The sequence below is a fragment of the Rosa chinensis genome, chromosome 2 (genome assembly GCF_002994745.2).
Source record: "Rosa chinensis cultivar Old Blush chromosome 2, RchiOBHm-V2, whole genome shotgun sequence".
NCBI classification, from domain to species: Eukaryota; Viridiplantae; Streptophyta; class Magnoliopsida; order Rosales; family Rosaceae; genus Rosa; species Rosa chinensis.
This window is the reverse complement of record NC_037089.1, coordinates 4,290,146-4,431,130: the sequence shown is the minus strand read 5'-3', so window position 1 is coordinate 4,431,130 and position 140,985 is coordinate 4,290,146. Positions and strand designations below refer to the sequence as shown.

The window sequence follows — 140,985 nt, the reverse complement described above, 5'->3', positions numbered from 1 at the left end:
GCTTTCATTTGGGTTTGCAGAAGGGCTACTAGATTGGGTCAACCTACATCCAAAGTAGGCTAAACTCTCTCTCTTTCTCTCTCATGAAACAAGTTTACCCTTTTGCTGAAATTTGTAACATGTTGCATTCATTGATTTTCTTTGCTTAAGCATATTACTTGGGAGTTGGGACTATGTTATGGTGGGCATGACCCCATGAGTTCTTAGATTTTGAAGGAACTGAAAATGAGTTAAATGATGACTTTGAAGTGAATTGAACATCCTTTATATGCAATTTAGATCAAACAAGATTTGGGAAACAAGCTGTTTAAGAGGTTGTATGAGATGCATGTATGAGGTGTTAAAATTGGCGAACTCAGTTTGAATATTAGAGGTTACCCTTATTGAAGGTTGTTCTTTTCCTTTGAATTCACTTTGGTTTTGTCCTGCAGGCAACAGATGGTAGTCAAACCACCAAAAGTAGCATAGTCTGTGGTGATTGTGAAGGAAATGGTAAGCAATCAACTTGTCAAATCTATGTTATGCTGAATATGGGCCTGATGCTTTGGAATCAAATCGCTGAATTCATGGGCTACTAGATTAGAGAGATCCATTGTCTTTCTTCTTCTGTTTAGAGCTTGTTTCTGATTATATGCTGCATTGCTGCTTCTCTTGCAGGGGTAAAAGGGAGATTCTGTGTGGAAATTGCAATGGTGCTGGGCTCATTAGAGGATTCGTGAGCACACGGGGTTCCTATAAAGAACAGTAACCCATATCAGAATAGCCGGAAAAAATGTTGTTCAATGTATATTCCTATAATGAATTTTGTACTCTCATTTGGGTTGCTGCTTGTGGTTCCTTTACTTTTGATTGCTTGAATTTTGAAATTGTTTTTTTTTTTTTTTAAATTTCCTTTTAGTTTCTTTTATCTATGTGGCAGTGCCAACTCAGCAGCTAACTGCCACCTTACCAACTGACAGTTTTTTAAACGAAATTTTTAACCGCCGGTACGAAAATGTTTAACAGATGTAAGTTGTTCGGTACTAAAACAAAAAAATTTCATACCTAGGCATATAAATGAAAATGACTTATAATTCGGAGGGTCAAATATAATTAATCCTTGGTGAAAGTTGACCTAAAGTGCCCCCACCATTTTGTTCTTGCTTTTGGCTGCCTAAATGTCACATTTCAACAAAAAGAAATGATGGTTTGAGTTCAGTATTTGATCATATTGTTTCAAGGAAGAGGCATTTTGCAATCACTTTTCGTGATCGAGACAACCATCTTTGAAAGGGGCATTTTACAAAAATTTAAGAGGAAACATTACGACTATGAATCTCCATAGGCCCAACGAAACAATTGAGCTCATACTGAAATAACTTCCTCGATCAATCTGCAAATTTGAATAAAATGGCAAAACTTAAAAGCACAGGCACCAACCTCCTTGAGGGACAATAATTCCACATGTTTAGGAGTGCCGAGTACAGAGACTGCCAAAAGTCCTGATAAGATATTACTTAGCTGACTATCCTCAGTCTCAAACTTCGATTATAAGCAGGCACAAAATCAGAAAATTTAATGTTGCCAGTAAACTTTAGAAAGGAAATGAGCTGATTACAAACTTGGGAGAGTTAAACAAGAAACTAATATGAAAATTGAAGGATCCAAACAATCCTAGAGACGATTGTGAGCATCAGAAATCAAAGATGAACCTATATACCCCTTTGACATCAGTATAGGACACAAAAAGACTCCACCAAAACATCAAAATCTCAGAAAGCACGAGGAGATATCAGTCTCATCCGAAAGTGTGTACAGCGTCCCAAACTAAATTGTCACGAGCCACCAAAGTTGCAGAAACTGGTTGACAGTCAAGATGATAGTATCAGAAAACCTTGTGCACACTTGGGAAATTGCCGAATTCATTACCATTTATAAAACCAAGAAAGGACCCAATAAAAGAACAAAAAAATGGAAACCTTGCACATAATTCCAGTAAAAAGCTCACTAGCACAGCATAAGGAGGCTCTGCATCCCACATGGTAACAACAGCCCCTACATTCAAGCAATTCCTTGGCCAGATTTTAAACAAATGCTTTTCAAGTAAAAACAAACCCAACAGCTGACTGTAAGATACTAAGAACGTTCTTATACTGATTAAGTTACATAAATACTTAAATTGGGTAAGCCACAACCATGTGCCATTAGGAGCAAAGATTGATGAACATATAACACTCTTCTTCCTATTCTCCAAGGTCCGGTCTTTTTCTCAGACTATTGGTACCTAGAGTTTTGGCAGAACCTCTTTTACGTCATTCACTGGCTTTTCTATGAGAAGAAATTACCTTGCATGCAAGCTTGACTCCCAACAAGATTGGGTCCAAATAGAATACCTTAGCGCCTTACCTAGTTAACTGCAACCATACTGGTCATAGCCAGCATCATACACATCCTACAACGTTACAGGGCCACACAAACTTCTCACACAAGACTAAGAACTACACCGGAGAAGTAGAAATAGACATCACTGGTCCTCTAGATCTAAAACCCCTGGAACTCAAATCCAATTACAGCTTCAAGTCCTGAACCCTAGGAATACTCATATCACCTCCTTCTACCAGTAAATGGGGCAAAAGAAAACTCTAAGTGGCACAGAAATCAAACACTGATGAAAATAACTATTGGTTAGATGGTCTTAGCAGCACATATAAATATTAGTGTATGCCAGTTTTGTTTCTTCTATAAAAGGAAATTGCTTTGCCTGCAAGCTTGAGACCAAACAAAATTACCTTCCCTGCACCACTTCTCAGAATAGCAAGTGTCATACACATCCCATGATGTAACAAGTCACTCTGCGCTGCAGGCCAGAAGGAATCAGGAAACCTGGGCAGCCGCACTGTTGACTGCTTCTGCTAGTCTTTCTTCTATAAGTCAATCTACTCCAGTCAGTTGATCAGGAATATCAATACGACCAACAATCCATAAAGCCTTCAGACTTCCCATCCACCACATGAGCAGTTCAACTGTTATACATGTAAACGTAATCTTGTAAACTGGAGGATTCTCCTGCTCATCTCCAATTCCTTTGTAACCCGCTTTAAGCTAGCATTTTGTCCTTCCTATCTATACTATCACAAATTCCAACTCCCAAGTCATCAGCACAAAAGAATGCTGATCACCTTTTCATCAAAGCTTAAGCAATCCCGATACGTGAACATCTTTGGTTGCACAAGTTGAAGCCTTTTGAATCTTGGATATGCAAATGACTGCTCATAGCTAGAGTCTGAATTCAGCTTCTATCTTGCAAGAATACATACATAATTGTACATATAACATACTGCCTTTACAGTTGAATGATTAATCATATATTTCCACAAAATTAGGAACAAGGATAATTGTACTTCATTAAGGCAGGGATAGTGAGGATTTGTGCCTTTAGACAAGCATATTGTGCACTTAGAAGACAAAAATTTGAGATGGAAGGACCAGTACAGAAACAATGCAGATTAGAATTCTTCTTGATCTTGTAAAATCATACAAATAAATCAGGACAAGGAAAATGATATTATCAATGATTGAAACAAATTCTAACCAGGAAGCATACATAATATAGAATACAGACCACAACTAATTCTTGTTTGCCCAAATAAAGAAAGAAAGAAAGAAAAGATCTCTTCCCCTTCCTCAATTGATATATAATTTATTGATAATATCTTAAGCATTGTAATAATTTTATTACAACAGAAAGCAACCAACCGTTTCAGGTTCAGGAAGAGTGGGTGGGTTGGTATGGTATTCGAAGCTGCGAAGAGGCATGAATTGGAGTGCTAAACAATTTTTCTTGTCCTTGTCCACCTTGGTGATATCAACTTCAAATTGAAATGGAATGACTGCACCGTGTCTCTTATGAGTACCGAGCTCATTATAAGCAGGAGCGTCTTCAGCACGGACGCCAATTTCGGTGACAACAAGGCACGCTTTCTGACCTCCAATGTGCAAAAATTCACAGCGTTGTGGCAAACCAAATTCATCAGGCAAGAGTGGCATCCTCAGATCACCGATTTTTGTGATAATTTCTTGGTTTTCAGACAATGACATAAGATATACCCATAGACGCCAAGGCTCATGACTGTAGGCAAACATTATTTTCTTGTCATCGTCCCCCTGCAGGTCCAGGACTAATGCAACTTTGTTATCAAAGGGGAAAGGGCCACCCCGGCACATAGTAGAGACCAGTCTCCAATCTCTGTCTGGATGGGCGACGTCAAAGCAGAACACAGGACATTCTTCATGGGAGGCAAAGATCTTGGTGCCGGCGATTGCGTAAGAGAAGCTGGCATGTTCATAATATGGAGAGCCAACTTGGAAAAATGGAGGCTGGGGCAAACCTTCCCACTTGCCTATTTTAGGGTCAAATACCTCAAATGAGGGAGGATGGCCGACCAGCCTATAGGAAAGAGCGTACAGTTTGCCGCCCAGCTCCACCGTCAGAGGGTACAATTTCCCTCCTTGTAAATTGGCATCAAGCTTTCTTATCTCATTTGTGTGTGTTTCAAAGGCATAAACATTTGTATGCCAAACTGAGTCGGGACCTATATTCCTGAAGCCGTGAGGGGAGCTGGGTGTCACGCCGCCGGTGAAAACAATTTGGGATCCCCAAACACCGCAACCCACAGATCCGGGGAGATGCGAACCGGCCTCATAAGCCACTTGCCGCAATGGCAATGGATCGTCCCCCACCGCCGAAGATGATAACAAATCCGACAGTTTGATGGTGCGGACAACATAAGCAGCCCAGTTCGTCCCGTGCTCTAGAATACACATGTAGAGTGACTTATTAGCCTCCTCCACCTCCAACTTCAACTTGGGCTTGGTTGTCTCTTTGGTCTTCTTCTTCTTCTTCTTCCCATCACGCGTATGCTTATGAGCCTTATGCCGATGTTCACTGCAGTGCCGGGTGGTTACGTCAAGCGGTTTTTTGGAGGACGTAGACATGTTTCTTTGCTTTTGCTGCTGGTTTCTCAGAGTTTCCTATGGGTTTGGGATCGAGATATGAAATGAAATGGGAACATTAAATACACACTCGAACCCTCAACTCCTTCTTTTACAAGCGGATTGAACTGATCCGACTGCGGCTCGGAATGGGATTCATCATTGGACTTTTGTTTGCTACGGGCCTACTTTAAGAAAAGAAAACATAAGCCGGGCCAATTTAGACCATTCTTTTGTAAACATAGACTTTACCTTGTACACCCGTCCAAAACCATCCTTTCCGGCCCAATTTAGTATAATTTTTGTACTTAAAACCGTGTTACGGTTTTACCCTATGTAGCGCACATAACCACACATCTTGGCCGTGTAATGTGTTTTTATTGTTTTTTTCAAAGGTCACATATCAATTTTCCGGATATATCTACTTTATTAAACAAATTGTGGTCTTGTTCTATAGGTGATTACGCATGTTAAGCATCTGGAAATAACATACTAATGGCTGTCCCAAATTCTAGATCAAAGACCAAAGCTTTTAGGTTCCTAATTGTCTTTAATTACGGAGTTCTAGGACCATCTAATAATTCTCCCAAAATCATCAAGAGGAATCTGAATTTCTTAGAAAAGCATTCTGACTTGCACACTAGCTAGCTAGCTTGTCAAACCTGGAATTTTAAGGCTTTATGCCACAAAGGATGAGATGCTATATCTCTATCGATCTGTTAGTTGCTGAAGCTATTGCTGTTAAGTTTCTAATTTCTTGGCAGACGAATAATTGAGTGAAATGTCAACTATAATATGAATCAGAACAGCTTTCTTTGTCGGTCGAATAGTCAACTAATTGTCGATTCATCGAGCTCAGTTGAATGTGTATTGTACATAGTACAGGAGGATTCATGCACAATGCTAGAGCTGACAAACTGCCAATTAAGCCTCTCAAACTTGATCCTGCAATTTTTGCACGAGTCCTTGTGTTGGGAGTATGGCGCACACTAGTTAACGGTAAGGGTTTTCTACGCATCAGAATCCTCGACTGCTATGCAGTCCTCGAGAGTTATGTAGATGATTACAACACCCATCTTCTTGTTCAACCATAACCCTTTAAGCTTATAAGAACAGATCGAAATAACAAGGCTCTGATCGATAAGTTTATTTGGCTTTTGAGGGAAAAATGATCCTGTCATTCTGTTTCTCTTGTTCTGGCGTTGGAAACTAACCCCTGTCCCATATGAAAAGAAAAGCAACTTGGAGAACAATTGACTACAAATCGCGACAGATAACTAGATTGAGAAAGCAAAAATTAATATCATAAGACAGAGAATGATATGTAACAAATATCTACACTTTGATTCATAGCTCTGAACTAGACTAATACAAGTTCACTCCTCCCAGGCAAGCAAATCTTCCTTTCAAAAGTTGTTGGACGGAACTGCAAAACGCATGGAGAACGAGCGCGAACAAAGGTCATCTTCATCAGGTTGGTCCCAAGAACATCCTTGATCAAAATTCTGAGAGTAAGAGAGAGGATCATATTGGAGCTTCGCAGAGCGAGAGCTCGCTGGAGGATCAAAAATCCTCTTCTTATCTTTCTTCAACTTCATCCACAATGTGCTTCACCGTGACTTGTTTGATCTAGCTGAATGCGAGCTCACATGAGGGTCAGAGTCATGGTAGTGCCGCCCCAACCGAATAGTTCTGCTGCTGCTTGTGCATGCTACACTAGTGTTTTCTATCCACTGCAGCACAACCCCTATTTGCAAGTTACAGCTGAGCTTCAGTCGAATAGATTTAGCACGAAGTAGGTTCCTAATGTCTAATTTGAGTAGCTAATAGCCCACAATTTTCAGTTGAGTAAGCTCGATTATTCTCCAACTGGCTAAAAAGTGCTACACTACACTGCTTCCAGAAACTAGCTATGTAATACACGTGTCTATAGGATTTTTTTTTCCGGATTATATGGATCTTCCACACAAAGAGAGCAAAACCTTTCAGGCCGTTAAGTTCCAGGTTAAAGAAAATCAACGTGGACCAAGCTATACCATTTCATAAGGCATCTTTCATTAGCTGAACTATGGTTGGTTCAATCACCTTTTCATCACCTTTAATCGTAGAATATTACAATAAACAATGGTACAATCCGTTTAAATTACACAGAACACATCAATTTGGGTACACACTCTTTTGTACCCAAACACTGTTGAAAATGTGAACTCTCTCCAAGACGTTATGTTTTTCTTCAATTGGAGAATGCATCCCTCTAAAACCAATATAAGATAGGAAGAGGGCAAACTTCTCCGTTTTTGAACAACATCTATTATCAGCACGAATACTGGTACATTATAGCTCCTCTGTTTATATGTTCTTACAGAAAGCACCTATACACGAAAGCAACTGCCTTCTCTCGACATGGTACAGACTTTGCTGTATCGTCCAAAAGGCCGGAAAAAGGGTGCAGTCAGCAATCCACCACCTGAGTTAGGATTTTGTCGCACAACAAGACATATTATCCCCCTGCATTTAACATCACTCTGCAGTTTTTCAACAGTTTGCTGATCCTCATGATACTGTTCTCCCATAGCAGATGGATGCAATATATAGATTCTTCAACCATTTTTCCTGCCAAGGCCAAATAATAAAAATTTATATTTACTTATTCCTTCGCCAAATAATAAAAATTTATCTTATTCCTTCACCAAGACTTCTACAAATATTATTGATTTTACCAACGTAATATCTGTGCATATGACCAATATTTTAATTTTATTGATTGGAAAATGATTCCTACAAATATTTTCCAATGGAATATGTAATTATTTCACCAAAATAATTTCAAAGTCTAATCTGCTTTAATATATAATTATATATGTTCCTCTCCTAGTCTCCTCTAATATCCAATTAACTCAGTTCCTCTGGAGATGAGTAATTTCATAAAGGATTGGAGCACCCAGAAGTGCCTAGTCATCCTACAATAGTGACTAAATTCCAGGTTGCTAGAATTCATAGTGACAGTACAGTCAACATTTTTCAAATATAACTAAGTCTGCCAGAAGATCTTTTAAATGAAAATAACAGCCTACAATAAGATTTGAACATTTCACTTCTCAAGTAAAATCACTCCCATTTCCAAAACTCAAAAGAGATTAAAGCAGAGATGACACTCCAAAATTAAATTAACTAAATGTACCTTGACATGCGTAGTTGGAAAAACAGATGTCCGTAGAGTTTCCTGAGCCACATCTTGTGATTTCTTCTTGGGTGAACTAAGTATGAATGCAGCTTGATCCTCTGTCGCAGCAGTTGAGGTAATACGATATCCATTCTCCCATCTTCTATGGATGCCTTCGCTCGGATATAGGAAATCAATCTCAACAACCTACCAATAAAGCACATGAAACAATTATTTTCTGCAGTGTTCAAATATAACAGAACGTAAGAACGGGGGGTAGAGACTGGTATACCTGATTAGAATAACCTGCATTTCTGGACATGACAATGCCCCATCTGCTACCTGCAGTAGTCATGGAGGTAACAGAGAAACCTTCTTTCCATTTCTTATTAATCCATTTGAAAGGGAATACGTCACTGACTTTGTACGACTGCTGAGTATAAGGTACGCCTTCAATGGGTGAAAAATAGAAGATTAGCAATAAAAAAGAGTAGCTCAAACAAGAAAAAAGAAAAAAACGTACTACACAGACAGATCCCTATTAAGGAAAAAAAAAAAGTCACTATCATCAAGGACAACCAGATTCCTATAGCCAAACTGCCATTAACAAAAGGAAGCTCTGTTAATTAGTTTGACATACCTTGGGACATTACCACCAGGGCACTGCCGTTGCCTGCGCCAGCAAGTGAAGTGATATAGTAGTTCTTGTCCCACTGTTCCATTATCCACTCCTGGAAAATAATCAGAAACCGTTAACTTGCTGGAACAATGACTAATTAAATGTCAAAGTGGAAGTTTATGGGCGCGTATTTTCAAGAATAGCTACCTTGTGCAAGAAAACAGGAGATAATTCATAAACTTGGGATGTGAAACCTGTCCCTGCATCCATGACTATAGCCCACATATTCGCAGATGAAGCGACACAGCTAATATACAAACCATCTTCCTTTCCTTTGTCAATGTGCTGGTCCACTCTCACGTCCATAACATTGTAATGATACCTGCACAAAATTCTTCTTGTAACTTCTTAATACAGTACAAGAATGTATAACCAACAATCCAGTGAAAATAGAAACGATATAAACTCAGCTAGATCAGATTCAGCCTCCATTTAAGAGTAAATTAACGTCTCCTGATAAGGTAATACAAGACATTTAGGACTCAAAATTTGAGCTATAGGCTAAATAGGACTACTGTCCTACTGCAAAAGAAGAAAAACAAGGGTCACATTCAGTTCCAACTTAGGGTAAATGAGTCTGCCCAAAACTATAGGTGGTGAACTACTTCCTACCACTAATTTTCAGAACAGTAATCACATAAGTTTGTACCAACAAGTACTACATAATCATGAAACTTCCTTATTACAGCTTGACAAAAAAAGAAAATGGCTGGGCTATGCTTTAAAACCATAACTGTAAATCCTGCGACTCTAAAGCTACTCCTATACATCATATCAGAAAATAAAGTAGCTAAGAAAACCAGAAAATTGGATAGAATGACTGATTGGTGAGATATCCTTGGGCTTTTCTATCTCAGACGTCTAAATAGAGAAATATATAACCTTAAAAGGGGATTATGCCACCTGGTATTACATCACCTACCTTTGCTTCATCGACGGTCTGGTATTATAGACTGAGATCCACTGATTGGCTGGGCAACCTAGTCTAACTTTTTTCCTGGGTTGCTCACTATCTTCTGATTCAAGAAACAACCTTCCCCTTTTTTGGCCCACCTACATTGCAAAAGCATTCAATAAACAATTGCAGCAACCACAAACTTAAGAGAAAATAATATCGAAAATAAAATCAAAAAATTTGAATGCAAGTAAATCACCTTTGCAGCTCCATCAGTTCTTATAGGTCGAAGAGCAGCATTCACATTAATGTTGTTATCAAACAGAGAAATTAGTTTTAAGTAATTTGGTTCTTCATCGAATTTCATATTGGTCACCAACTCAAGAAACTGTTGAAAAGGAGGAGGACATGAGCCACATAGCATCTCAGGAGAAGTTGCCATCTTCTTCTTGCAAACAAGAAATCCTTTGTTTTCCCCCTACAGCCCAAGATTCATGTCAAGTATTTATAAAATAAGGGGAAAAAATAGAACTGCCTAAATGAAATAGGAATGCAGTGGAACACCCAAATGAACTTACATTGTAACCTTGCCAGGGAAGTTTGCCTCTAAGGAGAAATATAAGGGTATAAGCTAATGACTCAAGGTCATCCCTTCGGCTCCCTGTCCTGCCTAAATGAGCATGTACACTTGCATAACGAACAGTTCCCCTATCAAAAAGATCAAATACATCAGGATACTTCAACCATGAGTACAATATTGGGTCTAAAGATCGTATTATAAATGTCCTCATATAGAACTACTTATTAGTACAAGAATGATATGCACACTGGATTTACTTTGTGAGATAATTTGTTAGAATGCATATCATTTGTTTCTCACAATACTTATAAGACCATAGAAACTTTTCTCTCCCCCTCCCCCCTCTAACGATCTTGATCAACCAATGTATACATTATAGTGAAGGTTGTACATACCTGAAAACATCAGGTTTTTGATCATAATCGACATGACGTCCGGATGTTTCCTTCCATCTTGAAGCTGACAGAAAGCATAATAAACCAGTCACATGTCTGTCCAACATTTGTATGGAATGAAATACGGAAGCACAATCAGCTGTGGTTTGATTTTTTTTCCTTGTTCCTAAATTATTAAACAAAGAACTCATACCCAAACCAAGGTCAACAAGATATAACTTCTTATCATTGGCTGTCCCAGGTTGACCAAGCAAAAAGTTTTCTGGCTTAACGTCTCCATGCACAAAACTGCAATGCAAATTACTTATCATGAGCCACAATAATGTAGAACAAGAAGATTTAAAAAGATAAATTAAAATTAAAATTAATAACCAAATCAGAAAAGAATTAGTTGAAAATACCCTTTGATATGAAGCTGCTCTAGAATTGAGATTGCCTCCACCGCTATACAAGCAACCATCTCTTCAGACAGCCTTAGTACCGAAAAACACAAGAGGAGATAACAACGAAATGATTAATGCATAAACTTAGAATGTGAATTATTTTAAGAAGTATCAATTTGAAACTCAGAACATAGAAAGAACACAAGTTACTTACAACTGATTGCGATTCCAAACATCCCATAAACTGGGGCCTAGCATATCCATGACCTGTTGCAACATTGAAGAGTTATTGTTCATCAACAGAAATATATGACATTATTTTCAACATGTGAAAGACATGCCTCAGAAAGTAAGTACCGATAGCAAAGTAACTCACCAGGATATAGTATTCTCCTTGTTGACCTTTGTAATGAACGTGGGGAACTCCGTAACATCCATTAAGGGAGCTTCATGATCATGAAAGACTGGTTAGGAAACAAAGATTAGAGGGTTTTACCAAATAAAAGGATGAAATAATTCTTACCTGTATACTTGCCACTCATAAGGAGGGCCATGACTGCACCCTTTACTGTTTCGACCTTCAAGCTTTAAAGCAACCTACAATCGAATACAGAAAATACCATTAGTTCCACAATCAACTTTAGCTGAGATTTTAGAGAGATAAATGAGATGCAGTATAAAGATGAGACCTCAAAGGCCTCAGGCCCAGAGCACCCATATCCTCCTGTCACCCTTCTCCCTACATAAACTTGTCCAAAGCCCCCTTTCCCCAGCTTTCTATCCAACTTGTACATGGGGGAGTTTCCAATCTGTACCTGGAGATGAATAATATGGAATCATATTTAGTAACCAGTTCTGGTTATAAAACTAGATAGAGCCAAGCAGAGAGGTGACAAAAATTACTCTTTCGGGAAGTGGACTACTGCTCCCTTCATCCTCAATAGCAGTCAATTTTTGTGCACCTTTCTGATCTACCAATTCATCGTGAACCGCCACCAAATCTCTTTTTGGTAAATCCAAACCTGCATTCCCTTGGCCACCAACTCCAGCACCAAACAGCTTGGAATTCTTACCTTGATTCATGGCTCTAGACCCTCTACCCCTACCTCTACCAGTCAACCCTGCATTGGGACACAGAATCAATGAGTTAACTGCAATATTCAGAGGTCATTATCAAAATAGAATGTTGGAGCTATTACCTTTTCCTGCACCAGTCCGTGCAGCTGGAACTAAAACAGCAGGATTTTCCTGGACATTGTTGATCCTCTTTGATCGCCGAACTCCACTTCTTAAATCTGGCATTCTAGGTTCATGCAAATAATCCTTATCTTCCTTCTCCAATCCCAAAGAATGTTGAGAAATTATAGTCTATAACTCCAACCTGAGAAGTTGACAAAAATAAAAAAGTTATCTTCTGTTAACTATTTCAGTTTGTTCTTAACTTCAGATGCTCAGCCCAAAAAAATTTACTTGAGCATCCATATGTAAGAGATAATGTCCTCACTGGAACAAAAAGTCTTGTCATCTGCAGTGTGTAAACAGAGATGATTGCAGATTTCCAAGGGAAAAAAACATAGACAGACAAAAGTAACAACCCATTTCTAACTTATAAACTAAAACCTTTAGCATACTCATATATTATCATTATCAATGCTTGACACTTCCATGGCAGCATTATGATACAGACGACATATTTCAATTGATTCAGGAGTGCTGCATTGCAACTTGATTTCCACAGACACACAATATACATTCAAAACTTAACTCAATCCAACTGTAGCTACCCTAGCATCCATGAACCAATCCCCTTAATTTTCAAAAGCTGCAACATTATGATTATCAGTTCAAGCAAAACCCCGATTACCCACAAGTTCAAAGTTAAATCAAACACTCTCAAATAAATTCCAAACATCCATCCAAACAAAACAAGATAAACCTACATCACACAACAAACTAAAACTCAACACTGAATACCAACCCATAAGCATCAGGCCAAAGAACATATTTTGAAACCGAAAATCACCTTGAACACAAACATTAAGCTCAAACAATCAAACCCATCATTCAGATGATCCAAAAAACCATGCAAACCCAACAACTCCAGCGAAAAAAAACAATACCCACAAACAGATTCACACAACCCGATTGAGCAGCAACAATCGCAGACCCAAAAAAGCACACAGGAAACAATTTGATGGGTAATGGTTTGCAGATGATAACACAAACAAAAGTGACGAACTTTACATCAAAAACATACCCGATGATGAAAAAGCTCATGAATTTGAGAACCCAAATGGATGAAAAATCAAAGAAAGAATGGATTAAAGTGAATGGGAGGCTATCAAAGAATTTGACGGTGGGTGACTTAGGTGGGTCTGAATGTGTTTGTAAGAAGAGAAGAGAGAGAGGAGGAGAGGTGTGTGTATCATCTCGGCATGGAAAGACGGTGTGAGCGAACCTAGTGCGTACGATAACGTGAAGGCTGACGTGGAGCTAAGCCATTGGCGAGGTAGTGGCCTTATGGTGCGGATATAGTATGGGATCTTTGGCTATTGAGTTTGGCCCATTTGTTTCAGGTGCCAACGACCAAGGTCAAGTCAGACAGCAAACTGAAATTTATGTATGCGTTTTTCTTTCCTAGTAGTGATACTTCGAACCACCAAAAGTATAGGCCCCAACTCTGACCTAAAAAAGAAAATTTTAAGCCCAAACAAGAAAGCCCGCACATCAACCCACCCATGTGTAATGAAACTTCATTTTTCTTTTTATAATATAATTCTCGGGTGTTTTCAGCCTCCCGGTTTAACTAGGGTCTAAATCTCATTGTCATGAAAGCTTTACTCCATGACAAAAGAGTCTTATTTGTTCTTACTTTTCACTTGTTTTAGTTCATATTTATTATATTTGGATCGTGTGACAAATTTACATTGTGTGGGGATGAGTGAATGTCAATATGATTCGTATTTAAGTAGGAAATTCCAATCGCATGGAAATTGTATGCTTGTAATAATTTTGTGACTTTTTGATATATTGTCAATTACTAAAGAGGTCTTGGGGAGTACATGAGTGAATGCCAGTATGATTAATATATTTAAGTAGGAATCATAATAAGTAATTTCCAATCGCATGGAAATTATATGCTTGTAACAATTTTGTGACTTTTTGATATATTGTCCATTACTAAAGAGGTCCGGTGGAAAATGTACTTTATAGCATTTCAATTACAACTAGGTTTTGCTTTGCTCCCAAAATGTGTGTGGTAGTGATTTCCGTAAGATATTCGAGGAAACTAACTTTTGTAGTACAAATGGATTCATGGGTTTGATGGATAGGGTGTTATATCGCTGGGATCATGACCTAATGGGTTATTAGATCTCAGCAATGTCATGCATCATAAACAACATGTCTATGTTGCCCAAAGAAGGGTCTGGTCTTGAAGACAGAGATTATCATATACATAACAAAACAATTTGTAATAGGTGTCTTCATGTTAACTGGATAGTTGAAGGACGATCAATTTTTATCCAAATTGAGCAACAAAGGACTAACCAAATAAGTAGCACAGAAGAAAGACTTTGGTATTAATCATATATCAATATGGTTTTAAAAGTTCTGTTTTTTTTTTACAGTACAGATAATTATGTATCTATAAATAATCCTTGTCGTCTTTGTAAAAAATTTAACTTCAAATATTTGTAATGATATGAAATGTACAAATCTCATGACATACAAAATCATAATGAAATTTTTAAGCCCAAAAAAGCAAGCCCGCACGTCAACCCATATGTGTAATGAAACTTCATTTTTCTTTTTATAATATAATTCTCAGGATCTCGACTCTATGAATCTCTTGGTGTTTTCAACCTCCCAGTTTAACTAGAGTCTAAATCTCATTGTCATGAAAGCTTTACTCCATGACAATAGAGTCTTATTTGTTCTTATTTTTCACTTGTTTTGGTTCATATTTATTTTATTGGGATCGTGTGACAAATTTACATTGTGTGGGGATGAGTGAATGCCAATATGATTCATATTTAAGTAGGAATCGCAATAAGTGATTTCCAATCGCATGGAAATTGTATGCTTGTAACAATTTTGTGACTTTTTGATGTATTGTCAATTACTAGAGAGGTCTTGGGGAGTACATGAGTGAATGTCAGTATGATTCATATATAAGTAGGAATCACAATAAGCAATTTTCAATCACATGAAAATTGTATGCTTGTAACAATTTTGTGAATTTTTGATATATTGTCCATTACTAAAGTGGTCTGGTGGATAATGTACTTTATATCATTTCAATTTCAACTAGGTTTTGTTTTGCTTCCAGAATGTGTGTGGTAGTGATGTCCATAAGAAATTTGAGGAAACTAACTTTTGTAGTACAAATGTATTCAAGAGTTTGATGGATAGAGTGTTGTATCACTGGAGTTCTGACCTAGTGGATTATTAGATCTCTGCAATGTCATGGGTCACAAACAACTATCTATATTGCCCAAAGAAGGGTCTGGTCAAGAAGACAGAGACTATCGTTACATAACAAAACAAGTTGTGATAGGTGTGTTCAGAGTAACTGGATATTGAAAGGACCGATCAATTTTTATCCCGGTTAAATATCATAGGCCTAACCAAATAAGTAGCACAGAAGAAAGACTTTGGTATTAATCATAAATCAATATTGAATAGGGTTTTAAATTTTTTATTTTTTTAGAATAATTTTATATTTGTAAATAATCCTTACCGTCTTTGTAAAAAATTTAACCTCAACTATATGTAACTATATGAAATATTGAAATCTCATCACATACAAATCTTAATGAAAATTTAGTCCTACAGTTACAATTTGCTTCTTTCTTCTCCTTCTTGTGGCTACGATATTTTAGATGACTTCCATCAATAATTAGTGCGATATTTTCGAAAATATGCGATATATCCAAAATTTTAGGGAATATTCGCGAATATTCCTCAAACAAAATATAAGGAAAACTTGACAGAGACGGGATTCGAACCTGTCTCCTTCAGTATGAAGTTAAAAAGCACCCTAGCCAACTCGATTGGGGTTCAATTTAGTACTTCTATGCTTTTGTTTTTTATTAATAGTCGTTTTAATAGAATAAATTACTAATTTCTTTAGACAATTAATTTAAACCTCTAACTTCTAAGATATAGTTTTAGGCCTTCAGCAATTATAGATTTTTATTTTTTTTACTCTAACATTCCTAAATACTTTTGCCATGTTGTAGAAATATTAATTCATTTGTATTTATTGATTGAATAGCTTTACAACTTTATAAAATTTCTAATTAGAATTATATATTTTAAAAGTACCAATTATTATACGGGCAACTTCAAACATTTATTCTAAATTACTATAATTCACTATGAAATGTAGGGCTGCACACGGATTGGGTTGGTTCGGTTTTGACTCTAAACCGTCTCTATACTAAAGTGAGCGGTTTAAGCATTTTGGACAACAGATCATTAAAAAAAAAAACTTAACCCGATCCAATCCAATCCAATTAAAGATGGTTTGGTTCGGTCGGTTAGGCGATTTTAACCTATATTATATTAACATACTATTTATGAAAAAAAAAATGTCTAGTTAAATTCAACCTAGATAATAAAAATTATATTAAATAAGCATAATCTAAATTTAAAATACAATAATGAAATCCAAAAATAATATTCAAAAACCAAAATCTATAATAGATTCAGAGTGATTGAATTATTTGATGGCTTAGCTATAAATACTAGTTTAATATGGTAGTATTAACGGTTAGAGAATGAGAGATTGAGATATGTGATATGAGAGGATCAAATTAATCGTAGCGATTATATATTAGATTTCTAGGCCTTTGGGCATTGGATTCGATACGGTAGTATATCATTTGAGAATAAAGTTATAATTGGATATTTAGAACTTACTTACAACGACTAGACAAATGAATATATATATATATATATATATATATATATATATTTAACACTTTTTCTTATTATATTTCAAACATATCGGTCGGTTCGGGTTCCGCGGTTTAAGCAAAAGAGAAACCAAACCAACCCAATTCATAAATGGTTTGGTTCGGTATTGAACCGGCTTTCAATTTTTTAAGTTAAAAAACCTTAACCAAACCATATTTACCGGTCGGTTTTGACCGGTTTGGCCGGTTTGTACCTTGTTTTGCACACCCCTAATGAAATGAAGCTTGGTCACCGTTTGTTTTTTTTTCTTTCTTCCCAATATAATAGATAATTGATCAAATAAGTAGTTCACAAAGTTTCACTTAAACTTTCAATGATATTCTCCCAATTTCCATCATTTTTTTTTAAAAATTTATCTATATCGAAACTTTCTCGATATTTCCATCGAAATTTCCATTTTCCGAACCATCGATATTTCCTCGATACTCGATATTTTAGTCATTGATTTAAGTACATGTATGATCTACGCCTTTTGGGACCATGTAGACTTCATGTATTGGAACATTCCAATACTTCCTTGAAAACCTAAGCCTTGATGTGCTAATGGTGCGATGAAGCAGTCAGGTGCGATCAAACTTGACTACTTAGAGCAACATGAAGGCCAGGGGACATCAATTTTGTGGAGATACCTTAAGAACACCATGTTTTGACGAGACAAATGGATGATGTTTCTTTTCAGTAGAAACCCAACTCAAATTTTGTTAGATAGTAGCCAAAATCATCATAAGACTCGAACTGTAATGAAGATGTCAAAGTCTCAAGTCTACGGTCATCAGCAGCCCCTAAATTATTTATCATCTTCACATTAACCCCATGAATTCGAAATCCATAACATGATTAAAGAAGAAGCATCCCCTCATAGATATACCAAATATTGACGGATAAACCAACTTCTATAATTTCTCCAATTGAGTTTGGGCCATTTGTTGCAGGTGCCAAGGACCAAGGTCAAGTCAGACAGCAAAGTGGAATTTATGTATGTGTTTTTTCTTCGGGAGTAATTCACACTCCCTAATTTGTGATTCACAATATTTTCCTTCTTTGGTCAAAACTCTCATAAAAAGACGAAATTAAAGTTACCAAAATAAGAAACATAGAGTGTGGATTAAACTAGGCATTTTAACCCGAAAGCCCGGCCCAACCTATCTAAGACCGGCCCGTACGGTCCGACCTCGGGTTGAGATATATGAAAAACAGTTTGGGCCCGGGCCTTAAGAAGTAAAAAAAAAAAAAAAAAACCGAACATGCCCGTTTCTTTGACCACGATATAATTGGCTTGAAAATAATTCTACATACTCTCGACTTCACTCGATCCAGCAGAATACTTCAGCTTCGACATCTCTCGATCTCTCTGTCTCAGTTCAAAATCAGCTTCATCTCTCATACTCTCATGCTTCAAATTTCAGTTTCTCTGGCTCTCTCAATCCTCAATTGAGTTGGTTTTGAGAACCCAAAAAATGTAACAAGGTTCTGACTCGACTTCAATTTCCAAATTTCCTAACTTGATTAAAGTCTCTGATGGCAACTGATGGTCGGATGAAAACTCAGTAGATCGGTGAGGTGCAAATCTAGTGGAGGCTAGATGCTTAGACCAACGGCTATAAGAGTTAGAGATGATATGCACTTTCGTCTTGTTTCATGTTGTTAGATGGATTATGTGAGTATCAATCATGATGTGCAGCAAATGCGTACTCCATTTTGGCCCAGTTCAGAAACCATGGCTGTCTCTGTTGCTTACTCACTGTACTAATATGTGATTGTAACCCATGAAAAGTTTGCTAAAGCTGTGTGTGATGTCAGGGATATGGGATTTGATATGGAAAACTCAATATCCTTGTGGGCAATACTTGCATTGTGTAGAGAGATTGAAGAATCATTGTTACCAAGCCAAGTTCTGCATAGAGAAGACTCAGAAGAGGTTTTAAGAGTTTCGGCCCGAAAGCCCGGATTTTGGGCCCAAATGTGTTAGAGCTGGTCCTTGTCCAGTCCTTGTTGGGATTGAGACTTATTTTGAGCCTAGACCGAAAAAAAGGGCTGGTCCAGGAAAATTCTTGCAGGGCCGGACTTGTGCCTAGCCTTAAACTGTGGATTGTAAAATGAATAATGTAGATTTCAATTCCCTTTTTCTTTCCTAATAGTGATACTTAAAACCAAAAAAATAAGCCCCAACTCTAACCCAAAAAAGAAAATTTTAAGCCTAAACAAGCAAGCCCGGACATCAACCCATATTTGTAATGAAACTTTATTTTTATTTTTATAATATAATTCTCGGGGTCTCGGCTCTATGAACCTCCTGATGCTTTTAGCCTCCCGGTTTAACTAGGGGTCCAAATTTCTCTGTCAAGAAAACTTTATTGCATGATAATAGTCTTATTTTTATTTTTCACTTGTTTTTATTCATATTTATTTTATTAGGATCATATAACAGATTTACAAATGGGGAAAGTGCATGAGTGAATGTCAATATGATTCACATTTTAAGTAGAAATCACAATAAGTAATTTCAAAGCATGTGTAAATTGTATGCTTGCAACAATTTTGTGACTTTTTAATATATTATCCATTACTAAAGAGGAATGGTAGAAAATGTACTTGGTATCATTTCAATTTCAACTAAGTTTTGCTCCTATAATGTATGTGGTAGTGATGCCTGAAGATATTCGAGGAAACTAAGTTTTTACCATACTTAAAATGAGAAAATGCATGATCTCCGGAGAAGATAAATCTTCATCCTGTCACCCAAATCAAGTTAGCAATAAACCTACTGAGGCACATTAATGATTACCCGATGCGGGACCTTTTAAACATATACACACCATCATTGGAGCCATCACTGATCACATCTTCCCTAACGGACTTCAAGAAGTCCATGAACTATTTTAAATAAAACTTTAAAAGATGACTGTCATTTTATTGTTACTTACTTGATTACTTTTGATGAATAAATGGATGGCGTTTCTTTTCAATAAAAAGTTAAAAACCCATTCCAAATTTTGTTAAGACATTGCCAATTCATCTCAACACTCCAACTGTAATGAAAATGTCAACATCTCAAGTCTATGGTCATCAGCAGCCCCTAAATTATTCATCCTTTTCACACTAACCTATCAATTCTAAATCGACACATTATTCATCATTTTCACACTAACCTATCAATTCTAAATCGACACCATGATCAAAGAAAGGAGCACACCCTCATAGACATACCAATATTGACATATAAACCGGCCACTGCAATTTCTCCAATTGAATATAAGTAGAAAAATTACATAAAGAATTAGGAATTAAATCATATGCTATACAGTATACAACAAGAACAAGCTCAATCAAGTCGTGCTGCTACTGCCTAAGCCTAACAATCCGAGATCAGATCAATGCAATAGATATGTCATCGCCAAAGCCAGCACCAAAAGGATGTAAGCAATTCCTTGATCTATAGCCGCACCTGAACAAAAACAAATCAAAACCCATGTTAGCAAATCCCCAATACTACAAAATCCATAACAAAACCACAGAAACTGGATCTGAACAAGAACTCACCATCGCTGGTCGGAGAAGGAGCTGGGGCGGCTTCTTGACCATAGCTGAGGCTCAACAGGGCCATGAACATGAACCCAATAATTGGGAGAGCGCAGCAAGGTCTGAAGGAGTTCATCCTCGAGAAATGAATACGAGTTAAGAAGAACAGATGGAGGAGAAACGAGGGAGTTGAAGAAGTCGATGGAGGGTTTGAGAATTTGGGTTGGAGGGTTGGGAAGGTTGGTTGGTGTTTATATATTGGGTCGGGGCACGTGAGAGTGGGGTTTGGGGAACGTGGGGGGCATCAAGGGGCATGTGCAGGTTCTAGGAAAGTGGGTGAGAGTGTGTGAGAGAGAGAATCAGAGAATAGTTTTGGTTTGGTTTCGGTTTCGGTTTCTTCTAAACAAAGTACGCGGTCTTGACGCGAGCTTTTTTGACTCGGATCGGCGGCTTATTGACTCGGATTCGGGCTCGGAAGGCCCTAGAGGGTGGAGGCTCAATGAGGAAGCAACAGTGGCCATGGTTCGGTAGCCCGCCATAGAAGGCTCAATGGAAGGATGTAGACATTGGACCCATTTGTTGGAATAAATTATTAGAGTGGCTCAATCATTCTCGTTGGATTTTCGTGAAATACAACAATTTGATAATTGAATATCTGAGGGGATTTGTATTTATCATTTATATTATAATATGATATTGTCTTGTGATTCATTTGAATATTTATTTTTTGTTATCTTTTTAGGGCAATTTTAGTAACACTTACTATCTATTTTCTTAATAAATCGATTATAGAATCTGTTCATTAAACATGTCATTTTAATTTTCTTAATAATATATATGATATCTGAAGTATGGTGCATTATCAATGATTGTAAATCATATTTGACATTTTTACACTGTATTCAAATTAAGCATGTCTTTCAAGAAGTTGATTGTAGCAGATAGCTTAGCTCACCTAACTAGTTTTAATTACTTTAATGATGTTTGATTAGATAAGTCTCTTGTGATTATACAAGATGTACTCTATAAGAATATTTATAATGATGTTATAGGTCAAGGCTCTACATCATCTTCTATGCATGCTTTATTTTCTAATAAAATAAGTCGGCGTGGGGATGAATTTTATAACTTGGTTGCATTCCGAACCCCTTAAAAAAATTAAAAATTGAGGACAGACAATCACTCGTTCTTAATACTACTATTCTTCGATAAAGATATAACTCATTATTAACATGGATCATTGACACCATATATTTGATACCGGTTCTTCTAGATATTGAAGTGTCTTGTTGTTTTAAGTATCTGGTTTCTACTCAAAGTTTGAGGACTCTTCATTTATCCTAATCAAGATCCCTACGCTTGATAATCGAGTGGGACACGAGGGCTTCCTTGGTTCCATACAACAAAGGCGACAGAGGAAGGAGGAGGAATAAGAAGTCTCTGCTATTAAGAAAGCGCAGGTGTGCAAATGTAGCAACCTGTGACAGCAAGCAGAATCCCATGAGTTAGTCAAATTAGAAGGTCAAATAGAAATTTGGTTTGTATTAGAATAGTCTTAATTAACAGATGGGAGCCATTAATAGGATGAGGGCTGAGCTATAAAGCCTATAATTCAAGTCCAAATGTCACTATTTCATACTAATGGAAAAGTCGGTAATGGTCGACCTTGACCAGTTGACCGTTACAGTTGGCCAGCTTTATATAACGTTGAACGGCACATTCCTCTCCATCTGTAGCCTGTTGTGCCAAATGGAAGCATATCACCTGGGCCTCTTATGCCAGATTGCCAGGACTATCAAGAACAAACAATATATACTAATTGAACAGTGTCAAGCCCCACCCGATTATATATGGACCGACTCAGTTTGTAAACATTCTGCTAGGTCGATTATTTTGTATGGAAATTATTCTATGCACCGACGGTATAAGTGACCCAACCCTTATAAAATAATCTCAACCCTTGATATTTATTATCAACTTGATTTTTAATAAACAAAAAGTGTATTTAATGCAATCTAACCATTCATTTATGTTGGTGCAAGTGCGCGGCGGTGCTCTGAATAATCTCTCTATTTTGTAACCCCTACTCAATTGTTCCGTGTGGTTACTGTATCAAGCGAATCACGCCCGCAAGTTAATCAGTGTAAATTCGTATTACGATACACTATAAGTGTTATCCACTAGTCCACTACGAATTATAAAATGATAGATCATATTAGTGTAATGTATTAAAAGAATGCTAAAGAAAACAAAAGCCTAGATGCGAAATTTTCAATAGACCGTTATACTTTTTTATTCTTCTTCTTTATCGGAATAAAAAAAATCATAAAAAAGAAATTATATACAATAGCACACAGAAAATATTGCATGCAAATGAACCTAAGTCGCTCACCATGTGAAAATAGTGAAGATTACTTTTCCACGTACCTTTTGTTCTACATCGCTATCTTTGAAACTTCTCTCTTGAAGTTATGAACATTATGTTCATATGCCACACTTCCCTTTCTCTTCCTTTGCCGAACTATAAAAATCCCAAAGTATTAAGATAACTTTGTATTTCCTTTTACAATACAAACCCTTTTATTTCTAATTTTTGTAAGAAAGAAGGACGACTACTTACTGCATGCCATGCATGGCTGGCCATCTTCTTGTCTGTCACCATTTGTGGCTTCAATTCGGTCCAGAAATGACAGAATCTCGTATGAAAAACGTGGCACCACAGTGCCACACAAGCTGTTTGCCATAATATATCCAACACAAAGTCACAAAGCAATCAAAAGCTGCATGCTGCTTGTTCTTTGGTCCATATATAATCCGACTATTCTCCAAGTCTGCGGTCCTTTTCTCAAGACTATTGGTACCTGGAACTCAAATCCAATCACAGCTTCAACTCCTGAACCCTAGGATTACTCATATCACCTCCTTATAAACAGTAAATTATGGGGTCAAAGGAAACTCAAGTAGCATATAAATCAAACACTAATCGATGAAAATAATATCTTCTTCGAGTCCCTCTTCTATAAGCCAGTCTAGTACTCCAGTCAGTTGATCAGGACTATCATTAACGACCAACAATCATTTTAAAGCCTTCAGATCGACTTCCCATCAACCTGGAGCAGTTCAACTGTTATACATTGTTGGTGCCAATTTCGGCATCAACGAGTCAACGGAAGTTCCGTTGAAATCCAAGTGTAAAGTGGTGGGGTTGTTTTCTTCAAGTGGGCCTATCTTTTCCTTCGATTAGTTTGACTACGTGAGTAGCCCTGGTCGTGCACTTGTGACTGAAGGTATGGCCTCGGGCTTCCTTCACCTGATGTTGGGTCTCCAAGCTACCTTGTTTGGTGAAACTGGTAGTCTCGTCTTGGACTTCTTTCACCTGATGTTGGGCTTCCAAGCTCCTTTCTTGGGTGGAACTGATGGCCTCACGTCGGGCTTCCTCCACCTGATGTTGGGCTCCCAAGCTCCTTGTTGGGTGAAACTGATAGTCTCGTCTCGGACTTCCTTCACCTGATGTTGGGCTTCTTCCACCTGATGTTGGGCTCCCAAGCTCCTTGTTGGGTGAAACTGATGGTCTCGTCTCGGACTTCCTTCACCTGATGTTGGGCTTCCTCCACCTGATGTTGGGCTTCCAAGCTCCTTTCTTAGGTGGAACTGATGGCCTCACGTTGGGCTTCCTCCGCCTGATGTTGGGCTCCCAAGCTCCTTGTTGGGTGAAACTGATGGTCTCGTCTCAGACTTCCTTCACTTGATGTTGGGCTTCCACCACCTCGAGTTGGCGGAGCTCTATGGAAAGGACTATGCATTTTGGCATAGCTTTCGGAGAGAAGAGAAAGTTGAAGTCCTAGGTGGGGTAGTAGGGTAAGATCTTGGATGTGGGGTTTATCTTCTCTCCATAGGGTTGACTGGTCGATTCAACATGGTGCTGGCCCGTCAGGCTCCGATGATCAAATCAGAAAGTGAGAAGGAGGAGAAGTTTTGTTGGTATTTTTGGAAAGTGATTCCGAGACCCCGAATGAAGGAAGAGTCCTTCTTTTTATAGGGCTTGGAGGTGGTTGAGGTACATTTATGGAGTATGGGCTTGGCCCCGAAAATAAGGGTGTCAGCTCTTTTTCTGACATGCCATCAGCATGGGTTTGGTCGAGTGGGTGACAGATGTCACCATTTTATGGTCTCTTCTAATCACATCATCTTCAACCCACGTTCGTGGCCATGCTGGTCATGGGATTGTGACACTTGTCCAATTAGGTAAGATTTGCTTCTTGATTGGTGCTCCATGTCTTATCATGACGATTACATGTGCGTGAGCTTGGAGGTCGAGGCTTTAGCCTTGGAGCTCGTGGTCATGATCCTTAGAGGTCGAGGCTTCTAAGCTTGGGGGTCGAACTCTTGGTCTTGGGGGTTGAGACTCTTGGTTCCTTTGGACTGTGCTATTCTAGTAGTGAGGTCGTGATATGCTTTTGCTTTGCCATCCAAGATGGTGAGTCAATCACATGGTGACCGTCCAAGACTTAAGAGGTAGAGATCCAAGGTTGAAGACTTGGAGTACCAAAGTGAGGCATCTCACTAGTCATGATTATTTCCATCTTAGGGTTATCTTTTCTTTCTCAATGAAAGGTTTAAGTGCGTTGAAAGGTCAGAGTCCTACGTGGACTCTTTGACATTTCAACGCGTACCGCGTGGAATGGGTTGAAAAGTCAAAAGTATTTGTCGAACCAAATTATGACATCAACATACATCTCTATAGGAAGATTTTCCTGCTTGTCCTGCTCGTCTCCAATTCCTTTATAACGCACCAGCTTTAAGCTAGCATTTTGTCCTATTCCTTGCTAAACCATCACAAATTCCAGCTCCCAAGTGATCATTTGCATAAAAGGATGTTGATCACCTTGTTTCATCAAAGCTTAAACGACAATGCCTATAACTGAACATCTTTGGTTGCACAATAGTTGAAGTCTTTTGAATCTTGGATGTGCAAATGACCAGACTATATTCATAGAGTCTGAATTCAGCTTCCATCTTGCAAGAATACATATATACTTATACAATAACATACTGCCTTTATAGTTGAATAGTTAATCATATATTTTCACAAAATTAGGAGCAAGGATAATCGTATTTCGTTATGGCAGGGATAGTGAATATTTGTGCCTTTAGACAACCATATTGTGCACTCAGCCCGGAACTACCAGTACAGAAAAACAATGTAGATTACAATTCTTCTTGACATCAATTCTTCTTGGACTTGTAAAGTCATACAAATAAATCAGGAGAAGCAGGAAAATGATATTATCAATGATTGAAACAAATTCTAACAAGGAAGCATACTTAATATATAGAATACAGACCACAACTAATTCTTGTTTACCCAAAAAGAGAAAGGAAAAAAAAAAGATCTCTTTCCCTTCCTTAATTGATATATAATTTATTGATAATATCTTAAGCAGTACTGTAATAATTTTATTACAACAGAAAGCAACCAACCGTTTCAGGTTCAGGAAGAGTGGATGGGTTGGTATGGTATTCGAAGCTGCGAAGAGGCATGAATTGGAGTGCTAAACAATTTTTCTTGTCCTTGTCCACCTTGGTGATATCAACTTCAAATTGAAATGGAATGACTGCACCGTGTCTCTTATGAGTACCGAGCTCATTATAAGCAGGAGCGTCTTCATCACGGACCCCAATTTCGGTGACAACAAGGCACGCCCTCTGACCTCCAATGTGCAAAAATTCACAGCGTTGTGGCAAACCCAATTCATCAGGCAAGACTGGCATCCTCAGATCACCGATTTTTGTGATAATTTCTTGGTTTTCAGACAATGACATAAGATATACCCATAGACGCCAAGGCTCATGACTGTAGGCAAACATTATTTTCTTGTCATCGTCCCCTGCAGGTCCAGGACTAATGCAACTTTGTTATCAAAGGGGAAAGGGCCACCCCGGCACATAGTAGAGACCAGTCTCCAATCTTTGTCTGGATGGGCGACGTCAAAGCAGAACACAGGACATTCTTCATGGGAGGCAAAGATCTAGGTGCCGGCGATTGCGTAAGAGAAGTTGCCATGTTCATAATATGGAGAGCCAACTTGGAAAAATGGAGGCTGGGGCAAACCTTCCCACTTGCCTATTTTAGGGTCAAATACCTCAAATGAGGGAGGATGGCCGACCAGCCTATAGGAAAGAGCGTACAGTTTGCAGCCCAGCTCCACCGTCAGAGGGTACAATTTCCCTGCTTGTAAATTGGCATCGAGCTTTCTTATCTCATTTGTGTGAGTTTCAAAGGCATAAACATTTGTACGCCAAACTGAGTCGGGACCTATATTCCTGAAGCCGTGAGGGGAACTGGGTGTCACGCCGCCGGTGAAAACAATTTGGGATCCCCAAACACCGCAACACACAGATCCGGGGAGATGCGAACCGGCCTCATAAGCCACTTGCCGCAATGGCAATGGATCGTCCCCCACCGCCGAAGATGATAACAAATCCGACAGTTTGATGGTGCGGACAACATAAGCCGCCCAATCCGTCTCGTGCTCTAGAATACACATGTAGAGTGACTTATTAGCCTCCTCCAACTCCAACTCCTACTTCAACTTCAACTTCAACTTCAACTTCAACTTGGGCTTGGTTGTCTCTTTGGTCTTCTTCTTCTTCTTCTTCCCGTCGCTGTTGGCTAGGTTAAGCCATTTTTTGGAGGACATAGACATGATATTTTGCTTTTGCTGCTTTCTCAGCGTTTCCTTTGGGTTTTGGGAGATGGAGATATGAAATGGGAACTAGTTCGGCCTTTATATACACACAAGAAGCCTTAACTCCTCACTACGAGGGGATTGGACTAATCCGACTCTTGTTCGGAATAGGATTCATAATTGGGCCGGGTTTAGTTCTGTTTGGTACACGCCTAGAATTAGAAACGAAACATGAGCATTTTTGTTTTCGTTATCCTCCATCACCGCTTAATCAAATAATTGTGATTCTTAAATGAAGAGATGTGTCCTAATCTGTTCCCGCATTTGAGGTTTTTGTTTGTCGACGGACACTTGGACCTTATTCAACATGCTAATGGTCAGTTGCTTCTTCTTTTGTTATCGGTCACATACGGATAGTCTATATTAGTGTAAGGAGAATGTAATCCACACTGCTTAGTCCCTAATTTATAATTCACACTCTCTCTTTCAATTTTTTTTGGTCACATATTCACAAAACAACAAAGTTTAAGTTAATACAAACAAAATTTAAGTTACCGAAAAGAAAATATTAAGTGTAGATTGTAAAATTAGGAGTGTGGATTTCACTCCCTTTACTATCATGTGTTATAAGAAAGCAAAGGTCTAGAAGCATAATGGTCTACCTTATTACAACTGGTTGTATATAACGTTGAACGATGCTTTCACTCTAGCTGTGTTAACCGGTGCTGCCCCTAAGTAAATTGTATTATATTTGATTGTGCCTTATCAACGTCCAATAAATTGTCGGACGAAAATTATTCTATAACCATTCCTCATTTACTTTTTCCTTCAACTAATGGCCACGTCATCAACACCCTCATTGTGGATAATAGGCTTCGATCGTTGGATCTCTTTCGACTTGATGTTGGGTCGATTCTTTTGCAGCACGTAAACTCAATTACCGTAACACTTGCAGGGTATCAACTACGAGTTGCAAAGGGATAGATCATACTAGTGTAATGTGCCTATTAGAAGCAAAAAACTTCAAAAGACCACTACAATTTTTATTCTTCTTTGTTACTGGAATGAGAGAGAGCAAAGAAAAAAAATATAATCATAATTTTAGATATCAAGGACTATAAAATAAGTAGAAAAAGGAATCTAATTTATCACCAAGAAAAATAGAGTGAAGTTATCACCGAAAAAAGCTTCTTTTTTTTTTTTTTTTTTTTCTGCTTTACGCTCTCTCTGAAACTTATGCTTGAAGTTATGAACATTATGTTCACATTTTATATAGGTTGGGACATTTTGCCACCGCATCCTTCTTATTCCTTTGTTGAACTATAAGATAATTTTGTATTTCCATTTTTTTGTTTTCTGATTTTTGTAATAAGAAAAATAGGGCGACCACTTATTGCATGCCATGCAAGTCTGTCACTACTTGTGGAGTTGTGGCTTTTGGCCCAGCAATGACTGTGAACGTCGTATGAAAACGAGGCACCACACAAGATGTTTGCTATAATATATCCAATGTAGAGTAATTAAAAGTAGCTGCTTAATAAAGTCGATAATCCGACTAGGAAGTAGGAACAACATTAAACGCTCAGCACATTATTAAAGGTCCCACATCGCTCATAACTTCAAGAATGACATTGTAGGCTTCTTTTTCACTTTACGCTATCCGTCGCTATTTATGCTTGAATTTTGCTCACTACATTACATTATTAAAGGTGGTGATACCAGCGCTCTAGAAACGCTCACCACGTGTCCAATTAGCCTAATTATGGTTAAGTCTTTAAGATTTAATATTATATTAATAATTAATGAAGAAAGAGAAATAAAAGAACAAAACTCTTTCTTCCTCCCCCATCAAACCCAGCAAACCGAGCAACAAACATAGCAAACTAAGTTTTGAAATATGATTTCCCTTATGATTTACCTTATCCGAAAGTTTTAATAGAATAAAGATATCACCACATCACTAAATGTAATGAGTAAATTTAAATCCAAAGCTTAAGCCTAACTTGGTCCCTACAATGTCATTTTTTTTTGGGTTCCTACATTTCGCTGAAGCTAATTGGTTAGGTCTTTCTTTCCTAGCAAATGCTACATCTCCAATCATACATATACACATGAATGATGGATGGATCCCCCCTTGTCTTACACACACCCATATGATGAGTCGACCTATGACTAGTGACATGCATATGGACTTCCAATTCTAGCATACAAAATTTTCTCGGACAAGAATCGAGATATAAAACGTGCTACATGCCCTACATCAAACCGAGCAGTAACCTATGTCCGGTATGACCTTATTTGGTTTGTAGAATTGAGGACTTAGGAAAAAAAAGTCATTATTTTCCTTTGTTTGGTAACCATAAACTCTAAAAATACTTTCCTGACAGAGAGGAAAGTAAGGGGGAAAATAATTCCACTCAGACCTCATGGGATTGATCTTCTCTTCTCATTTCCCAGCATTTATTACAAAAGTTTTGGACAACAATACCCTCTCTTGTATAAAAAATTGGTGTACTTTTGAATTTTTATGATGTTGTTTTTATTTTAAAATGCATGGGTATTATTGAAACATTGATATATTTTTACTTTCCTTTAGAAATCAAATGATATTTCATGAATATTTTCCCTGCTTTACCAAATAGAAGAAATGAAACATGACAAGAACTTCAATTTATTTTCCCAATGAGAAAAATAAGGGAATTAATTTTACTTGCGTGAATCAAACGAGGCCTAAGTCATCAAATTGCTCGGCACATCTATAATCGATGCGATTATATATTTATTGATACTTCGAAGCATGACTGTGAGGGATTTTCAAAATTTCGAAAAGATAATTTGTGAACTAGCGGTGAGGGTGAGAGATGAAGATTATTCCCAATAGTGTCGTTACCAGTTAGGATTGGACAAGTGAGCACTCTTGTGAGTCAGAATCGTTTCCAACTGGCAGAACCAAAGGCAGGTGGCAAAACACAAGTAGCATCTATCCGTCTAATCCTCATAGGGAATGGTTGGTGGGGTCGAAATTCCCAATTCCCAAAGAAAAATGTGACTATGAACAGCGTCGGTACTCTTGCGAGGCTACGTACATTTGCAGCTTGGTATGTGGAGTTATGGACAAGTGTAGCTCAAGATACAGACTAGTTTCATCAGCCTGACAAATTACATATATAAGATAAGCACATTCCTTGTATTGTATAGTAACAAAAGCATCTTTTACACTCGGGCTAAAAGCAAGGGAAACCTTTTTCTTGAGGAATCAATCTTAACCCCAAAGACCTCTTTATATATGCCAATTCCATAGCTAGCTTTACTTGCCGACCTCTCCTATTCCTCTTCTCTCTCTTATATATATATAATGCTGTAGCCTGCAGATTCTTTTCTTTTGAGGCCGTTCCTTATACCTGAGATTAACGTTAACAGAGATTGAAGAAGATCATTGTTATGTGTCACCCGGCGGGTGTGTCTTCGGTTGGCCATAGAGACTTGGCGGTGCAAAATCGCCGGTGGCTGCTTCTTCTTCTGCAGGCGCGGGTAGATGGTGCAAGGAACTTGCAGGAACCTGCAGCTAGAGGAGTTAGAGAGGCTGCTGCTTCCGGTGGAGGTGGCAGCGGTGGTGGCGGAGCAAGGCGGTGTGTCTGCTCGCCGACCAGGCATCCGGGGTCGTTCCGGTGCAGGCAACACCATGCTGATCAGTATGTCTGGGGTGGTCGAACTGTGACAAGAAACAGGTCCAGTACTAATTAATAAGCTAGCTTTACTTTTATACAGGTGAGCAAATGTACAGGATAATGAAGGAGAAAGATGTAAAATATGATAATGTGTGTCTAGCTTATGGATGAATTAGCTCAACTGCTCGAGTTTAATTGGCTGGACGCCTGGACTATTTGATGTTTCAAGTTGCTCTCATCATAATTGGCGCATTTCTTAAGAGGGTTTTAGGAAACAATAAGATTTTCATAACCAAATCAAGAAAGGTAACTAGTGTTGTGAAGTTCTGTCTGTTAATCCTAACAAGTGGAATATTCATCAGGTTTTGCTATACTTGTGGGTTTGCTATAAAGATCAAGTTAAGAACCCAAATCAGCAATCACTAAATTACTGCTTGTGGGTTTCAATAAGAAAAACCTCTTTTGGGTTGCAAAAGAAAAGAAAATGACGCTTAGATTAATGATAGTGAAACTCTGAAAGAAAGCCAACAGCTTAGTGTGAAATGGGGAAGTGGGTTTTGGTTTAGGAGTTTGTTTCAGAATTAGGAGTCAATTTTCCAGTATTTTGCTGGAGTTTTTCTGCTATCAGTTATATTCATTTTTGATCAACCAAGAAGAACTGTTTAAGTCTGGTACCAATTTGTCATTTGACCATTAACCATCTACAATTTGTCATTTGACCATTACCCATGTACAACGCATTTTTTTTTTTTTGACTTTGTCAAGGGCAACCTAAAGGCTTCCTAGGTCCAAGATAAACCTCTTCAGTGCATGTGAAATGCTCTAACTGTGCATTGCAGCACAGTGCCTGACCACTTTGACAGCTTCGGGATTCGAACCTAGGTTGGGGAGCACACCCAACTAGACAAGAACCATTAGGCCACTTGCAGTAGTTACCCATGTACAACACATAATAAAACTCCAATTTAATATTTTGTTGCTGTTGTCAAATACCGAAATTTGTTGTAAATATTGTTATCTATGTGGATGTCCATGTAAATCCTTATTAGTTATGTACTTTAATGTAAACTCTACCTTTATATAAAGGAGGCTAATGAGATTGAATGATATACTTCTACTTCTTCCTAACTATTCTGTCTTCATCTTCTCTTCTACTTTATAACACGTTATCAGCACGCTTGCTCTTATTCATTTTTTTTAAAACTCTATGATGATCTACGAGTTTTATGGTGCAACATTATTGCTATTAACTATAATTCATGATCTATGAGTTTATTTAGAATCTATGTCAATTATGTATATAAAGGTTTATGAAGATATACGGCATATATATATGATATATCTAGCCGATGTCTGTTAATTGTTCAATGGCATAGACACTGTTCCTTATTTATATATGCTATGCGTTTGCTTTCACTAGATTCCATTATGAGATATAGGAATCGCAGCCCACTGTGCTCTTAATCAAATCTTAAAATCATGATTTTGTATGCCGTTTTGTTGCATTACACTACCATATAGGATTAATTCCAATTGCCCAGACATTTAATCATCAATTTTGATATCATTGTTTCAAATTGGTTATTGGTGTTTGGCTCCAAAACCAGTATAGGTGCAAACTGTCTCTTTTGAGCGTGTTCGCAGGCGTGCCAGCACCTTGGGGTGCAGTCGTCGGAGAATCCCTTGACTTGACTTTTTGATCAAACGATGTGGACGAGGAGAACACCAACCTCGTCACAAGGTTCTTTTCTCTGCCTTCCGGAAAATGACTTCTTGCTTTACGGGTAAGAGATTTGGTTGTGATCTCTTCGCGTCACCGAATCAATACTCAACGTTGTAGGTTGAGCAAAGCAATCACTGGGAAGCTTGGAGAAAGCACGGGTTTGCTAAAGCGTATCTTTAGCTTCGCTGGGTTGCAGGTAGGTTTGCTCCGGAGAGGCTTTGATAATCTGTATGATTAGTTGATTGAAGAGTTGTCTCTAATTCGTCCTTGAAACCTAGTATTTATACCTAGGGTTTCGACTGTTCCTTGCCACAGAAGGATTATTGATTGAAGTTTCCTATTCGATCACCGCTACTTGACTCTAACAAGGACTCGTCTTCCTTATGGATCACGGAATGGGTGAAGCTGTAACCCAAACCCAAGTAGGCTTATTTTTGGGCCGCAGGTATCAGCCCGCTGTGCTAAATCCCCTAAGGGATCTTGCCAAAAATACTTTTGGGCTCAAACAATTGGGGTTTTTCTTCGTTTTTTTTATTTCAACTTCGTCTGCCATGTGTATGTGCTTCTGCAATCCATGGCTTCTTCTCCCTACTGGGTCTCTATTGGATATTGAGTTTTATTGAATAATCATGATTTTTTTTTAATTTCCTATATATCTAAAAAATTGGCAGTGACCATAATTGCAGTTTACATTTATTGATTAATATTGTTTCCTGCAGAGAAGATTTAGCATTTATTGGTTCAGGCAAGGCTGAAGAAAGAGGGAGTTTGGTGATTTTGTGTATCCCAATTCCAAACCAATATACACATATACATGATCAGTGCATATTTCAGCCTTTTGATTGAAAGAATTTTAGATCGAGACCTGAAGTCTCTTGATTCAATTACAGAGGGCCTGAAGTTCCTCGAGTTACATAATCAAAATTGCTACATGAAGTTTCTCAGTGCTTATACAATTAACAAGGAAAAGAAGTTCCTCAGAGTTATATAATGATTGAAACTGCATGTTGTGATCCCTGATCATAAGAGGGCCTGAAGTTCCTCACCTTATTTTGGTATTATGTTCGTGTGCAATTAGAGGAGAGAAACAAGATTATCATATTCGTGAAGCTAACCAGACCAGAAGTTCTGTGTATTTTCTTCATTTATGGAACCAGGAGTTTCCACTGTAAAAATTACTCCATAATTTATTTTTTTTCTTCTCTGTGATTTTCCTATTTTGTTATGTACTTTCTTTACAGTACTTATCTTTTAACTTTTTTGTTATTCATATGGGCCAGTAGCCCTATATCTCGAACATATGAATTTCGAATGTAATATTTTTGAACCAGAAGTTCAAAATTTCATAGTAGAACATGAAGTTCTAACAATAAAACTCAAACCCGAAGCTTTGAGTATAAAAGTGAACTTGAAGCTTCACTTTAGTCACCTCGAGCCTGAAGTTTCGAAGACCAAATTTATTTGAACCCGAAGTTCAAATTACGAAATCTTAGAACTTGCAGTTCGTAGAAAAAAAATTCGAACCTGAAGATTCGATTACACATATGATTCATTCATAGTTTATTTGACTTTATATCAACTCGAACTGGAAGTTGAATTTTTGTATATTGATTGATACATTTTTTTTTTATGCTTACTTAAAGCATTCTTATTGTTTTCTTACATTAATTACTATACCATAAGTTCACTTCACCTTAAAACCTGAAGTTCTAATTGTGCAGACTCGAGCCTTAAGTTTTGAGCATATGGACAACTTATCGAACAGCTTTAATTTGGGTCAACCTCAAACTTGAAGCTTTGAGGGGATTATTTTGACACAAATTTAAAAGTAAGCAGATATTTAACCGTTGGTTTATGACAAACGAGTATGAGTATACCCCAAATTTGTTATCGTGGATTTTGTAATTAAAAGAGATCAGAACCTATAGTTCCTTGATCCTTAATTACATGTGGACCTGAAGTTCCTCAATGATCATACTAACTAGATGACCATCTAAAGTCCTTCACTCATTATGGTCATGAAATTTAAACTCGACATTTCGAGTATATTATTTTGGCCAGAAGTTCAAAATGCATTTGATGTTAATCTACATCAAACAACAATACAATAATTGAACGTCATGTTTTAACTGTATAACACGGACCAGAAGCTTCGTGTATATCCTATGGATCCACTGTTCTTGTTTCTTTTATAGAAGCAGGGTACCTTATATCTGTTGCCATTTGGATTATAATAAATCCACATATTCTTTCTCAGTAGTTGTTCTCATTTCTTTTAAGGGTACCTTGTAAATTCAAAGAAAGGGGTACCTTTTATCTTCTTCTGAAATTTTTCATACCGACTGTTGTCATCTGCCTTCTTATAAATCTGCAAATTTTTTCCCTTTAAAAAAAAAACAAAAAAAAGGCAGATTTTTCCCAGTGGTTGTGTCTCGTTTGCTTTGAATCTATCTTTCATAACAACCTTTGATTCCAGGATGAGTATTCGGAAGTTCATAAACATTGTTCATAAATACGAGATGTCGTTTGGTTGACCTCAAAAAATGCTTCCTCGTTCTAAATGGGTGTATGGGTATTGAGCTCCCTCAGAACTAGAGCTGCTACTTCGAAGGTAAACTTCCTCTACCCAGCAGCTTATAGCGTCTGCTGCTTTAAAGTACAAACCCAATAGTAGACTGTAAAGCCTTCTGATACTCAGAAACATAAGCTTCTTCGAGTCTTCAAGTAGGCAGTGTTCCTATTATGTTACTTAAAATGGGGTAAACCAAAACCAAGTACCACAACAATAAAAAAGAGTTAAAAAACTGATACACATGACAGTTATTCCTCTTCTCCATCTCTCTAGTCCTTGCTCAGACCATTTCTACCTATAGTTTTGGCCAAACCACCAATTTCAGTTTGGCAGTACCTATAGTTTTGGCCGAACCACTAACCAGCTGTCGTTACTGGCTTTTGCCACAAGATTACTCGCAAGCTTGGGTTTAAACAGGACATCTTACCTAGTTAATTGCACCCATACTCAGAATAGACAGCGAGATACAGATCCTATAACGTTACAGGGCCACACAAAACTTTGGACGACACTGGAAAGAGACATCATTGTTTCTCTAGATTTAGAAGCCCTGGAACTCGAATCTAATTATAGCTTCAACCCTTGAACCCTAGGATTACTCATATCACCTCCTTTATAATAGAAAACGGGGTAAAAGAAACTCAAGAAGCACAACAATCAAACACTAATAGAAACATAATCTTCTTCGAGTCCGCATTATTTTCCTCCAACAATTACACTAGAACTTGGGTGTAAGCCACCTGCTTGTTTTTTCTACGAAAAGAAATCACTTAACCAGCAAGCCAAACAAAATTAAAGTGCCATACACATTGCTGATGTAAGAAGGGCACCTGCTCTGCACACCAGATGGCATCAGGAAACCTGGTGAACCTCTCTATGGACTGCTTCTGCTAGTCCCTCTTCTTTAAATCAGTCTGCTCCAGTTAGTTGACCAGGAATATGAATACAACCAACAGTGAATACGAAAGCCTTCAGACTTCCGATCCACCTCAAACAGGTCCACTGTTATATATCTGTAAGCAGTAATCACTGCTGTTGTAAATAGGGGATTCTCCCGCTTGTATCCGATTCCTTTCGTACTGCAAAATATACTCCTAGAATTAAAACCACTACCCTGTCCTTCACAATATTAATAGGCATTCCATCTCCCAAGCCATATGCATAAAAAATACCTTCCTCACTTCAGTTCTTAGATAAACATGGAGATCACAGCTTTTGTAACAAAAAGTTCCAAATGTTTCATCAAAACTTAAACAATGCCTGCAACTGACAAACTCTTTGCCTGTAACTGAATTATTCTGCTGGCACAGATTGAAGCCTCTTGAATCTTGGACATGCAAATGGCTGCTTATAACACATAGCAGTATTAATCAAGCACCTTTATAGTTGAATAATCATTATTTCCACAAAATCACTACACAACACGGATTATTAAGAATTAGACAACCATATTGTGCACCAGATATAGAAACTACCAGTACAGAAAATTATTCTTCTTGACAGCGCATAGGATACTTGTAAAATAATACAAAACAATCAGGAGAGGAAAATAATGTTATCATTGACTGAAACAGATATCTGTTTAAGGAGCATATATAATACAAATACAGAACATGAAATACTGAAAAGAAAATAAATAAAAAAGATTCAAAGATGCTGAAAGGTCCTCCTCCTAAGCAATCAATATATTACGAAAACTATCATCAGCAATGCAACAAACTAACTAATTATAGCACAAAGCAACCTTCCGCTTCAGGATCAGGAAAAGTGGACGGGTTGGTATAGAATTCGAAGATACGAGTAGGCATGAATTGGAGGGTCAAACAATTCTTCTCATCCTTGTCGACCTTGGTGATATCAACTTCAAATTGAAATGGTATGGCAACACCCTGTGTCCTATGAGTCCCAGCCTCGTTAATATCAGGTCCTTGTTTATATGGCCTAACCAATTCGGGGGCAACAATGCAGGCTTTCTGACCTCCTATATGGACAAAATAACATCTTTGTGCAAATTCATATTCCTGAGGCAACCTTGGCAGCTGAAAATCACCAATTCGGGTGATCGATTCTTGATTTTCTTCCAAGGACATAAGATAAACTCCTAGATACCAACGACCAAAACTATAGGCAAACATTATCTTCTTCTTGTCATCAGCACCCGCCGGCAGGTCCAGGACCAAAGCTTTGTTTACAAAAGGAAAAGGGCCGCGTTGGCACATAGAAGAGACTAATCTCCATTCTCTGTCTGGGTGAGCTACATCGAAACAGAACACAGGACATCTCGCCTGAGACACAAACATCTTGGTGCCAGTAACTGCATAAGAGAGGAAGCCACCACGGTTATACTGACCAAGATGTTTGAAGAATGGAGGCTGGGGCAGGGGTGCCCAAGTCCCCACTTTCGGGTCAAATACCTCAAATGAGGGAGGATCAGCCACCAGCCTATATGAAAGTGCATACAGTTTGCCCCCCACCTCCTCCATCCGAGGAAGATACTTGGCTTCAACTAATGTGCCACCCATCTTGGTAATTCTACTATTATCACGAGGCTGCTTGTTGGGGTCAGTTTCAAAGGCGTAAACATCTCTATGCCAAACTATGTCGGGACGATCAAATGAAGGCATACGGCCGCAGGGTTTCATGCCGGCGGCGAAAACAATCCGGGAGCCCCACACACCGCAACCCACAGACCCCGGGAGTTCATCCCCGGCCTTATAACCCACTTGCCGTAATTGCAAACCATCATCGTCTTCTGATGACAACAACAAATCGGACAAGTTGATGGCGCGGACAACATAAGCGACCCACCTTCCAGGGTGGTGCTCAATGTGACATATGTACAGAGACTTGTTAGCCTCCTCCTCGTTCAACTTCAGCTTCTCACTTCTCTTCTTCTTAGACTTCCTGTGCTTATCAGCCTTATGATGCGGTGGTTCACGGCAGCGTCGAAGCCGATGACGCCGTTCGTCTTCCCGATCGCTGGATCTGTTGGCTAGGTTGAGCCACTTTTTGGGGGACATTGGAAATGTTTGGTTTTTCTCAGTTTGCTTTGGGTTCCTCGGCCCGCCCCTTGTTTGTGTATTTATACATGAAAGCCTTAACTCCTGATCTCAGAGGGAAGTGGACTCTACTCCTTCTGTAGTTCGAAATAGGATTCATGTTTGGGCTTAGATATGGTAGGCCTAAGCTTACGATGAGCGGGCCCAATTTTCGAGTTTGCGGTCAGTACACCCTAGTTCTTCTTCGTTTCACAAATTAATATTATGGACAAAAAATGGGAAATCATTATTTTAGAGAGGATTGATAAGTGAATAATTTACTAATTTAGAAAGAGTTTTATGTTTTTCCTAATCGAATTACATAACTCGGTCCAATTTGGTTATGTATTCTATTCTCAGTTGGATTTTATTCCTAATCCTAGTTGAATGACATATACAAATTCGGATGAGCTCAAACTAGTTACCGTTGTTAAATTCCTTCTTGTACTCCGAACAAGTGGGTTTTCCAAATCAGAAATCATTGACTACCTGTTTTGGTTGGTCACTCGGTCATGATAGTTCCTAACAAAAGAAAGCAAACAGCATATTGTGGAGGTGGCTCAGGGACCATGACTCTTTGAAATGGATTCTTTGTCCTAGTGTTTACATCAAACTGACATACAAGTTTTGCATCCAATCCCTCATTTCGGTAACCAATAAGAAGTAAAACAATCTCAACCATAGGAAATGAAGTTTGATTTATATAATGAAGTTTGACATGCAATTTAATGTTGAATACATAATGAATTTGTTTCAATGATCTTTTTGCAGTATTTAAGCTGTAGATCGCACAACCATTATAGTTACTAATAATAATTACTCCTTTAAATACTTAAAAATCTTTAGGCCTCGTTTGAGTTGCGGATTTAAGAATTTGGGAAAGAGAATGTATTCATTTCCTATATTTGGTGTGCATAAGGAAATAAACAACTTTCCTTTGAGAAGGGAAAATATGGGGGAAAGTGAATCCTCCAAATGATTCATTTTCCTTTATACTTTCCCAGCATTAATTACATATTATAAATTCATTTCTATCATTGTTGAAAATTATGATTGACAATTTTATTCAAAAAGTTTATGGAAACACACATATTTTCTCGTCGCTTTCCCAATGTTTCCAAACAGTGGAAAGGAGAACAAACTTTCCACTAGCTTTCATTTCCGATAGGAAATACAAAGCAATTGATTTCCTTTATGCGAACCAAACGAGGCCTTATAGTTAAACCATTATAGAGCCTTGTTCATCATTTTAATTTGACAACCTAACGAGTGCCAATTAATTATCCATGTCGATCACCTCTCAACAATGATTAATACTCAAATTCCTTATCAACAATTCCTTTAAAGAGTTTACCTTTGTAATACGACACTCCAATTTCGATAACAAAATATCACGTTAATTACCCGAAGTCAAATGTCTCTTTTATTTTTTTGGAAGGGAAGTCAAATGTCACTTTACATTAAGCCAAATCACACTTATTCCTTGCCATTACCAAAATCTTATGGACTTGGCCGATTTACACTTTCTTTGTCAACGACAAACATGCTTTCTTACAATTATAATATTTGGAACGATAATTTGAGTGACGATAACGAAATCTAAATCCTTGAACAACTACTCTCATTCACCATTTGACAACGTTAACCTCTTTCAATAAAGTCCACTAAAGGCAGTTTCTTATCATATTCATTCTATTCAACAACAAACCATAATCACAACAACTCAATATTTCGATCATCGAACCCATGCCCTTACCATTCTTCAATATTCATCATACTGAACCCAACGACATCTCATTCTCCAAGACTCCATAACGTACGTTGAATCCCACAAACCTCACACAATTTAGGACAACCTATTAAGTTAGGGTTAGGGTTCTGTATCCAAATCAAACCAGAGGTTTCAAGTATGAAGAGAGGTGACGAATTCTGACTTACTAGCCAGTGGCGCTCACAGTGGCTCTTGGTGGCTCATGCGCCAACGGCGGCTAGTGCCACGGCATCTGCTGAAATTGCTTGCACCAGTGAGCAATGAGATTTCATGATGTTGGTGACCGGTTTGCTATGAGGTTATTGCTGGCAGCGATGGGTTGAAATGATGGCTGGAATGTGATAAAGGTGGAGGAGCAGTGATGCTTAGCTCTGGTGGTCGCACTAGAGCTCTGCTACTCACAACCATACTCATCTAATACAGAACCAACTTCCACACTCTATACCCACCAGCTACCCCGTAGTCCAACCAGCCACATCTGCACTACCAAATACTCTACCATTCCCCTCAAGCCAACCACATAACCACCCTCAAATACCACCACCATTCCGCCACTTTCAATCCTTGAACAGCGAGAGAGGCGTGCCAAAGGTCTCTACTTTAACTGTGATGAAAAGTACCATGAGTACCATATCTGCAAAACCCTTCTTAGCCATCCTTGATTATTTCCAGAAAATTGAAGAGCAACTTGAAGAGTTTCCCTCCTCTCTGGAATTAGAGGAACTCCCAGATGAACACCCTACTCTCTATCCGCTGCACAAGATCACTAACACCTCGCTCAGTGAAATGATGAAATTGCGAGGCACCATTCTAGACATCACAATCGACATCTTCATCAATTGCGGTTCGACAATGAACTTTCTTAGCCCAACTGTTGTGGAAAAACTGGGCATCCAAATTACAGCTCCTTCAGCTCTTAAGTTCACCACCTCATCCGCCCATACCCTTACACCTTCAGGCCAAGCCCACGGCATCACTGTGTGTGTGCCAGACTACCCTTTCACAGACTCATTCCTCCTCCTTTCCGTCGCCGGATGTGACCTGGTTCTCGGTGCACAGTGGTTGAATACCATGGGTTTCATAGGCTAGCATTTTCTAGACAAAATCATGATCTTTGTGGTAGATGGTCGCCGCCATGTCTTGAGAGGCATCACGAGCAAGACCGTCAAAGACTATGAGATTTTAGATCTTATCCCTTCAGATCACCTTGATCCCTCAACCCAGCTTCACTCCATCATATCTGACCCATCCATACCGGCCCATTCACCAGAAATAGCCCCACTTTTGCACAATTTTGGCTGCTCTTTGACCACACCCCCCCCCCCCCCCCCCCCCCCAGGCCTACCCATTACAGCTATTGACCACAAGATACCTTTACTTCCCAATTCCGGCCCAGTTAATGTCCAGCCCTATAGATATGCACATTCTCAGAAAACAGAATTAGAGGCCTAAGTAAAGGGCATGTTGCACCAAGGATTAATCCGGCCTACCTCTAATGCACCATCCACTTTTCAAGCCTTAATGAATCATATTTTTTGTGATGTACTTTGAAAACATGTGCTTGTTTTTTTTTTTTTTTAATGACATTCTAGTGTATTCTAGTGTATAGCAAAGACTTGGAAACTCATCTGTTGCATTTGGAAGAGGTGTTGCGCATGCTATATGATCACCAATTACATGTCAAGTTGTCTAAGTGTACATGGGCCCAAACAAGTGTTCAATATTTGGGTCACACCATCTCGGCCCAAGGGGTCTCCATGGATCCTCACAAGGTTCAGTGCCTCGTTGATTGGCCCAAGCCCATGACCACCGGGGTTTCCTCGGCCTAAATCGCTACTATACCGTTAGAAAGGTTCTATTCAAATCCTCCCCAAAATCACAAAGCCTACGCAAAACCCTAAAACCCAGACAATCGAATTCTTTTCAAACCTGGAAAAATATTCCCCAATTGACATTTATTTGCTAAACCCTAATCCGCAAATTCACCAATCTCTTGCTAAACCTAAATCCCTACCCAGATTCACAATCTGCTAAACCCTAATTCCCCACCCAAAATCAAAGCCCCGTGGCCGAGAGACGTTCTGAGCGAAGGCGTGCCAGAGGCCAATGTATCCAGGATACGATCGATGGCTTGGGATGGATATTCTATGAGGTTGTCAACTGGAAGAATGAATTGCTATGGTATCAATCGGCGCCTATCCTTCAAAAGTTGAATAGGTGAGAGTAAAAAAGATTGTTTCTTTTTTGATTTCTCATAAGCAAGAATGAATTTCTGTCCATACTTGTCTCTAATCTCTGTCTAATACTTGTTTCTAATGTCTGTGTCATTTTCTACAGGGATGTCTTAGATGAAGTAGCATTTAGATGGGCTAACAGTATGGCTGTACCTCCCTTGGATACATACACTGTCAAAGTCAGGGATAACAAAGCCTATATTCCGAGGGAAGGCTCTCGAAACGATTCTTGGAACTACGCAATTCGGTATCGGGATTTCATTCTTTCTGTTTATGGCCCTGCGGCAGATAATAGGCTTCTTGAGGACTTTTGTAGAAAGCTGAGTGACCCAACCCTCACACTGTAAGGTTTTTTTGTTCCCTTTCCTATTGTGTACCACAAAAACACACACACCCCATTTAAGACCCTCTCCTTTTTCTATCTATTTTTGAGTCTTTTATTGAAATTGGGTCTAAGTTCATGTATTAATCATTTGATTCTCTGCTGCAAAAGTGGAAGCATGACATTTTGATTAGTGCAAGGTCTTATCAAACATGTAGTAACTCACTAGAAAAATGGGGAATTTGGCGAGGATTGGCAGTGGTTTTTGTATAATTGATCCTATAAGAGTGTTTGATCAGAATAATAAGTTGAGTTTGAGCTTTCTGTTCCCAATTACTGAAAGCTCTATATCATACACATAAGTAGGCCAACTACCCCATAACTCCTTCCCATTTTTACCTTTCACCAATCTTGTTTCTTCCTGTTCGCTTTCTCTGTAATAATAATTTCTTTTTGTGATCGAGTCTGCCATGGCAGCACCATCAAACTCTGCAGATTAAACATTTTTCAATCTGAGCACCACACGGGAAAGCAATTGCAATCCCTCTTTCATATCCCATATTTTTCTATGATTATCCTTATTTATACTATTTTGACTCTTTTATTTTGACACAGGCTCAGATTTCAGAATTTGTATTTCCATAAACTTTTACAAAGCCGGGAGGAAATCAATGACTTCCCAGTAGTGGCGGTTGAAAACCTCCGGCTTAGGAAGTTTGATTACAATCGGAGAGAGTGCAATTGGGATGTAGCTTATCGATTTTGGGCAGAGGAGAAATACCACAGGGAGATTAATCTTTTTGAAACTTGCATAGAAAACATTTATGTGTGGAGAGCCTACAATTACAGAATTTACGGTGATAATCCCACAGATGAAGCCGAGCTAGTGCGTAATCTCATCATCCACTTCAACCAGTGCAGGATGAAGGATGTTCCCCCACCTGCAGATTTCTTTGATAAAAATCAAATTGGAGAAGTGGTATTTGACCTCTTTCCTAATATTGGTTCCAGCCTCTTTGATTTCATGTACGAACGTGGAGTTTATATGGACTTCACAGCACTTCGTACATTTTACAGGTGCCAATTTGCGTTTTTGATTAGTTTCCTTGAGGCAATATTTCATGATCTTGTTGCTTAGGCTTGCTGACATATTTTTTTATTTTCTTGCAGAGAATAAGCCTGCATTGTTGTACCATTGTTGAGTAATAGTTGCTATTAATTTGTTCCCCACTGCTGAGGATACAATATCCTAGCTTGGAATCAGAAAAATAAATACAATTTTGGCGTTTTGACTCCTGAGCATTTGTTGTTTTTATTTAAAACAGCTGTTTGGTCGTCGGCATTAGTATGAAATATGATCCATTTTTGTGTCAAAATGTCTATGCTATAGCAACTATTTTCAAGTAAGCTTACACTTTCAATTTCATTTGACATTTTCCGTTTGTGTGTTGAATGGAAGTCTAAACTCCTGACAACTAATTTCATGATACCCTGAAAATATATAACAATAATAGATCACATACTAATCTTTGAAGTTTAGAGCATCTTCTAATAATGTGCAACTTGAAATGGAAAAAGAATTTCTTGACAATCGATTAGAATTTGACTGTCCTAATACATTATTCAAACGTTCAGTCTTGGAGAACAGGGATTGGTTCAAAGATACATAGATCTTCAGCGGTTTGAGCATCCAAATATCTTAGTTTTATTGATAAAAAAAAAATAAAAAAATCTTAGTTTTCCTCGTGGATTGGAACTTCAACCTTGCTAGCTCATGCAAGCCACTCCCACAATTATTTGAGCACTGGGAATATATATAGAACATATTGCAAAACAGTAAAAAAATTTGTTAAAAACTTGTTCAGCTAACAAGCTCGGCTTTAATCGTCAAACCAGCAATGCTGAGAACCTCCTTTCTTTTTGTACTTTTTCTTTTCTCTAAACTGATCACAAAACAACCTCACATAGCAGAATTTTCAGATATCAATTCATAATTGGGAATGTTAAAAAAGGCCAGGCCTCTTAATTCAATAGAAGTTTAAGGTACAAATGGAGGAAAGAGGACATCCCTCCCAACAATTAAGAATCAATGTAAACAAGACCAAACCAGGGAATGAACTCTGCGTCCTATAAGATCATCTACACATTCTGATCATCAGGACCATCATTAATGTTATCAGTTCCATTTCTACTGTGGTCTTTGATGTGCTTAACTGAATCCCGATGATGGTGATCTTTCTCCTCTACTGAGTAATGATTGTGACCATGTCTATGATGAAGGTAGTGGCCATTTTTCTTGTCCTTCAAATGTTTACCTGCCTCATCATGGTTGTCAATCACAGTAGCTATTTCTCAACAAATCAAACACACCACAAAATCCATATCCCTTAAACTGACCAAATCAGGTGCAAAATCAAAAAAAAAAAAAAAAAAATACCAAATACAGAAAGCTCAAAGCTTACCTTAGAGAGCATGTTTTCTGGTAGTTAACTAATCTGTTTGAGACATTATTCTACGAAATGAGATGATGAACAACTATCCTCAGACATTAACTGAAATCATCTTGCAAATCCAAAACCTGAAAAATCACACACACCACAAAATCCATAACCCTCAAAATCTGAAATATGAAATCTGAAAAATCCCAAAGAGGACGTCCGTGATAACTACTGATCTCTGCCTTAACATGGACAATCTCTTGAAGCTCATAACTCATAAGAGAACAATGAATTGGACTTTTGCTGAAGGCTCTTCACAGCAGGAGTCACCTGTAGATAATTGCGGAAAAATCAGTAATCCCAAAAACAAAATCAGTAATCCCAAATCTTCAAACTCAGTAATCCCAAATCTTCAAACTCAGTAATCCCAAATCTTCAAACTCAGAAAACTCAAAGCTTTACCTTTTACGGCGACTTGGGGACCTTCATCGGGGTCTTCACCGATGATGAGCTCCGTTGACCGCGTCATCGTGGAACCCAAACGGCAGCAGTGAGGAGGACTAAGGAGATGACAAGGTTCGGCGAGGACTGATATCGAGCGTCGCCGGTGGAATCACTCCGGAGATGAGTTTCTAGTATTTGGAGAGGAGAAGACCTGGATTTTGGGTGGAGATGAGATGGAGAACCAACGTCCTTGGCTGCATCGAAGTGGAGAGTCTACAGTTCGTCTGAGGCTTTGTACTTCGACCCGTGTTGTTCTTTGGGAAGAGATCGATCTGGGCCGTTGGTTTTCATTTAAAGAAACGGACGGCTGTCCGCAACCCATCCGCAGATTATGTATAGCAAGGACGTCCTCTTTGGAACCTTGCTGTTGATTTATATACCATGCAATTTAATTGTTGAATACATAATGAATTTGTTTCAATGATCTTTTTGCGGTATTTAAGCTGTAGATCGCACAACCATTATAGTTACTAATAATAATTACTTCTTTTTTTTTTTTTGAAAGGAATAATTACTTCTTTAAATACTTAAAAACCTTTAGGTCTCGTTTAAGTCGCGGATTTAAGAATTTAGGAAAGAGAATGTATTCTTTTTCTATGTTTGGTGTGCATAAGGAAATGAACAACTTTCCTTTGAGAAGGGAAAATATATGGGAAAGTAGATCCTCCCATCCTCCAAATGATTCATTTTCCCTTATACTTTCCCAGCATTAATTACATCTTATAAATTCATTTCTATCCTTGTTGAAAATTATGATTGACAATTTTATTCAAAAAGTTTATGAGATTTGCGTAATTCTATATTATTATACATGAGGATGTAAATGGAATTTTAATATATTTTAGTTTCATTTCCTTGCACAAACCAAACACTAAAATGGAAACACACATATTTTCTAGTTGCTTTCCCAATGTTTCCAAACAGTGGAAAGGAGAACAAACTTTCCACTAGCTTTGTATTTCCCATAGGAAATACAAAGCAATTGATTTCTTTTACGCGAACCAAACGAGGCTTTATAGTTAGACCATTATAGAGCCTTGATCATCATTTTAATTTAACAACCAAACGAGTGCCAATTAATTATCTATGTCGATCGATCACCTCTCAACAATGATTAATACTTAAATTCCTTATCAACAATTCCTTTACCCTTTGTAATACGACACTCCAATTTCGATAACAAAATATCATGTTAATTACCCCAAGTCAAATGTCTCTTTACTTTAAGCCAAATCACACTTATTCTTTGCCATTACCAAAATCTTATGGACTTGGCCGATTTACACTTTCTTTATCAACGACAAACATGCTTTCTTACAATTATAATATTTGGAACGATAATTAGAGTGATGATAACGAACTCTAAATCCTTGAATAACTACTCTCATTCACCATTTGACAACGTTAACCTCTTTCAAAAAAGTCCACTAAAGGCAGTTTCATATCATATTCATTCTATTCAACAACAAACCATAATCACAACAACTCAATATTTCGATCATCGAACCCAGGCCCTTACCATTCTTCAATATTCATCATACTGAACCCAACGACATCTCATTCTCCAAGACTCCACAACGTTGAATCCCACAAACCTCACACAATTTAGGACAACCTATTAAATTAGGGTTAGGGTTCTGTATCCAAATCAAACCAGAGGTCTCAAGAATGAAGAGAGGTGACTAATTCTGACTTACCAGCCGGTGGAGCTCACAGTGGCTCTCGATGGCTCATGCGCCAGCGGCGGCTAGTGCCACGGCATCTGCTGGAATTGCTGGCACCAGTGAGCAATGAGATTTCAAGATGTTGGTGACCGGTTTGCTCTGAGGTTATTGCTGGCAGCGATGGGTTGAAATGATGGCCGGAATGTGGTAAAGGTGGAGGAGCAGTGATGCTTAGCTCTGGTGGTCGCACTAGAGCTCTGCTACTCACAACCATACTCATCTAATACAGAACCAACTTCCAAACTCAATACCCACCAGCTACCCCGTAGTCCAACCAGCCACATCTACACTACCTACCAGGATACTCTACCATTCCCCTCAAGCCAACCACACAACCACCTTCAAATACCACCGCCATTCCGCCACTTTCAATCCTTGAACAGTGAGAGAGGCATGCCAAAGGTATCTGCTTTAACTGTGATGAAAAGCACCATGAGTACCATATCTGCAGAAACCCTTCCTAGCCATCCTTGATTATTTCCAGCAACTTGAAGAGTTTCCCTCCTCTCTAGAATTAGAGGAACTCCCAGATGAACACCTTACTCTTTATCTGCTGCACAAGATCACTAACATCTCGCTCAGTGAAATGATGAAATTGCGAGGCACCATTCTAGACATCTCAATCGACATCTTCATCGATTGCGGTTGGACAATGAACTTTCTTAGCCCAACGTACTGTTGTGGAAAAACTGGGCATCCCAATTACAGCTGCTTCAGCTCTTAAGTTCACCTCCTATATGGACAAAATAACATCTTTTTGCAAATTCATATTCCTGAGGCAAACTTGGCAGCTTCAAATCACCAATTCGTGTGATAGATTCTTGATTTTCTTCCAAGGACATAAGATAAACTCCTAGATACCAACGACCAAAACTATAGGCAAACATTATCTTCTTCTTGTCATCAGCACCTGCCGGCAGGTCTAGGACCGTACCAAAGCCTTGTTTTTAAAAGGAAAAGGGCCGCGTTGGCACATAGAAGAGACTAATCTCCATTCTCTCTCTGGGTGAGCTACATCGAAACAGAAGACGGGACATCTCTCCTGAGACACAAGCATCTTGGTGCCAGTAACTGCATAAGAGAGGAAGCCACCGCGGTTATACTGACCATGATGTTTGAAGAATGGAGGCTGGGGCAGGGGCGCCCAACTCCCCACTTTCGGGTCGAATACCTCAAATGAGGGAGGATCAGCCACCAGCCTATATGAAAGTGCATACAGTTTGCCCTCCACCTCCTCCATCAGAGGACGAAACTTGGCTTCAACTAATGTGCCACCCATCTTGGTAATTCTACTATTATGAGTATTATCACGAGGCTGCTTGTGCTTGTTGGGGTCAGTCTCAAAGGCGTAAACATCTCTATGCCAAACTATGTCGGGACGATCAAATGAAGGCATACGGCCGCAGGGTTTCATGCCGGCGGCTGCCGTAATTGCAAACCATCATCATCTTCTGATGATAACAACAAATCGGACAAGTTGATGGCGCGGACAACATAAGCGACCCACCTTCCAGGGTGGTGCTCAATGTGACATATATACAGAGACTTGTTAGCCTCCTCCTCGTTCAACTTCAACTTCTCACTTCTCTTCTTCTTCTTCTTAGACCTCATGTGCTTATCAGCCTTATGATGCAGTGGTTCACAGCAGCGTAGAAGCCGATGAAGCCGTTCGTCTTCGCCGTTGCTGGCTCTGTTGGCTAGGTTGAGACCGGTTTTGGGGGACATATGGAAATGTTTGGTTTTTCTCAGTTTACTTTGGGTTCGGTCGGCCCTTTGTTTGTTTATTTATACATGAAGCCTCAACTCCATTATCTCAGAGGGAATTGGACTCTACTCCTTCTGTGGTTCGAAATAGGATTCATAATTGGGCTTAGATATGGCAGGCCTAATCTTACGATGAGCGGGCCCGATTCTCGAGTTTGCGGTCAGTACACCCTAATTATTCCTCATTTCACAAATTAATAATTATTTCTTGTATTCCTAACAAGTGGTTTTTCCAAATCAGAAATCATTGACTACCTGCTTTGGTTGGTCACTTGGTCATGAAACTTCCTTACAAAAGAAAGCAAACAGCATAGTGTGGAGGTGGCTCGGGGACAGGGACCATGACTCGTTGAAATGGATTCTTTGTCCTAGTGTTTACATCAAACTGACATACAAGTTTTGCATCGAATCCTTCATTTCAGTAAACAATAAAAAGTAAAACAATCTCAACCATACGAAATGAAGTTTGATTTATATACCATGCAATTTAATTGTTGAATACATGATGAATTTGTTTCAAGGATCTTTTTTCGGTATTTAAGCTGTAGATCGCCCAACCAAAGCGTTTTACCCATATAGTACATGCTCATACTCTACAAGTTGTAAAAACTCTAATTCAGCTTTAACACCACTTGATTTCAACCTCTTCACTGCAAGAATTCAAAAAGAATAAGTTAGTGATCACAATATACACAGACTGTTTCTTCCATGTAAAAATAATGTCATGATTCAAAGAATTATGTCTTACAGATGAAAATACATAGTGTACACCTCAATTTTTGTTAATGCTTGAAATCATATTCTGTTAAATAATGTAACCTCCTTATAAGGTGCAATCTAAGGGTTGAATTGCTCATACTTTATTTTCATTATTTTCTCAAAATGCCGGAGAACTCACCATATATCAGAGTACTGCCCCTCTTTTCTTATTCTATTTTTTTAAAAAAGGTCATCCTTAAGACCAGATGAATTGACACATCATTAGAGGGAACTAGTGCAAACCTAGCTCCCCTAGGATGAAACTTTAGCCTATCCAGTACTGGGAACCAGAGAACCTAAACTTCAACTAGCCTTTGGACCATATTAAACTTGGGACTATTCATAGTTACAGATGAAAAGTAGACTATCAATCATTCATGACTGAGGACTCAGGACTGACAAAAGAAGAGGAAAGAGCTTCCCTGTGGAGGCAATTGACAAAGGAAGGCTATAAAGTAGAAATCAACATCTCATGCAAAATCTACAGAGAATTTATTGAATATTCAGATTAACTACATAAAAAGAAAGTAAAGATAATCCTCACCTCAGGGTAACAATCTTGACGAACAACTGTCTGATTGTTTGTATTCACATACACCTCACACGAAGCTCTTCCCTGATCAAATTGATGATCACAGTTAGAAAATATCAAAACGAAGAAGTAAACCACACCACAATCACATCACACACTAACTCATCTCACCCTTACTCAACTGCAACATTTCACACGCATCTTATATCAATCAATACATCCATTAGCAGACAGCATAGATACTTTATCAGTTATGTGCTTCGTCATTTCTACTTTCTCTATTCTTTCTGCATAAATATCTTACTTCCACAAGCCGCAGCAATACATTCATACATGATAAACCATATAGCACTAGGTTTTACCTTTTCTTTTTCCAGCATTGCGAATCAGCATAGAAATACACTAGAATCAAAACAAACTAATCACCAACTCGAATGCAGCTCAGCAAACAAACATCACCACAACCAAAGTTCACATATTTGTTCTAAACTTTCAAATCAATACAAGTTCCACAAACAAAAACACATGATCATCATTCAATTAAGCATCAAAACAGAACCAATTCGAATCGAAAATCGAGAACTTCTTACCTTGATAGGAATTTTGAAGAAAAAGAGCCCAACAGTTCCATCCACCTCAGTATCAGTATCAAAGGGAATCACACCCCTAGCCAAATCTTCAAGCAAGTAAAACACGTCGTGAATGACCTCCAGCCCATCCAGCACGAGCGTTGCGTTCACGTACGACGACCCTCTGGCCCTAACGCGCCCGCCGGCCGAGCTCACAAACCCTAGCTCTCTCCCCCGGTACCCGATTTTGACCACCAGCGAGTCGTAGTCCAGAGAGAAGAAGTCGCGATTCCGGACCCTGATCGTCAGCGAGAACGATAGGTCCAGAGTGAGCTTCGGCGACGAGTGGACTCCGACGTGGTTGAGGTGGATCCGGGCGAGCTCTAGGGCCGGGTCGGAGGGGAAGAGGAAGAACGCGGCGGCGGAGAGGAGGACGAAAGCGACGGTGGTGGATACGCAGAGGCGGAGACGACGTCGTTCGTGGTAGTCGGGAGAGGGGCCGCGGTAATGAGTTAAAACGACGACGTGTTGGGGGTGGTCGGGGTTGGCCGGAATCGGCGCGTAGAATGCAGACTCGCCTTTCGAAGTCTTCTTCATGCCTTCCTTTTTGGCGAGTCAAGAAACGATTTTTTTTCCAAAAACTCCGCCATTTTATACGTTTTAGACTTCGTCATTCTGTGGAGACGATCTCACTATTTCACCATATCACGGAACGTTGTCATCGTTAGTTCGGACCAATTATATTACTCGAATTTAATTAAAATTATATAATAGAATGCAAAGTAAAAAAAAAATTAAATTAACATAATCATTCATAAATAAATCTTATATAATTAAAGGTTTAATTATTGAGGGAATGGTTAAATTTTTAAAGTACCATATATACCCTCACATACTATAAATATTAATAAACAAATTATTTCTATATGAGGATAAGATAGTCAATAAACTATATTATATTTAAAAAAATTGCAATACCTCCGGCCTGTTTGCAGGATAACTGGGAACGGATAGCCACCCATATGGCGGAATGGATTTCTCCGGATTCCACCTGTAATGAGTTATCATTAGGCATGGTTTTAGCACAACTACAAGATGCGACTAATAAAGATTTTTCCGATGAGCTGAGATTTGCCATTATGTTTGTACAGTAGATTTACCTTTTTTGCTATGCTCGGTATATCTTGGTACTGGTAGAACGCGTGCGGGATAGCCCCCGAAAATTCCCTAAAGGGTTGGGGGTTCCTTTTGGTTATGGCGGAAGAGAAAAGCCATGAAACAATGACAAGCTTTCCCAAAATTAGGAGAGAAATTACAGTAAATTTTTTAATTTAAAAAAAAATAAAAATAAAAACTAATTGACATTTGCAGAGTACATGTTAAGGAGCTAGTATAAGTTATGTGGACCAATAACATTAACCGTACCATTATGTGTACCATGGTCTGAGACTGTATTATAATTTTTTAGATTAAAGGATGCTTACGTGGTAAGATCTGAGCCGTTCATGTAAAACACCCGCCACTGATACCCGAAATAAATCCAGAATATTTGCCAATTTTGCATTTTAGAAAATCTAAGTACTACTACAGAGGCACCACGTGTAGTCGTGTACTATAATTTGAGACCATGTTATAATTTTTTATCAACGGACAAGATCTGGGCCGTTAATGTAAAACACCCGCCACCAATATAAAAGGCCCCAAAATCCCCAATTCCAAAACCCTAGCTTTCACAATTTTGAACTCCAGAAAATTTGAGTACTGCGGCAATGGATGAGAGGCCGATTTTCAGAGACATAAGGCGGTATTACTGCAAATACTGTGGAATCTGTAGATCTAAGAAGACTCTGATTGCTTCTCACATCCAGGCTCAGCACAAGGTTTGGTTTGGACCATTAAAGTTGTGATTTTTATGGATTGGGTTTTTTATTATGAGGGAGATAGGGTTCTGGGTTTAGAAGAGATTTTGAAATTGGGTTGTTTCTGGTTTTGGGTCTGTTGATTGTGATTGAAATTTGGGTTCTTTGTGTTTTGGTCTGTAGGATGAGATGGAAATGGCGAAGGGTCATGAGGAAGTTGTGGTGGAGAAGTCTAATACATGTGAAGAATGTGGTGCTAGTTTCAAGAAACCTGCACATCTGAAGCAGCATATGCAAAGCCATTCCCTTGAGGTATTGAGTTTTAATTGTCTATATAGGGTTGATGAGAATTGGTTGTTCTTATGAGTTGGGTGTAACTTTGTGGAGAGACACAGCTGATTGTATGTCTGGTTGTATGAGAGTTGTGGAAGGAAAAGTATCTGATTGGCAGTGAAATCAGTGGCATCTGATGATCCTGCTGATGATTGATTTCAAAACAGCTGAGATTTTTGTGCTTTTTTGGTTGAAGTTTCTGTATGTTTTGCATCGATTGAAGATAGAGTTTTTGCAGGAATCAACATGTTTAAGAACTAAACCATTTGGATCGCGTGAAGCATTGGATCCCACCAAAGAACTCCAAAATGCGAGAGGGTATGGACTTGAGTGGACCAGTACCAGGGGGGAGACCTCCTGTGAAGCTCCATCAAGTGATCCTCAATCACGCAGTGGTACTTTTGAGGTTTGAATGCTTGTTCATGTGTACTCTGCAATTATGGTTGCCTGTCTGTGATTTTCTTTTGTCTGTTCTTTACTTTTTGGATGAATTTTCTGTATTGTTTGCAACAATTGAAGATGTAAATTTTGCAGGAATTAGAACTTCTGAGAAGTATTGTTTCGACAGCGTGAAGCATTGGATCCCACACAAAGAACTCCAAAATGCGTGAGGGTTTAGCTTGAATGGACTAGTACCAGGGGGGAGACCTCCTGTGAAGCTCCATCAAGTGAGCCTCAATCACACTGTACAGCTTCAGATTTAAATGCTTGTTCATGTGAACTTTTAAGTTAGGGTTATTTGTTCATGAATTCACTTCAGCTTGTTCTTTACAGAGGCCATATGTTTGCACAATCGATGATTGTCGTTCTACTTATAGAAGAAAGGACCATTTGAACCGTCATCTTCTTCAGCACCAAGGGAAGCTTTTTAAGTGTCCAATTGAGAACTGTAAGAGTGAATTTGCTTTTCAAGGTAACGTGAAGAGGCATGTTGTGGAATTTCACAGTGAGGATTGCCCTTCTACTAGCGTTGAAGGTCAGAAGCAGCATGTGTGCCAGGAACCTGGTTGTGGAAAGGTGTTCAAATTTGCTTCGAAGCTGCGGAAGCACGAGGATTCTCATGGTAGGTTTTATTTCTGAATTCTATTATTTTTTTTTAGGTTCAATTGTCTATTGTATATTCTCATTGTCTATGGTTGTTGAATAATGTAAAGTGACCTATAGAATTAGCACATTTTTCTCAAATGAGGAGATGTGGTGTCGCTAAAAGTTTTGTGAATGTTAATGCTAATGCTGTCCTCTGTTTCTGCAGTTAAGCTGGACTCAGTGGAGGCCTTCTGCTCTGAACCAGATTGTATGAAATATTTTTCTAATAAGCAATGCCTTAAGGACCATATCCAGTCCTGCCACACTCATATTACTTGTGAGATATGTGGGAAGAAGGAGTGGAAAAAGAACATCAAAAGCCATCTCCGTACTCATGAAGAGGGAGGTTCTTCATTGGAAATTAAATGTGATTATAAGGGTTGTCTTCTCACATTTTCAAAAGTGAGTTGCTAAGAAGACTTTGAAATTATATACACGTTGGTCTAATTTACTTGGTTGGACATGAAAAAACTGTCTAGTGTTGGTCAGTTACTTATGTTTTGTTGTTGTCTTTGCAGAAATCAAATCTTCTTCAACATGTGAAGGCTGTACACCTCCAACAAAAACCCTTCGCTTGTAGCTTCTCAGGCTGTGGCAAGACATTCTCATACAAGCACGTGAGAGATAAGCATGAGAAGTCTGGATGTCATGTATATGCCTATGTGAGTGCCATGTTCTTGGAGCATTCAATCCCTCTTCTGCTGGATTTTTACATATATGGATAAACACGGTTGCAGGCAATGCCCCATTATGAACTCATGTGTGGAATCTCTTGGATATTGCTTTGATTTGCAGGGGGATTTTGAAGAGGCTGATGAGCAATTCCGGTCAAGGCCAAGGGGCGGGCGTAAGAGGCAGTGTCCGACAGTAGAAATGCTTGTACGAAAAAGGGTAACCCCACCAGATCAATTCGGCCCAGAGACTGAGTTCCTCTCTCAGTTCTTCTCACAAGAAGAGGAAGATGAACAGTGAGTCACGCCCTTGTAGTTCCCACTATAACCTACGGAAGTTGGGTATTTTGAGCCTCTAAACTAGATATGTGTAGCCGCCTTTTGTAATTATTTAGAGAGTGGGTTTCATAGTCTTGTTTCCTGGGTTCTGTAATCTTCTGAAAAATTGCTGGTCTTTAAGAGCAGACTAGAGTGCAAGGCTGGGCACAAGGCTTGAAGCGTCAACGTCAATATATATAAATGTTTGTTTACAATTCAAACACCTTAGATATCTTTCTCCATTGTCTTTTTAGCTTACTTTCCAAGCACAATTACTCTTTTTTGTTATCAGTTACACTGATCGTTGCAACTAGATGAGACGCTAGCTAGAAATATATCAGATAAAGGCACTGAGGAATTGAAAAGCAGATAGGCTGAAGATCAAGTGAGCTCTGAAGTAATATTTTCAAAATCCCTATTCCAATCACCCCGAAGGTCTCATATTCAAATGCAAAAAAGACGAGACTATGTTACAAAAGGATCAAAACACAATTGATCTCCTCTCCCAGCGAAGTCCTCAGGGATCCTATCACTTGTTACCTCTAAAGTAAAGGAACTAAGGAATTGAAAAGACAGCGGTTACAGTTGAAAGCAACCAACAAATTTTGCATGACAGATGGCATTTAGAGAAATCGTATTCACAGATGCCGGTGTTCAGGCTTTTGAAGGAGAATTCATCATCATCATTGCTGTTAGCAGTAAATTGAAATTCAAATGTAATGAAAGCAATGCGAAACGTATGTCTAGCTTTCATTCACTGGAAAACAATAATGTCAAGTTCATCAAGTTTCACCAAAACCAAAATTCTGGTCAAAGGCTTGTTAGAGTTCATAAATAAATCCTTTTTTTTTTTTTGGCCCCTTCTTTTCTCTAAGGGTGGTTCTAGTTTAGGGATGGCAATGGGGTGAGTTGGGGATGGGGATCACAATACCATCCCCATCCTCGGGGTCATTCTCTACCCCCATCCCCACCCCAATCCCCAATCCCCGTCCCCATCCCCATTGGGGACTAAGCCTCCAAACCCGCCCCAAATCCCCAATAAGAACTTAATAAATAAAATAATTTTTTCTCATATTGCCTTTTTTAAAATCAAAACCTCTAACAAATAAATTCAGTAAGTGCAAAAGTCAAAACACCATTAAAGTAAAGTAGTAAATGTATATATTTGTGATTTATATTATAAAATATAAATTAAAATATATATAAGTTAAATATATGTATATATTATTGGGGCGGGTTTGGGGATGATCACAATACCATCCCCGCCCCATCCCCAATCTTAGATAGCGGGGATTGGGGATCCCCATCCCCATTCCCCATTTGTCCCCAAATTCTCCCCCCATTAGGGGCGGGTATCCAATGGAGCTCCGCCCCGCGGGGGATTTTTGTCATCCCTATTCTAGTTGGACCTCCAAATTTAATATTTGGATCTCCAACTTTTTTCAATTATTAATAGATTTTGTCAAATTATATGAAAAGACAAATAAGGACAAAGTGAGAAAAATGGAAAAAAAAAAATTACTCTTCTTACCTCCCCAAATATAACATTCAATTAAATTATTTTTTTCTTTTTCCGGAATTTCCTTATATTGCCATATAGTTTTATAATTTACCTAAAACAATTAAGTAAAAATAATAATTTATATACATGACCCATCATTTAATACAAAAGTAAATTCAAAACAATCTGATTTGCAATTTTCTTAAACTAAATTAATTGAATATTATGATATAGTTATTACTAAATCTTCTAACCCAAAACCCTTGAAATCCTTCTTTTAGCAAATTCAAAGGGATTCTAGTAACATATCAAGATCAAGAACCAACCTTTTGATTAATTTCGGTGAAGGAGAGACATACGCATAAGAGAGCAATATCATGTGATTTTGATTCATTCTTCTTCTCGTGGTTGAAGATAGAGATAAAAAGTAGAGTAACAAATTATTGTTTCACCCTTGAACATGAGTTTTGGTAAAAATAAGGAGGGCTACTTAGCTTTTTAAGTATTCTGAAAAGTAAATTAGAGGTATATTAAGTATAGGAGGTCCAAATAGCAAATTTGGAAGTCTAACTAGAACCATCATTTCTCCAAACTCCATTGCTGTCAACACTTCATGTCTAGCTTTCAGTCACAGAAAAGAAAGAAAGATCTATCTTCAAAATTTTGCTACTTTTCCCAACAGTAGCCAGAATTAGAATATCAAAGAAATTGGTTTGGCACCTGAGGAAGAGTATATGAGGCTTGTACTCAGTGATCTTGGAGATAAATGAATCGGCTCCACTTCAACCAACATCTCCTTGGTTCTTCAGCTCTGCCACGGTGACTTTGATTCATGGGTTTGGAATAGTATTCACAAACTTTGATACAGTAACTGGGGTTTGAGACTCAGAGGGTCCGAGCTTCAGAGCCTTAGAGTTGAGTGCATACAAAGCTCTGCTGATAGCTCTGCAACTAAAACTAAAATCTATGATTGAATAATTGGATTTTGGCTTTGGCCTACCTAGTTTTTGTCAGAGCAAAAGGACAGCAGAGTTAGCACTGCATCAATCTCAATGGTCAAGTACAAAAGGAACTTACAGAACTAGCAGCGGTTAACAGTTATTAGCTGCCCTTTCAAAAAAAAAAAAAAGTTATTCGCTGCAGTGCAGACTTGACCATTTTCAGACCAAAGCTTCTGTTATTTTCAGGCAAGATAAAGATTCCTACTTTTTACCAGGAAATGAGAAATCCCAACGTGTCTTTGGGATGTTGACTTCTCCAAAAATGACACTTGATGTTAAGCTTAAGATAAAGTGGTTAAATTTAGAAGATAAAAAAATTAAACGAGCTTTAATGCGTACACGAAACTCAAACTATGCAAAAATCTTTAACAATGGGAAAGTGTTGAATAATTGATGCCTCTAGGTTATCTACATGAGATGGAAAACAGTCGTACAGTGCTGCGATCATATGACTTCAGGTAAGGAAGAAAATTTAGAGGCCAAAATGATTCAGTTAGGTCTTCGATGATAAGGTTGGCCTTGTCTAGCAAATAAGCAAAGCAAGAAACTTATTGATGTGTTGACATTGCGAATGACAGAAGCCAGCAATTAAAGCCGTCGGACATTTCTTCAATCCAACATTTGTGGCACCATTGTCTGTTGTTTTGCCTAGAGAAGCATCAGATTCATCACCATTGCTAGTGTTCACTTCATGAGTTCCATAGACTTTAGCATCAGTATGCATTGAATTCGCAGTGCATAATGTCAAGGTGATGAAAGAAAACGACGAAAGTACTGTGTATATCTCTTCTTGTGTATTGTCATAAAAAAAAAATTATATGAATCGATCGAGGTCAACGTCAAGACAAAATGGAAGAGAGTTCGATCAGCAAATACTCATGAGGATGTTTGCATGCTGTGCAAACTTGACATGGAAAATTCTATACCACAAAATGTGCTATATATACGTGTCGGAACCTGGATGAAAGAGTAGAATGATTAGTTACAGCTACGAATCAGTATAAATAGGGTTAATCAAACTTGGTGTAGTTAGTTGCAACAAACTGGACGATTATTAAGAGAAATACCAGTAGCTTCTCTCTTTTTCTCTCTGTTTTTCTTCGTCTTCTTCCTCTAGCTTAGGGTTTCATTCACCATTGTTGCTTCAATTTCAAGTTTTTTCACTATGACTATATATGAGTTTCTAGGTAAAATACTTGAGCTAGCGTATTTAGTAACTATTGAAGGAAGTGATACAGGCATGCATGATGCATGTCTTCGTTTCCACAGGAGAAGTACGCCTTCAGTAACTGTGGAATTAATGACATGGCACGCTTCTTTTCGACTTCGCTTGGGGAGTCATCTGTGGTCTTTAGCCACAAGCAATGCGGTGAGCCGGTGATGAGTATAGCGATGCATGCAAAAAACACAGAAAGCACGTAGGTTTATTTTTTTATTTTTACACTAACTCGATCTAATATATAAAAACCAAGTTCACAAACTAGAGGAGCTGCAATTCAATTCAAAGGCAGTGCAGACACACACAACGAAAACAAGGAGCTAAAAAATAACTCGCAGAGTTGAAATATCAAACTCAGCCACATCATCATGGTAATGCCCGCCATAATTCTAAAAAATTAGATTAATGTAGTTCCCATCAAAGCTAAGAGCCCAAGACCCAAATTTAGCAATGCGTATTTCCTATTGAAGATGACCAGCGAGTCATGCCTTTATAGTAAGTGTGAGTGATTGGCCATATTCCACCACCATAACTTAATTTGTTGAAAAGTTTGGTACTGGATTTCATAGTGTTTTTCCCTCATCACAATGTGAAGCATTATTCGATATTAAAAAATATAACTTTACCTGAGAGTTTAAGAGTTAAGTCTCTCCACATATTGTCATTTAGCTTTAGGTCGGACTTCGGAGATCTTGCAAAAGTGTTTTTGAATTTTCATGAAGGGTTTCTATCTGATTTTGTGGAAAGAGTGCTTCTATATAATTACCACTCATTTTGGTCACTGTCCTAGGACCAATATTCTATTAGGTCTATAACTAAATTGATCATTGCAGTTTTTGAAACACTGATTTGAAAAAAGAAAAAGAAAAGTTAACAAACTATATATTCTAGAACTAGAAGATGAAATATTAGGGTATTTCTGATTAATTGATTGATGGTACACAAAATTCAACTAAATCATGTAAATCCAAGGAAGCATGACTTTGGATAGACTGCGACACATATGGACGGAAGCTGTATGTATCAGCACGTAACTATGGATCCTACCATGGAATAGTAAGAAAAAATTGTTTCAAATTTTTCTGTGATTGGGGCCAAATGGCCAATGCCTTGTGGCTGCTGACCATCCCCAATAAATATCAGGATTTTCTATCATTATAAGCTATATGCCTTTTGGCCTTACAATACTCATCCCAAATACTCCATTATGGTCCAAAGAAAAAGGAAGTAAAGAAAAAGGAAGACAGTAAGCAATATTGGTCCCTAATTAATCATTTATCTACAACGAGCTATGAGTGGGTGCTAATAAGCTAATGTATAGATAAGTCATTCTTAATATTAAATTTTGAGGATAAAGCGTGTTTATCTACGAGTGGGTGCTAATCAGCTAATGTATAGATAAGTCTTCCTTAATATTAAATTTTGAAGATAAAGCGTGTTTATCAAGTAAATTTAAATGAGATTTTGGAAAAATTCTATTATGTTGTTCACAATTCTTCATGCATTGATTGAAAGGCGTTGAATTAGCGGTCGATTGAACACTAAAGTAATTACAAGTTAAATGTATAATTTATTGTCATTCAACATGAGAATGTTCAACATTGCAGAAAGACTAGCTATTTTGCATAGAAATGATCGAATGTACATCTTTAATAAGTTGATGCTGCATTAATTGTTCAGAAAGAAGAGAAGAGCTAATACTAATAGTGATATAAAACTGTTTTACATTATGCATGAAGCTGCATACATGAAGCTGCATACATGCATGATTCATGAGCTATAGCCTGTAAATATATCCAACACACATGACACGGCCTATTAACCGAACAAACAGAGAAATTCCCTATATATATATATATATATATATATATATATATATCTATTTGACTTATACAATTTATTAGTATACAGAAGGGTGCTAATCAAAAGGAATAGCAAGTAATCAACACCAACTTTCTTGCGATGAAAGTACTTAAACCTGCTGATCTTAATTAATTTAAGTAGAGTGGTCAAGAACAGAAGTGGGAGAGAGAGTAGCCGGCGAGTTATTGGCTGCAGGCATGGACTTTGGGCGCTTTGTCCAAGCCGATGAGGAGCCGGAACGATGAAACCGGCACCGGAATGAGCCTTGATGTGTTGTTGGTGAGCATAAGCATTGGCCTCCTCCTTTAGGCGACGGTGCTTCTGCAGCGTTGCTGCTTTTCGGAGAATTGGTTGATACACTCATGTTATTGCTACCATGCCCGTGTGACGCCATTTCTATCTGGAATGAATTAAGAGAAGAAAGTAGAAACTCTACTATGGTGCAAGTACTTATTGGCAAGGCTAGCTTAATGTGAATGGAAGTATATATAGGAGAATATATCTAATTCGAGGAAAAAAGGTTTACTCAAAGTTTGTGAGGCCAGAACAAGTATAAGCCAATCAAGTTGTGCTCTTTGATTGCTATCCTCTCTTTAATTTGTCATTTTGTCCCTAATTCCTATGTTTAGTGTGTAAGTCGGTAACCATCTTTGCTATCAATCAAAGAGTTTCACTTTGCACAACCTTATCAGATCGCAATACAGCAATAGGGAATCGGCCCTCATAAAATTAATTTTTAAATATTAACTATTTTGAAAAAGATGCTCCCAAAGTAATCGATAAATTGCCTCAAATGGATCAAAACAATGACAACAGAAACTTGAGGCGTGGGCAGGCAGATGGGGTTCCATGTGGAATGAGGTCAGGTTTATACATCAGATGGTCCATATATTCATTCATGTGTTGTGAGTCAAAAGGTTTCTCCTCCTAATGTGGCTAAGAGTTTTTTGTTGTCTTCTGCTCAACTCATAATGCAATATAAGCACATATCCAATATGTGATTAGACTGCCAATATCATTTATATTCATCTAAGCCATAACAAGCCCTCACTGTGAAAACGAGCTTCCAAGAGATTCCAGAAAAAGCTTCAATTCTTGCTTAAGTTGTTAAAACTTGAATTGAACTCATCATCATATATGCTTAAGTAAACAGATTGAAATGTTATTATATATGCTTAAGTAAACAGATTGAAATGTTATTCTAATTAATAGGATATAAAATTAGATAGAGTGCGGCTATTGCCACCCTATCATTTTCTTAGTTCACCCTTCAAACATTTGAATTATTGAAATATTTTACTAATTTTCTAAAATCCAAATATGTAAGAAAATAAATGAATATATAAGTAATTAATTAAAGGCAAAATAGCCAAATTACCCCCTGACTTTTCCCATGCTGCCGATTTATCCCCTGCCATTTCAATTTTGATTATCTACACCCTCACTTTTCTAATTGTTGCTGATTTACACCCTATCATTATTTTTTAGACTTTCCATCTAATTTTTCGTTAATTTGGTTAGCACGTGAGGGCTTTTTTTTTTCTTTTCAACTATCACCCAAAAAAAAATTAAACAAACCAACACATTGTCAAAGAAATAAATAAACAAATACAAAATTGTTCTTCGTTAAAAAAGGGAAAAAAAAAAACTTGCCCTTTGTCGCTTATTCCTTGTTCATCTCTTCTTCTTCTTCACTCCCTTTATTTCAAGATTGGTCGTTAGCTTGCAACTGATCGCTTAATTAATATTTGTTAGTCACATCAAATGATTGGATGATCATATCACTTAAGGAGAAACAGTATTTGATTATTTAGATTTCTGGTTTTCTTTTTCTTTGAAGGCCGGACTGGTCATTAATATTTCAAACATTCATATTAGAATTTGATCTTCCATGTTTCTAGTTGGAGGGGTTTGTATTGTGTATAAGATTGAGAAGCCATCGAACAAAATAAAATATTTATACGTATGGAATATGAAATTAAAATTACATCAAGCATGTGAAGGTCATCTTGATTGATTCAAGTTGGGATTGTGTTATATTGATCTTGATAAAAGGAACATAGAGGAATAGGTTATGCTGAGAAGAAGATAATTGCGAAATAGATAGAGAAGAAGATGAGAGGCTGAGGGTAAAAAAAATAGCTGTGGGAGACAAATAGCAGTATTTTTTTATTTTATTTTTTAACAAAGTAATTTTGTATTATTTTTTTGTTTTGGTGACAATTGCAGAGACGAAAATGTCCCTTACATACTAACCAAATTAACAGAGAAATTGGATGGAAAGTCTAAAATTTAACTATAGGGTGTAAATTGGCAAAATTTAGAAAAGTGAGAGTGTAAATAATCAAAATTAAAATGTCAGGGGGTAAATCGGCAGTCATGAGAAAAGTTATGGGATAATTTGGCTATTTTGTCTTAATGAAATATAAAGACTACTTAATTTCTCATTGAATAACATTAATCTTTATCTTCTCAACCCAAATTTGAATTTATTACTATTTTTTTTGTCTTTTTGTTGCCTCGTTAATTTGTTATTCAATTCACAAAACCATTACATTTAACTTCATCAAAATCTTTGCAATATTCTTTGTGAACACGAAGAAAAAAAAATCAATCTCTTCTTCATTGATCATAGTTGTAAATTTACTAATCTTTTTTCATAGATTGAAATAGAGAACATTGAAGTTCCTGATTAAAAAAAAAAAAAATTGAAATGGAAAGAATTTTTTTTAAATGGGAGTAAATCAGATTTTGATTTTATTAGGAAACTTTAATAAATTTTAATTTTTTTATGAGTATAAATTAAATGAGAGATTTTTGTTAAAAATATTTATTTTATAATTGGATATGTGAGCCCTGGAAAAGTTTAACGAGCTAAATTGAGATCGTTTGATAAACAACTTAACGATATCGATAATCGTCAATGTGCTCGAGAATATTTTCAAAAATTTTCTTAAGGTGAAATACTCAATTTAGGAGTTGGATAATGAAGTACACAACACGACAAGTTAGTGGAAATTTTCAGGGAATTTTCTGGATACCCGAGCTATTTATAATCATTTTCCGAAGTTATGGGATTTTAAAAAATGACTTAGGGAAAAGAAAATTCTGCGCTGCGATTGTGGCCATCCATCCAGCCACCGCTTGATCGTGGCCGTCCCTTGTTAATTGGACACATTTATATAGGCCCTTGATCAGTTGGAAGGACCAGAATGATCAAGAGAGAGAGAGAGAAAGAGAACCAGAGTTCTCCGACCCGGGACACGACCCGCGACTGGGCCTGACCGGAAAACGCTTCCCCGGCCAGTTCTCCGCTGCGGACCACCGGGAAAACCCTCGTCTCGTCGGATTGTACGTGCAATGGCGGGGAACGGAGCTGTCTCCGGCGAGTTTCTGCAATTTCCGACCACCGCCTGGGCCGCATTTGGTATGGAAATCCCTCCTCACACCATTCTCTACATGTTAGAATAATTGGTTTTTGAAATTGATGGAGTTTGGTTGATTTGGGTTCTGGGTTAGCTAGTGTTCGACGCTGTCACCGTCGCCCGCGACATTTCCGACTCTTCTCGGTTCGCTTTGGGCTTGGCTTCTGGTTCGACTGCATCTACAGAAGCGCAAGGACTCTTATCTTGAAATTTAGGGTCGGGTTGTACTTTATCAGTGTCGAGCTTCGTCGAGGTTCCGGAAAACATTGAGGATCAAAATAAGATGCGTGTATAGTCGAGTTCTCAGAAGGGGCTGCAAGTTTGGAGATAGGAGCTTAAGGTCCAACCAGCATATAATACTTCCTGAGGGTAAACTCGAAGTTTGTATATCTTGGTTGATTGTTGGGATGGTTTCGAACGTGATCAGGATGTTGAAATGGTTGTGTATCGATGTTAAGGAGAAGGAAATACGTTTTGGGTGCCCTTAGTAGTTTGGGCACACCTTGTTTGAGATTGATATTGTATTGTATTGTTATGTTTGATTTGTGGCTATTGTTAGTTAAGAAGTAAAAGTACGTAAATTATGAGTTGGTGTGATGTTGAATGCTTAGAAGTGAACTGAAACTGTGCTAAGAGATGGGTAAAGTTATGTGACGAATTGTCAAGTAATTGGAAATTGTTTGTTAACGAAATCGGGAAGTGAACATAACATTCGTTTGCTTGAATATTATGCGAAAGGGTAATAAGTAGAGAAATGGAAATAACATATTTGGTGGCCTTAATCAATTTCGGTATGCCTAATATGTTTGAAATTAAGTCGTTGCTTGATTTACTTCGACGTAATCGTAATTGGTCGATATGGTAATTTTAAGTAAATGTTCGGTAAATTGGGTTAATTATCGAATCAGTCTCGATTGGTCAAAAGGGTCAATCTTGGTCAAATCAGGAAAGGTTGGTGGTACGATTTGTTAATCGTTGAGATTTTATATAATTGTTCAATGGGTTATTAACGGTTAAATGTCGAAATCTATAACTCCAGTTACCTGAGGAACGGAAGGTTCGCGACTCTCGGAGTACGTGAGCAAAAGCATCGGAATCCAGGTAGGGGATTTGAGACTCTCCTCGATTAGTAGTTTTATTGTATTATGTTATTTTTATAAGGTGATGCATGTTAAGTGGTATGGTTTGGTTTTGTTAAAATGCAATGCATACTAACCAAATTGTGAGAAATGTGATGGCTTGAGGGTGAAAGGGGCACTGACTTCCTTAAGTTCGATTCCCTAAACCTCCGGAGGGTTAGCTACGCCGGTCGTCCAGATATTCCGATCGTAATGACGGACTCAGTACGTGTGTGTAGCTATGTAGTGGACGCTCTCGCTATGCTTACCTGGTTATAAATTAATTTGAGGTAAGGTCGTGTAGTGGGTTTATGGGACCGACCATCAGGTAATACTTGGACTTAGCGCTGCATTTATTTAAGCATCATGCATCAATTTTCAAGTTGAAAAACATTAAACTTTGTCGTTCCTTTAAATACTTGGTTTAAGCATGTTTTCATATTGAGGCCTCAATAATTTATTTATCGATTTTGAAATCTAGTCCAGATAGAGTTCCTATTGAGTGGCGAGGACGAAAGCTCACCCCTACAACAGTATGGATGCAGGTACTGTGCACTGGTGATGAGACAAGAGCGGACGGAGTTGGGTGTGCAGAATAAGTTCGATAAACCATAGTTCAGATTTTATTCTACATTCTTTTTCTCGAACTTCATATTCCAGGACTTGTCGATAGCGTTGTGTCAAATTAAGTTGAATTCTCATTTCTTGAGATTCGTATATCTCATGTGAGCCTTCATTTCAAGTTCTGGACGAATGAAATAAATTTTAGTAATTCAAAGATTTTCATCTCAAAAATATTTGTAGCTTTCACTGTGTTTATACAAAGAGTTTTTCAAACAAAAAAAATGCCTGGCGGTTCTCTAAGATGTAAATTGTACATTCGGTTTGTGTTTTAGAGATTCGCGGCACTGTGATGTGCTTAAGCTGGTGAGATGCAGCTTGGGCCGTTGCAGGATATGTCATGTAAGGATATTCTTGGAAAGAGAAATGGTTAAATAAGTAAATGTAATAATTAAAATTAAAATGTATGGTGTAATGAGCAAGTAAGGTGAACAAAGAAAATGGTAGGGTGGCAATAGCCGCACCCAATTAGATATAAACCCAAAAATATAAACTTTTATTGAGAAAAATATATTTTTCTTTCAATTTACACCCATTCTACATAAGCAAACCTTCCATATAGAGTTTATGTCTATAATTAATAGTTTTTCTCATTTTTTTAATATATCTAATATGGCCCTTCTAATTAATTATGGAGAGTTAAATTAAGTATTTTCCTTAATCTTATCATCCATTTGAATTTGAAATATTAAGCTAAAAAATAAAAATAAAAATTGAAGAATATCATGTCGATATATTAATAAATCTCAGGCTAGAAATGACCATTACATATCCTCCCTCTACCATCTCTGGGTAAAAAAAGAGTTTGTGGTAGTAGCACAGTGATACATAGATTAGGTCAAACCATTTGACGGTTCCACGCTCATAAAGAGAGCCTATAAGCTATTAACTATTACATAGTAAATAGACCGAGTAAACCAGACTCGATGACGCTTACTAAAAAAAACTAGAAGCATAGCTCCCTAAACAAATAGGGAATTATTGGAATTAAACAGCAAAAACTATGTAAAACCCTAGTAGCCCAAAAATAGCCCCAAAAAGCCCAACTCCAAGCCCAACAAAGACTGGCCTGACATGGCTCAGCCCCCGTCCCTCACCCAATAGCAGCACAATACCGGAAACCAGATTTACGCCACCTAACCACGTCGTAGACGACCAGTGTTACTCCGATCAACGTCGTCCCTGCACCTCCCAAACCACGAGCTGCATTAATTAGAATGGCCCTTATAATTAATTATGGAGAGTTAAATTAATGGCACGTTTACTTACTTGGAATGGAAAACAATCATGAATCGGAGACAAATGGAATGGGAGAAGAAAGGAATCGGTATTGATTCTGGAGGATTGATTCCTAAACCCATCTCCCCCTTTCGTAATCAAATTCCTGAATATTTAGGAATCGATTCCTGATAAATAGGTGGGACCTACACCCATTCCGATTCCTTCATGTGTTAGTAAACACATGAATTTTTTTACCCAGAATCATTCCAATTCCTTTATGTGTTAGTAAACACAGGGGTGTTTTTACTCCGTAATCATTCCATTTCATTCTATTCCATTCCAAGTAAGTAAACGTGCCCTAAGTATCTTCCTTAATCTTATCATCCATTTGAATTTGAAATATTAAGCTAAAAAATCAATTCGTTTTGACTTTATCATAATCAATTACATCCTTAATTTCTTCCTTACTTTATATTGTGATTATTGACTTGAGTATATATTTCTATATATGCTCATTACAATAGTAGTTCATTTCCAACACAAATTTCAGTTCTTATTTTCCTTATATCTAGGTATTTTCTTTTCGAATAGAATTTCAATTTTCTTTTCCTTGATGGGATCCATTATTGTTTCAAAATATGGAAAGAGATTTTGATTCAAACACTTGGAGAAAATGTTTTTCTTGATTGAAAGACAGGGCGGGGGGCAAGCAGGTATGGTACTTCTTGCTTGTGTCTCTGAGGGACAACTAAAGAAATGTTCTTAGAGTGTGTTTGGATGAAGGAAAAAATGATGGAATTTAATTGAAAGTGAGGATTCTTTTTTTATTACAAGGATGCCCGAAAGCTAAGGACAAAACCTAAATCACAATTAATCTTGGCTTAGACAAGCCCAACGGATTAGCTTCCAAAAGAGGCACGACATCAGCAGGAGGGGAGCTAAAGAATCTGCAGCCTGGCTCATAGCCATGCCCAATATTTGCTAACAAATTAGCCACTGAATTACACTCTCTGTAAACATGGGTAAGGGACACATTCCAATCCCTACTCAAAAACTCTTGACAACTTGCCACAATACTATAAAGAGGATGGAGATGATCAATAGGAGAGAGAACCAACTTGACCACAACAAGTGAATCCATTTCTATCTTCAAGTGAAAGTGAGGATTTTATAATTCCTAAAAGCCAATTCCCTCGTTTGGCATTATCAGATTGGAAATTTTAAATTTCTTTGTGGAAAAAAGCGAAGGAATTTGTTATTTAAATTCCTCACTTCAATTTCCACCAAAATAGGTGTCATTTACGAATTCTTTTGCAGTATTCAATTTTTATTTCCAAAACAAGAATTTTTTTCTATTTTATATTTTTATTTGCTTTAATATTTCTTAATTTGTTACACATTTCAAATTCTAAATAGATGCAACCAAACAATAGAAATTGCAATTAATGGAATTTTAGATTGATGGAGTTAAAGATTCTATCATTTATAAATTCCTACGGATTTTATAATTTTCCCATCCAAACGCACCATTAAAGAAAAGAAAAGGGTTGGAGATGGGGTCAAGAAATGGGAAAAAACTTTTGTTATTATGTTTTCACTCCTATGCTCACATTCAATGTCTCTTTACATTCTCGAAAAATTTCTAATTGTAAGGTATGTATCTTGTTCTTGGATTTCTTTCTTCTTCTTTTTAGGTATATTGTCATATTAATCCCATGATAGCTTTTCACTCTCAACTACTACATTTTAATTTACCTACTAAATAATTATATGTAAGTGAGGATTGAATACCAAAAATCATCAAGCTAAAAAAAGGTCGTGTCTTCTACGATCATAGGTATAATATAGTAGAAAACTAACAAAGAGGTATGATACAAGAAAAAAAAATGATTCTAATATAGAGGTGTCATACAAAAAGAAACAAAAAGAAACCTCTTATATATTAGATTCATACTTGAAATCAAATTAACTAGAAAAAGTGTTAAATTCTCTCATTTCTTTAGAGATTGATTATGAAGATTTTTCAAGGGGGAAGTTCCAAGTAACAACTATAGACTATGGTTCTCTCTCTGACTCTCGCAAGAGAGGTAGCTTGGCGACGATTAGGTTTTGCTGGTGGCGGCTCTATACTTTCACCCAAGAAGGGAGTTTCTTCACCTTCCTCTCGATTGTTCCTCGGCAACGGCTGGTGTGCTCAATGGTGACTATATTCTATAGGCTTCAGCCTTATTTTCTTTGCTGCTTTCATGATTTATGTTTACAGCAATGGTGGTATGACTGAAAAGGAGGCAATCTGGTGTCATTCTATCGGGTCTCAACGGATGGTGTTTGCAAAGGCCAACGCTGGTGATGGGGTTGCTGTTTGGATAACAGTTCCAGGTCTGTGTGCTATGGGGATGATGGCAACAAGGTCCGACATCGGTGTATGCTCAGATTGCTATGAAGGGCCGTGCGCTGGTGGTGGAAGCGCAGGCATCGGTCTCTGGCGAGTGGTGCACGGTGGCGATGGTAGGGCTGTCTTCTCACTTGGTGTTTGCTCTAGATGGATTGACTGGGCCTGGTATTGTAATCCTATCATATTTAGTGACGGAATTTGGAGGACAGTGGTGAAGGTTTTCCAAAGTGGTGAAAGAGCAGTCGGTATCCTTTGGCGGGTGGCGGTGGCGGCGGCAGGGCTGTTTTCGCACTTAGGGTTTGTCCTAGGTGGTTGGGTTGGGCCTGAAATTTGATTGTTAGGGCGCCGATTTGGGCCCTGACAATTACCCTATTTTTATTTTTTATTTTTATTTTGATCCTTTATCGTTTTGTTCTAAAAGATAATGGATCTATTTGTTTCTTGCTTTGAGTGGGAAAGATCACAAAGAAAAGAGATACCCGTTGAGCCCCTATATTGGAGGCGTTATTTTTATTCCTCAGGCTTCTACTTTTCTTTGTTTGGGCTTAATCATAGAAGGTGGGTGTGCTAGGAGATTACTAGTTTAGTTTGCTCTATTTAGCGGTGACTTTGTAGTAGTTTCTACGGAACGGTTCTTTCTGTCGCTCCCATAGGGGGGGTGATCGTTTTAGTATGGCTTGCTGAGCTGCATAATGGATGACATATTCGACAAAAAAAAACTAGAAAAAGTGTTATGATGATCTGGTACCTTATTATATAGGTATACGCATATAGGTATAATATAGAGACTTTCAACCTAATAAACATGGTCAACTCGCAATGATTAAACACCTAAGAAAGATGTTGATATGAAAAATGATTCCAATAAATAGGTTGATATGAAAATTCCTAGAAGTTAAGTTAGCTAAACATACGTGTCTAATCTTTAGGTTGTAATTAAAAAAAAAAAAAAAAACAATCTCTTAGTTGGGTTAATAACTTTAAACCTCTATCTTTAGGTTAGGTTGCAAGTAAAACAGATAGTTACCTTTAAATTAGAAAGTTTAAATTACCGAAAAATAAATATCATATTCGCTTAAATCTATATAACCTTTGAATTTAGAAAATTATGTAAAAAAATTTCATAATTCTAGCAATCATGATGAATTTAATGAAAATTGCGATAATAATGGGACCAATGAAAAAACTTTACAATTAAGGTATTTAAAGATGACGTTCATCTTGCTAGTTGACTCATGTTTGTTAAATATAAATTATGGTAATTTGTGTAATTTTTTTAAAACTTAAATCTAATATTTTATCCTAGTGGACAATAATTGGGTGTAAATTAAAAAATAATAATAATAGGTGAGTTTTTTTTCCATTAGATTTTTTAGGAATTGGGTGTATAATGAAACTAGCCCTATATGAGTACTAGACCTAGATACCTAATGAGGACTCTTTGGTTAGGAATTCATGACTTAAATTACAAGTTAAATCTATGAATATGTAAGGGTGACTTGATTCTTAAGAAGTACCTTTATGGGAGGATTCTTCAATGTAACAATAAGAATTAAGTCCTGCCCCATTGAAGGAGCTTGAAATCAGAGGAGGAGAAGGCCTTCACTTGTGAAGTTGTACGAGTTCAATCAGCTGCTGCTCAGGATGTCTACCATCAATGAATCAGGTGATTTGCTTTAAAGTTTAAACCATGCAGTAGCTAGTTGTGTTATCTATCTTGTTGAATAATTTGAGTCTCATCTCTATCCAATAATCGATGAATTGTCCAACAATTTCAAAAGGAATAGTGTTTTAAGCAGATATACCATACTGATATCTTCAAATTTAGAGAAAACATTTTTCAACTTGCAATACTAATTTCATTTTGCTCCGCTGTCGGCTTGCTCAAAAAACAATTTAACAACCTGAATTACGATTTAATCATTGAACATAAAACATCGCTTCTAGCATTGTATAATATTATCCCAAGTCCAACCTAATATTCTAGAATTAGGAGGAATGCGATGCTTTCTAGTTTCTACCCCGTCCTTCAAGAACGCACTCTAACCCCACAAGTTTCCTATTTGTTAAATGATGTGACAACTATATAGCATACAAATAGCATACTCTATTATATTATACAAGTCGGTGAAGTATAAAAGATTGCTTGTACTTTTTTTGGACAGAATCAGTCATGTGAAATGAAAATGGATAAGTATGAGACTATGAGGCATAGGCAGATTCAAGTCGGTGCCAACAAGGTGTTTGATGAATTGGTCCAAAGTAGCCAAAGGCCTCAAATAGAATTTACTACGGAGTAAAACCCACAGTGCAAGGATGAATGGAAACGTACTCGATGCATGAATATAACTGGATAAACGTAAAGTTTATGAATCCGCCATTAGTTGAAGTGATTGTGTATGGTAATAAGTAATAACTGGATAAAGAAATTGCCATAATGTTGATGATTCCATCCAGACAAAGGCTTGATCCACTGTCTAGTGTCTATTGAAAGTAACAAAAAAGAGGGAAATGAAAGGAAATCAGTGAACGAACGAATAAAAAGGGGGAGAAATGGAAGAAAGAGACAAGATGAGAGGCTGGTAGCAAATGAACTGCCAGTCAAAGAACAAACTACCAGTCAGTTTGGAATGCTATAGCCACTCCATTTTTGCTTCTTCCAGAAACTAATCCCCTATGGTCAAAGCCTCAAAGGCTAATCAAGTGCTCACATTGCCTGGAAACAGCAAAACGGATACCACAATAGCAAGTCCCGTGTACAACTTTTCTCTCTCATTGATTCTCATTACAGTGCCTTTGCTTGGTTTTCACTTTATTTCAAACTGATAGAAGTCTCTCCATCCATACATCCTGTGTTTGAGAAATCTGATCGTGTAAGCGATTATGGCAAGAACAGGCAATAAGAACATACAAGCCAAGCTGGTGGGTATGTCTTCCTTTTTTTCTTTCATTCATTTGTATGCATGTATTGGCCTAATACTGATTAGCAATCTATTCTTGTTTATGTATACATGATATGTTTGTTTAGGGAAATGAATTGAGTTGTGTGAGGATCCATGATCAAATTATGTTCCTCAAGTTACTACTTTGATTCTATTTATGAATTCAGAATTGTATATGCCCAAAAGTTAGTTTCTTGTGGAAAAGCACTTCCCTTTGTATTGTTACATTTTATTCTATAGAAATTTAGCATTGAACATCAGCAAGAGGAATAGATGTTGGTTGATTCACTCTATTATGGATTTCTCAGGTGCTTCTTGGGGACATGGGAGCTGGGAAAACAAGTTTGGTATTGAGATTTGTCACAGGAAAATTTTTGGAGTACCAGGTTACTTTTAACATCAGAGTCTTTGTTATTGTATAATGTTTCATTATTCCTTCATTTTCTTCAGCATCAGCATTATAGTGTAGTTCATTGCTTCTAACATGTGTAAGCTGCAGGAATCAACTATTGGAGCAGCTTTCTTTACTCAGGTTCTGTCATTGAATGAAGCTACCATAAAATTTGATATATGGGACACAGCAGGTCAGGAACGTTACCATAGCCTGGCTCCAATGTATTACCGCGGCGCTGCTGCAGCTGTTGTGGTCTATGATATCACAAGCATGGTAATTGATCAACTGTCAAATTTAGGTTAAATGTCCTTATGTGTTGCAGGTTTTTTGCATTTTCATGTTTGTAATTGTCATGGAACATTAGACTTTCAAGTTTCAAAATTATACAGTCCCTTAAGTGGTTCCATTATAAGTACTCTGCAGACTATGTAATTTGATGTGAAGTTTTTCTGTTTTCGATACTCCTGAAGCAAAGACTTTGGCATCTTTGATATTTAAGCTTTGAAAGCAGAATGTGCCACTTGTGACATGGTCATTGTAAATCTTATACTTTATCTGTGATAGAAGACTATGTCATTAATGATCTGCAATATGAGCTGCTTAGACTTTATCTATCAAATGATAAAAGACTCATTAGTGATCTGTAATATGAGTTGTGTACCTTTCGAGTGTGATTAGTTCAATGCATATTGTTTTTGGCTGCAGGAGTCATTTATACGAGCAAAGAAGTGGGTTTTTGAATTGCAAAGACAAGGTACATTTAAAAAGTTTGAAGTGATCACTTTTTGGATTCATGTAAATTCAGTAACCAATATTTTTCAGGACTACTAACTCACTTGAGTGTATTTTACTTCTTGTTTGATATTAGCAAATCCAACTTTAATAATGTTCTTAGCTGGAAACAAGGCTGACTTGGAAGAGAAGAGAAAAGTAGGGTCTGAGGTATGTATTCACTATTACCTTCCCCTGTTCATTTTTTTTGTTACTTCTATTCATAAAGTATAGTCAACTGTAAATTTGCATCTGGATTGAGTTTTGCAAATGAGTTTTCTTCTTGATGCTGTTAATCAAGCAATTTGACCTTGGATTTGCTGCAGGAAGGTGAACAATATGCTAAAGAAAATGGCTTGGTATTTCTTGAAACATCTGCAAAAACTGCACAGAATGTGAATGAGCTCTTTTATGAAATAGGTACCTTACCTCACCCTTTAATCTTCAAGATAGTGGCATTGAGACAGTCTTATCTCTTTGTATTTGATGTAGTTCTATAGCTGCAATCAACAAAATTTAAGAAAAACTTGAGAGATTAACCAAAACATGTTTCTTTTGTAGCAAAAAAATTGGCTAAGGCTACCCCCTCTCGTCAGACTGGGATAAAATTGCACAGCAGATCACAACCAAGCAGCAGGAGATATTGTTGCTCTGTATGATGCCCTCCCTATTTAAAGGTATGCAATTTCTTCTATGCATCAAATTAGTCACTTGTTAAAGTCTTCAAAAGAGTAAAGTTAACAAGCCTTTTCTTTCGGACTCCATATCCTTTGATTTACAGGTTTGTGATCTATTTCAAGGACCCTGGTTCAACAAGATGGAAAGCTGATTGTGGCGCATTGATGCATCAGTATGATGATGAAGACCCATCTGGAAACTTGTTACGTATTTGAATCTCGTTTCTGTACATTATAAAAGTATTATCTCATTACCAACAACATTGCCTTTGTTACAGTACTCAGTGATGTTCATTGATGTGCAAGAGTGATTCTGCAGCCTAATAATGAGAACAGAATATCGCAAACAAAAATGTGTCGCAAACCAAAGTTAATCTCGACTACTAAATGCTTGTTATGCCCTACATTATTTCTGCGATTACAATTCCGCTACCATGTTAGACAACTAATACTAGTCTCCTACACATTGTTTTGGTTCTATTTCCCATCGGTCAACGACTGTGGTTGGAAACCTATTAGTGGTCCCATGCTTCACTGAAAGCTCTAAGGAAGAGTTTGGGACCTCATGAATGGCATCCAAAGACAAATAGATCCAAGAAAGAAATTCAAGGATTCATCGAACATCTTCATTGTTCAATACTTCAATCAAATAACAGAGCGAGGACAAACAAAGGTCCAAAATGAGCAATATCTGTGAAGTTCTAGTTTTGTTACACAAACTGGACGATCATGACCCATCACAATGATTAAAAGGCCCTCTGGTATTACTTTTAACTTTTAAGCCTCTGAAAAGTCAATTTTACTTACCTAAAAGCACTATCATTAACGGCAGTTCACCGAAGTCGTTAAAAGCACTTCCTATGGCACTTCTAACAAAAACGCTTTCAACAAAAGCTACGGAAAGCAGCAATATAGACCTAATGAAGCAAATGCCAAACGCATCTCTTAATTCATATGATAAAATTAAGCTTTCGACTCTAGAGTTTCAATACTCCGAAGAACATGAAATGTGTCGGACTGTCGGAGGGAGACCATGCACTATTTTGGCCACATTCCCTATTCAATTACACTAGTAAATGCAGAGTGAAGCTTCTTGCCTAATAGTGCTCTCATCTCATCTCATGGAAACCCAAGAGGTCTCGTCCTTATCAAACTGGACAAACACATCGCAGTGCCATCACCACAGGTGACAACAGTTTCGGTTTAATTTAATTTAGGGTTCACTTGCACAGTGATCACAACTCGAGGTTCCTCAAAAACAGAGAGAGACTTAAATTTCCTTAAATTTTTCTTCCCAATTTGTTTTTTCCTTTAATTTTTGTTGCTTTGCCCTCTAGTCCCCCTAGTCCACTCCCTTCATAGCTCAGACTTCACGTGCATTTCTCACAAATTCACAATCCCAAAAACAAAAACAAAGGGTCATAATTTATGTACTGTACTGCTGCCATAATAAGACTCTGCTTCCCAATAACAATTACAAAAAAGCAAGTGAAAACAAAGAAATCAATTCTGTCAAACAAAGAGTTAGAAGCAGCTCTGTTTCTGGCACCATGGCTTTTCACGCATGCGGTGAAAAAAGTTCATCTGGGTGCTCTCTCTCTCTCTCTCTTTCCAGCTCATTTTACCATTTCCCAGTACAACATCACAGACCTGGTGAACTACCCAAAACAACCCTAGCTTCAATCACCATGAAGGAGAAGTACAAGGAGAACCTGAGGATGAGGATGAGTTACCATTGTTAGTGTTGGAATCACTACCTGAAGTTCCTAGAGACCTTGCGTCTCTGAGAGAAACAGAGCATGCCTCTTTGGGTAGCTTCTTCATTGGAGTTAGAGGAGGTGTGGTTGGGCTTGAAGGTCCAGAACCGGATGGAGTTGGTTGTGCAAGCTCATCGTTATCTTCACCGGAGCTAGAAGTAGAGCCCCCCATTTCAAGTCTTGAAGGCGATGTGTCCGGAGTTTCAAAGGGAGTGTTTGCTCCTGTAGTAGTGCTGCTGCTAGCTCTGTTTGCTTCGTTGTCGTATATCGGATTGGAAATGTATACCAAATGATCTTCTCCGGCAGCAGCGGCAGTGTTTGGAGTAGTACCAGCTTGAACTGGGTCTCGTTGCGCTGGCTGTGGTGAATTTGCTAAGGAAATAGATGGTGATTCGTTTGATATTTCTTGGTTTGGGATGTCGAGAACGTGGTGGAGGTGACAGTGTTGTTGCTTCTTTGGTTCTGCATTGTACTCTTCTTTGCATGATGGGAAGAGGAAGCTTCTCGGAGCTCGAAGAACGCCTAAAAAGCTGCCTAGAGGAGGGCCTTGGGGTTGTAATGAGGGCTCGGCAGCTGCTTCGGTGGTGGTGGTGGCTGCTTCGGTGGCTGAGGCGGCGGTGGTGGACAGGTCGGTGTTGACGATGGAGTTGTTTCTGTCGGTTTTGTGCTGACGCCTGCGGCGGAGCAAGAGTGAACAGTATAGCTCAGCTAGGAGAACCAAGATTAAGCCCAAGACTATGGCAAGGCTCACCACCATTACCAGCGTTGCCCCCATTATCACTTTGGATGTGCCCTTCATCTCTCTCTCTCTCTCTCTCTCTGTGTTTCTCTCTCTCTGGGCTGTGGAAATGTGAGGCTGTGGAAATGTGAGGCAGTGAAAAGAGTGCACTGGGTTATATTGGAGGGTGGGAAGCTTTGTTTTGGCGGGAAACAGTACTAGACCTTTGATAAGGAAAGAGAATGGGAAGGGAATCTAGATAGGGCAAAAAGACCTGGGGAACGTGAAGGCTTCCCTTCTGAGCTCCTGACATTCAAGGGCAATTTAGCCATTTCATCTCCACCATACTGCAAATCTGCAATTGGCCATACATATAAAAACTACAGTTTAACCTTTTCTTCTTCCTGGTTCAGAGGTAAAATATATGAGCTTGTTTTGGTCTGAAAAAAATATATAATGACATTGAAACTCTGATACAACAAGCATTCTCAATCTCAACATCCTGTCAAATCATGGTATCTCTATCAATCAAAGCTGCACACTGTTAGGACTGTTACAACGAAAAGCGACGATGATATGAAACTCAGTATATAACCTATAGATATGCCCTAGTACATGAATTGCAGGAAATAGGGGATATTCTCTTATGAGTTGCTAGGGTTTCAGTGTGAGGTAAAAAGGCCAATCATGTGGTGCCGTGGTGCTTAACTCGGTTGTAATGGGAGGATAGCCTTGCTACATTTCTTCAAGGAACAAGCAAGAAGCTAGCAATGGTTTTCAATCGTGCTTGTAAAATTCAGCTTCTGATTGCTTAAACCTTTACCTTCCTCTTAAGGCTGCAAACTTGGCAGCCAAATCCTCATAGTCGGGCAACTTGGGATGCACATGCCGAGCTGGGTTGGACCCATCTGGTTGGAAGGAAGCCGCACGAGCAAATACTTTGGGCGTCTCTGATGGACCTGAATGTTCATGAGGAAGGGAAGTTGATCTTACATGAGTTGGTTCAGACTCCTCCCCAGCAGGCTTATCTCTGCTTGCATGACGACTTTTTGACTTTCTTCTTGACTGCCCTGGCTCCAAGTTAGATGGCTTTGTGCTGTAATGAAGCAGCAGTTCATCAATTCTTCTCTCTTCATCATCTTTCCTGTGGTGGTGGTCATCATCAAACAACAGCTGCAGGCCACGTCTTGACTCATCCCTTCTCCTACTCCTGCTCCTTGGTTTGCTCATTGCAGCTCCTATATCTTCACCGTTGCCAGCATCATTGGTAGAGGAGCGCGATCTTGAGGGTCTCCTTCTAGATGATCTTGGTTTTGGTACATTGTTGGTAGCTATATCATCCTGATGAATGTGCCCCTTCTCATGATCATAACTATCAACTTTTGCAGTAGCACGCCTCTCATGATCACGACCTAGTTGTACCCTTTCCAACACATTATCAGCAAAGGCTCTCGTATATGCTGCAGGATCCATAGAGATACCAGTACCTTGAGAACAATCATGACCGAAATTAGCTTCATGTTTTCTATCTTTTGCTCTGACATTAGATTTCACATAAGGAGGAGGAAGGCCATAGTTGGAGAAGGGCTTCAATTTAGGTGTTCCTTCTTCTTTACCAGCAAAAGAATCTTTACCATCACTTTTCACAGGTGGTCCGGCAACATTTGGCTTTACATGAGGAATAGTGTCGGGGTCGTCTCTTTTACGAACACTATTCTCTGCTTCATAATGCCTTTCTGCTCCTTTTCCCCGAGAAGAACTGCCTAATCTAACTGGTTTTGAAGGAGCATCCTCTCTTGCTTCATACCTGTGAGCAACTTCTTGCCTTTCCTGGAACAAGATGCCATGGCCCTCTTTTTCCTTGAGACTACCTTCCCGGCCTTTGAGAGACTTGTATTCTTTTCCTAAAGGTCTATGCCTAGTCTGATCATCGAGCTCATCCTTCTTCAAGGCTATAACCTCCTTGTTGTTCTGTAATTTGTGGCCACCATTAGGATCAAGTCTCCTTTCTGTTGACAGATGGTCATGCCTATCTCCTTTTAGTACTGCACCATTCCCATTAGACAATTTGCCTTTATCGTCAGTAACAGGGAAAGACCCATAAGTTTTTGGCTTGTCCTGCAAAATTGCAACTGCCTTAGAATTCGAAAGAGCAATACTTTTTTCCCAAATAAGAAATTCACCAATCTTCGACATCCTAGGACTTTGTATTTTATCTGAATATCTGATACAGGCGTTAGTACAGCAACACAGTAGGCCATACCTGTATAAAAGCAGGAGGTTTAGACATCATTTGTTCAAAGGCCTTGGAGTCCCACTTTATTGAATACTCTGATGCTATGTCTTTCATCAATTGAACCTTCTTTTCCAATGTGGGAGGCTTGGAAGCTATGTTCTCAACAAACTATCAATTAGAAATTCAGTTGTGGTCAGTTTCAAAGCAGTTAGGGATTCATAAAATTCCATCAAGAGCAGGTATATAATACTTACCTTTTGATCCGCACAGTAATCCAAAGAATTCGCGTATCTCTCTTGAAATAGTTGCCTAATGTCACGCAACTCTGGTAAATCAGAAAATCTTGCCGCAGCAACCATCAGTGATGCAACAGCTTCCTTACAGTCCTCAGGGCATTCACTGAAATGACAATAATGGAGCAAAGTAAACATTATAATGAGGTAATCTGTCCTCCTTTCAACTCAATAATGAAAGAAAGGTTTCAAATATAAATTTTCATTTCCTTTAGCAGGTACTCAGACCATCTATCTGACATACACTATTCATGATTCTATAAGGTCAACAAACAAACTGTAGTAATGACAGAACCAGCTAAAGTTTCAAACATTCATGACGTGAATATCTATGCCAGAACCGAATCAAAGTTTCTCCAGTGAGTCTTTGCAATTATATTACAACCTGTCACACATAATATGATGAGCTAATTTATTACTTTACTCATATCAGCATCTTTCCCAACTATTATCCCCCATGATGGCAACTAAATTCACCTCATTTCCTTTCTCATCAAATTTGCATTCTTATTTTCGATTTCTAACACCAGCACCATGTCGTACAAATTTACATCGCATATAACGAATTAATCAACCATGTGAAACCTGACATTTAGAGAATATAGTAAACTGAAGTAGTGCTATACTGCATCAGCAGCATAATGTAGCACTAAGATCAGCACTCCATGAAATCAAACTATTTATGCCAATGTAACGGCGCTTAATTCTCTTGTCATTTCTCCTTTGCAGACCAATATTTCTATGGCTATAAGTGAATGTACATTGGCTAAAAGCATTTCAATCCGAAATCAAACTAGCAGCTGCCTATTAATAGATAATGAAAATCATGCAAACAATCTCTCATCGCAGCAGAACAAGTCAGAGTCAAGAGCAGCCGCATTACCTTTGTTTCTGCATGACTGAAAGATGCTTCAACACCAAATCACAGCATCGCTCAACGAAATCGTAACACGCCGAAAGTATCACCTCCACTGTAAGTCCCTCAGCCTGGATTAATTTAATTTCCATCAAACAAAAAACCGTGTAAACTTTTATTTAATTCACATATTTTAACAAAAAAAAAACAGATTTTCAGATGAAAAAAGAAAATTAATAATAACGGTGAGAATGCGATAAATCCTATAACCTCGGGGGGCAACCGAACAGACTCACAGGGAATTTCAAAATTGATCCTAAATTCAGAAGAAGGGAAAAAAAATAAAATAACGGCAATGAAATAAAAGCTGGAAAAGAAGAGAGCAATCTCACCCTTCCGAAAGCATTAATTTCGAGGCCATGGTTGAGTAGATCAGCTATATCTTTCTTCAAAAACTTCTGCGTCGCGTTCCTCTTCCTCCGAATCACATCGATCCGAGTTTTCGTCAATTTTATCAGCGATTTACTAACACATGCAGAAAATTGCATGAATCATACAGAGAGAATCAGAGAGATAAGAGTAGAAAATCATAAACAGAGAGATCTGAGAGCTCACCACTTGGCGCCGAATCCACGGCCGAGCAGTCCGTCGAGCATTTTCTCCGACTCGGTGACCGGAACGATTCGACTCAGCGACTCAAACCAGAGAGAGAAGCATTAACTACAGAAAAGAAGGAGAAGAAGAAGAAGAAGAAAATCTGAGAGCCAAAAATTAATATAAAGTCTTTCTCTCTGCGACTCTTGTTCTCTTTCTTTCGTTCGTTCTCCACCTGCGGCCTCTTCAGGACACTTTTCAAAACGAGTTTGAAGCCACTAGGACGGGGACAGAGAAATTTTCCTGACCGTAATGCCCTCGGTTGCTTGTCTTAGCTGACCCCAGTCAATTTAACGTTACGGAGGGTATTTTGGGAAGGTGGTGGGGACTCCGTGATCGTGGCCGTTGATTTAAATAATAGAGTAGTGGAGGGAGTGGGCGTTCGGTGGGTCAAGGAGGTTGATGGAATATGCTGAGCTGGACCCAGGTGGAATCATTGCTTCTTCTTTTTTTGGGAATTAATTTTTTGGTAATATTTATTTATTTCTTATTTTTGTATTTGATTAGAGTTTATAATTCAGTGCTTTCATTTGACTGTGTGGAATTTGGCGAGACAAAGATGATAGGGTTTACAGAGGCCGTTGGTAACGGCCATTCCAACCGTATTTGCAGATGATTATTACTAGAAAAAGTAGTTTCCTGACTGGCACATGGGATGTTGATCATCTATTTCTGAATTATGTTAATTAATTAATTTCTGACGTATTTCATATTAATCTGATTAATGTTAATTAATCTGGTCATGGTATCCATGAGATTAAGCATTAATTACAATCAATTAAATGAATTTCATACCAGTTGTTTGTGTAATATTGTGCTGAATTGGTAAATGATCAAGGAGATGATAAATAATTTACTATCAATCTATTCATATATGTTTCTAGCTTGATCTTTAGTCTATCAATCTATTCATATATGTTTCTTAATCTTTAGTCATCACTTGGTCTTAAGTTAAAATTATGTAATGTCACTTTACTTATAGAATCAATACGTTGATGCTTTCTTCTCAAGCGAAAGAAAAACACCATTAGATTAAAACATAACAAGTGCATCAGCTCTTGAAGTCTTTTCTTCATTCCATATTTCTTTGCAACAATAAAATACTAGGCATTAATTAACTATTCTTTTTCTTCAGGTAAAGAGATAATATACATATATATCAGATTTGGTTGATGCAGGTTTGGTCATTAGTATAATCTGAGACAAGAAAGTCAGTAGTGTCACTTCCACATCTTAGCCCACTGTGGATTAGGCAGTGCATTGACCTCAACCTAATAAAAGCCTCTAATTGTCCTTTTGGGACATAAACTAAGCAAACCCATGTTACTTTGATCAAACAAAAGGGACACGTACAATGGCTTTCCATTCATTGCGTCTTATTGAAGTCATGCATCAAAAACTCATTCTTCAGTTCTGAAAAGGATGTGTCAATCCTTTTCAGTCTGTTGAGATCATAAAGATTAAAGACCCACATCACAATCCAGTCTACCAACATGTGCATATCAATCAGCATCTAAATCTAATGAGATATAGCTGGAGTTCCTATCAAACCTTCCAGCTGGTGCAAGGCACTAATTAAGGGCAGGATTGTTTTGCTAAGTTTGTTGAGGATTCTTGAATGTTCTTTACCAAATTTCAATCATACTTTCTTTCCATGGAAATCTCAATTCAATGCCTCCTCCTGATCAGCTTGACTCATTTAATTCCAAGTTTTTGGTTTTGGTTTTTTCTCTCCTTTTGGATTACATGCTAGAGGCCCCAAATCTAATATGGGCCAAGACATTCAGCCTCATCATCCCTGCCTTGTACACATCAATCCCAAAACTGTGGACTAGGGCTGAAGTTGGGAAACCCATCACTAGAAAAGACTGCATTTCCACTAAGCTCAGCTTTTGGGCCGAGACAAAATTTGAGATGACCACAAGACACATATGGACATTTTTTTATTTTGGTCCGAGATATAAGAACATTTTTTTTTTTTTTTTTTTGATTCGATGACATAAGAACATCTGAATAATGAAATGAATTTGCATGACATGTGTTCATATGCAAAATCTGCAACTCTGCATTTCAATATATTAATTTGAATGGCTTTATTTTATGAGAAAATGTTACAAACAGTACTCGAACTAAGGCTCATTCTTAACTTCAGTACCTGACTATGCAAAACTATCACTTTGGTACCCCAAGTTTGAAGTCCGACCCAAAAATGATACACGCCGTCCATCATGGCGTTAACTAGCTAACCACGTGGCATATTTTAAGGGCTCTCATGGTTTGCCACATAGTAAAGACTTAACGCTGTGATGGACGGCATGTATCATTCTTGGGTCGAGCTTCAAACTTGAGGTACCAAAGTAATAGTTTTGCATAGTCGGGTACTGAAGTTAGGAGTTGGCCTTAGTTCGGGTACTGTTGGTATAATATATGTTTTTATCGGTTTATATTAAACTTTGAGCCATCTAGAAAAAGGAATAAAATCTTATTTTATATACTAATTTTGTTGGTATAATATATGTTTTTATCAGTTTATATTAAACTTTGAGCCATCTAGGAAAAGGAATAAAATCTAAAACAATATTAATCTAGATATTCTTCATTTTCTTTAGTTGAAAACAACTTTCTCATTATTCTTTGAAAATGGCCGGTCATTAAAAATAATAATATAGACACCATTGTCGCGCTTATTTATCTATGAATCTTTTGTCGAAAAACTAATGGGTTGACTACTAGAAATCCCATAAATAACTAACCCAAGATAGCAAACTAACAAAATATATCACATAGCATCAAGCCATCAAGATTTTCATTTCCTTGTACCACTAGAAAATCCGGCTGGACCTGAAATTGCAATGCCAACAACAAAAAGGTTGGGATATCCAGAGATGGCTTTTGTGCTAATGGTTCGCAATTACAGAATTAACATCCCAAAAAAGAACATATCTCACCAACATTACAAAAGTGAAACTAAATTTCTCATTATGATTTGAAGTCAGTAGCATTACAGTGTTATTTCAATCCCAAACACTCAGAACTAACTAATGGTATGCCATTACAATAAAAATGCCGGCTCCTGTATTGGAATAACGAGTCATATATGCCTAATTCTTACCAAAAACATCTCAAAAAGTTGACCAGGAAGTGGAACAAATAGTTTTCTTGGTCAAGCAATTCATGTCGAACTAATCTTTCTAGCACGATATTCTGAGGTAGAAGCTCACTGTAGAAGAGCAGGGTTGAGATTGAAGCAGCCGGATCACGAATCAGTGATGTTAGTAGCCTCACCAGTGACCTGAACATCAATGGGCCAAGAGACTGCATATCAAGAAAGATGAGATGTTAGAAAACAGTCAAAAACACAGACCTGAACATGCAAAATAAATCTGGGTTTTGGTTTCGATCATACATACCATGATTTCTTGGGGAGGAAGGAGAGCAAGGAGGAGGAGATGAAAATTGGACTATGAATAAAGACATATTGGAGGTTGAGGTTTTGGGTTGGGAGGTGACTTTTTGTGTGTATCTGTCGATCTTCAGCGGACATTCCGACCTACCCGTCTACAACTCTACATATTTCGTGTGTTTGGCAACAGCGAAAATTGGGTGGCGGTTGTGCAACTCACTTTGAATATGGGTGGCCTATTCAACTAATTAAGTTCACTATTGGCCAAAATCCCAACTCCTGGCTCGGGAGTTTTGTCTCTTCAATCAACTCATTTCCACGTGTATCATAATCAAATCATCCAAGAATTAGAAAATTCAATGAATTTAAGTGACAGGTCTAAACTCTAAACAATCGAAGAAGTTATTTTAAATACGGATAAATAAATAATTTGAAGGCGACAATAATACCAAAACCAAGAAAATGGTTACGGTTTCTTTTTTGTCAGATTCACCATTCAATAGACTGATGTATAAACAAAATGAAATTTGCAAGTCCAGAAACATTATGAAACACTCATTCTAGAGCGCAAGAAGTTGAATGACCGCTAATAGTAATCTATTTATTACTTAAACCAGGTACCCGTGGGGGAAGGTTGCTCTATTTTGAATGAAGAGATGAAGACCAACGTTCATGCACGCTAATCCGAAGTCAAAGTAATGTTTTCATTGAAGTTTTACTAGAACAAAATCATGAGAAAATCAAAATTAAGATGAAGGCAAATATAGAACAAATCCAAGTCATTTAACCCCCTTTGTCTGCTACTGCGAGCTCAAATTGAAATAGTTTAGATGACTCAAAATTTGATTCAATCCCATATATATATAGGTATCTGATCGAATTCTCTCCAAACCTTTGAAGATGAAACTCTTTGAATTTGAACAAGCACGTAGAGGAATTTCCAGAATCTCATTCCGCTAAACAAACGCTATCTGCTTTATTGAAATGAGCAAGCCATTCTTGTCACAGAATCGAAATCCCCACGAATTATAATTCCGCAAATAATTATACAAATTTACTAGGAAGACTTGGAAAATCAGAAGAAAATGAAAGTAGTGGTTAATTTCTTCTACTGATACATGAACTCTGAGGATATAGATACATATATGTGTGTATATATATATATATATATATATGTATATATAAGATGAGCAATAGTCTCAATCTATGGCAATGAGTAAACTGAGGAGAAACGTTATTGTGCTTCTTCTTTTGTCATTGCAATCTTTCTATTCTTGTCATGCACTAGCACTAGAATCTACACTGAAACAAGGCCAAGAGCTACTAGACCGGGAAACTCAAGCTCTTATTGCTCAAAATGGTGTATTTAAGTTCGGCTTTTTCAGTCCTTGCACTTCAACTATCTACGGTGCTACTAGTAAGTAGTAACCGATACTTGGGAATATGGTACCGCAACCTACCAAATCATCCAGATGCAGTGTGGTTGTCAAACCCAGAAACTCCGATTCCTGATTCATCTAGAGTTTTGACATTGGCTGGTGATGGAAATTTGAGGATTATATATATCTGGTGGAGGGAAAATACTATATGTGTCACATCCAAATATTCAAACAGTTTCAGGTAACGTGACTGCCACATTACTCGACACTGGAAATCTTATCTTGAGAGAGGTAGATTCGAAGGGTATGCCTGGAAATGTTTTATGGGAAAGTTTTAACTATCCATATACCAAACACATTGTTGCCTGGACTGAAATTAGGCATGAACCTTAAGACTGGACAGAGTTGGACACTGTCTTCGTGGTTCAGCGAACAACTCCCCGCACCAGGTTGTTTCAGGCTTGGCATGGATCACAGTGGCATCAACCAATTGATCATCTGGCGGCGAGAGGTCATATACTGGACTAGTGGGGTCTGGGGAAATGGAAGCTTTCAACTGGCCCCAGAACTCACAACAAGGGTTGATTTATTCGAGTCCATTTTGTTTCAAACAGGGAGGAAAAATACTTTTCTTATTCTGTTAGAAATACTTCTACTCTTTCGAAGTGGTAAATGAACCTCTGGGGCCAAATCTTGCAGTCCATTTTGAACCTAAACGGTACTAGTTGGGAGGACACAGAAACCAGTCCCCTATTATCCCGATGCCACGTGCATAGAGCCAGAGGAGAAGCCCTCCAAATGCAGGAATGGTTCTGAGATATTTGTGCCAACAAGAGGCTAATTTAATAATACTAAATTTTTATATCATGATTCATGATAGCAGTACTAACTTGACTATTAGTGATTGTCACGCTACTTGCTGGAACGACTGCACCTGTATCGGCTTCAGAAGTATATATTCCAATGGGTCTGGATGTGTGTTTATGACTCAAAGAACAGAATTTATCCAAAATAGTCAGTATGCAGCACGTTATGTCCTTACCATAGAGAATAATAGCAATTAGCAAAGGTATATTTTGATTTTCTAGTGCATCTTCCTAATATATGGTTTTAGCTCTCTGCTGTTCTAATTTTTGAACTTCATTAAGATTTTAGAAATGCACTGAAACCAATGAAATAAGAAAGTTAAGCAATAATGGGTTTCTCCTATGTGATCATTTGGAATCTTGTGACAATAAAATCTAACCTGGTATGGTCATCCGTTCGATCTCAGGAACTTCTAGCCTTAACACTAACTTTGTGGTTGGCTCCAGATGGAAATTCTACAGGAGGAGGCAAACAAAGATATTCAAGAAGAGCAGTAAGGAAAAAATGGTGGATATTCACAATCATAGGCGTAATGCCTGCTGTGGCGGTATTATGTTACCTGTGGTACATACATAAAAGAAAACATGGAGTCATGGAACACACTGGTAAGTATAAAACCTATAAAGCACTTGTTGGTATTAATTTATGAATTGCATGTACGAGTAAATGTAGATGCTTTTGCATTAATCTCTATGCAGGGCAAGAGCAAGGATTAGCTGAGTTGAGATCTCAGATTATCAAGCTCTAAGTAGGCAAAAGGATGGGGCAGAACTTTAAGATGTTAAGTTTTTCTGAAGTAACGGCTGCCACCGATGACTTCTCAGTTGCCGGAAAGTTAGGAGACGGTGGTTTTGGACCGGTGTGCAAGGTAAAGTCTATGTTTATCAAATAATGGCTATCTGGAAATTGATACCTGACCTTTGAAAAAATGATGCAGGGGATATTACCTGATGGAAACAAGTAACAAGAAATTCAGGACAGGGACTAGAAGAATTCATGAATGAGAATACACTTATAGCTGAGCTTCAACATAGTAATCTTGTTCAGCTTTTGGGTTGTTGTATTCAAGGAGAAGAGAAGATACTGATCTACGAATTTATGACAAATAGAAGCTTGGATGCCTTCTATTTGGTTTATCCATAATTCCATAATCCCTTACCCTTCATCTGTAATTTCTCTTCCGGTATTTTGTATTCGACTATAACATTGTTCACCAAGCCTAGTGCCTTAACTGCAGAATCCACTACAGAGAACCATTTAGATTGGCAAAGACGCGTCAGCATCATTGCAGGGATTGCACAAGGACTTCTCTATCTTCATAAGTATTCGAGAGTTAGAGTCATACACAGAGATCTTAAAGCTAGTAACATTCTACTGGCTGAAAATATGAATCCTAAGATCTCAGACTTTGGCATGGCCAGACTTTTTGGACCGGATGAATCTGGAGCAAAAACAAATAGAGTTGTTGGAAACAATACTATGCATAGTAATGTCTTTCCTTTGGTGGAAAATAAAAGATATCACTATGACAAGTTATATGCAGTACTACTCATTTATATAATGTTCTCTAAATGCGATATCATGATTTCATACAGTGGTTACATGTCACCAAAGTATGCATTGAGGGGCATTTTCCTGAGAAGTCCGATGTTTACAGCTTTGGAGTTTTACTGCTGGAAATTGTGAGTGACAAAATGAACAATGTCTTTGCTTCATCTACATCTCTCAGCCTTATTGAGCACATAAGTAATGAATGTATATCAAATTGGGATTCAATTTCAATTAGAACAGAGAGACTCACAGATTGCATCAAAACTTAAATGATTATAGGCCTGGGATTTGTGGAAAAAAGATGAGAGCCATGAGCTAAGGGGCGCATCATTGGACTCATTTTCTAAAGACCAATTGTCAAAATTTGTTCATGTTGGTCTCCTGTGTGTGCAACTGTATCCAGTAGATAGTAAGATAGACCTAACATCTCAGAAGTCAAGCACATGCTTACAAATGGTGTCATACTTTTACCTGATCCAATGCAACCTGCATACTCTCAAGAAGTGAAGTTGATTCATCCCGCTGGGATGGATGGCCAAATCTCAGTTCAGCGTATGGTTCCATTTCTTTGATGGAAGCTAGATAAAATTACTGCAGCAACACAACTACGACCAAAAGAATATGTCATGCATGCCACACATTGAAAGATGGAGCAGCGACACAGACACTTCATGTGTAATAATCAAAACTCAGCGAGATGAAACAATGGTTCCAAAATGGTGAACTGTCCACCTGTTCTGTATACGTAAAAGAAATCAAAAACACAATGTAAACCTTTTCTTTCTTTTTACCGACATGGCATACTCCACATTTTTTCACTATTTGGTGGAGAACGAGGAGCATGCAATGCACTGTTGTCTGCTAGAGCTTCTCTATTTCTTAGTGTGAAAGCAAAAAATTTCAACAAGAATGACCAAAAGGTTTGGGGTTTTACCTAAAAAGAAAAACTTTGGACATTACTTGTAAGTTGAAGCTAGCATTACATCCCCATCTCATAACCCAACGAGTCAAACACACGGTTTTTAGAATCTTCCTCCCTCGGGCAATCCTGTACCTTGCGTAGGTCAAAGGCAAGGAGCCAAACTCTTTTCTAATATCTTCATCCTGTGATTATCAGAAGCAAGCTTGCCGATTTATGCTTCAAAGTTCAAACTGTGAACTCAAACCAAAAGAACTTTTACCCTTTTGTGGCCGCTGTCCATATGGGAAATAAACAAACACACACTCGCCCTAGTGTTTATATTGGAAAAAGAGACCCATGACCTATTCTTGTTCAAAAGTAAATGGAAACTCATTGACATTTAGGGTTTTCCAGTAATTAAATATAGTGAGAATGCGATTAAGGATGTGATATTAGGCTTCTATGACATAAGTAATGATATAGCCAATGACTTTAATAAAAGAAGAAGGTTCTAATGCGTCTGCACCACTAGCCGTCTGTATATTTTTCAAAGAACCAGTCAAAGAAATACTTATGTCACTGGTCCACAATGTCAAACTAATTTTGGTGACTAGTCCCGTTACAGTATCTAAATTGTGCAAGTAATTTCCAACAATTTGTAGTCTTAAACTATTGAACACAGAAAAGGTATTCAAGTTGCAACCATTTCTGTGAGACCATGGCTAAACTGAGAAGCCTGTTGCTTCTCTTTTTCTCATGTTTTGGCATGCAATCTTTGTTTTCTTCTTATGCAGAGACACTGATATCTACAATGAAGCAAGGCCAACAGCTGAGTGACCTGAGTTCTGATCATCTGGTTTCGGATAACGGCTTCTACAAGTTGGGATTCTTCAGTCCTGGTTCTACTAGTAACCTTGGTGCTACCAGTAATCGTTTCTTGGGAATATGGTACAGCAAACTACCAAATCATCCTGATGCAATCTGGGTGGGGAACCCAGAATTCCCGATCAACGATTCATCTGCCGTGTTTAAGTTGGATAGTGATGGAAAGTTGAAGATTGTATATGATGGAGGCCTAATATATGTGTCAGATGTCAATCAAACAGTTTCTGGTAATGTCACTCTCTCTTTACTTGGTACTGGAAATCTTGTCTTGAGAGAAGTAGATTCAAAGGGAGCAGCTGGAAATGTTTTATGGGAAAGTTTTAGCAATGCATCAAATACATTGTTGCCTGGAATGAAGCTGGGAAGGAACCTCAGGACCGGAGAGAATTGGACTATTTCTTCATGGTTTAGTGATCAGTCCCCTGTACCAGGTGCTTTCAAGCTCGGTGTTGATCCCAGTGGTACTGACCAATTGATTGTCTGGTGGCGAGAGGAGGTATACTGGAGCAGTGGAGTCTGGGAAGATGGAAATTTTCAAGATGCCCCTGAATTGACGAAAAGGGATGATTTGTTTTGGTTCACTTTTGTTTCAGACAGTGAGCAAAAGTACTTCTCTTATTATCTCAAGAACAATCTCACTCTTGATGTTCCAGAAAACAATACTACTATATCAAGGTGGGAACTGAATTCTTGGGGGCAAATTTTGCAGTCAATTCTATCTGTAAATGGTAGTATATGGGAAACCACAACGATCAGTCCTTGCACCTTCAACCCTAAGTATCCGGATGCGGTGTGCATAGAGGAGAAGACCTCCCAATGCAGGAATGGCTCTGAGATATTTGTTCCAACAAACGGTTATTTGAATGGAACTGAATTGACATACAGTAATAAGAGTACTAACTTGGTTCTCAGTGATTGTCACGCTACTTGCTGGAGCGATTGCACCTGTATCGGCTATGAAACAATATACACAAATGGGTCTGGGTGTCTGTTTTTGAGGGAAGGAGCAAAGTTTGTTCAGAACAATTACTATGGAGTTACTTATCTCTTGACAATACCAACCAAAGGTACACCTGCCCCAACATATACCTATGATTTTTGCTCTTTGCTGTTTCGAATTTCTTTCAAAAACTAACCTGATCCATCAGCTGTCAACTACTTAAACTACTTCATGCTAATACTGTGGTTGGGTTTAGATGGAATTACAAAGAAAAGATGGTGGATATGGTGCATCATAGGCGTTTTGGTTGGGGTAGCACTGCTGCTTGCAAGCTACTTGTGCTACTGCTACACGAGGAGAAGAAAACTTAGACTCATGCAACAAACTGGTAAGCAGAAACCATATAGAATTTTTCCTCTCTCTTATTCGAGAATTGCATCTGTACAAGTTATTTAACCATTGCATTAATCAGATACAGCAAAGGTGGAAACAAGTCAAGAGCACAGATTACTTGAGTTGAGGTCTCAAACTACCGAGATTGAGGAAATATACAAGCTCAAAATAGGCAGAAGAAGAGGGCAGGAGTTCAAGATGTTCAGGTTTTCGGAAATAGTGGCTGCAACAGATGACTTCTCGTTTGCCAGGAAACTAGGAGAGGGTGGTTTTGGACCAGTTTACAAGGTAAAATCTAGTTTACAAGGGTGGTTTTATCAACAAGTACCTATCTGAGGAAGTGGTACCTGACTTTGAAAAATAATGCAGGGGGTACTACCAGATGGGCAACAGGTAGCAGTAAAGAGACTTGCAAGACAGTCAGGACAGGGACTAGAAGAATTTATGAACGAGATTACACTTATAGCTGAACTTCAACACAGTAATCTTGTTCAGCTTTTGGGTTGTTGCATTCAAGGAGAGGAGAATATTCTGATCTACGAATTCATGATAAATACAAGTTTGGATGTTTTCCTCTTTGGTAAACCCTGAACCCTCCAAGTTAAAGAATCACCTCTTCCCCTTCATTTATTATTTTCTCAATCTAGCATCTTTTGTATAATTACTATGCCGACTTCAACTGAAATGCAGATTCTGTTAGAGGGAAGCTTTTAGATTGGCAAAGGCGCGTCAACATTATTGAAGGGATTGCACAAGGACTTCTTTATCTTCACAAGTATTCTAGAGTTAGAGTCATACACAGAGATCTGAAACCTAGTAACATTTTACTAGACGAAAACATGAACCCTAAGATATCAGATTTTGGAATGGCCAGAATTTTCACACAGAATGAGTCTAGAGCAAACACGAACAGAGTTGTTGGAACATAGTAAGTACAAAGCAGTTTTCACAGTAACTTGGCACTGTAACATTTATAGACTTGCTTTTCTAATATGAAATGTCTCTAAATTCTCTATGATGATCTTATGCAGTGGTTATATGTCTCCAGAATATGCCATGAATGGCATTTTCTCTGAGAAGTCTGATGTTTATAGCTTCGGAGTTTTACTGTTGGAGATTGTGAGTGGCAAAAAGAACACTATGTTTGTTTCATCTACTGCTCTCAGCATTATTGAATTTGTAAGTTCTAAAGATATTTTGTACTTGGCATTCAACTTCAACTATAGAGCCGAAAGACTCACATGTTACATAAACTTCTAAATTGCAGGCCTGGAATTTGTGGAAAGAAGGTGATACTCAAGAACTAGCGGACACATCACTAGTCTCATGCCCCAAGGACAAAGTTTCAAAATTTATTCATGTAGGGCTCTTGTGTGTTCAAGAGTATGCAATAGAAAGACCTACAATGTCAGAAGTGATATCCATGCTTACAAGTGATATCACGTTTTTGCCTGATCCGAAACAACCTGCCTACGGTGCTTCCAGAAGTGATGTTGGGTCATCACTCCCTGATGGAAGATCGGATATTGATTCAATTAATGGTGTATCTATAACCGTGATGGATGCTAGATAAACATACTACTTTCATGTACCCTAGGACAGTATTCGTTATTCAAAATAGATTTCACTAAAGAGAGGCACTGTGAATTTAGAGCTGGTTCTGATAAATGAACGTAAATTGACGATGCCATTTTTGAAGTAAAGCTGGACATTTCATCCAAGAGCAATCACAATCGAATACCCCAAAATCATCTCATATCATAAAAAATCATTCAACTCATACAGTAGCAGCAGACTCCTTATTAACTACAACACTACAAGTACTAAGAACCTCAACTCAGAAAACAAAAAGGGAACCAATCCAGGTTTCTACCAGAATCCAAAGACAGAATTATTCTTATCTGGGTCAATCTTTTCCGGAGAGTCCTCTTCTTGCTCTTGCTCTTCTTCCTCCTCTTTCTTCTCCTCCTCCTCCTCATCTTCCTCCGGCGGGTCATACGGCATCGGAGGAGGTAATGGTGTCTTCATAGGACTAAACTGTGGGAATATGTCAGGTCTCCGCCCCGGCTTAGGCCTCTCCCACTCCTACAATTCCAAAATGGAAATTAAACCTATATCATCATCACTAACAAAACCTAATTCCAAATTAATATCAAAAGAAATTAAGTATAAGAGTGACGACAGCATACAATTGGGAAATCCAGAGGGTTGCGGCGAGTGAGCTTCTCTTCATCTGGGGCCATACAAACCACGTGGCTCCGGCGCCGGCGAGAAGCGAAAGATGCGGATGAAGATACAGAAGTGGTAGGTGAAGCTAAAGGAGATTGCCTTCTCCAACTCCAAGTGGGCGATACACTCAGCGATGAGAGGCTATGAGACGCCATCATTTCTCTGAGTTTGAGCTTTGAGCTTTGAGCTTTCAGTTTCGGCCGCCCACAGAGGACATGAAAACTATGAAAGGCCAAGGCCAACCGCCTCACCCACACGCTCTTACCTTCTTCCTGTGACAACCTAATTTTTCATTTTTATTTTCAATTATTTGTGCATTCTTGTTTGGGCTGACTAGAACAATTTCCGCGGCCCAATTTGATGTCCTCCAGGCCCATAAGCCTGACCAACATGAAAGACACAGGGACGTCTATAAAATTCATTGCTTCACAAAGCTTACTACGATCCTGTATCATTTTTCATTGCTTTTCACAAAGCTTACTACGAAAGGATAACATTAATAACAATGAATGGAAATAACTCTGGGGGTAAATTAAGCAAGCTTGGGACTCAAGGGTCACTCTTTCATAGATATCCAACATTTCTTTACCAAGCATCCTGAGAATCATTGGCACAAAGTTGGTGAAGGCTAGGCTAACACCATACAAGCTCAATTTGAACTGGAGTCCAATGGTTTTTCACGTTCTTACTCTCCACTTTCCCAGGCGCTTTCGTGCTAGTACTGATTTAGATTTCGCAGGGATGGTCTTTTCTTCCTCACTGTCTTCACTGTCCAACACAATTACTGCCTCACACTCGGGTCTTGCTGTTTCTTTGCCTTTCTTTTGCTTAGTTGCTCCAGTAATGTCAGTGTAATCTTGATGCTGCTTCTCAGCCGCCCTGAAGTCCTGATGTTGCTTAGGAAGGGACTTGGATGGATATGAAGAGATATTATGGGAGTGTGGATGCATATTGCTGTTGTTCTCTTCCAACTGAGCAATCCCAAATTTCTTATGGCTTCCATTTTCACCACCATTCTTTGATCCACTGCCATTATACTCACTCATCTGTGGCACCACATTCTCCTTGTTATCCTTTCCCTGCATCTGCGATGAGCCTCTAAATCCAAGTGAAAGCTTCTTGCCAGCTAAACAAAGCCTCTTGCGACTTGTATCAATAGAGCCATTTCCCATTCCATCCATCATATCTTTATTTGGTTGCCGTTTGACACTGTCAACAACTGGGGCTGCTGGCAAAGGCTCAGATAACACATTGGTATGGGAATAAGAAGGCAGAACTTGAGGGGTTACAATCATTTCATCTTTATTTTCACTAATCACTTGGGATGTGCTCAACGAACCCAATGACTGCTGGTTCCCAAACTGCCTCGGCCTCTTTGATCCCATGTTGATGTTGTCATCTACCAATTTACTACCTTGACTCGGATGAAGTCCTTGCTTGTAAGAGTTTCTGGATAGCGGCAGCAGTGATCCTGAAGATGGCACAGGAAGGTTTTGCAGTTCAACTGATGGACAGTGATCCAACTTCTGTATGTCATTGTCACTTTTCTCCTGGGATTGGCTGAGGGCTCCTAGCGATAACTTCCATCTGCTCCCACATAGCTTCTCCTGATTCATATTGAACTTATCAGGATTATCTTTCAGCAACTTTTCTGCTCCTTCAACTTCCATCTGGTCTTTAGGCACTTCCCTCCCTTCCTTACGAGCATCTCTTTCGCAGGCTGGGACTGAAGACTCCAGTGACAGCTTCCTACTAATCCCAATTAACTTCTTGTGACTTGCTACAGACTGATTTGCATCATGATTTAAACCATGGCTAGTTGTTTTAACCTCCAGCTGCACCTGGCGGAAAAATAGGAGTGAATAACTTGACACCTTCGGATCCCTCAGATCCACAAAAATGAACTTTTTAACCATATATATGCTAAAACTGAAACTGACAGTCACAAAGACTCAATAAACTTCTTATGACTTACAACAGACTCATTAGCTTGGTGTTTCGACTCATGGCTTGTTGTTTCCACCTCCAGCTGCACCTCAGAGCAAAGAACAGGAAAAAGGTTAACACTTGCTAAGGGTCATATCCAGAAAAGTAAACTTGTTAGCAAAACATAAGCTCATACTGCGCTTGGATTTGCAAGGCTTTGAAATTGAGTGTCACAAACACTACTCCCACTAGCTGCAGCCCCAGCCTGGGCATACTTCTCAGTCATAGACCGAGCTTTCTGGTCAAAAGCTTGTCTATTGTATTTGAACTCCCTACTCTGCATACCCAAAAACACCGAACACAAACTCAATGAAACTAACTAATACCGAAAAAATTCAAAGACCCAAAACTCCCAACCATACATGAGCACATTACAAATACTCACTGCTTCACACATAAGGCCATCATCAGGATTCGGTTCACTCAATAACAAGCCAATGCTCGTAAGCACAGTTGAAATGTTCAACGACGGTTGCCATGCTCCCTAATCATATAACTAAAGCCTCATTATAAATTGATACATAAACCAAACCGAAAGTTTCGCATCCCAAACCTAACTAACAACACAACATCTTATTTAGGGTTGCTGAAAGATCACTGACCTTTGGAGGAAGATTGAGAATGTCAAGGCAAATCCGGCCACCGGTGTCGATATTCGGGTGATAAATCGGCGTCGCAAATGTCACACTTGGAGGCTGAAACGGGTACCTGCAAAAAAAAAAAAAAAAATTCAGAAAATCCCCAAATTTCTGAGAATCCCTAAATGAACATGATATAGTCTATAACAGACCTCTCTGGTATCTGAATCTTAATGTTGAATAGCCCATCGGCGTAAACGGTTCCTTCGGGGCCTTGGATCTCTGAAACAGAAGCAAGACAGTTCAATTGGTAGTGTAAATTTGTAGTCGGAAAAAAAAAACCCTAACAGAAAATTCAAAAGGGGATGAATTGAGAGGGTTACGGGCGTCGATGGTGGATAAGGAGGAGGATGAGGAGAGGAGTGGGAAGGAGGCGCCGGGAGGAGGGTCGGTGAGGAGGAGCTTGAGCTCTTTCTGCAATCGGAGGTTGAGCCTCGCCGCTTGAGCCATTTCGAGCTCTGCAGATTTTGGAAACGAGAAAAGGCGCGCGCTTGCTTGGTGAAATTGAGAAATATGGGGGAGTCATGTTGAATGATATTGGCCGTCGAATTTGTACCTGTGGATGGATGGATGGATGGAGGGTCCAGATTGTGAAGGGAAAAAGAAGAAAAGAGGAAGAAAAAAAGAAAAACAAAAAGATATGTTGACAGTGGGATTTGAACCCACGCCCTTTCGGACCAGAACCTTAATCTGGCGCCTTAGACCAACTCGGCCATATCAACATGTTGTTATATATTTCACGTGTCTGGCACTTGGCTTTGTGTACAGTAGATGGGTTATTTAAAAAATTAAAGATGTGCCTTATGCTCAAAAAAATACCTCATGTATCACGTGTCTGGCACTTGAATTTCACGTGTCTGGCACTTGAATTTCACGTGTCTTATGACTCAAAAAATTAAAGATGTGCCTTATGCTTAAAGATGTTTCTTTCCTTTTTTTATTTGAAATTCTTATAAAATTACAAAATTTAAGTTGCTAAAAACAAAAGATATGGAAAATTTTACAATGTGTTAACGTATGACATACATATAATTGCCTTAAAAGTGGTCAAATGAGTCATCAAAATACATATAATTGCCTTAAAAGTGGTCAAATGAGTCATCAAAATAGTAATATTAGTCCTCAAAGTAGTAACATGAGTCCTTAAAATGGTCACATTTGATTATTGATGTTTTGAGATATCGGAGAAAACTAAATTTTTAACCAAAACTCTATTAATTAGTTTGGATAATTGTACACATTTGTATTAATTAGTTTGGATAATCATACTCATGCATATAGTGTCACGCCCCCAAATCCAAGGCCAATATTGTACTGAAATATGGCTCGTGAATTTGTGACGTGAGTCAAAACAAATAAAATTTTCTTCTTGAATAAATCAACAGGAAGTAAAAGAAATTATATACATGTTTGAATAGTACTTTTATTAGAAAACAAATATCGGTAATATATTTACAAAACCAAAGTTAAGCAAAATTCGAATCAGTACAGGTATTCACTAGAAATAGTAGTAGAAAAATATTATTTTATTTAGTATGTTCATCCCGTTTCCCCGAGCATCTACTTAATACCTGAAAACAAGAAGGTATAGCTTCATGAGCAACACAAGCCCAGTAAGTACACAACTTACATTCTTATATTAATGTGTCTTATAAGAAATCAAAACTGAACAACCAATTAAAATGTACCAAGAACCATTTATATGTTCATACAAAATTCTTAAATATGTATATATATACACACAATACATACACACACATATATACAAATATATTCATTCGTGTGAATGGTTTGGTAATAAATCACATAGTCACATCTTCTTATCAAACCAACAAATATTGTAGTATTAATATGTGAAATAACATTAAAGCAATACATGCTTGATTCTCTTTTTACTCACACCATCACATATTAAAAATATATCATAGATAGATATTTGATCAAAATAACATAAGTACACTTCTCTTTTTAGTGAATTTTCAGATTAACTGGTAACAAATCACAAATCCACGTGTTAGGGTCCGACGTACTATACCCAAAACACGGGATCACAAATCCACATACTAGGGTCCGACGTACTATACCCAAAGCATGGGACAACCACGAAGCATAACCACGAAGCACCAAAACACATTTACCAGTAATTCACTTAAGTACGGGGTTGTTGTAATCACCCGGCTTCACAATTGTATTTTTCAGACATAATCAAATTCACAACATACAATCTTTATAAATTATAGATCGTAATATATGTATATGTACACACACATATAGATACATATACTTAGGAATAATCTCATATGAAAACATGTATAACATAATTATATATCACAATTAAATAAATTCACTAGCAAACAACATAATTAAAAAGAAGCTCGTACATAATTGAAATCAAGTAAAATAGGTAATAATAAAGCACAAGCATTAAATAACTATAAACAATTTAACAAAATTAAATTATAGTTAGTATAAACATTAAAAAGAAGCTTATACATAATTGAAATCAAGTAAAATAGGTAATAATAAATCACAAGCATTAAATAAGTAACTATAAACAATTTAACAAAATTATATTATAGTTAGTATTTCAGTCCTTATGTCCAAATCCATTGAAGTTCATTAACCATGTTCATGTTTCTCCGATTAGAGTCATCAAACTTCAAAATATGTTATATTGTCCATCACAAGTCCGAATTAGTCAAATGAGTACACCATTTCAAAGGGTTTTTCACAAGGAATCCAATGGAATAAGTCATGTAGTCCAAATCAGAATGATATAGTCCAGAAATGGTGAAGAACCATAACAGTGCAGAAACCGATATTTTTGATACTGTCCTTTGATATCTAAGTCTTTACGTACAGTGTAAAATTACCATTATTTCTCAAACTTTCCAGATCACAAGTAGAGGTCCTAAGCTTCAAATTGATATAAAGTTTGTAGAAAATGGATAAGAAATGAGGGAGATATGAATTTTTGAAGTTGTGATGGCTGTATGAGATTTCCAGCAAGTTTAAAAGTTGAAAACTTTAATTAGTCATAACTTCTTCATTTCTTAGCCTTTTTTAGTGATTCAAAAGCCTAAATTGAAGAACTTTTGATGAGAAATTTAATACTATAATTAGTTTTAACAAAACAGATTTTGTTATATACGAAAATACTGGTTTGTAGCAAACAGATCATTTTCCATCTCATCATTGATTATGTAGTTTGATAAATCTTAAAGACAAAAGAATATAGGAATGTATTCATGTACTTACTTAAGAAACTCAGGGGTGAGGTGAAGATTTTGGTCTTGAATTCAAGCTTGGACTTCTTTAAGAAAAACAAAGGGAGCTTCTAAAGAGAAGAAAGGATGAAGGATTTGTGTGGGAACTTGAGTTTTCTCTACAACTAAGGAGGCTTCAAATCAGTTTTGCACTTGATTTTTAAGCTTGTAGGAAATATGATAGAGATCATGTGTTTATATAGGCTAGAATTAAGCATAAAATAAGTAAGTGACTAATTATTATAAGGTGAGTGACTAATTACTATTTAGATTAAATGATTAAAAGGTAAGATAAAATATAAAAAAAGTAATAAAAGAAAGAAAGCATAAATCCACTTGCTAAATATATATATATATATATAGATATATATTTATATGTGTGTATATATATATATATGTATGTATGTAACACACACATATCCATATGCACATTTACCCAAATTAATAAGTAAAGAACTTTAGTGCTTTCTTAAGGTAAAAAAAATTACAATAATTAGTACTAAAATGACATGCATCAAAAAAATATAACATAGATGAGAGTGTTGAGCTCAATAACAAACATTTTTCGAATATAGTTAATAATATAGTGTTCTATAGTTGACACTAATTTTCGGGTTATTACATATAGTCATTTATAAGATACAATACTAGCAATGGTATCTGCACTGACTAGTTTTAAAGATTCACCTGTTAAGCTGTGATTTTTTAGTCATATTTTTGTCATTGCAACAATAAGTATTATGAAATGTTATCAATGACAACAACATCGTTTGCGTTTAGTTCAACAATAAATCAATTTGTTAATATTGAATACATATATTTAGGACTATAATAATATTAATGTATAATTATTTCTAAAATAGTATCATGTGATTCAAACTAAATTGAATGATACATACAATTATATCACTCATCATTAGTGGAGATCACACACATTGTTCATCCAAAAAACATTGCCTAATACGTCAAGTTCTTATCTTGTATTTTCTGGTTTCATTCATTCCTAAGATACAAGATCTTATCTTCAATTTGAAATCAAAAACTGGTCAAACATGTGAAGTTCAGGAATGTTTCGTTGGCATACCAATATAGAAACCATGTTACCGACAAATTACAAACCACAAATTCAAATTCAATTTTTCCCTCCCTCTTTTTCCTGTCCTCTACCAATTATGAAAAAAAAAAAAAACTTTGTCCCCAAAGCGTGACATGTTTCCACTTCTAGACAACCCCAACATTTTAATAATGACAGCGTGACCCGTGTGGCCGTGTCCTCGCTTTACTGGGCTCCACGTTGTAAAAGTCCCCACAATCTACGCCCTCTACAACCCACAGACCACGGCTAACAATGCACCCGCGAAACACCTAATCCCACCGCCCACTAAACGACGTGTAGGCCATGAAACCCCGCCCGAGACATTCAACCATATTAGAAAAGCAACACGTGTCCCCCGCCACTCACAGTCGTCGCGTGTACCTCACGCGCCGGTATTTTTCTACTCCTTTAGAGCTACTGTACTGAATGTACTCTAGTACTGTGCCATTCTCGGTGACCAAAAAAAGCCCCTCTCTCTTTTTCAAAGCTTCAAAACAATCCCAAAGACTCACACTGTAAAGCAAAAGTTTGAGACCCAAAAAAAAAAAAAATCCTCCAACCACCACAAACCTTCAGAAGCTCTCTCTCTCTCTCTCTCTCTGAGCTAATACGGCGCTCCGGTGAGAGATGAATGCGGTGGGGAGACAGATGTCGCGATCCAATTCGGCGATGCAGCACCAGCGGCAGTACTCGGAGACCTTCTTCTCCGACGCGTCGTCGAAATGGCTCCAATCCTCCGGCCTATCACAGGTGACATTTGCGACGGTCGTCGTTTTTGATTTTGAGCTGAAAATTTTGGAATCGGTTGTTCTGAGTTTGGTTGATTGCAGGATTTTGAGCTGTACGGGTCGAGATTGAACCGGAATAATCAGAGGAGCGGGAATGAGCGGTCGCCAGAGGCATCGGCGACTCCGATTGTGTCGCGGTCGTCGAGCATGAGAAGGCTCGGCGATGATCGAGTTGAGTTTAGCCCTGGATTGCTTGATCTGCATTCCTTTGATACCGAGCTCTTACCTGAGGTTTGGATTTTTTTATATATTTAATTTCCCTGATCAGAAATTTAATTTCAGTAATTGCATGTTTCTTGAGTAAAAAATAAATAAATAAATAAATCAAGAAAGATGGATAAATGAGGCTTGGCATTGCTTATATGAAAGCATCAATACGGACAATACCTGATATTAGAATTGATAGAGATATCGAACTCTGTGGTATACAATTTGCTGATGTTATGTCACTTGTGTGTATGGTAAAGTCGTAAAGATTAGAATTTTTTTTTTCCATTTGCTCATGTTGTGTGTTTTTATGTATGCCATTGCTAGATGCATGTTCGTGGTAAAAGTTTCGATGACTCTGATCCATTTGTGTCGACCAACAAACTTACAAGCAGATCACGAGGTCTGCCTGAGAATAATCTTCTCAAGAGTGTGTCGATAGATAAAGAAAGGGCCAACAGTGTTGCCAAGATCAAAGTTGTGGTATGTGTCACTCTCACTCTCTGGTACCATTTAAATGGTGCGCTCATTTGATTTAGTATTGTGTGGCAAATGCGAGCTTTTTGGCATGAGTAGTTGAACATTGCAATGGAGTGGTGGTAATGATTTCTTATGCAGGTGCGCAAGAGGCCACTAAATAAAAAGGAAATTGCGAAGAAAGAGGAAGACATCATTACAATAGAACCAAATTCTAATGCTCTCACGGTTCATGAAACAAAACTTAAGGTGAGCTCCTGGTGCACCGAGTCTGTAGGTGTAGTTGTTTTTCTCAGTCCTGTTATGTGTGCGTGCTTGCAAGCATTCATCTGTTGTCGTGTGAGAGGTGAGAGACTGAACATAATGAATTAATACCTCGACTCCTCCCACAGGCCTTGTGCCGATGTCTAGCAAACCAAAATTATACCCATGTGTAGAAAGTTGGGCAATTCTAGCTGAACTTATCTTGAGAAACTGTAAATGGAAAGTTATGTAGTTTCTGAATGCCTATCTTACCGTAAATAAACTGTTACATTGGAGCTTACTCAGCTTAGTACTTTGGCATCTCTCGAAAAGAAAAAAAAGAAAAAAAAAATCCCTGGTTGAGCTGTGACTTAGGAAGTTAGGAGTTTTTTTAGTCTAATTCACAATCCTCTGCAGGTTGACTTAACAGCATATGAGGAGAAGCATGAATTTGTTTTTGATGCCGTTCTGGATGAAGATGTTTCAAATGATGAAGTGAGTTAATTAGATACTTTGATTTCACTTTACTGTTTCCATTGATTGGTTTTACTATATCTTTGACTATTGGTGGTTAGGTATACTTTGAAAGTGTGGAACCCATAGTTCCGCTGATTTTCCAACGAACAAAAGCAACTTGCTTTGCATATGGGCAAACAGGTAAGTATTATCCCCTTTCCAAAACATAGTACTTATCACTTTATTGCAACACATCCGTTGCTACTCATTTAAGTTGCACTTTTTTCTTTCTTTCTTTCTTTTGGAGTTGTTCATACTTACTGTTATTTTATAAGAAGGTGATTGGTTCAATCCAGTTCCTGAAGGACATTCCTTTGGTTTCAAATCATTGTGTTCTTGTCCACATTGGAAATATTTTAAGAAATCATTATACAAGTTCCTTTTAATGAGTTTAGGTTTCAAACTTTTCTTTCAAACTTTATTCTCTAATCTCTATTGGCTTAGTCAGTCAAGACCTTTTCTTCTTCTCTTGAAAGCATTCCAAATCAGAATGGTTTCTGTTTCTCGCTTCTAATTGTTTTTTTTTTTTAATTGTTTTTTTAAATTATTTTTTTATTTTGTACGTACACCTGATTTAATCTTATTTTACTTTGTCAGGTAGTGGAAAGACTTATACCATGCAACCGCTGCCCATTAAAGCAGCCCAAGATATCTTAAGACTAATGCTGAATTCCTATCGAAACCAAGGCTTTCAGTTATTCGTGAGTTTCTTCGAGATATATGGAGGAAAACTTTTTGATCTCCTAAATGATCGGAAGTAAGTTCTTTCATCCTCATAAGCAATAAAAGATTCAGCATCAGGTTGATATCCTGAAAGATTTCCACTTTTGCAGGAAACTTTTCATGAGGGAGGATGGTAAACAGCAAGTGTGTATCGTTGGGTTGCAAGAGTACAGGGTGTCAAATGTTGAGACAGTCAAGGAGTTGATTGAGAAGGGAAATTCCACAAGAAGTACTGGTACAACTGGTGCAAATGAAGAATCTTCCCGATCACATGCGATACTTCAGCTTTGTATCAAGAGATCAGCGGATGGAAATGAATCAAAGCCTGCCAGACTTGTAGGAAAGCTGTCTTTCATAGACCTTGCTGGAAGTGAACGCGGTGCAGATACAACAGATAATGATAAACAAACAAGGTGGGGATTTTCTGGGTGTATTTCTAAACAATAAGAATGGTCTTATAGCAAATAGCATCATCCCATGCATTCTTAGGGTTAATGAGTCAGTTGGTTCTCCTAGGAGAGATCTCCAGCGTTCTTGAGACTCAACCTTGTGCATTTATATTGACTATGTGTGTTGCAGGAGATAATAATTTACTTTTGTTCTTGCAGAATGGAAGGTGCTGAAATTAATAAAAGCTTACTTGCTCTAAAAGAATGCATTAGAGCTCTGGACAACGACCAAGGTCACATTCCTTTCAGAGGGAGTAAACTCACCGAAGTTCTTAGAGATTCATTTGTAGGCGACTCACGCACAGTTATGATATCATGCATTTCACCAAGCACAGGATCATGTGAACACACTCTTAACACACTAAGATATGCTGACAGGTATTCTCTTTTAAAATAAAAGAAGCGGTGAAATGTATTCTATCCTTGTGTAGTTTATTACATATTTCATGAATTTGCCACTTTCAGGGTGAAGAGTTTGTCGAAAGGGAGCAGCTCCAGAAAGCAACAACTATCTTCATCTTCAAACCTTAGAGAGTCAACAGCATTGCCTTTGTCTTCATCTTTATCAACTGATACAACCTCTGAGGATAACACGCTATCTGTTCCTCAAGAAAAGAGCAGCTTTGGTTGGTCCAAACAGATTGACCGAGAACCCTCCCCCCAGTACGTTGTGAATCGCGTACCCAGTGGGAGGGCAGAAGGACGTTTGCCTGCATCTGTATATTCAGATTCTTACAAGGATCAGATAGGTGGTCAAAGTACCAGAGGCGAAGATGACTTTGACTACTCTGATCAGATTTATGAGAAAGAGAGACCATCGTGGCCAAATAGTAAGAAGGTACAAAGCTACCAGACATCAGCTGTGGAGGAAAAGAGAAAGACTGGCAGTCAGGTGAAATGGAGGGATCAGCCTGATTCTGAGGCTATCAACTCTAATTCCGATGATGATCTAATTGCTGTATTGCAGGTAAGAAATAAGATTTCAAATATTGAGTTTAGTACAAATCATTGAATTACTAAGTATGTTGTGATATAATGACTTTTAGGAAGAGGATGACCTTGTGACCGCTCACCGAAGACAAGTAGAGCAGACAATAGATATTGTTAGGGAGGTCAGCAACAATCTCTTTTCTGCTTAGTTTTATTTACTATTATGTTTAAATATGGTTTAACTGGGATTAGTTATGCAGGAGATGAATTTGCTGGTTGAAGCAGATCAACCAGGCAATCGACTTGATGATTATATCTTCAAATTGGATGCAATACTCTCTCAGAAGGCCGAAGGAATTCAACAACTGCAGACACAGCTGGCTCAATTCCAGAAGCATCTAAATGAGCACAATGTCTTGGTATCATCTTCAAGTAATTGATATAATCTGGGAGAAAGAGAAGTCAAAATTGGCATGAAGATTTCCTGAAGTAGTTGATATGATGTTTCATCGTTTTCCTTGCTTGAGGTCTGGTTCTTCTTATTTAGTAACTCCATTAATCTACTTTGCCCATCTCTAGTGACCTTTGAGTTACAGGAATCTTGCAAATACTAACTTAGTTTGTGTTCTGCTGCAGTGTGCTTATACAGAAAACTCCTCGTTCGAGTCACTAAACTGCTATAAAGTATGTAAACCCCTATCTCAAAACGCCCGTTTGGGGTAGACGGCTAAATCTTGTTTCTTTATCTGTTAAACATTTTTCTCAAGTCTTCTGAATTGTAATCTATGAGCTATGAGAACAATACGCTCGTGTGTGCTTATGTCCATATTTTGTAAAGGTCTGTGTAGCTGTGTAATTTTATCCAGTATTGATATCCCTTGTATCGGTTCCCTTATTTATATATTCTACTATCAAAACTCTACATCTTTCCTTGCTGCAATGGTGGCAATACTCCTTTGATCATAATGACGATATCAAAATCGCGAAATGGATGTCTCTTCTATCTTCTTGTAAGTCGGCTTAAAACAGTATACAGTACTACTTTTTTCTTTATTAGATTGTAATCTTTGTGTTCCAAGCATGATGAAAGCATACCTGATATCACTATCATCTCCTTTATCTGAAGATCTTGGATCCTTTTAGAACATTTTGAAACTTCCTTTATCTTCTTTTCTTAGATATTGTGAGACTGTTATGATTACGAACCAGCTAACTTAGCTAATAAGTTTTTCGCTAAAGACAAGTATGGAATACGAAGTCAATTTATAGTAAAACATGATTAAGGCGGTTGTGTAGAAGTTGATAGTTTTCAAAATTGAACGCTAGAAGGTGATTTCATTGGTGGGTTTTCTAATTTTTAATATTGTGGTTGTTTTGGAGTTGTTGTTTGACAAATTGATATAAAAACTGTATTATATAAATAAATCGACCGATCAAGAAAAACGAACCAATCATATTTTTGACCAAAAAACAAAGCGCCAACCAATCATAATTATTAGAAACCAGCTTTGGTTATACTTGGTAAGGTTTCTATAAAGGGGTAATTCCCGCATACCCAAAAATCCTTGGTATTTTTCCCAACTGCCCAACACTTTGGTATTTCACTATTTGACAAAAGTCAAAGACTAACAGGGATAGTTTTAACAAACAAATGCCATCTGTATCCTATGTTGACCTTAGATTCTTCTACCGTTCTATTCAGTCAAAAGGAAACAACAAAAAACATTAAAACAAAAACAAGACTAGCCTTCAACATGCCACATTTCGCCTAACGACTTCCTGTCTAAACGGCTACTCACAGGGCGGAATCACTGCTGCTTGTCCTAATTTTTCTGTGATTCTTTTGGCTGAACAGTAAAGCTTTAGAACTTTAGCTTTCCATGGGATGCATGCATTCGAATGTTCAAACTTTGACATAGTAAACTATGCATGATAAAGATGATTACAAAATGTAAAGATAATGACATAAACATTTTATAAATTAAAGAAGTGGGTGAACATCCATCTGAATTTATTTATTCAAATATACATATAAAACTTTAAACAATCAGAGCCTCATTCTCAGGTAAACAGCAAAAGCTGTTTAGCTATCCATAAGAATGAGACCAGTTACTTACTTGTAATGGAAGCTCACTACTTTACACCTAGATAGGAAGGGAAGCACACTGCTATTCTACTACTTTTATTATCAGAGGAGTTTTTCTGATCTAATTTTCGAATGCCTTCTAAGAGAAGCTGAAGCTCCTTATATAGGGAGCGGAACTCAAACTAGAATTCAAAATACAAAAATGTACAGGACAACTCCGTGACTTCTGCTTTTCGTAGTGCTCCTGCTGGTGGAGGTCGGTCAGGGAAAAGCAAAAGGAAAAAGTGAAATGTTTTTCACTTAACCTTTTCTTTTTGAAAAGGAAAAAGCAAAAGTAGCTTTAGAAAAGTCTAAAGTTCTACAGTTGCTATTTTGGTGCTGATTCTTCACCTGTAGCTTCACATGTTCTCGTCCGTTTCAGAATGGTGGCCAAAGACAAAGGAGTTGTTGTCTGTCTGGGCCATGCGAGTTGTTGTTGCATTATCCTCGACGTCTGTATCAACATACATCTTGTAGTGGTTGTCATTTTCAAGCTTTTCCACCCAACGCATGCATGCCATTGTCGAGTCTATCTCTTTTCTGGTTAGAGATAGGAATATATCGCTGCTGACTACGTCAGGATGATCGTAAGCAGTGATAATTGTCTTTTCTCCTGCTGCCAGGAATGTGTTGTTGATGTCTTCAGAGATGATCTTTTTGATGTAGTCAAGAGCCATGGCCTTCATCCAGGGAATGCTAGAATTTGGTTGGCCGTTGTATGCTACACAGGCTGGTTGAAGATATCTTCTTTGAATAATTCTCACATAATGATATGGAGGAATATATTCAACTTCACCATCTGTCTTCTGGATCCATTCAGGAGGTGTGGATCTGAACTTCAGACGAAGCATACAGTTGTCTTTTCTGATGTTCTTGACCGTGTTGACAATAATAGGCGGCAAGCCTCTCAGATCATCATTAGTTTTAGTCCATAAATTATGGACAAAACCATTTTCAACAAGCCATAGCTTGTGTTCTTGAGGATGTTCACTCTGAACATTTACCAGGTATCTTCCAACATATGGTCCTGAGACAATAAAGAGGGTTGGAGGAACTAGGTTTTCAGGATTGTGCCTTCCTATCAGATCATGGAATTCATACCAATCTGATTCATTGAGTGCTATGATAGGGACCCTAGCACTTTCTGGACTTTCAAGGAAGGATAGTTTTTCTTTCCTTACAGCACTCTGCTGTGTATGAAGCTCTTCACCTTGTGGTCTACCATTCTCGTAGAGTTCTTCAGCTAATGCAAACAGAGCTGGGAACATTAATCCACTGCTTCTTTCTTGAAAGGCAAATAAGAGATTGTCCAGGATTGCCTTCTGGTGATACGCTAGTCTCCTGCCAGTTCTGAACACAGGAGTATCAAAAGTTCTTAATTCGTAATTAAAAACATTTATAACTCCACTAGGAGTTGGTCTGCTTTTTGGCAAAGCAGCAGCCGTCAACGGTCTTGATGTGCCTTTACCGTCTGCCGTTTGAGACGGGCTAGCCAATCCTTTACCCTGGGATTGATCAGTTGAGGCCAAGCCTTTTGAGCTTAGCAGAAACCTTTTAAGGATTTTCTCCTTGGTTTCTTTTGGATCTTCTTCAGATTCCTGTTCTTTCCCAGTCCTTCTGCTTCTGGGATTACGACCTTCGTCGTCTTCTCTTTGGCTGAACATTGCCAGTTCTCTGGTCAATGCGTCTGGAAGATAGTTCTTGTTTCCTGCAATTAATTCAACAGTATAATCATATTGGTTAAGAAACAATTGCCAGTTGGCTAATCTTCCTCTATCAGCAGCTTTGTCAAGTTTAAAATTTTTAAAATTCTTTACTCTAGCACAATCGGTGCGGACAGTAAAGGTTTTTCCCAGATAAGCTGGAGAATTTAAAATTGTTTTCTTGACAGCTAAAATCTCTTTTTCCCCTGTGGGATAATTCAGTTCTGTAGGGCTGAACTTGCCACTACAAAATTTGCAGATCTTTTCAATGTTAGTTCCAGGCGCTCTCGCCAGAACAACACCGGACCAGTAATTATCACTCGCATCTGTCTGGAGGATAATTTCATCATTCTCTTCTGGTTGTTGAAGAGGAGGGAGGTTCTTGCAGAGGTTTTTTATCTGCTTCACGATCTTTTCATCGTCTTCTGTGAAGTTCCATTTCCTTTTGGAACTTGTCTTGGGAGATAACATTGCTGTTAACCCTGAGATTCTAGGGATGAAATCTCTCCCATAATTTATGACACCAAGGAATCTCTCTAGACTCTTAGCATCAGGAATTTTGTCTGGGAACTTCCAGATCTTTTCAAGGATGTGAGGTTGGAGATTTATGACTCCATTCTTGATGTTTATTCCTAGGAAATCAACTTCATCGAGGATAAAGAAGATTTTCTTCTCACCTAGGATAATTCCATGCTGGACTATCAGCTTTGCTACCTCGTGGAGGTGCTTCATGTGTTCTTCTCTGTTTTTGGAGAAGACCAGGATGTCATCTATGTAGACGACGCAGAACTCCGCTACATGCTTGAAGATGTTGTCCATCTTTCTTTGAAAGATTGAGGGAGCTTGCTTGAGACCAAAAGGCATTACTAGCCACTCGTAATGACCTTGTGGTGTTCCAAATGCAGTGAGAGATACACTCTCAGGATGCATCTTGACCTGCCAGAAACCCGACTTTGCATCGAATTTCGAAAAGACTTTAGCTCCTCTGAGCTGGTTGATCAGGACTCTGACTTGAGCGATCTGATATCCGTCTTTGACAGTCTTCTTATTGACATCTCTATAGTCAATAACCATTCTAGCTTTTCCTCTTAGATTCTCTGCATGATTTCTCACGTAGAATGCTGGAGCATGATGAGGGCTAGTGGAAGGTTGAATTAATCTCTTCTTCAGGAGATCTTCAATATCACTTCTGAATTCTTTTTGATCTTTCTCTTTGTACTGAGGAATGGCTTTGACATGGCAGATAGCATTCATGTCATGCAATCTCAATTCACAGACCACTGGGTCTTTTTCCCAAAACTTCTGAGGATTTGTGTCCACATTCTGCTCGAGTAGTTTCTTGATTTTGTCAAGAGTGGGAGTTTGTTGAGACTCAAGCTTGTTCTGAAAGTGCTTGAGGTTGTGCTCGTGGATGAAACTAGCTTCTTCATCTTCACTAGCTTCTTCTTCTTCTTCTGAAGATTCTTCAACAAGCAGTTCTTCTTGTTGTTTGATTTGGAGTATGGGTTGAAATTTGGGTTTGTAGGGGGTAAGATCACCACTATTCTGTTGCGATCTCTGATACTGAGTAGTAAAACCGGGACCGGTCACACTGAATGCATGTGGGAGGCGGTCAGCCCAGAACACCCGTTCTCCTTTTCTGAAGCCTATCGCTTCTTCATCCTGAATGAATCTTTGTTGGAGAATAAAATCATTGCCCAACAAGAAATCAGATCCTTGGCCTTCAGATTGCCAAACATTCTGGATGATAAATGTTCCTCCACCAATGGTGATATGAACATTTTTTGCTACTTTCTTCATGGTGAGATGGCTTCCATCGAATGTAACACCAGTAGCTGACTTTTTCTTGTCTTCGTTCCAGAGTTCTTCTGGAATTGCAAATCTCTTTGCAACAGTAAAACCTGATCCATTATCTACAAAAGCATGTAGATGATATTTCCTGTGATCAGGGAACTTGAGTCCGATCTCTATGTAGTTGCTGTATCTACTTGTAGAGACGGCTTTCGATTGGTGAGGCTCATTTTCTTGAGCTTGTTCCGTTGGAATGAATGGTTTACATTCTTCTGGAACATTTTCCTGAGTGGGTGATTTGTCATCATCATCCCAATCTGTAGGAGTTATCTTCTTGCTGTCTGGATTACTGAACCAGGGGGGAGGATCATATCTGACTTTGTAATCAAACTTGCCGGAAGGTTGGCCAAGTAGATCCCATGTATCAGTATCCGCAGCTATCTCTTGTCTTTCTAAGAGATGGATATTTTCTGGTATTTCAACCAGTTCAATATCTTCATCGATTGTTTCTTCACCGATGATTTCTTCCTTTATTTCTGAGGAAGATGGTTGTTCCATAGTCGTTTCTTGGACTACAGTTGCTGCAACATTCTTTGTTTGTTCCATGGTTTCCTGGAACAGAGTTTCAACTTCTTTCGCTTTTTTCTCAGCGAAATACTCTTCATATTCTTGCTCAACCCATTGGCTGACAAGACCATTCTTGGTTTTTCTTCTTGCTTCAGCTATGAAGCATTCTTTGTGATACGTCTTTTTAGACTCTTCACAGAACATAGGGAGACCATTCTTCTCGTGACATAAGCAGTAGTCACAGACGAATGAACCAGGGTTCACCTGATAAGAAGACATGAAGGATTCTGTCTTGCTTTCTTCCCAGTTTTTGACTTTTAAAACGTTCATTTGTCTGGATTCGAAGTACTCTACTTCAGAATCTATCTCAGACTCTTCTGATGAACTTTCTTCTTCTTCAGACCAGGCAGAATAGACTGACCTGTCGTCATCTTCATCATCAGAATAGGCTATTTCGTAGCCTTTCATGTTTGCTACCTCTACTATTTGCTCATATTCTTCAAAGAGAGCTTTAGTAGATCTGTTACCCTTTTCCGGGCATTCATTGGCATAGTGCCCTTCAGCTTTACACAACCAACATCTGCAAGCTTTCTTGCTAGGTTGTTTATGCTGCTGAGTATTCTTCTTTTTCTTGAAGAATTTCTTTTTTAGATCTTCATCCTGTTGCTTCTTGTAATTGGAGCTTTTCTTGAATCTCCAATTCTTTCTCTGATTACTCTTTTTGAATTTTTTCGAGTAATATTCTTTTTTCTTCTTTCTGTGGAATTTGGATTCATGACATCCCCAGTTTGTGGGCATATCCAGTATTCCGTAACAGAAATTTTCAACTCCTTTGAGTTGCTTCTTAGCCATCTTAGCTCTAAGATTGGCTTTGCATTGCTCCTTCAGTAGTTGCCGGATTCTGTCGGCAATTCCTCCAACTGAAAATCTTTCAATTGGTTTTTCAGCTATGCTTTCTCTCACAGCTGTTCTCCATGGTTCAGGGAGCTTTCTGTGCAACAGATTAACTAGATCAGTATTCTCTAGTTCACCAATTGTACAGTAATATTCCTGAAATTCATTCAGGTATTCTTCGAAATATCTCATGTCACAGATCTTGAGAGCATAGATATTCGACTTTGCCGTTTCTTTGGCTTTCTCACTCAGATTTGAGAGATCTCCACAGAATTGATCGTACAGGGGTACTGCAAAATCATACGGAGACTTTGAATTTTTTATCTCTTCAAGCCAGTCTCTTCCTCTGGTAGTTTCCTTGAAAGATAGGTAGTACTTTTTTGCTACTCCAGTGAGAGTAGTTTCATAGTACACCTGCAAATCTGGTGCTTCAAATTTTCCAAGGGTCAGTGCAGAAGCCATCATCAGGCTATCTACCCATTGGTCAATGGTTTTTCTTTTGTCTAGACTCTTGTCTAGATTCAACCAGATGCCATAGTTCGTGATCGGGACTCTTGGCAGATTGTCCTCGGGGACGAATCTTTGAGAATTTCTTTCTCCTTTTTTACCCGTGGGGGCTTTCTGAACTGGGAGTTTCATTTCCCTTGTTTCTTTTTTTATGAAAGTTCTGGAGCTTCCTCCTTCTTCCATTTCAACATCTTGGTAAGGAAAGACTTTTCTTGTCTTTCTGCATTTGAATTCTTTCATTTCCTCGATTAGTTTTTCTAATCGTTCAGGACTTTCACAATTCTCAGCTTCTTTGTAAAGATCATAGAGCTTCTCAGCTCTGAGCATATGGACTGGTCTGCATAGATCAGCTTCCAGATCTTCTTCTGATATTGGTTCTTCAATAGTGGGTTTTGTACCACTGACACCGGCTTCTCTGGTGCTGTAGCTTCTTCTCAGAAGATTGCTGTTTATCCTGATGTTTTCAGGACAGACATCACTTTTCCTGTGATCTTCAAAGTTGAGGCTGATTTCTCCAGTGCGTCTTCTCTCGTAGATCTTTGCTTTTGCTCGTTCCGGCAGCTTTTTTGGACCGGACAGTTTCCATTCAAGAGGAAAAGTTACTTCATTCCAAGCAACCTTATGAATCTGCTGTGAATGGTTTTTCTGGCTGGTGAGGAATCCAGTAGTGAGACCAGGGATGTTGGAGATCCTTGTCTTTGGTTCCACTGTGGTGCTCATCAGTTTATAGTACACTCTGTATACTATTGCCAATTCTTGCATTTCTTCTTTCATTGAGATCCCGTCTGTCTTGACTCTCAGTCTGAGGCAGTGGGCTGCATCCTTCAAGCTGGTTGAAAAGTTGGGGAAGCAGTTGAAATATGCTACTTGGTTGCATAGTGATGCTTCTAGAGTTCCCAACAGACTAGCTTGGAAGTCTGTCAATCTGTTGTCTTGTAGGACACATAGGACTGAACAGTTGATGCCTTCTCTTGCCAATAGTTTTATGCCGACTTGGACTGCTCCAATGTGCATAAATTGGTATTGCTTTGCTTGTGCTCTGGCAACTTCAGCAGGGGTGATCATCAAGAGATCTGTTTCTCCTGTTGTTGAGGGGGTTGTGAATTCAAGTATTTTGAAATGATGGCTGTCCATCAGGTCAAATGTTCCCCGTCGGTAGATCTGTTTGAAATCTAGCTTTGGAATTGAGGAGTTTTTTACCTCATGCTCGATTTCATTGTATTCAAATTCTTCAGAATTTAGGAGTTGAACTCCTTTCTTTTTTCCAAAGATGCTTAACATCTTCATTTCTCTTTTTTCTGTATTCTCCGGATTTTCATACCGGATACTAGTATGACTAGTAGATGGTTCCAGAAAAATCATGTTAGGAACACGATTTGAGTCTGGTTTCTCTAATGGTTTGAACCCATTAGTCTTCTTTTTTACTGTAGGCAATTTCTTGTCCTTCAGTATAGATTCCAGCGTTTTTTGCTGTTCTTTGATTTTTCTACTGACACTTGTCAGTCTTTCTTCTTCCGTTTTTGGAAGATCTTTGATATAATCCAGTTTGTTTTCCAATCTTTCTAATTGGTGGATTATAGCAGGTATTGTTTCTAGTGTCGACTGACATCTAGATATTTCTAGTAACATCTTCTGATATTTCTCATCAGAAGCTTTTAGTAGAGAATTTATTTTCTCTAATAACAATTCTGACATTGTCCCCATTAAGGAGGGGTTCTCCTTTGAGCCTTTTACAAGCTCTGATACCAGTGAGGTGCGGATCTAACCAATGCTCAAATAATCAAGAGGTTTTTGTTCCTCTTCCAGAACATATAGGAGATTTTCTATCTCTTCTTCTATTTTATAGATTCTAGTCTGAAGTCTATAAATAATATCCCAGTAATTGGGAGATTCTCTATCAAGGCTGTCCCGATAGGTTTTTAATTTTCTCAGTTTTTCTCTCTCTTTCTGCAGTTCTTTAGTAGTATGTTTGCATATAGCAACAAGCTCAAGTCTGTCTACTATTGAAATTATGAATAGTAAATTGTACTGTTTACCTTTCGAATTAGAGGATGACTGTCAGCTTCATACATATATTCAAATGAAACAAACTCTGATGGGCCCACCACGTTTCTAAAACAACATATATATAAATTTATGAAAGAGACATATGCAGATGCAGACTCTAACAGACCAAAACCACAAAGGGGTACTAATGGTAGGGATTTTGAAAAGACGGGTAGGTAGGAAAGAAAGTGAGAAAAAGTTGTGTAAAAGGGAACAAAAATAATACACTGGGGTGTATGAGAAGTATTTTCCCAAATTTGGGGTGTATGAGCATTAACCCTTCTATAAATAATGTGTTGCCGTGGGCTCTAGGTTTGGCAAGTTTAGGGGGCATGATTAGACACTCTTTGAAGGGATGCATCTTTTTTCCAAAACAGTTTAAAGCTATTATTAGCCCATTACCACTTATCTCACCCATAGAAAATTAGAAACAAAACCAGGAAAAGACGGTCAATGATATTACCGAACCCAATATTAATATGAGAAATTAACTTCATGTAACAATATTTACTAGTTATCGTCTATAAAATAAGAACTGATCTGTGAATGCACAGAGTTGGTAGCGGTTGAGATCATGTAATACAACAAAAGCATATAAATTTTTATCCTCTTTTCCAAATTACCATTTATCTCACTTACAACACATATTGTAACTTGGATTAAGCAACACAACTATATAGATATATCACCAAATCACATATTGACTTGTCTTCATCTTTATAAATTGTGCTACTAATTCGTGACATGCGATTACGAAATAAGTTAAAGAGGATTATCGCAAAATAATCTCGATCTCTTCCCCAAACCCTAAACAAGAGTCCCTCGTCGTGAATCCTAGACTCATTATGACCCAAACAAATCATGGAAATGCGGGATCAAATTAGCCGACAAGAGTCCAATAAGAGAGCAACAAGCCACCAAGCATAGATTTGGAGTAAACAAATATGCTCCCTGTGGCCCTAACACCACTCCAAAAGAACCAAAAGATAATTAATTTCCAAAACCATAGACACGACGTGCACCAATTAAAACCCGCCACATAATCCCCCTTACCTTTATGCGCTGCTCCAATGCACGAGTAGCCCTTATTAATAAACCCAAAAGTAAAAGCAAAATCGAATTCCGAATCTAAACCCCCTATAACCCTAACCCACCATTAATAGTAAGTCCTAGTCGTTTTTTAATTATTAGACACCTCCCATTTTCCATCCTCTCTTCTGATTGGCTCGTTCCCTCTTACGTCTCCATTCTTGAACTAGCCTAATTCATTAAAAAAAATTTCGAAGACCCACCCCACGCGCTGCTCCTTTGCGCGTGTTTAAACGTTTGATTTATCCACAATTCTTGTGCTTGGTTGTGATGGGTGAGAAAGTTTCATTAGCCCTAATCTTAGCATCTTAATATTTTTTATGCACATTTTTTCAATTATCTAACTATCTCGTTTTGGCCAACCCATTTAGATTGGAGCACTTGTTCCAATGAAAGAGAATGATTAGCTCGAATAGCATACTTTAGTGATGGTTCAGATGAAACTTGATGCACTCTTCACGTGTGGAACTTTGACTTGTGATTCATGTGTGGATTCCTTTTTGTGCTGATACAATGTGCTCACTGAGATTTGGTTTGGTGAAATAGAATTCGATTATAAAATTGCTCTAAAATTTCAATATTTTTCTCTTTTAAATTTAAGTTACTAAAAATAAAGAAAGAGACTTCCGTACGGCACCAGCACGACATGGTAGTGCGGCGGCCTAATTAGTGCCAAAGCAGGGGGTATTTTAAGTATTTCACATTAAAAACCATGGGCAGTTTTGAAAAAGAGGGAAAAATTTATTTCTTCTGATTGGAGAGCCACACCGCCAAGTGGTGCGGGTGCTCCTACACAAGAATTTCTCAAAAATAAAAGTATGTATTGTAAAATATAAAATAAGATGTGTGAGTCTCACGCCTTAAGCATCAGTGGCTGAATAAAAAGTTAGCACTGTATCTCGACTTAAACGAGAAGTTGTATGGATCTATATCGATATCCATCTTTTTTATGTTATTACTAGTAGTGCAACTTTTACTTTCTCACATCTGAGTTTACAATCTATTCACACACCACGTGATACCTTGTCAGTTATATATTATAATTTGAGACAAAAACAGCTGGCTGATGTCTTAAATTATATATCACAAACGGGAATGATTCATATAATAGGCCAATAAAAAAGGCTTGCTAATTACATGTGAAGCTAGGACTCCATGCCCTTGTTACACTTCCACTTAACAAGGAGCAGTTATTAAATAAGATAGTGCCGATCGAAGCTATAAACTCGATTATTATTGTTATTATTATTATTATTATTAAAAATTAGTACACACCCTGTCGCATAGGTCTCACTACAGTTGTCCGCAAATGATCCGTGGGGGACCACCCCCACTCAAATCCACTTTCCAAACCCCGCGCGTGTGAAACCCCCCAAAATATCTAGCCCCTGACGTGTGATAAAGCGCGGGCCAGGGGGGCCCTTATCGTCAGCCAATCAAATATCAAATAACCTCATAGCCGTATGAACAGCGGCCACGTTAGCCTGTGTAACTGTACACGCGTCATTTTATATATAACGGTGGACAGTTCGGGGAGAAAAAGAAAAAAAAAGGGATGATGATAACGAACGCATCACACGGAGGAGAGCAGCAGCACCGCCGGTTGGTTCAGAATCCGAGGGCTTCAGAGAAGCCCATGGAGGACAACGGCAACGTCGTCGCGCCGTTCGTTATGAAGACTTATCAGATGGTCAGCGATCCTATAACGGACAGGTTAATCGCTTGGGGGAGGGCTAACAATAGCTTCATCGTCGTCGAGCCTTTGGAGTTCTCGCAGCGGCTGTTGCCGGCTTATTTCAAGCACAATAACTTCTCGAGCTTCGTCCGGCAGCTCAATACTTATGTGAGTGTGTTTTTATTTGTAGCGATTTAATTTCTTTTTAAGTTGTTAAAATGATTGAATTGGATGTGATGTGATGTGTAGGGATTCAGGAAGGTTGATCCGGACAGGTGGGAGTTTGCGAACGAGTGGTTCCTGAGGGGGCAGACGCATTTGTTGAAGAACGTGGTGAGGAGAAAACATAATAATAACAGGGCGGTGCTCAACACGACGACGGCGTATGGGAAGTCGGAGGAGCTTGACGACGAAGAAATAGTGACGGAGATAGCGAGGCTGAGGCAGGAGCAGAGGAGCTTAGAGGAAGAGGTAGAGAATATGAGCAAGAGATTGGAGGCGACGGAGAGAAGACCGCAGCAGATGATGGCGTTTCTTCACAGAGTCGCTGAGGATCCCGAGATTTTGCCACGTCTGATGCTGGAGAAGGACCGGAGACTCGCGGAGGGGTTGGGGGACAAGAAGCGTCGGCTGGTGATAGCGTCCACGTCTTCCACGTCATCATCGGGGATGGGGGCGACGGCTTCCGTGAAGACTGAGGATGAAGTTGACGGGGCGATGGGCGTGATTTCGTCGCCGGAGACGGGTTTTGAGATGGAGAGCTTTTCTCGGGGGTCCACGTCCCCGGAGGCGTCGACGGCGCAGGGGTGGTGGAGCCAGAAGCGGGTTGTGGGTCGGAATCGGAGTGATAAGGAGTTGTATGGTAATTCTACGGGGTTAGCGACGCAGTCGGGTCATGGAAATGGGAATAGTAGTCATTCCGGGTACGGGTTTGGCCCGTTTGGGTATAGTGGAAATAGGAGTGGTAGTGGGGAAGTGGGTTATTTTGCGGAGCTGGAAGAGAGTCCACCACCGCCTTATCCATTCTCACTGTTAGAAGGTGGGTTTTAGTTTTATGTAGTTTTTGCCTTTTTGGGTATTTAATCTAAATGTGGTACTGTTTTGTTTTTTTTTTTTTTTTTTAAATGTTCATCCTGTAAACTGATAATAAGAATTCTTCGCTTTTGCCTGATAATATGAGAAATTTTATTTTTCCTGCTTAGCTATCAGAAAGAAACTACTAAATGTCAACACAAGTACATAACACAACTTTACAACTTTTTTGACTGTTATTACGAAGTCAATAATGATTCATTTCAAACAAAATGTAACCAAACTAACTTTTGTACTTTAGGTTTCTCTACCAAATCTTAATAAATTGAAAGAATCTATCATGTAGATTCTATGGTACTTGAAATATATATGAATTGAACTGAAAAGTGGACCCTATTTTGCCGTAGAAAACTTGTAAAACATAAATTTCAACTACGAATAGGTGAAAATAAAATAACTAAGAGCAATATGATGTGATAGATAATAATTTGTTTATTTTATTTTATTTTATATTTTAACTAAACTGAATGAAAAAAATATATTGACATTTGACACACACACAAGAAACATATGAGCATTTGGTGATCCGATTTCACCAAAGAAAAAAGTGATGTTGAAGTGTCGAGTAAGCAACTAACTAAAATCCCCATCTCATTCTCAAGTATGTAATGCTTCCTTTTTCAAATTTAATAATTATAGTCGCTTTCACATGAACAAAAATTTGATTGCAATTTTTTTTTAGTGTTTTTTTTTTTTGGATCAAATCAAACAACTGATATACATTTGATGAAAAAAAAAAAATCATAAACAGCAACTACCTTGTTGTGAGTTGGACTCACAACCTCCCACATATAAATGAGAGACTTGTGCCACTAGACTAAATGATATTGGAAACAATTTTTTTGATTTTAACTTCATTTTTTAAAAACATTTACCTAGAAAAAAAATAGTTATGTCTATACGTGTCAAGCAAAATTTCCAAAAAAGTTAATATCACTTCACGTGATATTTAAAACTCTTTACAATTTTTTCCAGCCAATCCCAGCTTTCTTATTTTGGAGAGCCCTAATTCTATTTCCAACCACAAACTCTGTGGTCTGGCTTGCCTCAATTGGCAAGTTAGAACGACTTGTACTAGAGGTCAAAATTTACCCGATTCGATTTGTCTTATCTGTGCACGGCCTTTTCCTACCCCAATGGACACCCATAAAATTACAACTAGCTCCCCCAACAGTCGAGAGGGGTACCCTTCATTAATAGGTCCGGCCTCTACCCCTCGCTGTGCGCCATGCGCTACCTGACGAATACACGACAAAGTGCCCAACTTGCATTAGTGCTCCCATGTCACCGCGTCATCCAGCACGTGACTGCTTCTCAAAGTGCACGTGCACAACAATTTGTAAAGAAAAAATAAATAAAAAACGTAATTCATAGTGAGATTACCAAATGTATTCGAACAAAGTCAGATTAATAATCTGCCATAAAAATATTTTATATTTATCTTTTTAAATTTTTATACAGCTTTACAATTAATTTTATTTTTATTTTTTTTGAATGAAGGCATAGCCACTAGAATATATAATCGTCACAAGCCAAAATAGGCCGTTACATACCCTGCCGCTGTCATATACATACAGACAAGAAGTTAGTGGTAGTACCCACAGTGGTACGTACATATAGTCCTACTCATTGTACAATCAAATACGTAGACATAGCGAATAACCTCCTTCGGTACTACTCCAGAGACGCTAAAGAGACATAGGGTGCACAAGAGTGCCTAGGTTCCTAAAACAAAGGAAATTATTGTAATTAGACACCTAATTAACATAGGGATGGGCCTTGGGCAAAAACCCTAGCCCAACTTATTCAGTTCAAGGCAGATCCAAAGAGGCCCATGCAAAAAGCCTTGCAAGCCTGACCGGGTCTAGGCCCAACCTTCATCTCCACACCCGCCTGGCCATCGAAACAGTATCAGCGCCACGCCTACTCCGCCGACCATGCCGCGCCTGCTCCGCCAAGATCCCGCTGCTACAAATCATCGCCACAGCCCAGATCCCCCGGAAACACGCTGCCACACTTAGCATCACCACGACGCGCCCCAATCCAACCGCTTGCAATCCACGCCGCCACAGAAAGTGAACCCTTCCCTGGGGACGTCGATCTAGCAGCAAATCGAGGTCCTGATTCCGCCTACATAGCCACCGCATATAGAGATTTCAAGCCCAGCCTGCAACCCGAGCCAACCTGCAAAAAACCTCAAGCAAAACCCCTTGAAAGGAGCTCCTCGAAACGATTCCTGTCATCCCCGTCCGGCAGCAGACTGCGCAGCGTCGGCGAGGCCAAAGGCAGGCCAAGATGCCGGGGTCGCCACCGGACGAGAGCGATCTATTCGGACTAAGACTACCGCCGCCCTTAGGGTTTTCTCTCTCGCTCCCGAAGAGAGAAAAAGTTCTGCTTTACAATTACTTTTTAGTCAAGCATTATTTCAATTTATCTTTTGGGTGGTGCGTCGAGGCATGTTTTGGCCTAGAATTGGTTTGTCGGTGAAGGTTGGCTTGCTGTGTTCTATGAGGTCACACCGCCAAGGCCAATCCGACAAAGTGATATGGTCTAGTATGAGTGCTGATTATGGTCGGCAGATGCCATGTATATACATCATCAGAGTTGTGCTCTTACCCTATTCATCTCTCATCAGAATCAACAGCCCCAATCATGGCCTCATTGTCCTCATCCTCACCTCCTGCAACCACATTACTTCTCCCAACAGCAGCAGTGGAACATCACTCTTCTAGAGCCCTTTCACCTCCATCAGGGCCTGTTAACCAATCAAACAAGAAGAGCATGTTCAGCGGTGAGGGTTTGGTCGATCTCCGCTTAGGCTAGGTCACCACCTTAGCCTAGATCTGAAAAATTTTGCTTCCACCGATAAATTGGTAACCAGCTTCCTCTTGACATTCTCTTACTCAGGTCATGAAGAAAGCCAATTTCTTGACCCATTCGGTGACCAGTGAACCAGGCTACCACACTGGCCCAAGCCAAATATGGGTGACGTCAGCCATGACATAGATAGAGGGACGGAAAATACGCGTGCGTGCAATCCCTTTTTTTGTCTTCTAACAAAGTGAAACTTCGGCGATCATACGTATCATCAGTTTTTTTCGCATAGCGACTGAAGATGGGACGATAATAGTTCAGTACGTGGCAGGACGCTGTTAGTTTCTTTCTAGATTTGAAACCGACGGTCCTTAACCTGGACAGTTGGGTTTAATTAAACATTAGATCCTAAGGTTCCTAATTAATGTATATGTATATATGACCGTTAAAATTAATATGGTAACAAAAAAAAAATATAAATTATTAAAAAAAAATTTCACTATAAATACCTACCCAGTTATTTTATCTCTCACTCCCAAAATTGAAAATTTTTAATTTTACAATAAATAAATTAATACAAATTTCAATGAACAATAACTGACCGGTTAAGAAATAAAACATATGGAAACATATGTCCAATAGCAGTGACCAATTTCTTAATCCAGTGACCCTGACCCAACATGTGAACTTGCTCTAAAAGAGATAATGTATACATAATTATATTTTTAATTAATTTAAATTGATAATTATTTTACCAAGTATTTAAAATGGATTTGGGGGGTCAGAAGCTTGTTTTAAAGTTTTCCGGTTCATATATTCATCTTAATTTTGAGAGGCTAACTAGCATGTTTTAAAAATTGTGCAGGGTGCCAAGGCCACTCTTGGCTCTTGAATAGTTCCGCCACTGTCTCTCGAGACAGGCTCACAACTAGAAAGTCTCTCAAACCTGTTCGTCGTAATGTACTGGTGATATTTGAGACTAAAATGCTAAACATGGGAGTTCTACGCTGGCGCTCGACTAAACTTATTATACCATGTGGTTAATTAAAAACGTAATTAAGGGAAACTAAAAGTCAAACACAACCGCCAATCATAAGCCAGAAGCCATGTCAAAGTCATAGGATTGATTACGCGCGATCATGGGTCAGGCCCAGACTTTGGGTTTTTCTTTCTACGTGTCGGGTGGCGGATCAACATACCACATCATACATGGGGGACCACCGGAGATGACAATAATGGAAAGGGTGGATGGGGCCCGGGCCTCATGTGCAGGACGAAAAGGGCGTCCTTTTCCCTCTTTTGGGGGCGACCAATCCCTCGAGTCGTGCAACCACGTGGGGAAAAAAAGCCAAAAGTGGAAAGGACACGTGTTTGCCATCAGTTCATCACTTTTGGCCTCACATGAAACACTATAGTGCTGCTCTGGCGCACACTATCACGGTGGAAGTTCAACCCATGACAAACAGGGTCCACCACGTGTAGTTTATCAGCTCTCATAGTCTGCATCTGGTTAGTTACTAATCACTGTAACATGGTTGTTAAATTACGATACAAGTAGAAAGAAGATAAATAGTAAATGTTGTACGAGTTGTTGAATTATAGGTCGATTAGGTGTTAAAGACGTCAAAATTTTTGTTTTGTAGTCTATAACAAGTTACCATTAATATCATTTCACACTATAAAAAAATGAACGAATCTTTCAAAACTTCACACAAAAAGAAAAGAAAATAATCTTTATGTGTTTTTTAGTGTTTATTTTGGTTGTTGTGTGAGAATATGCTAATATTTGAGTGGAGAAATACTTTGTAAAGGACTGGGAAAACAAGGTGACACATGTCGCTTGCCGCTCCTAGGACAGCCGTGGTCACTTTAGGCATATACTTAGGCCACTTTGTTGTACTCCTAAACATATTTTAAATGTGATTTAGAAAGAAGATGTGGTTAATGATGACCCACGCATCAGTAGGGTTAATAGATTAATCCCCAATAATAAGATACTAAGCAAGCCTTAGCTCATCTGTTAAAGATATCACGTTTGTAATTGCAAAACATCCGAACAAAAAGTTTGAGGCAATCAACTATGATTGATTTGGTGGCTGCCCGGTCCAGTACGAGGCAAACAGTACAATTGGGCTGATAACATCTCAGGTCCAGTTATTCCACCATTAGCCCATAAATGCAAAATTATCGGTCTACAATCACCGGACACAAAGACAAACACTACTGTTTTAAAGTTGAAAGCCGAAAGAGACTCTCGTTGAGAGAAACCTGCACCTAATTAATCATGTTTCCACCTTGCAAATACCCCAAATTATTAGCACACTCATTTGCTACAAAATTTATCTCACTTGCAGATTATTGATGCACTTGAGCCAAGAGATTAAGAGCTTGAAATCCTTACTAGACACATGCAAAGTGTTTTATGTTAACCGAGATTTTTTTTTAACATCCTCTGCGGTAAAAAGAAAAGTTCCGTGCAAGCCAAAACTTAACCAAAATGTTTCACCTACAATTGTTTGCGTCTGCATTATTAACTCTAAAACTAATATACCCAAGGATATCCCACACCTAAAAGGGAAGGCTTTGCTTTCATATCAGGAGGATTCAAAACATTGGTTCCGAGGACAGGAACATGACAACATGTCGTATGTGTTCTACCATCTGGTACATGTCTTTTATCTCTAATATCAGTATCGAAAAAGTTGGTGTGGGATTATTAGCGTATGTGCATGCTAGGCAGTTAGGGTTCTAAAGCGGCTCGGTGGTTGTTTCGGTCAGCTGTTCATGAACAAGCGAACAGCAGCGGCCTAACAAATTAGGGGCTACTATATATACCAGCGTGCTGCAGCAAATTAGGGCTAGGTTTCGTTTATTAGTGCTTTCTGCATTTTACAAATTGAAATTAAATTTTCTCTACTGTAAGTCTGCATGCACTGTTCCATTGATCTGCAATCTGCACAAGTACATCACTACCGCATATTAACGCTGAGATTTGAAACCTGAAATCAGTGGAAACCGGAAAGAACTTAATATAAAAACTATAAGGGGATGACTGATAAGATGTAGTACGTTGCCTACTACCACAAGTCTCCACCTATCTAGTTCGCCTTTTGCAAGTTAAATTTGGGTAGAATTATGTCAAAGAAGTGTCCCTTGGTGCATTTAGCAAGTGATGTATTTTGATTTTAGTGGATAAAAAGGGCCTAGTTGCTAGGATCTTCAACTCTATATATACTTAGATTAAGTTTTTGTAATTCCAGAAACCTAATGGACATTGCTCTTCTCATTTCTCAGCGCGTAGCTTCGTTTGCAAACTAACTAAGCTAGCACTCAATATTGTTACTAATGAGTAATGACTAGTCCAGCCATATCCATTTCACGTATATACTTGGTTTAATCTACACCTTAATCCTAGCTATTTGGTGACTTCAAATGATCGAGACCCAACATATATAAAATATCAGTAAAGAGTAATTTTTATGGAACAGGAACTTTTCCTATCATGACTCCATCTATATGTTTAATCTCGTAGTAAAAGCTAGGAGAATATTATTTTCTAGACCATATGATCAGCATCTTGATGCCATAGATATACCTAATTAGTGTGTCAACTCAGTTAGCTTTACTCTGTTAAACAATTATCTGCTCCAACTACGTTATGCTCCCACCTTGATGTGTGTGTGATGGTATCATTTTCATAGAACCATAGAAACCAAATTAAAGAAAAAGGCAATGGAATGGCATTGGATCCTCTCTGCTGGAAATTGAAATTAAAGATTAGAATCCTCGTTGACATTAATCATTCTTCAACAGGTAATTAAGAATAAACAAGTATACGGTAAGACAATTTGTTCATTTTTATGTCCCATCCATTCTCCATTGGGTAAAAGCTCAACTATTTTTTTTTGACTTTATCAAGGGGAACCCAAAGGCTTCATAGGTCCAAGATAAACCCATTCGGCGCATGTGAAATGCTCCAACTGTGCATTGCAGCAGCAGTGTCTGGCCACTTTGACAGTTTCGGGATTCGAACCTAAGTTAGGGAGCACACCCAACTAGACAAGAACCACTAGACCACTTGCAGTGGTCGTAAAAGCTCAACTATATTATAAGACCAATTATATTAGAAGTGGACACCAGGGACAAAAATACATGGGTTTTCTTAAAGCCTTGGAAATGGAACATTTGGTTGTGAGAAAATTGAAATCGGATTGAGAAGGCATTGATCAATTAAAGAGGAGGTGAGAGGGTTGAGAGGAGAGGTGAGAGGAGGAAGGAAGAGAACAACGTCTGATGAATTTGTCACAGATAATTAGATCAGAAGAACAAAAAAAAAAAAAGGGTTTAAAAGATAAATTTAAGAAAGTGAAAAAAGAAAAAGGAATTTTGGTAATTGAGAAATATAAAAAAATTATGCTTCGATGACGTGGCTATGCTGCATAAGTTGCTACTTAAGGTGGGCTCTAGGTGGTTTCCCAAAATCTGGTTCATCTAGCATTACTCCCCTTGCAAATTGCAAACTTTCATTACCCTGATTTATTATATAGCACTATATTAAGGTTTAAAGCAAGAAGATCCATCTTAAGACCAATCCACAAGTTTCCATCCTCCATTCCTCCTATCATAGGCTTCAACATAATTAACTTGTAAAGGCTACCTAGCTAGAGCCTGGTAGCTAGAGCCTAGAGACATCAAGCTAATTAAGGATTAACTGTATATAATTTGTCAGTATGATGGGGCATAAGCTAACATTCTTTACGGGTAATGCAAGGGAAATTTGCGCATGTTGACAACTAAACCATTTCTATCCACACTATATAAGGAAGAATAAGACCTCTGCAGAAAAGAATTAACAATTTACTTTCTTCAATGATTAGAGTTAATTGGATGCTTTCACCCTTCAGGTCAGCCTTATCATTTGTGTATGAATATTAATCAAATTGGAAGCTGTTTAAATATTATATGTGACAAGATTCTGAAGCTTGGTTTAAAGAAACTGTCATTAATTCAGAATATTATATATATTTATACCTGAACTAAAGTATTTGAATAGTGGGAATAAAGAAGATAGAGGAAAGCATGCATGATTCTAAGAAAACCAATAATCTCTCAGGTATATGTTTAGATTGGTCATACTAATCAGTAATTAACAACGCTAAGGACTTTTCAAGTTGACTTCTGGAGGCCTTCTCCAAAAAAAAAAAGTTGACTTCTGGAGGTGATCAAGTAGACCTAATTTAGAAATTGACAGTTTAATAACACTGGCTAGTAGTAGTTAATGGAAATTAATTAGTCCATAACAGTACCATATATCACTATCAAATTAGTGCAAGAAGAAGTGGGATTGATTAAAACTTGTCACAAGAGCTATGGATGCATTTTTTTTTTTTTGAGAAAAGTAAAGTATTCCATTAATAAACCAGACAACCATACAGGTTGCACATCCATGTAACTACAGTTATGGGACCGTCAACAACGTGACTTACACAAGCCTAAAAGGCCCGACCCCTAACCAAACTTAACCCTTAACCAAACCTAACTATATCGATGCAATCCTGCCATCAACATTAAGATGAACTGTTTCCACCCGTTCGGACACCGTGTCTAAAACAACCAAACCACGTGTAGGGGTGATTCACCATCACGTTAATAACCAGAAAGCAACGACCCTACCCAGAAACACCCAAACCCTCACTCACAAGAGGAGGGACTTATTCTCAGCAAGACAATCACCGAAAACAAACAACAAGTAACTAAACACCATGACACCATACAAAACCAGAGAAGCCCAAGAACAAAAGCCCAGCCCAAAGACCACCATCCCAAGCAGAGAGCCAACACGTCAGGCAATCCCTCCTACTGCCGGCGAGCCCCAAAGCCACCACCTCGCATCAAGACAGCAACACATCGAATCCCTTCGCCGCAGCACCACCCTGAAGACACCCCCGCACCACTCTGACGACGATAAGCAGATCCAAAGCAGAGACCGAGACAGATCCCTTCGGGATCGGCACCGCCACATTCAGATCTGACCATCCCAGCCCAGAGAAGTAGGGACGACGACATTGGAACCCACCGCTAGAACTCCGGATTCCAACGCTGCACCTCCGCTTGCATTGCCCACGAACCGAGAGAGACAAATCAAAACCGATTTGTCCAAACCAGAGACGCCGACACAGTCCCCCTCCCAGAGCCGCGCCGCTGCCTTAGGAGCCCCCTCAACTCAGAAAACACCCGCCTCTCCCGGACCGAGACGCAGCGGCGGTGAAGCCAGCGGCGCTCGGCCGGGAGAAGCACACTCACCTTCGGTTTTCTGCCTTCTCTCCTTCACGCGCGGAGCGCATTCTATAAAGATAAGAGTTATGGATGCATGTATTTATGATTCATGTGAAGTGTTACGTATGTAAAATATATGGAATTAGTGTTCAGCAAGGAATGTTAAGGATTCTTCTGAATTCGTCCTTATATTCCTAATGAAATGTATTGAAGTCTGAGGTTTGATAACATTCATGGTTTATTGAAATCGAAATAGAAAGAAACAAGAAGAAGGAAAATGAAGAAGAACGCGGAGAGAATTTTATGACTACATTGTTACCGACTTTGATTGAAAACAGAAAGAAACAACCCATTTATAGGCAACAATTCCAAAAGACAATACTACCCTTTTCATATTCCTAACCCCCCCCCCCCCCCCCCCCAACCATATGCTTGGGTACCAAGCAGAATGGTTAGAACCTATGATATACCAGAACTAGTTCCTCTTCAATGCTTGCATAACCTGACGTTAATATACTATGTCAATTCTGCTTTGTTACTGGCTCAACATATTCAATAGCAGCCAAGTCATACCAGCAATGGTATCCCAAGCTTCAATTAGAAGGTAAGTTGACCCCTTGTGATCTTCATTCTTGAGCAACTGCATATGAGGAAGACATTGTGACACACATTCAACAGCAGCCAAGTCATTTGTAGCAGAGCAGGTCATTGCAAGCGGCCTTGTTGACAAATATCAATTGTATTAGTAAACTGGAGCATCTTCATCCATTGACAAAGGAGCTTCCATTTACATGTCAATTGTCAAAAGGACAGGATCATCAACAACGCAGAAAACCATGTTGCTTTCAAGGTTAACCACTTCCCCTAAGTAGTACTTTGTACAGCCCAACATCGGTGTTATATAGGCTTGAGACTCATATGTAATCAGGGTCACCCTCCAAGCCCAACGAGAATATCCTCTAGACATGCAGTGCAAATAAGATAAATTTCTCCTACAGAGTACAACGGTGCCTCCAAATTATGATGTTGATGAACATCCACAAGATACTTTCACTAAAGAAAGTGGAAGGACAATAGAGTGCAAGCTTAGAGTTGTCTATTTAACTCCAGGTTCAGGTCAAGGAAACTCAGAAGACGAAGCTTCTATGCGTGGTCTTGATACCAATTCTAATCAGGCCTTCCAGCGCCTCAAGGAAGAAAGAGATTCAGCTGCTAGACAAACACAGACATTTTTATCTCTTGCAAGCCATAGAAAAACAAAGCAGATATTCAAGTTATTCATTCCAGCTATTGTCTTCTAGAATGAAAACCAAGAGTAGAACAACCACATTAATGAAAGCAGTGAACACTGTAATCCTCATCTTTAAAACCTGGTGCATAACAAACCCACAATTCTTCAACATGGCTATATTCACATCATATAATTTGGCCTCCAATTCTTCTGCATTATCCCAACATATACTGCATAAATTTCTAAGCTGCTGCCTAATGTGTTTCCATCCACTACCCAATTTGGATTATGACTCACTGCAAGAATTTCTTTTAGGAGAACAAGACATCATCAAAGTTTTGTTATACGGAGGACAGGACACCTCCAAAGTTATGTTATACCACAAAGATTATGTTACACGGAGGACAGGACACCACCAAAAGTTATGTTATACAAAATCCATCTCCAAAATTTTGTTATACGGAGGACAACGCACCTCCAAGGGTTTTGTTTTGTTTCATAGCTCGTAAGTCAACACACTTAGAGGTAGGAAAAACACTAATCAACAGCATATCAGCCTTATGACACCAAAATATTCATCACTTAGCAGTATAATGTGGCAAGAATATAGGCTGATGAGACAATTCAGAATCGCCAAGAAGAGCACAAGATATTATAGGAATCAGCATAACAGAGAATAAGACATCTTCCTTCTCAAATTTGCCATATCAGACCTTAGTGATATGAGAACCTCCCAGCCATATAACACCAAAGGTTGATTTGCACAGTTTTGAACATAGAGCTCAATCATCCAAAATACAAGATAATAGAGAATTCTCAAATATCCATATTCATCATCATCTTCAACACACAACTTTCACCGAATAACCAGATAGCAACAATTATCATTACATGACAGTCAATTCCATCAATTTTTTTCATATCAACACAGGAATAACACCATGAATAATAAATCATATCCACTAAGTGCAGTGCAAAAGATTTAGAATTACCGAATTCCATCAAGACTTAGATGAAAGAATGCCCACCAGGTATTCGACGAAATGTTCACTGAGATGAGAGAGTGATTCTGTATTACCGAGTGAATAACCGAAGCAAACCTCAATTCAATTATAGTGAAAAGACAAATCCCCGGTGTCCAATGAGTGAACCAAGCAAATACTGGACTCCCGACGAAGCACACTGGAGCAAACGGTACACACTACAGCAATAAAACTTCGAATCATAGATAACAGATGATGAGATCATGCTCAAGCTTTGAGTGAGAATCCATGGCCAAGGCTTCAAGAATCAGGTGAAATTGAATTTTGGGGGTTTGGGTTTGAAATTGGGGATACACAGAATTGAAATCTAATGAAGCTGATAAAAGCGGAAGCTAGAGGTAGAATGAAAGCATCTACACGCAGGAAAAGTCCACAGGATCAAGAGCCGTAGCTCTGATACCATGATAACATTCATGGTTTATTGAAATCGAAATAGAAAGAAACAAGAAGAAGGAAAACGAAGAAGAACGTGGAGAGAATTTTATGACTACATTTTACCGGCCTTGATTGAAAACAGAAAGAAACAGCCCATTTATAGGCAACAATTACAAAAGACAATACTACCCTTTTCATATTCCTAACAAGGTTCAATGATGATTGATGATGATGGCCACGAATGATGGTCCGAAATAAAATTACTGGTTTGCTTCTTCTGAGCACTGCATGAGACTGATGGAATTCGATCGTGAGCGTACTGATTCGCTCAAGATGAGATTGACAAATCGATGTTCTCCATGAAACCCTAAAGAAATTGACAATTCATAGCGAAGTAGTACTAGTTTGGGTATGTAGAAGTTGACCCAGTACAGTGACATTCCCTTTCTGAGTCCTTGAAATTGAGACATGCATCTAATCACATGCACGATAACATCGATTAATCACATATAAGTAAGTCATTTCTACCAGCAGTGACCTTAAGAATTCCTCATTGCTGTCCTACTGTGAAGAAGAGATTACGATAGAATACGTTTAAGAGGATAATATCCTCATTGTGGATCGTTTCTTCGTAGATTATTAGATTTCGATGTAAAGTTGTTATAAATGCACGTGTTTTTGGATATACCGTATACCGATCCTCTATCATTTCACTAATAAAACAACACTTCCCCTACTGACGAGTTCTAAAATGACCTAACATAATGATTTCCACATAATTAACAGAGTTTGGTAAGGTTAGGGTAACATGTACAATATAAAAGTTATTGTATCAGTGCTTCCTAAAAAATAACAACTACTGTATAAGAGCATGTTTTAGCATGTCGACTTTGCCTACTGGTTTTGCAATGGCCGTTTTGAACTCTGATGCCCTAAGCGTGGCTAAAGAAAACAGCTATTTTTTCGTACTAGATCGTGAAACTTACAATCACCAAGAAAATGAGAAAGAAAACAAGTGGAAGCTAAAAATGTGGTTTTGTGCACGTACGCAGCAAAGCATATTCAAGGGATCGAGTAAAAGAATCTGGCCAGGGAGGTAGGAAGATATCATACCATTGGCTACATTTTTTGGTTTAGGTCTGTTGATGAGAGAAAACAAACAATAGCTTGGAAAGAGATTCTCCAAAAGCCACGGGGATCGAGCTAGGGATCGATAGTGGGCATTGCATGCAATTGTGACAAGGCAATCACAACTTCAAACTTGAAATAGCCTGCTTTGATTCTCACTCATCCTCCCACAATGAAATCTATCCCAATTACCGAAGTTTGTAAATCCCACGAAGGCCCAATATGCTTCTTTTTCCTTTTGTTAAGGAAATAGACTCGTATCATAACAGATTAGGAAATTCTTGAAAAAGAAAAAAAAAGAAAGATTAGAAATAGGTAGTCGAACATATGTTCAAGGTGTTATAAAATGAGATAACTTGCTTGTTAGAAAATGAAGAGTATGAAGAGAGAAGAATAGATGGGGGAAAGTGATGTGTCCTTTCCATTTTTCACTAGCCCCTTTATATAGAGTTGAGAGACTTGATGACCCTCATGTTGTAACTTGGTGGCCACTCTCAAGTTACTTGATGATCACTCTCTAACTTTCTTGATATTACATCATGAAGGTACTAGCTAGTGATTATTACAAAGTGACCCCTAAATAATTATGTGGACAGCCACACAATAATAGTATTTACAACACTCCCCCTTGGATGTCTGCCAATTGGTTTTGGTGTTGGACGCGCTTATTGTTGCCTCGTTAAAACTTTGTCAGGTAACAAAAACCCAATGGGAAAAAATAACCCTGGTCGAAGGAAAAAGAATACAACGCGCATATGTCCTATTGAGAATGATTTTGGGTGCTCCCCTTGATTGGAATCTCGCCCTGATCACAACATGCATCTTTTGATAGCTTGGAAAGTCGACGCATTCCGATACCTTTCACTAACTTCTGAAAGGTACATTTTGGTAGAGATTTGGTGAAGAGATCCGCCAAGTTGACATCTGATCGAATTTTTCTAACTTCAACTTCTTGATGCTTCTGAAGCTCATGAGTGTAGAAGAACTTTGGTGCAATGTGTTTTGTTCTATCTCCTTTGATGAAACCTCCTTGAATTTGAGTTATACACGCTGCATTATCTTTGTGTAAGATTGTAAGAGTGTCTATTACTGATGATAGACTGCATGTGCTTCTAATATGGTGAATCATTGATCTTAACCAAACGCATTCTCTGCTAGCTTTGTGAAGTGCAAGAATTTCTGAGTGATTGGAAGAAGTAGCCACTAGTGATTGCTTCGTCGACCGCCATGAAATTGCCGTATCTCCACAAGTAAAAATGTAACCTGTTTGAAAATGACCTTTGTGTGGATCAAAGAGAAATCCAGCATCTGCATATCCAACAATACTCGGACTATTGGTGGATTTACATGTATAAAATAAACCCATGTCCGTTGTATCACGAAGGTAGCGTAAAATATGTTTTACACCATTCCAATGGCGCAACGTTGGAGCAGAGCTGTATCTTGCCAATAAATTGACTGCAAATGCAATATCTGGTCTAGTGTACTGTGCCAAATAAAGTAGGGCGCCTATAGCACTGACAAGGTTCTAAAAAACGCTAGGCACTAGTCGGGCGGTCACCCATGGACTAGCGCCTAGGGGCCTAGGCGGTTTTTTTTTTAATTTTTTTAAATTATTTTAATGACATATAATAATATAAATGACAATATTTAAAGTCTAAAAATTAATTATAAATATAAAAATAGTCAAAATATAGAATAAATTAGGGTTTATGACTGCCTAGAACCGCCTAGCCCGCCTAGTAGCCCAGCGCCGAGGCCAAAATCGGAGCGGTTCCTTGCCGCCTAGCTCCTAGGCGCTGCCTAGGCGGCCGCCTAGGCCCTTTTTTAGAACATTGAGCACTGAGATATGGTACTTCTGGACCAAGGATAATTTCACCTTCTTGTCTTGGACGGAATGGATCTTTCTTGACGTCAAGACATCGAACGACCATTGGGGTGCTTAGTGGATAGTCTTTGTCCATGCCAAATCTTTTCAAAACTTTTTCAGCATAAGCTGATTGATGGACAAGAATCCCACTAGCAAAATGCATGATCTGCAGACCGAGGCAAAATTTTATTTCCCAAGGTCTTTCATTTCAAATTCCTTCTTCAAATATTCTGCAGTCTTTGTGAGCTCTTCGGGGCTCCCAATTAAATTCATGGCATCGACATAGACTTCTACTATTGCGAAACCAGAATTTGATTTCTTGATAAACACGCAAGGACATATAGGATCGTTAATATATCCCTCCTTAATCAAGTACTCACTGAGACGGTTGTACCACATTCGTCCGGATTGTTTCAATCCATATAATGACTGTCTTAATTTAATTGAGTACATGTTGCGTGATTTTGTAGTTGCTTCAGGCAACTTAAGTCCTTCTGGGACTTTCATGTATATATCGGTATCTAACTCCCCGTATAGATATGCGGTAACAACATCCATAAGTCACATATCAAGTTTCTCCGAAACTACTAAACTTATTAGATACTGGAATGTAATGACATCCATAACGGGGGAATAAGTTTCATCATAATCAATCCCAGGCTTTTGTGAAAAACCTTGTGCAACAAGGCGTGCCTTATATCTTGCAATCTCATTTTTCTCATTGCGCTTTCTTGTAACCAATAGGGTTCACATTGGGTGGTGTTTGGACTATAGGTCCAAAAACACTGCGCTTTTTGAGAGAATCTAGTTCTGCTTGGATTGCATCTTTTCATTTGAGCCAATCATATCTCTGTCTACAATCATCGACAGAGCGAGGTTCAAAGTCATCGCTTTTTACGATCTTAGTAGCTACTGCAAATGAAAATACATCATCGACGATCATTTCTCTTCGATCCCACAATTCATTAGTGTGCACATAATTTATGGAAATTTCCTTATTATCAGGTACCTGAGCTTCTACAGGGGCTTGTATCTCATCATGGACACTTTGCTCTTCTGCAATTACAGAATCATGAATTGTGGATTAGACATCAACGTTTTGCCCAACAACGTTTTCAAAAGCGATGTCATTATGATTCAGATGTACCTTCGATCTCCTTTTTCTAGGAACTGAATCTTTTGAACCTACAAGTCTGCCACGCTTCAGGCGTGCAACAGATGGCTCATTGGCCGCCACACTATTTTGTCCAATTGGGACATCAATCCTCGCAGGTGCATTAGCTGTTAGGATGTGTGATCTTGTCACTTTTGCTATATCAGTAAATGCATCAGGCATTGTATTAGCAACATCTTGAAGATGGAGGATCCTTCGCACTTCATTTTCATTTTATGCGGTGCGAGGATCAAAATGAGACATAGTGGGTACATCTCTCGATAATTCACGACGTTATTCAGGAACAGTCGTTTCTCCTCCTAATGACGGGAATAATGTCTCATCAAAGTGACAATCTGTAAATCATGCAGTAAAGATATCACCTGTCAGAGGTTCCAGATATCTAATGATAGATGGTGAATCAAAACCAACATAGATTCCCAATCTCCGTTGAGGGCCCACTTTAGTACGTTGTGGTGGTGTAATAGGTATATAAACAGCACAACCAAAGATTCTTAGATGGGAGATATTGGGCTGATTCCCAAAAACAAGCTGTAATGGGGAATATTGGTGGTTGGCTATGGGCCTCAACCGAATTAATGATGCCGCATGCAAAATGGCATGTCCCCATGCAGAAGTTGGCAACTTTGTTCTCATTAGTAAAGTGCGCGCGATTATCTGCAGGCGCTTAATAAGAGCTTCTGCCAAGCTCTTTTGTGTATGAACATGAGGGACTAGATGCTCAACCTCAATTCCCAAAGACATGTAATAATCATCAAATGCTTGGGATGTAAATTCGCAAGCATTATTTAATCGAATTGATTTGATAGAATAATTTGGGAATTGTGCTCGTAATTTAATTATCTGAGCAAGAAGCTTGGCAAATGCCATATTAATTATGTGTTGACACGAGACAAACATGCGACCATCTTGTAGAGGCATCAATCAAGACCATAAAATACCGAAATGGTCCACAAGATGGTTGTATAGGCCTACAAATGTCCCCTTGAATTCTTTATAAAAATGATGGGGAATTAATATCAATCTTTGCAAAAGATGGCTTAATGATCAACTTTCCTTGTAAGCATGCTTTACAAGGATTATTGCTTGGCAAAATAATATTCTTATTCAACAATGGGTGTCCATTGGAATTTGAGATGACGCATCATGGTGGATCCAGGGTGACCCAAACGGTCATGCCAAAGCATAATTGTATGTTGATCAGTGAACTTCTGGTTCACGACATGGTATGCCTCAATTGACTTAATGGTTGTATAATACAAACCAGATGAGAGGGCAACCAATCTTTCCAATATACGCCTTTGGCTGTAAGTATTGGAAGTAATGCAAAGATATTCCACATTGTTCTCATTTGTGGTTTCTATGTGGTACCTATTCAAGCGTATATCTTTAAAACTCAACAGATTCCTACTAGATCTGGAGGAGTATAATGCCTCTTAAATGAATAATTGAGTACCACTTGACAACCGAATATAGGCTATTTCGGAGCCTTCAATTAGGTCTGTAGGACCTGAAATGGTTGTCACTTTTGCTCTTGTCAAACTTAAATTGGAGAAATATTTTCGATCTCGAAGGATCGAGTGCGTGGTCGCACTGTCTGCAAGACATATATTTTCCCCATCTTTCTTGAGTTGAGAGCATCCATTTTTCATATTCATGCTCAATATGAATAAGCCATGTATGTACTCAAAGATTTAGGTTCGAGACTTTATTATTAGAACTTTGATCTGGTTCTGAATTTTGGTGGTTTGAACTTCGGGTCAAACACTTAGTATTCAAAACTTCGGGTTCGAGATAAACCAACTAGGAACTTCGTGTTCTAACTTTTGGTGGTTTGAGCATGGGGTTCAAACACTTAGCACTCGAAACTTCAGGTTCAAGATAGACCAATTAGGAACTTTGTGTTCTAAATTTTGGTGGTTTGAACATGGGGTTCAAACGCTTTGCACTCTAATCTTCGGGTTTGAGATAGACCAATTAAGAACTTCCGGTTCCTTTAAATGAATAAGGATATAAATGTAGCATAAACAAACACAAGGATGATAATAAGTCAAGATGATAATGAGTGTGTACTTACCTCATTGATATGTGTGTCTAACAAGATGCCTAGAACAACTTGAATATTGATGCCCACTCGCACAATGAATGTTGTAGATGCGATTGCATTATTCAAATCATGCATATCCTCGTGTGTTGGCATAAGAAACAATGGAGAATACCATATCAACAAAGAACAAGCAAGTTAAACTCTAGATCAAGAGTATTACCCGGAACGAAGTTGCACCATATGACTCTTGAAACTCCGGGAGTTTATACGAGAGACTATCGTGCTGATAACATGTTATAAAATGAGATAACTTGCTTGTTAGAAAATGAAGAGTATGAAGAGAGAAGAATAGATGGGGGAAAGTGGTGTGTCCTTTCCATTTTTCACTAGCCCCTTTATATAGGGTTGAGAGACTTGATGATCACTCATGTTGTAACTTGGTGGCAACTCTCAAGTTACTTGGTGATCACTCTCTAGCTTTCTTGATATTACATCATGAAGGTACTACGTAGTGATTATTACAAAGTGACCCCTAAATAATTATGTGGACAGCCACACAATAATAGTATTTACAACACAAGGTTATTTCTTCTTCTTTTATAGCACTATTAGTCAATTACGACACTCTTGCAAAGATTTTGAAAGTAAAATAGAAAATTGATTTAGGAGAGTATATGTTTTTTGTTCAATACGCGTCTAATTCTCCAGTTAATAGATATATAATCCTCAACTCAATCCTATATCTTCTTTTGGCAATGATGATCACGACCTACTAGTTAGCTGCTTGGTTGTTACTCTCTAATTTCTCCATCACCAACCATCCCAATCTCTAAGATAGCTCTTTGCATTGGTATTAGATCGGTGAATAAAGAAGATATTCACGAATATATGTTGAGAATATATACATCTTATATGGAACAAATAAGACATTACTTATGAGTTTATAAGAGTTTAAGCCACTCCATCCATTGGTAGTTGATTTTAGATATGAACTCCATATTACTTTATCATAGTATCAGAGTAGATTACCCATGTGTTTGGTTTCAGCGATGGCCACACGTGCTCACTATCACCCAATATAACTTGTTCATGTATATGGCTTGAGAAATCGCCACACGTGTGGGGGCGTGATGAGAATGTGTATAAATATAACTCTCACATTGAAAAAAAATATAACTTTGCTTATGAGTTTATAAGGGTTTGGGCCACTCCATCAATTGTCAATTGGTTTTGGATGTGAACCCTATATTACGTTATTTGTTGAGAATGTGTATAAATACAACTCCCACATTAGAAAAATATAATTTTATTTATAAATTTATAAGGGTATGGGTCACTCCATCCATTGTCAATTGGTTTTGGATGTGAACCTCATATTACTTTATCATGATATCAGAGCGGGTTATCCCACGTGTGCATGCCTAACAGCCACACAGGCTCCACGTCACCCAAAAGTTGTCCACGTGTATGGCTTGAAAATTCTCTACACGTGCGGAAGCATGTTGAGAATAAATACATCTCACATGTGAAAAACGAGACCTTATTTGTGGGTTTATAAAGATTTGAGATATTTCATCAATTGTCAATTAATTTTGAATGTGAATCTCATATTATTTTATAAAAATATATGACATCTCAAAAAGCTAGCAATCATTACAGTTACGTGGAAATATCATTAGGGTCAATATGATTTCCTTAAATATCATTAGGGTCAATATGATTTCCTTAAAAAGAAAATATATATTCTCTTCATCAAAGCATGTGTGGTCCGTCAAACCTATCTCCAAATCTCCAATGTGCAAACCACACCTGGTCACTCCAAAATATCCACCGATTTCAAAACTATTGGTTGACCATGATATGAACCATACATCACCACATTCACCGGGTTTGATTGTGTTAGTACTTGGTACTTCCACAACTGTGACTAGTCCTTGTAACCAGTTAGAATATATGTTTTTTGCTCTCTCTCTCTCTCTCGTCCACTTTGACAACTGTGACTAGTCCTTAGTCATCAAAAAAAATGTGACTAGTCCTTCACTTTTATTTTCATTCATTGATGTAAACTCTAAAGCCGTGTTTGTTTCACAGAATTTGGGCATTGGGAAAGGAAAATCTTTCATTTCTTGTATTTTCCTGCGTTTGGGATGACCAAGGAAAGGAAAATAATTCCCAAAGGAAAGGAAAAAGAGGAGGAAACTTGTTCCCCCTCACCCACCTCAGGAAACTGATTCCCCCCACGGCCCCACCCACTTGCAAACTTATATGACTAAATTATCCATGCTTAAAATCATTATTTGTTAATATAACAAAGTATATTTGTTGTTTGTATAATTTTTGTACTACCCCTACAATGAATTTTCTGACTACATTCTTATTCTTTCCAAACACTGAAAAAGAAAATTGCTGGGAATTGCTATTTCTCATGCCTATGGAGTATGGAAAGAGCAAGGAATTGAGTTCATTTCATTTCCTTTCCGCGAACCAAAAGCGGCCTAAAGGTTAATAATACACCACGTCAGCACCGAAGGTATTAATGAGAGAATCTTGCGTGGGGCAACTCTAAAGCCACGTGGTGAGGCGGACCAATCACTGCCCAGCAGGGGGGGTGTTTTGGGTATTGCACTTTAGGGAGCAGGGACAGTTTCAGAAAGGAGATAAAATTTTCTTTCTTCTGATTAATTGGCCCTAAAGTCACTTGGTGGGGAAACCGAAACCCCTACCTAAGAAGTTCTTGGTATTAATTACCCAAAACCCACTCAAGCCTAACGACGTCACTTCTCTCTCTTGGTCCAGTCTCTTCTTTCCAGTCTGTGCCACTTCTCCTCCTCCTCCTCCTCATCATAGTCCGGTGAAGACCCCCAGGTTGCTGCCTCCTTCTTTTCCTTTTCCCTCATCTTCCTCACTTCCTCTCGCAGTCTGCAAGTTTGCAACCACCAGTTTCCATGTCATGGAAAGATCAAAGTTGATAATGATACATAGATCAATGGAAATACTGATTCAAATTCCAAGCTTTACGTACCCAAATATTATTTTCATATTTCTTTGGTGGTTTATTAAATTTCATATGTTTTTACAAATTGATGGAATTGGGAGGCTGATAGCTGTAATTATTTTTGAAGACTTCATCTACCCATTATCCATATATGATTGATGATCACGATGAAGAGGTTTGCTTCTACAGTACATGACTCAATTATACTGAACTCCACCTTCACCCAGTCACCGTTGGCCAACTGAAGCAGATCCAACACGACGCTTCACCAACTATCGACGGCGACGCATGTAATCACCCAAATATGCAAATGCAAAAGAACAAAAAATCAGATTGAAAACTAACAAGCGATGGTGCAAGAGTTAAAAAAAATGTCAGAGGAGAGGAGGAATTTCAGGAGTTTTGAGTAAGGAGAGTCGAGTGATAACGATGTTGACGGAGAAATTGACGTCGTTAGTCTTGAGAAACCCAATTTTGGATAATTAATACTCTTGATGCTAATGTGGACGATTATTAACCTTTAGATTTCACATCAACGGATGAAATGACATAAGTCAAGGACAGCCAAGGATGAACTCTAGCTAAGGAGAGGATCCGAATCCGCGAGGTGGTGAAGAAGTTGGGTGTTGGTTAACGGTAGTTATTATGTCCCGCTTAAATTATAACATTGACGCCTAGCGAGCTAGTATATATAGGTGTGTATTTGATTCAATCCAACTGTGAATTATTAGGCCCGTTTTGATAGCAAGAAATCATGGTATGCAATGAGAGTTAATTTCATTTTCCATTCGGATTTGTTATTTGGTTGTAATTAAAGATTGGAAAAAAAATAAAGAATGAGATTTGACTGGAAATTAACTCTCATAAAGCCTAAATAGAATTATATAGTCAATGGTGGTATTCTAATTCTATTTCTCACTGTCAAAGGCAAAATTACATTAATTATTCCTCTAAAAAATTTATATTCCCACGAATATTCCTTATAAGTTGACGTCATATATGTACTTTCATTAGTAAAAAAGCTTTATTGAAAATTATAATTTTATATGTCATTCTTATGACTTAGCAAATACTATAATAGGAATGAAAAATTAATTCCAAAATTTAATTTCTAGTAATGTTCCAAACACCCACGTAAAAATACCAAAACATATTTCATTCCATATCCATATAGAAAGGAAAATAAATCATTTTCCTATTTTAACATTTCTACTCACCAAACGGGGCCTTACTCAGTTTTCTAGCTCCCACTCCCTATAATGCTAACTTGTTAGCAAAACTCTTCTCTCCAACTCCTTTGCTCTCCGAGCTCTTTGCCTCTATCAGAACAAAAACTACCAAACCCTCATTACAACTATTGGTGTTGGATAAAACCCTCTGCTCATCCCATTATCATTTCCAACTCTCCTTCTACTCAAAACGCGAGACCTAAACCCCAACTCCATGTCAAGTAGCAATTAATTTCACTCCGCCTAATTTGGTGTTCGATCATATATGGACTTTCTGAAGGAGCTGGAAGGCAAACGAGTGCATGATCCTTTGATTCATTTCCAATCCAAAACAGACATGGCAGCTGCTAAATCGACAAGGAGTATATGGGTCCCGGGGCCAGTGATAGTGGGAGCAGGTCCTTCCGGCTTAGCTGCCGCGGCTTGTCTCAAGGAAAAAGGTATTCCGAGCTTAATCCTAGAAAGGACCAACTGCATAGCTTCGTTGTGGCAGCTTAAGACCTACGACCGTCTCCGTCTTCATCTCCCAAAACAGTTCTGCGAGCTCATACTCATGCCATTCCCTGCAGATTTCCCAACCTACCCAACCAAGAAGCAGTTCGTGAATTACTTAAACGATTATGCCGAGCGCTTTGATCTAAAGC

General features: G+C 38.4%; 13 protein-coding genes, 4 long non-coding RNA genes and 1 other non-coding gene across 23 annotated transcripts in view; 9 read left to right on the top strand and 9 right to left on the bottom strand.

Moving 5' to 3' along the window:
- The window catches only part of LOC121051375, a 2,135-nt gene extending 1,310 nt beyond the window's left edge, over window positions 1-825 (top strand). Inside the window, exons 5-7 of one of the 2 annotated variants that reach the window (XR_005805523.1) lie at window positions 21-54; window positions 432-492; window positions 658-825. This is a non-coding gene — a long non-coding RNA (uncharacterized LOC121051375). The remainder of the gene's footprint in view (window positions 1-20; window positions 55-431; window positions 493-657) is intronic. The other variant, XR_005805524.1, reaches the window with a different exon arrangement.
- A 6,203-nt stretch (window positions 826-7,028) lies between these two features.
- On the bottom strand, window positions 7,029-13,505 carry LOC112187863 (casein kinase 1-like protein HD16). 2 transcript variants are annotated; one of them, XM_024326819.2, is made up of 19 exons: window positions 13,324-13,505; window positions 12,537-12,591; window positions 12,266-12,447; window positions 11,970-12,187; window positions 11,756-11,881; window positions 11,590-11,663; window positions 11,443-11,512; window positions 11,281-11,333; window positions 11,085-11,156; window positions 10,877-10,971; window positions 10,684-10,747; window positions 10,287-10,416; window positions 9,968-10,186; window positions 9,736-9,866; window positions 8,961-9,135; window positions 8,775-8,865; window positions 8,427-8,584; window positions 8,153-8,341; window positions 7,029-7,584 (listed from the first exon to the last, which is right to left on the bottom strand). In XM_024326819.2, exons 3-19 carry the CDS (start codon window positions 12,366-12,368, stop codon window positions 7,525-7,527), a joined length of 2,028 nt encoding a protein of 675 aa, XP_024182587.1. In that variant the 5' UTR covers window positions 12,369-12,447; window positions 12,537-12,591; window positions 13,324-13,505; the 3' UTR covers window positions 7,029-7,524. The 2 variants fall into 2 exon arrangements, with proteins under 2 accessions (XP_024182587.1, XP_024182586.1); XM_024326818.2 differs by lacking the exon at window positions 12,537-12,591.
- Window positions 13,506-41,892: 28,387 nt separating this feature from the next.
- Window positions 41,893-43,919, top strand: LOC112187091. The gene is made up of 4 exons (XM_024325737.2): window positions 41,893-42,245; window positions 42,366-42,605; window positions 43,200-43,661; window positions 43,755-43,919. The coding sequence occupies exons 2-4, from the start codon at window positions 42,406-42,408 to the stop codon at window positions 43,759-43,761; spliced, it is 669 nt and encodes a 222-aa protein (XP_024181505.1). The 5' UTR covers window positions 41,893-42,245; window positions 42,366-42,405; the 3' UTR covers window positions 43,762-43,919.
- A 564-nt stretch (window positions 43,920-44,483) lies between these two features.
- On the bottom strand, window positions 44,484-45,779 carry LOC112187092. The gene is made up of 3 exons (XR_002930986.2): window positions 45,485-45,779; window positions 45,047-45,352; window positions 44,484-44,899 (listed from the first exon to the last, which is right to left on the bottom strand). It is a non-coding gene; the product is annotated as an uncharacterized LOC112187092 (long non-coding RNA).
- A 3,683-nt stretch (window positions 45,780-49,462) lies between these two features.
- On the bottom strand, window positions 49,463-51,541 carry LOC112183376. The gene is made up of 3 exons (XM_024321735.2): window positions 50,896-51,541; window positions 50,318-50,389; window positions 49,463-49,664 (listed from the first exon to the last, which is right to left on the bottom strand). Exons 1-3 carry the CDS (start codon window positions 51,469-51,471, stop codon window positions 49,662-49,664), a joined length of 651 nt encoding a protein of 216 aa, XP_024177503.1. The 5' UTR covers window positions 51,472-51,541; the 3' UTR covers window positions 49,463-49,661.
- A 1,029-nt stretch (window positions 51,542-52,570) lies between these two features.
- LOC112190513 (transcription factor IIIA) lies at window positions 52,571-55,375 on the top strand. 2 transcript variants are annotated; one of them, XM_024329946.2, is made up of 7 exons: window positions 52,571-52,754; window positions 52,917-53,045; window positions 53,305-53,472; window positions 53,841-54,129; window positions 54,319-54,554; window positions 54,671-54,814; window positions 54,948-55,375. In XM_024329946.2, exons 1-7 carry the CDS (start codon window positions 52,644-52,646, stop codon window positions 55,122-55,124), a joined length of 1,254 nt encoding a protein of 417 aa, XP_024185714.1. In that variant the 5' UTR covers window positions 52,571-52,643; the 3' UTR covers window positions 55,125-55,375. The 2 variants fall into 2 exon arrangements, with proteins under 2 accessions (XP_024185714.1, XP_024185715.1); XM_024329947.2 differs by lacking the exon at window positions 53,305-53,472 and having other exon boundaries at window positions 52,574-52,754.
- An 8,543-nt stretch (window positions 55,376-63,918) lies between these two features.
- LOC112188789 lies at window positions 63,919-64,842 on the top strand. Its single transcript, XR_002931561.2, has 2 exons — window positions 63,919-64,152; window positions 64,245-64,842. It is a non-coding gene; the product is annotated as an uncharacterized LOC112188789 (long non-coding RNA).
- Window positions 64,843-72,183: 7,341 nt separating this feature from the next.
- LOC112187650 (ras-related protein Rab5) lies at window positions 72,184-74,642 on the top strand. 2 transcript variants are annotated; one of them, XM_024326532.2, is made up of 8 exons: window positions 72,184-72,431; window positions 72,756-72,833; window positions 72,947-73,114; window positions 73,547-73,595; window positions 73,710-73,783; window positions 73,939-74,032; window positions 74,174-74,289; window positions 74,394-74,642. In XM_024326532.2, exons 2-7 carry the CDS (start codon window positions 72,771-72,773, stop codon window positions 74,269-74,271), a joined length of 546 nt encoding a protein of 181 aa, XP_024182300.1. In that variant the 5' UTR covers window positions 72,184-72,431; window positions 72,756-72,770; the 3' UTR covers window positions 74,272-74,289; window positions 74,394-74,642. The 2 variants fall into 2 exon arrangements, with proteins under 2 accessions (XP_024182300.1, XP_024182298.1); XM_024326530.2 differs by having other exon boundaries at window positions 72,187-72,427.
- Window positions 74,643-75,731: 1,089 nt separating this feature from the next.
- Window positions 75,732-77,103, bottom strand: LOC112187235. Its single transcript, XM_024325939.2, has one exon. The coding sequence runs from the start codon at window positions 76,843-76,845 to the stop codon at window positions 75,973-75,975; it is 873 nt and encodes a 290-aa protein (XP_024181707.1). The 5' UTR covers window positions 76,846-77,103; the 3' UTR covers window positions 75,732-75,972.
- Window positions 77,104-77,249: 146 nt separating this feature from the next.
- On the bottom strand, window positions 77,250-80,991 carry LOC112187233. The gene is made up of 6 exons (XM_024325933.2): window positions 80,765-80,991; window positions 80,542-80,674; window positions 80,177-80,280; window positions 79,255-79,399; window positions 79,028-79,168; window positions 77,250-78,882 (listed from the first exon to the last, which is right to left on the bottom strand). Exons 1-6 carry the CDS (start codon window positions 80,803-80,805, stop codon window positions 77,584-77,586), a joined length of 1,863 nt encoding a protein of 620 aa, XP_024181701.1. The 5' UTR covers window positions 80,806-80,991; the 3' UTR covers window positions 77,250-77,583.
- Window positions 80,992-83,756: 2,765 nt separating this feature from the next.
- On the bottom strand, window positions 83,757-84,374 carry LOC112187237. The gene is made up of 2 exons (XR_002931023.2): window positions 84,214-84,374; window positions 83,757-84,118 (listed from the first exon to the last, which is right to left on the bottom strand). It is a non-coding gene; the product is annotated as an uncharacterized LOC112187237 (long non-coding RNA).
- Window positions 84,375-89,557: 5,183 nt separating this feature from the next.
- On the top strand, window positions 89,558-92,754 carry LOC112187230 (G-type lectin S-receptor-like serine/threonine-protein kinase CES101). The gene is made up of 7 exons (XM_024325930.2): window positions 89,558-90,856; window positions 90,986-91,117; window positions 91,202-91,410; window positions 91,492-91,702; window positions 91,813-92,050; window positions 92,154-92,301; window positions 92,390-92,754. The coding sequence occupies exons 1-7, from the start codon at window positions 89,623-89,625 to the stop codon at window positions 92,693-92,695; spliced, it is 2,478 nt and encodes an 825-aa protein (XP_024181698.1). The 5' UTR covers window positions 89,558-89,622; the 3' UTR covers window positions 92,696-92,754.
- Window positions 92,755-92,858: 104 nt separating this feature from the next.
- On the bottom strand, window positions 92,859-93,631 carry LOC112187236 (histone chaperone ASF1). The gene is made up of 2 exons (XM_024325940.2): window positions 93,312-93,631; window positions 92,859-93,207 (listed from the first exon to the last, which is right to left on the bottom strand). Exons 1-2 carry the CDS (start codon window positions 93,507-93,509, stop codon window positions 92,992-92,994), a joined length of 414 nt encoding a protein of 137 aa, XP_024181708.1. The 5' UTR covers window positions 93,510-93,631; the 3' UTR covers window positions 92,859-92,991.
- Window positions 93,632-93,768: 137 nt separating this feature from the next.
- On the bottom strand, window positions 93,769-96,579 carry LOC112187234. 2 transcript variants are annotated; one of them, XM_024325938.2, is made up of 7 exons: window positions 96,299-96,579; window positions 96,128-96,197; window positions 95,940-96,045; window positions 95,723-95,821; window positions 95,474-95,614; window positions 95,327-95,380; window positions 93,769-95,186 (listed from the first exon to the last, which is right to left on the bottom strand). In XM_024325938.2, exons 1-7 carry the CDS (start codon window positions 96,423-96,425, stop codon window positions 94,029-94,031), a joined length of 1,755 nt encoding a protein of 584 aa, XP_024181706.1. In that variant the 5' UTR covers window positions 96,426-96,579; the 3' UTR covers window positions 93,769-94,028. The 2 variants fall into 2 exon arrangements, with proteins under 2 accessions (XP_024181706.1, XP_024181704.1); XM_024325936.2 differs by having other exon boundaries at window positions 93,769-95,192; window positions 96,299-96,575.
- Window positions 96,580-96,616: 37 nt separating this feature from the next.
- On the bottom strand, window positions 96,617-96,697 carry TRNAL-AAG. The gene has a single exon. It is a non-coding gene; the product is annotated as a tRNA-Leu (tRNA).
- Window positions 96,698-100,813: 4,116 nt separating this feature from the next.
- Window positions 100,814-105,592, top strand: LOC112187232 (kinesin-like protein KIN-13B). Its single transcript, XM_024325931.2, has 13 exons — window positions 100,814-101,087; window positions 101,168-101,356; window positions 101,660-101,815; window positions 101,951-102,058; window positions 102,470-102,547; window positions 102,628-102,709; window positions 103,166-103,325; window positions 103,402-103,704; window positions 103,900-104,118; window positions 104,206-104,707; window positions 104,787-104,852; window positions 104,931-105,197; window positions 105,307-105,592. The coding sequence occupies exons 1-12, from the start codon at window positions 100,965-100,967 to the stop codon at window positions 105,108-105,110; spliced, it is 2,166 nt and encodes a 721-aa protein (XP_024181699.1). The 5' UTR covers window positions 100,814-100,964; the 3' UTR covers window positions 105,111-105,197; window positions 105,307-105,592.
- Window positions 105,593-116,924: 11,332 nt separating this feature from the next.
- Window positions 116,925-118,246, top strand: LOC112187371 (heat stress transcription factor C-1). Its single transcript, XM_024326134.2, has 2 exons — window positions 116,925-117,235; window positions 117,317-118,246. The coding sequence occupies exons 1-2, from the start codon at window positions 116,948-116,950 to the stop codon at window positions 118,115-118,117; spliced, it is 1,089 nt and encodes a 362-aa protein (XP_024181902.1). The 5' UTR covers window positions 116,925-116,947; the 3' UTR covers window positions 118,118-118,246.
- Window positions 118,247-140,397: 22,151 nt separating this feature from the next.
- LOC112189374 (indole-3-pyruvate monooxygenase YUCCA2) overlaps window positions 140,398-140,985 on the top strand; it is a 3,101-nt gene continuing 2,513 nt past the window's right edge. The window contains exon 1 of the mRNA XM_024328692.2: window positions 140,398-140,985. This exon is cut by the window's right edge and continues 332 nt beyond it. Coding sequence (XP_024184460.1) covers window positions 140,607-140,985 — 379 coding nt within the window. The 5' untranslated portion in view covers window positions 140,398-140,606.

What these genes read in the sequence shown, in the direction of transcription:
- LOC112187234 (XM_024325936.2), bottom strand. Translation starts at nt 96,425, where the DNA reads ATGGCTCAAGCGGCGAGGCTCAACCTCCGATTGCAGAAAGAGCTCAAG. An exon ending in TTCTCAATCTTCCTCCAAAG is followed by an intron (nt 95,822 to 95,939) that starts GTCAGTGATCTT and finishes TTATATGATTAG; the next exon opens with GGAGCATGGCAACCGTCGTT. An exon ending in GCCTTGCAAATCCAAGCGCA is followed by an intron (nt 95,381 to 95,473) that starts GTATGAGCTTAT and finishes TCTGAGGTGCAG; the next exon opens with CTGGAGGTGGAAACAACAAG.
- LOC112187236 (XM_024325940.2), bottom strand. Translation starts at nt 93,509, where the DNA reads ATGATGGCGTCTCATAGCCTCTCATCGCTGAGTGTATCGCCCACTTGG. An exon ending in ACCCTCTGGATTTCCCAATT is followed by an intron (nt 93,208 to 93,311) that starts GTATGCTGTCGT and finishes TTGGAATTGTAG; the next exon opens with GAGTGGGAGAGGCCTAAGCC.
- LOC112187233 (XM_024325933.2), bottom strand. Translation starts at nt 80,805, where the DNA reads ATGCTCGACGGACTGCTCGGCCGTGGATTCGGCGCCAAGTG. An exon ending in ATTACTGTGCGGATCAAAAG is followed by an intron (nt 79,169 to 79,254) that starts GTAAGTATTATA and finishes TCTAATTGATAG; the next exon opens with TTTGTTGAGAACATAGCTTC. An exon ending in AACCTCCTGCTTTTATACAG is followed by an intron (nt 78,883 to 79,027) that starts GTATGGCCTACT and finishes GCAATTTTGCAG; the next exon opens with GACAAGCCAAAAACTTATGG.
- LOC112187091 (XM_024325737.2), top strand. Translation starts at nt 42,406, where the DNA reads ATGGCTGTACCTCCCTTGGATACATACACTGTCAAAGTCAGGGATAAC. An exon ending in AGTGACCCAACCCTCACACT is followed by an intron (nt 42,606 to 43,199) that starts GTAAGGTTTTTT and finishes ATTTTGACACAG; the next exon opens with GCTCAGATTTCAGAATTTGT.
- LOC112187232 (XM_024325931.2), top strand. Translation starts at nt 100,965, where the DNA reads ATGAATGCGGTGGGGAGACAGATGTCGCGATCCAATTCGGCGATGCAG. An exon ending in TTCATGAAACAAAACTTAAG is followed by an intron (nt 102,059 to 102,469) that starts GTGAGCTCCTGG and finishes AATCCTCTGCAG; the next exon opens with GTTGACTTAACAGCATATGA. An exon ending in CTTTGCATATGGGCAAACAG is followed by an intron (nt 102,710 to 103,165) that starts GTAAGTATTATC and finishes TTACTTTGTCAG; the next exon opens with GTAGTGGAAAGACTTATACC.
- LOC112187863 (XM_024326819.2), bottom strand. Translation starts at nt 12,368, where the DNA reads ATGCCAGATTTAAGAAGTGGAGTTCGGCGATCAAAGAGGATCAACAAT. An exon ending in ACGGACTGGTGCAGGAAAAG is followed by an intron (nt 12,188 to 12,265) that starts GTAATAGCTCCA and finishes GTCCCAATGCAG; the next exon opens with GGTTGACTGGTAGAGGTAGG. An exon ending in GTAGTCCACTTCCCGAAAGA is followed by an intron (nt 11,882 to 11,969) that starts GTAATTTTTGTC and finishes ATTCATCTCCAG; the next exon opens with GTACAGATTGGAAACTCCCC.
- LOC112183376 (XM_024321735.2), bottom strand. Translation starts at nt 51,471, where the DNA reads ATGAAGAAGACTTCGAAAGGCGAGTCTGCATTCTACGCGCCGATTCCG. An exon ending in TCTTCAAAATTCCTATCAAG is followed by an intron (nt 50,390 to 50,895) that starts GTAAGAAGTTCT and finishes CAATTTGATCAG; the next exon opens with GGAAGAGCTTCGTGTGAGGT.
- LOC112187235 (XM_024325939.2), bottom strand. Translation starts at nt 76,845, where the DNA reads ATGAAGGGCACATCCAAAGTGATAATGGGGGCAACGCTGGTAATGGTG.
- LOC112190513 (XM_024329946.2), top strand. Translation starts at nt 52,644, where the DNA reads ATGGATGAGAGGCCGATTTTCAGAGACATAAGGCGGTATTACTGCAAA. An exon ending in ACATCCAGGCTCAGCACAAG is followed by an intron (nt 52,755 to 52,916) that starts GTTTGGTTTGGA and finishes TTTGGTCTGTAG; the next exon opens with GATGAGATGGAAATGGCGAA. An exon ending in CACGCAGTGGTACTTTTGAG is followed by an intron (nt 53,473 to 53,840) that starts GTTTGAATGCTT and finishes TGTTCTTTACAG; the next exon opens with AGGCCATATGTTTGCACAAT.
- LOC112187230 (XM_024325930.2), top strand. Translation starts at nt 89,623, where the DNA reads ATGGCTAAACTGAGAAGCCTGTTGCTTCTCTTTTTCTCATGTTTTGGC. An exon ending in CTTGACAATACCAACCAAAG is followed by an intron (nt 90,857 to 90,985) that starts GTACACCTGCCC and finishes GGTTGGGTTTAG; the next exon opens with ATGGAATTACAAAGAAAAGA. An exon ending in GTTTTGGACCAGTTTACAAG is followed by an intron (nt 91,411 to 91,491) that starts GTAAAATCTAGT and finishes AAAATAATGCAG; the next exon opens with GGGGTACTACCAGATGGGCA.
- LOC112187650 (XM_024326530.2), top strand. Translation starts at nt 72,389, where the DNA reads ATGGCAAGAACAGGCAATAAGAACATACAAGCCAAGCTG. An exon ending in GAAAATTTTTGGAGTACCAG is followed by an intron (nt 72,834 to 72,946) that starts GTTACTTTTAAC and finishes TGTAAGCTGCAG; the next exon opens with GAATCAACTATTGGAGCAGC. An exon ending in TCTATGATATCACAAGCATG is followed by an intron (nt 73,115 to 73,546) that starts GTAATTGATCAA and finishes TTTTGGCTGCAG; the next exon opens with GAGTCATTTATACGAGCAAA.
- LOC112187371 (XM_024326134.2), top strand. Translation starts at nt 116,948, where the DNA reads ATGATGATAACGAACGCATCACACGGAGGAGAGCAGCAGCACCGCCGG. An exon ending in TCCGGCAGCTCAATACTTAT is followed by an intron (nt 117,236 to 117,316) that starts GTGAGTGTGTTT and finishes TGTGATGTGTAG; the next exon opens with GGATTCAGGAAGGTTGATCC.